The 135,025-nt window shown below is 43.5% G+C and overlaps 1 protein-coding gene and 1 long non-coding RNA gene across 5 annotated transcripts; both read right to left on the bottom strand.

Moving 5' to 3' along the window:
* Positions 1–53,982: 53,982 nt before the first annotated feature.
* On the bottom strand, positions 53,983–61,105 carry LOC119230902 (uncharacterized). The gene is made up of 3 exons (XR_005121827.2): positions 60,222–61,105; positions 58,479–58,824; positions 53,983–54,033 (listed from the first exon to the last, which is right to left on the bottom strand). It is a non-coding gene; the product is annotated as an uncharacterized LOC119230902 (long non-coding RNA).
* An 11,793-nt stretch (positions 61,106–72,898) lies between these two features.
* Positions 72,899–131,947, bottom strand: SPAG9 (sperm associated antigen 9). Of its 4 annotated transcripts, none has more exons than XM_037494633.2 (27): positions 130,993–131,291; positions 126,298–126,448; positions 111,446–111,653; positions 110,802–110,901; positions 109,532–109,653; positions 104,007–104,064; positions 102,620–102,772; positions 102,120–102,171; positions 99,433–99,563; positions 97,556–97,612; positions 96,356–96,529; positions 95,183–95,312; positions 94,177–94,266; positions 93,753–93,920; positions 93,135–93,306; positions 91,506–91,724; positions 91,056–91,251; positions 89,482–89,607; positions 88,255–88,335; positions 87,205–87,272; positions 84,874–85,022; positions 83,512–83,683; positions 81,701–81,814; positions 80,434–80,472; positions 79,373–79,549; positions 77,983–78,132; positions 72,899–76,368 (listed from the first exon to the last, which is right to left on the bottom strand). In XM_037494633.2, the coding sequence occupies exons 1-27, from the start codon at positions 131,151–131,153 to the stop codon at positions 76,256–76,258; spliced, it is 3,531 nt and encodes a 1,176-aa protein (XP_037350530.1). In that variant the 5' UTR covers positions 131,154–131,291; the 3' UTR covers positions 72,899–76,255. The 4 variants fall into 4 exon arrangements, with proteins under 4 accessions (XP_037350530.1, XP_037350534.1, XP_054545458.1 ...); XM_037494637.2 differs by lacking the exon at positions 130,993–131,291 and adding an exon at positions 131,853–131,947 and having other exon boundaries at positions 72,900–76,368; XM_054689483.1 differs by lacking the exons at positions 80,434–80,472; positions 130,993–131,291 and adding exons at positions 114,982–115,023; positions 131,853–131,943 and having other exon boundaries at positions 72,900–76,368.
* Positions 131,948–135,025: the final 3,078 nt, after the last annotated feature.

The raw sequence follows: 135,025 nt of genomic DNA, 5'->3' as shown, positions 1-135,025 counted from the left end.
GCGTCTGAGCTCCTCTCGGTTGAACTACGTGCGGGTGACTAGGGAGTGAGGAGAGGCAGGCGCTCGGGGGGAGGAGGAGCGCCCCTTCTCACAACCTGCAGCCGAGAAGTACGCGGCGCTACGTCGGGAGCGGAGCCGGCGTCCCTCCGGCTAAAAATATTACTCACAGGTAGCAACGCCGCCTGATTGGCCGCGCGGCTCCCCCCGGCCCGGCGATTGGCTGCCTGTATCCAGGAGACCGACGTCAAGCTCGCGCCGGGAGCGGGCTGCGAGATGGGGGGGGGGGCGGAGGAGGGGACGGGGGCAGGGAGGGTGCGGCGCGCGGGGCGATGAATGAAGCGCCGGCCCCTGGCCTTCGCGTCGCCCCTTTCGTCGGCGCCCCAGGGGCGCTACCCGGAAAAACACCAGTTGGGGCGCTGCTTTCCCCTCAGAAACTGAGGCGCCTGCACTCTCAACCTGCTACGAGGAAGTCCACCGCACCCAGCCGGGGAGTGGGGGGTCGGAGCCGGGAGTGGGGGGTCGGAGCCGGGAGTGGGGGAGTCGGAGCCGGCGGTGGAGACGGGTTGTGTTCCCGGGACCCAGACCCGCTTCACCCGTTAGGCCTAGAGGCGCTTGTCTTTGGAAACAAAATCTGATTGTAGCCTTGACTCTCCACCCTGACTCTGGCACCCGCCTACCTCCCCACTCCCACCCCCACTCTACCTTTTAGGGGAACCGAATTGAAAAAAGACGTTTCTAAAGTCTCCGCGTGTGAGAATGAGGGGAGATGGGTTAGTGGAAAGGACCGCGGGCAGGAGTGTTCGGGTGACCGATGTCACGTTATTGCCCAGATCTGTACCCGTGTGTTTCAAAAAACAGAAGTTTTACTAAATGAGCCTTTAAATTCCGATTTTCTAGTGTGTGCATTTTTAGTGGTAAACAAGGAAGAGTGGGACTTAATTGTGAAAAGTATGGCAAGTATTTTAAACTTAAATGTCCAGCTATTTAAAAAATATCAATTATTCTTTCAGTGTTTTCTCTCTCTCTCTTTTTTTTTTTTTGGCTCTGTATTTTTGTTTGCTGGAAAAAAACATTAATTCCATTTGTAATAAAACTGAGTTGTTTTAATTTTATAATTAATCGAATACAGATCTTGCAAGGGACTAGGTAGGATGTTTTGGGAATGCTTACGGAGAGAAGTACTTGATTTTTCATGTGTTCCAAAAGCATAATTTTTCTAACCATCAGGCAAATATTACTCTATCAAGCATCCAGAATTGCAAGACCATGTGTTGGGCCATGTGTCTTGATTTGTAATTTGGAAAATATATCACTATAATTAGGGGGGCATATTAAGGTTGGCTGAGATTAAAATGTCTAAATATAGATGAATTGTAATTTTTTTTAACTTACTATACTTCTAATAATTCTCAAAAGGAAATCCCCAATCATTAGTCCCATGTTTTAAAGTTTGAGAATAGCCATCTGATATGTACTAGTTAAATATCAACAGCAATAAATGGAATTTTAAAATCAGAAATATTGGTGTCAAAAAGATATAACTTTTTGCTTCTCCAAGAATTTGAGAGGGTTTCAAATGAGAGAGACTGGAAAAAATACAGGAGAGCAGATGTAGGAATATCTGAATTTCACCCCTCTTTCAATGAACTTTCAGTTCTCTCAATAATAAAAAGGATTGGATTAGTCCCTAACATCTTTTTCAGTCAAAACCTCCTGCATTTAAAGCTCTATACTCCTAAAGTAAATAATGTAGTACTTTTTCAAATGTAGATTGCAAATAAAGGGGACACCAGATTCATATCCTTCCAACACTGACAGTCACAACGTATAAATATTTCCTTTATCCAAATTTTGCACTTTAAAGGATCCCCCATTTGGCTTATTACTATTTTACATTTACTTTGGAATTGCACAGAGGAATAGATTGCTAAATATTTAGATTTATGGAGGGGAAAAAAGGAAGAATTTGACATTAGGCTCCAGGTGGTATCACAATCAACAGTTATTCTCTCTGGGCAAGTGATAATCATTGGAAATCACAGCCCTTGCCTTTCACTTCCTTGCATTTCACACAATTCCTAGAGGGGTGTCTGACAACAAAGGTAGTGATTGGGAATTGAGTGAGTTCCAATACCATTGCATCTTGATAGTGCGCCCAATTATTAGCTCATTCACACATCTAAATACACACATACCCCTCCTTGATTTCTGAGCTATGTCCTAAATTTTCTAATTCTCGTTCAGTTTCCTTGTAAACTAAGACAGGTTTACTGGTGAATCAGCATCATGTGACATGCATTACTAAGGCCCAGGAATCAACCTTTTACCTTTATTTGAAAATTAGGCAATATATGAATGTAATGTTGTTCTTTATTGTTATTCATTTCTTTTAGACAGTCATGCAGCACAAACATAGCATACACGTTTTAAAATGTGTTAATAAGAAACAATTATAAACTAATTGTTGAGTTATTAAACACCAAGTAAACCACTTCTTTCCTAAACATTTTTCAAAGGAGGACACACAGTTATGGCTGAGAAAATTTCAGTGTGGTTTCCTATGGCTTGTCATGTGGCTTAGGAGTGGAGGACAATACTTTCTCCAAAAGATATAGATAGGCACACAGACCTTTATAATTAAAAGATAACTAGCTAACATTAAGCAACCCATTTGTCTTTGAAATAGTCAATTCCACTCAAGTAACTTTATCTGATAAGAGATTCTCTTCTTATAACTTGCTTACTCCCTGTTACCTTCATGAACAAAAATTCAAACCAAATCTGGAAATTTCTTTCCATTAGCCGAGGATAAGGATTCTGATCTCAGCCAGAGGTGACAGCTACAGATTCTAGGCATGATACAGCATTCGCAACATTCTGAATACAAAGAACATTTATTTAAAGTTCTCTGTGAGGTAACATTATCAAAGTATTTTAAAAATATGAACTCTAGATTTCATCCATTGCACATTATGTTAATGATAATTGGAAGTACTCTGTTGTAATGGGACATACACTTAAAGCATAGGTGGGATCTTTTTGTTACTTAGCGCTGCTTACTAAAATAGAATCTTATAGCATCATTGTAGCTAGCGCACCCATTTCCCATGCCAAGTCCCCTTCCCCTTGTCTTCCTGACTAAAGAAGCTGTGAGCTAAATATGTGTTTTCCCAGGCTTCACTGCAGTCAGGGTGGCATTGTGACACTCTTCTGTCACTGAAACATAAACAGAAGTCAGCTGGGAAAGGAGCTTGTTCTAGTTACTCTTGCTGCATAACAAATTATCCAAAATTTAGTGGCACAAAGCACCCATTTTATTGTGCTTGTGGATCCCTTAGGTCGGGAATTCAGACAGGGCGCAGGGGTTGGAGGGCTCCTCTCTGCTCCACAGTGTCTGGAGCTTCAGCCGGCGAGACTCAAGAATTATCTGGATCAGATTTCTCTAATAGAACTTTCTCCAGTTATGGAAACATGCTACATCTGTACTGTCCAGTATGATAACCACTAATCACATGTGGTAATTGAGCACTTGATAGGTGGCCTGTGTGGTCGAGGACATTTTTATTTTACTTAGTTTTAATTTCTACAACCAAATGTGACCAGTGACTCCTGAAGTGAACATAGTGGATCTGAAGGCTTCTTCATTTACATGTCAAGCACCTGAGCTGGTGTGACCCTAAGGCTGGACTCGCTTGGCGCTGTTACTGTGGCCTCTGAGCTGTCCCTGTGATGTGTGCCGCTTACAGAAGCTGCTTCTGAGAGGGAAGCATCCCAAGAGGTAGTCTCTGGAGAATGGACATTCTGAGAGAGTCACATGGAAGCTGCATAGCTTTTCCTGACCCACTCTTAGATGTCACAAAATCTCACTTCCCTCAGACTCTGTGGGTCCCAGTAATCATAAGCCCGCCTAGATTCCAGGGGTGAGTACATAGACACCTCCCCCCAACACCTCTCAAAGAAGGAATGTGGAAGAATTTGGGACTATCTTTTTAAATCAACACTGCCACCTTTTCCCTGTTTAACATGGATTGATGGCAGGAGTTTCGCAGCCTTTTTATAACCATGAACATAAATGTATGATAATCACAGAGGTAAGGACTCTGACCAAAGTCAGAAACTGCCTAGGTCTAGTCCACTTTTGAAGCCACAGTAAGTGTTCCATGACTTATAGCTGAACATATTCTCAACAAAAACACCAATTTAACATCTTTTAGGGGTACCTAAAAGATTTTTTTAAATTATTTTTCTAGTCTGATATATGGGGGCTTCTTTCTCAATATAAAAGCTGGATGGAAATGCTCATTGTGGAAGATTGGAACACAGAAATAATAAAATAGCAACCATCTGTAATCGTACCATCCAGTGATAGATAACCATTGTAAGCACCCTGTTTCATTTCTTTCTGAATGAATTTCCACTGCAAACGCATTTTGTATCCTGCAGTTCACTTAACATTACATCGTTCCTTTTTCCCCCGACACTAAGCATGTGTCATAATGATGATTTTTAGATGATATTTAGAGATATTCTGTTCTCTGATTTAGAATAATTTATTTAATTATTGCCGGGCATGTAGGTTGTTGCGAATCTTTCTGTGTCAAAAAATATGTTTAACAAATACTATCTTCAACATGTTAAGGCATGTTAACATGTCTTTAACTGCATTTCTGATCATTTCTTTGGGATAGTTCTGTAAGTGAACTTACTGGGTCAAAGAGGGATTTTTTTTTTAAGGTTCTTAATACATAAAGACAATGCATTTTCCAGGAAAATTGTACTATTTTACATTCTCAGTGTATAATCATGTCTCTCACTATATCTGAGCCAGCGTTTCTCATTAAGATTTCTTCTGTTTTTTTTTTTATTCTTGGCTAACTTGATAGGTAAAATGGCATCTCTTTGTTGTTTCATCTTGATCTGTTTGGTTATATGTAGGATGAACATGTTTTCACATATTTATCAGTTCCTTGTATACCCTTTCAATGAATTTTCTAGCCACACCTTTTCATTGGGTCCATTAAAGTAGTTTTTCTCTTCAATTTGTGTGAGCATCTTGCCTATTGTGTGCTCAATATGTGGCTGAGCATGATCCTGATCTTAAATTTCATTCTCGAACTTGCCCAAGCATTTTTAAATTATTTTTTATATTTTTTACATCCTTTGTCATTTTTGTATAATATATGCTTTCTCATCTCAGTTATAGTCCTCGTGAAATTCCTACCACCTATTCACCCTGTACCATCACCCTAGTCCCTTGTGCTCTTCCCACCCCCTGTTTTGATCCTACTCCCCTCTTTCCCCCTGTAGAATGTCTCTGGTTTATAGTTGCCTGTTAATTTGGTATTTACTTTATTATAATTAATCTTTATTTATTTATTTACCTGATCCCTACATTCCTTCTAAAAGTGAGACCATCTGGTATTTTTCTTTTTCTTTCTGACTTATTTCACGGAACATGATCCCTTCCAGCGCCATCCAAGCTGCTGCGAATTTGCCCAAGCATTTTAAACAAGTGGTTTTGATGCCTAGAAGCTTGATTTACCATCTATTGTTTAACTTTTTAACATTTGGGCTGCCCTAAAGATTATCATGCTTTTCAAAAAAAAAGGCAAAACAAAAACAGTTCTAATGATTTTCACTCAGTCCTCTTTCTCTTTGATCTGCCACATTTCACACTGTTTACTGCTAGCTACTTGGAACATTTTCTTTTGCTTTTGTACTCTTGCATTGATGTGGGATGTACCCAACGTGGCTCCCACTTCTTGTCTCAGCTGCAGTTGAGAGTAGTAGAAAAAATACGAACTTGAAATGAGAGGATTTGTGTTGGAGCTCGGCTTTGCCGGATATTAGCTGATTACAGCTGCACGGAATCGCTCAGCCCTCAGGTAATAAATAGAAGCAATAACTACCCTCAGAGGGCCTCCCTGGTGGCGCAAGGGTTAAGACACAGCCTATGAAGCTGTCTGCAGCCACTGCAGCACAAGTTTGATCCCTGGCCAGGAAGATACCCACATGGTGCAGCAGACTTCTCCTGACTCACCTGCTGCTCCCCTCAGCAGTGTACTTCAGTAGATCTGCCTGTTCTGCTCCTCGCTCTCTATTTCTGATGAACCCTCTCATCCTCCCACACGTCTGGCCTGTACCCCAGCTCTTGTATGCATAAATAAATCTTTAAAAAAAAAAACTACCCTCATGAGAGTTGCATGAGAATCAAATGAGCCGATGCCAGTAAAAATGCTTTGTGAGCCATAAAACCCTACCTACGTGTTAATATTTGCCCACCTAGATGTTAATATTTTCTTCCTTTCTCCCTCTCTCCCTCCTCCTTCTCCCCTTCCCGTTCCTCACTCCTCTCCCCGGGCTCCTCCTCCTCCTTCTTTGCTTCTTATATCTGATGGAAATCTGATTCAGCTCAAGTAAGAAAATATGTAAAACTGCTTTTGAACTTTAAACAAGTATTATTAATGCTCTCTTCTTTCACATACGGTTTCCCAACTCTCTCGTTCCCAATTTCAAAATGTCTCTCAGAATCTCATGCCTTGGTGTTGTTGATTGTTATCTAACTTCCCGTGCGTTTATATCCATCTCCTGTATTGGTTTGACTCCAAGCTTTTTGGAGCAAGGAACCATGTCTGATATGGTTTTTAGTATCTTTGCACATGAGTTCTGCAGAGCTTGGAAATCCACCTTGACAGATTGATGGCTCTTCTCTGCAGTTGCCTAGTCCAATGCAAGAACACAGAATATTTGAGAAAGGGCAGGTGGCTCAGAGTGGTTGGTGTATAGGGTTCAGAAGGTGAGAATCTGGAAAAGAGTCTGCATAGATAGAAGCCAGACTGTGGAGGGTCTTGGATTAGGAAGTTGGAAGTTTTGCTTTTAATAGATGAGAAGATGTTGAATGATTTTTTTCAGTAGGGAAATGACATTATCAGAATTGTTTGGAACATATTTTATTTAGCGCTGAACCCTAGAGCCTGGTACAGTGTTTAACATGCAGGAATTGGCCTGTCAGCTTGTGTTCAAGTGCTTTGATCACTCAAAGGAGTATTTTTCAAGTGTTTGGTTATTCTGAAGATGAAATAATTTCCGTCTGTTAGGGAGGAAATAGTCCCTGGCTGTACACCAGTATTTCTACCCACCTTGGAACAAAAGAAAAGGAAACAATTCTATGGCAGTGTAGAAGCCCAAGGCTTTTGATTTCTGGAAAACCTAATTTGGAAATTTCTATGGGTCTACAGGAAGGCTGGTTACATCTACCTCTATTTTTCCTGTCTTAACTGGAAAAGTAGATTTTTTGTTAGATCTTTAGATCCTATCATTCCATTTTCTTCCAGCAACAGTTCTGCTTTTGGTTTGGGCATCCATCCCTGCCCATGTTGGCACCCTACATCCAGGTTGGAGAAACTGGAACATGGTATTCCCTTGGTCCTGGTGATGGGTTCAGGATGGCCACTGACCTAATTAGGTTAGTGAGAACCAGCAGCTCTATTTTGGGACTTCTCTTTGAGATATTGGGGGTAAGGACTCTTTGCTGTGAAATATAACCCTGGAAGCATCCATTGTTGAAGTTCCTGGAGCCATCTTAGTACCATGGGGAGAGAGTCTGGAGAATACAGCTAATCCAGGCAAAACATGGAGAAAGACAAATAGCATTTGTTTTTTTTTTTTTTTTTTTTTTTAAAGAGGCATGTATTTTTATTTATTTATTTGTTTGTTTGTTTGTACATGCACTGGGTACAGTCAGAAGCGCGGGAGGGTGAGAGAATTCACCAGAGCCAGAGCGGGGAGCAGAGCAGGCAGAAGGACCGAAGTACACTGCTGAGGGGAGCAGCGGGCGGCAGGAGAGGTCTGCGCACCATGTGGGACCCTCCTCCGGATGGCCGGGGAGCAGCCGGGGATCGAACCGGCGCCGCAGAGGCCGCGGGCAGTTTCGCAACCCAGCGCTCAACCGCTGCGCCACCGGGGAGGCCCAGCATTTGTTTTTTTTTTTTAAAGATTTATTTATTTATGCATACAAGAGCTGGGGTACAGGCCAGAGATGTGGGGTATAAGAGGATTCACCAGAGACAGAGTGGGGAACAGAACAGGCAGATTGACTGGAGTACACTGCTGAGGGGAGCAGCAGGCAAGACAGGAGAGGTCTGCCTCCCCATGTGGGTTGCTCGATCCCCGCCCGGCTGGCTGGGATCAAACTCATGCTGCAGAGGCTGTGGATTGCTTCATAGTGCAGTGCTTAACCCCTTGCGCCACCAGGGAGGCCCAAGACCAATAGCCTTTCAACCCCTGTATCATCTTTACCTGGACTCAGCTACAGAAAGCTTAAGTGTGTGTCCCCCAAAGAGCAGAGTCTGAACACAGAGTTTTGTGAGACCACTTTCCTGGGGAGTGAAATCCCCAGGAGCGTGAGTGAGGGACAAAGAGCAGAAAGCAGAGAAGGAGGGAGAACCAAGCCAAGGCTGCAAAGTTGCAAAGTACAATTGTTTGATCCCACGGGCCAGCCCTTCAAGGAACCAAATAAACTGCAGGCCAGCCAGGCCATCTTTCTGGATTCTGTAGTACTCATTGTCTGGGCCATTACTTTTGGCATGAAAGTGTGTGCTGCATCTTTTGCTACTTAACTGCATCACATAGATCTATGTCCTGTCACTACAAGAGATCTGTGTTGCCATGAGCTTGTACTGCCCTGTACCTGTGCCAGTCATAGAATGCTTAATAAATATTTGCCTGAACTGACTTAGTTTTATAAAACTCAGCATTCTGTTATTTGATCATATGTATCCCAATATGCTACTCCCAATATATGCTGGTTTGTTTTTTTTTAAAGATTTATGTATTCATGCATACAAGAACCAGGGTACAGGCCAGATGCGCGGGAGGGTAAGAAGGTTCACCAGAGACACAGCGGGGAGCAGAACAGGCAGACTGACTGAAATACACTGCTGAGGGGAGCAGCAGTTGAGACAGGAGAAGTCTGCCGTGCCATGTGGGATTCTCGCCTGCCGTCAGGGACCAAACCCAACTGCAGAGGCTGTGGACAGCTTCACAGCACAGCACTGCGCTCAACTGCCTGTGCCAGTGGGGGAGGACCTATGGTGTTTTTTTTTTAAAGATTTATTTATTTATGCGTACAAGAGCTGGGGTATAGGCCAGAGGTGCGGGGCGGGGCGGGGGGGGGAGGGTGGTGGTGCAGAGTGAGAGGATTCACCGGAGACAGAGTGGGGAACAGAACAGGCAGACTGACCGAAGTACACTGCGTGAGGGGAGAGGCCTGCTGCACCATGTGGGTTGCTCCCTGGCCAGCCGGGGATCAAACTTGTGCTGCAGTGGCTGTGGATTGCTTCATAGGTTGCATCCCAACCCTTGCGCCACCAGGGAGGCCCTATGCTGTTGTTTTAATCTATTAAATTTTGTCATTTGGGAAAGACCTTACACAATGAATTATCAGATGATTTTATAGACTCGGTGGCATTTGGATTTTAAAGTGAAATCATTTTTCTTCTATTCTCAGTATGGTTAATATGAAAAAAAAATTCAAAGATATATAGCATAGCACCAAGAGATTCAATTTTGACCAAAACAGGAATTCAAGAAGTTAAGAATAAAATGAATAACCAAAAGAAAATAATTAAATAAGATGGGGGGAAGGGGAGGGAATGACATGTTAATCAGATTAAAAGTAAAGATTTGCATAATAGACATGATATAACAGTATATATGCTCTAGTAAGACTTTCCAATGATAGACATTCTCTTCAAGAGTTCTTGGAATAGTTTTAAATTGCCTGTGTGATATATCACAAAATTTCCATAAATTCCTAAAAGTAGATGCTTTATGACTCAAACTGTCCACTACATTAACACTAGAAATTAACAACAAATAGATTTAAAAATCTATGTTTTCAGTATCAAAATCAACAAACAACTATGAACTAGAGACACTCTATGGGGGGTGGGAGCGGGGAAAGGAGAGATTGGGGTCAAAATAAGGTGGTTGTCACTATGGAGAGCTGTGTGGAGATTTCTTGACCTACTAAACATAGAGCTTCCATATGATCCAGCAATTCCACTCCTAGGTATTTACCCAAAGGACACAGAAACATCAATTCCAAAGAACACCTGCACCCCTATGTTTATAGCAGCACTGTTTACAATAGCTAAGCTTTGGAAACAGCCCAAATGCCCAAAAATAGATGACTGGATCAAGAAGATGTGGTACATGTACACCATGGAATATTACTCAGCATTCAAAAAAGATAAACACATGCAATTTGCAGCAACATGGATGGCGCTGGAAGGGATCATGCTCAGCGAAATAAGCCAGAAAGAAAAAGAAAAATACTGGATGGTCTCACTCATAGCAGGAATCTAGAAAACTTAAATAAGGGACCAGGAAAATGAATAACTATAAGAAAGTGAAAATCAAAATCAACAAAAAACTATGAACCAGAGACACTTTTTGGGGGGTGGGGGTGGGAGGGGAGGGATTGGGGTCAGAATGGGGGGGTTGCAATTGTATGGGGAATATAAAAATAAAATTTATTATAAAAAAAATAAGGTGGTTGTAATTGTATGGGGAATATAAAAATAAAATTTAAATTAAAAAAATCTATGTTTTCACATTTAAAGCATTTTTTGAAATAGCTTTACATTAAAGAGTAACTCAAATTGGAAATTTCATAAAATTTGTAGTTAATAGTAAATTGAAGCTGAAAAAAACCCATTATTTTAGAGTAATCACAATGTGTACTCTATATACCAAATTCAATGGATGCACGTATGGAGACAAATAGAGGAAATTTTATTACCTTGAGCGTATTTACTAGGAAATAATACAAACTGAAACTAAGTAATCTAAACATCCAACTCAAGATGCTAGAAAAAGAGAAGCAAAACAGACTAAAAGTATGGATTAATAAAGACAAAACAGAAAATAATGAAATAAAAAACAAACATCAGATACCTAACATTAAAAACTGAAGATTGACTAACAAAATAAACTTTTTACAAACCTGATTAAGAGAAATGATCCAAATGGACAATTTTAGAAAGAAGATAACATGATTATGGAAACCAAGGATATCAACGAGTTAAGAGAATACTGTGTAAAGCTGGATTAAATTAGGGCCTTTCTGGTGGCGCAAGGGTTAGTCTCAGCACTATCAAGCTAAGTTATCAGCAGCCATTGCTGCATGAGTTCGATCCCTGGCCAGGTAGCTAACCAACACAGCGCAACAAACCTGTCTCACCAGCTGCTCAGCATTTTATTTCAGTAGAACTGCATGTTCTGTTCCCCACTCTGTCTCTGGTAAATCCTCTCATAAACCCTCCACCTGTTGCTCCCACACCCCACACCTCTGGCCTGCACCCCAGCTCTTGTATGCATAAACAAAGAAAATAAATCTTTTAAAAAACTGAATTAAATTAAGTCTGGATTAAATGTATATTTCTTAGGAAATTAGAAATAATCTCAACTTACTTAAGAAATAACATCAAACCACCAACAATGGAAAAAATTAGTTTAAGATCTACCTACAAAGAAGAAATGAGGTCAATGTGGTTTTATGGTAAGATCTGACAAATTCATTCCATGAAGCTAGCATAATGCTGATACCAAAGTAGACAGGCATAGAACAACAACAACAAAGAAACCAAAGGATAAATTTTCTTATGAACACAAATTTTTAAAATCCTAAATAAGATATTAGCCAATTGAATTAGTGTATTAAAAAGCAATGCAAAGATGATTCGACATTAAGATATTTGTTAATGCAATTCACCACATAAATAGACCAAAGAGAGGGGAAAATCATCATTTCAGTGAAGCAAAAACGTTTGATAAAATCCCATACCTTTTCATGATTGGAAAACAACACCTTCATTTAAGAGATGTGGAGAAGGCAACATCCTTAGTTTGATAAAGAATCCATCAGAAAACTGCAACAAATGTTATACTTACTGGTGAAGTATTAAAAGCATTTTCTTTAAAGTCAAGATTGGCACACAGAGATTGATGTCGTTGCTATTACGCTATTATGAAGCCTAGAATACCTGGTTATTGTAAGGTGACAAGAAAAAGGAAATGAAGAGATTAAATGTCGTTATTTATAGATGATAAAATTATTTGTCCAGAACACCTAAGACCTGTACGTTAAAAAATGATTGTAACTGGGCCTCCCCGGTGGCGCAGCGGTTGAGCGCTGAGTTGCGAAGCTGTCCACAGCCTCTGCAGCGCCGGTTCGATCCCCGGATGCCTGGTGAGGGTCCCACATGGTGCACAGACCTCCCGCTGCTCCCCTCAGAGTGTACTTCAGTCCTTCTGCCTGTTCTGCTCCCCGCTCTGGCTCTGGTGAATTCTCTCACCCTCCTGCGCTTCTGACTGTACCCAATGCTTGTATAAATAAATAAATAAATAAATAAATAAATCTTAAAAAAAAATGATTGTGACTTATGAAAGTTTAAAAAGGTGGTGAATTAGAAAATAAAAAACATACAAATATCAATAGTTTTCTATATAAGAACAATATACATTTGGAAATATAATAAAAAGAATATATTTAATTAATAAAAACTCTAAGACACTTAGGAACAAATTATGAAAACTACACAGGACTTATTGTGGAGAAAACTGTAGTACTTAATTGAAGGATATACAGATGCTGAATATATGGAGAAATAACATATTCATGGATGAAAGAGACAGTGATAAAGATATTAACTCTTCTCTAAATTAATCCCTACTGACATTCCAACAGGATTTTTTATGGATATGCTGATTCTAGAATTCATCTGTAAGAATAGATATACAGAAATAACCAGGAGCATTTTGAATTAGAATAGTAATGAAAGGAGCACTTTCTATTATATCTCAAGACATACAACAAAGATATTATAATAAAAAATGTGGTGTTGATGTAGGAATGACAAAATGGATGAGGAAACAGAAGAGTCCTGAAGTATATTCTATTAAGTAGATACTTAGTTTGTCATAATGATGACAATTACAATTTGAGGGGGAAAATGGGCCAACCAGCTATTAATTTTAGGGAAAGAAGTTGTAATTCCAGGTGGTTTAAGATTAAAAAAAATTTAAACCTATAAATCAATAAAATATAAATATACAAACTTTTTAAAAAGCTTGAGTTGAAGTTGGTCTTTCTAAGGAAGGCTCCAGCCATAAAGACCATAAAGAAAAGATTAACAGATAGACTATAGACAGATTTATCTGTTAAGCAAATAGATAAATATTTAAATATTTGGTGTAAATAAAGAAACCATAGACAACATTAAAAGCCAAATGGCCAATGAGAGAAATTATTTGCAACTTCAGCAAAGAACAAAAGATTAATAGCCATAATATATAAAGAGCTTTTACAAATCAAGGAATGATGGTTGATTGTTAATAAAAACTATATGACACTTAGGAACAAATTAGGAAATTGACCATAAATGAAAATGGACCAGTAAAATGGAATCAATTCACTGAGGGAAAAAAGTACAAGTTATTAGTAAACATAAAATGACAAACTCTCAGCCTGACTGCCTCCATTCTGCCATCAAGGACTTGAGCCATGAGTAGTTAGTTCATCAAGCTGGCTAGTGTCACCAAGGTGCTGGGCAGGGTCTGCTTACAGGGATAGAGCTGCAGGTGCACTGCAATCTGACTAACCTAGTGACCTGGTCTGTCCACCACTACCCAGAACACAAGCCCCTCTTACCTAGACCACTGCATCACCCTCCTACTGGCTTTCCTGCCTTCACTCCATCCCCCTTTGCTAACCCATTCTCCACCCCACAACTGGGGATCTTTAGAAAATACCCTTCAGATGTTTCCCCTCCCCCCCAGTCCCACTCCCACCACTGCCTTCCACTTCTCTTAGGATGAGAACCAAACATCCGCTGTGATCTCCAAGGCCCTCAGAGGACCTGCCTGTCCGTGCAGCCACAGCCCAGAGCTTGCACAACCTCCTGCTACCGTCTCCTACTTCCTCAAATATGCCAGGTTCCCTACCACTGCAGGACCTTTGCTCTGTACTGTCCTGCCCGGGGCCTCTCACCCTAACTCCTCTCCCTTATTAATCTCTCCTGAGCTTTTAGCTGTTATTTAACTTCTTCAGGGAAAGCTATCCCAATCTCACTTTTAGAGCAAGCCCGCTGCTCTTTCTCCCTCACACCTATGTAGTTACTTACTTAAAAGCTGTCCATACATAAGCTACAAAGTTCACACAGGTAGGAAAGATGTCTATTTTGTGGTGGCCTTGGAAGCAAGCACAGAGCCTGGCTCCAGCAGTGATTCAGGAGCACCTGGATGAATGAATGAGTGAATGAGTGATTTCACTGTATCACCAGACAGGCTGTGATAAGGCAGCAGTTGCTGCTGGGCTCCCCAGGGCTGTTTGCCTGGTGGGTGGGGAAGGCATGACTGAGTAGGTGGAGGCTTTGAGGGTGGGTATCGTTTCACAGGCAGAGAAGGGAAAGGACATTCCAGACCAGAACCTGCAGAAGCCCGCTGGACTCCTGGTTGTCTGGTCCAAGTGGGGAGAGGCAGAGATAAGGCTGCAATTGTGGGTGAGCCCGGCCCAGGAGGAACTCTGCCACCAAAATGGATTTGAACTTTATTCTGTAGGTAGTGGGTGAGCTGGGAAGGTTGTCAGGTAATCTTCCTCCACTGCCTGGTTTTTTTCCATCCCTCCTTCGCTGCTTTCCTTCCTTCTGGAGGCAGGAGACAAAGCCTCCAAGTGCTAGACCATATGCTCTGGGTTAGAAAGGAAAAGACCAGGGGTGGCCTGGCCAATCCCGTGGACCCCTGCTCCTGGCCCTGGCCTCAGATGTCCAAAGTGAAGCTAAAGAAGAAACAAGAGGAGACACACATTTCCTAGGGCCACCACATTCACCCAAAAGGGGGCCTGGGAGGTGCTGAATAACCAGGACTCCCTAAAGAGAGGAGCTGAGAGGACAGCAAGGCGAATGACAAGTTGTTAGGTGTCTGACGAGTGTCTTTGGGAGGATCCCTGAGGGTGTGCCGCCATCCCATTTCTTCTGCATGGTTTGCTTTGCCTCAGCACAACTGAGGGGTTCAAAGTCACAACTCCAGGGCTTCAGCTCAGGGGCACAAACAGGTTTCAGCAAGTTCCCTGATCAAGGTTGGTGAGTAAGGCAGCTAAAGTAGGTACTGCAGTCTGAGGCCTTACAGCCTCACCTTAGTTATAAGTGTCCCAGGTGAGAGCACCAACTCCTGCCCAGGTGGGTTAGAGGAGACGAATGCCCTCGGGTCAGGCCTGCAGCTATTTCCATGGGCTCAGGCCCCTGCTCTCCTGGCTTCTCCACAGACATTTCAGCCTTTCAAAATTTGAAAACCACGGGACTTGTTGACTTTTATGGCCCCTACCCTGCCTTTGGGCTTGAATTTGTGCATCAATTCAACAGCATTCATTGAATACCTGCTCTCTGCAAAGTGAGCCAAACTTTTGTGTCTCAAAAGATAAATAATTTATGACCCTGGCTCTAAAGAGGCTTGCAATCTAAATGAGTGAAACTGATACAAATGAATTCTCAGAACAATGGAAAGACTTCAAATGAGGTCTAATTCTAGTTGAATTCACCTGACTTTTGACTATCTTTCTATAACTGCCATATATAATACATGACCTAAATGCATGACCTAACATTTTGTCATCTTTGGAATCCTTGCCTATTTTTTTTTTCCTCCAGCACTATTTTGGGGTTTGAGATTGTTTTGTTCAGCTACAAATAAGCAATGCCTCCTTAAAATTTCCTCTGTTTGTCAGAGGAACAGCTCTGAATCATATGTGACCCTTCCCCTCCTCACCTGGTGAAGGCAGGTGAACTAGAACCTGCTGAAGGAAGCAGCCAAGACATGGCTTCTGAAGAGCAGGCAGGAGCATCCCTGGCCATAAATAGGTTCTTGGTAATGGCCTGCAACCCCACTATCAGTACTTTATTCCTTATAAGGTTCATGAGCCCCTGGAAGTCCTCATCATCTCGCAACTCTAATGGTGATGTGTTTACAGCAGGGAGAGGCAGCCAGCTTTCCAGGCCCTGCCTATTCTCTAGATTTTGAGATTCTTTCCGTTAGCTATTGCCGTGTAACAAATCACAGCAATGCGTGGTGGCTTACAGCAATGGTTTGTTATTTTTCACATTGTCAAGGGTTGGCAAGGTGGGAGTTCTGCTAGTCTCACCTGTGACTGATCACTCATGCAGCTTCGGTCATCTGATGTGGCTGGAGGGTCCACCATGGCTTCATTCGCACATCTGGAAGCCGGTGCCGGCTGTCACTTCTCCAAGTAGCCTCTCATCCCTCCAGGAGATGGTCATCAAGCTTTGGTGCTCTCAGTGTTGCGAGAGGGTGATAGTAGAAGTAGGGAGATCCTTTTAGTCTAAGCTCCAGAATTTGCACAGAGTTATTTTGTCACCTTCTATTGGTCAAAAAAAGTCAAGAGGCCAGTCTAGAATCAAGAAGATGGCAAAAATAAACTTGATCTCTTGATGGGGGAGCAGCAACCTCGCATTGTAAAATGGGATTCATTCTAACACAGAGGACAGTGGGTAGAGGAGTTGCAAGTCCCCGATTCTTCGCAGCTTCTATTTCTACCACCTTGCCCAGGTTTCTGTTGTATCTTGCCAGCAGAGACAGCCTACACATCCAGTTGACAGAGCCCGTCAAACTACATTGCAATACTTGACCCTCTTGAGTTGTTAGATCTAGTTATTTCCCAGTGATATGCTGGCAACTGAATGGGGGAGGGAGGCTGCAGAGTAGCATTTGCCAGTTTCTATGGTGAAAATATTTCTGCCATAGCCAATTCATATCACTGGGTGAAGAGTTTGGATTAGATAGATACAATTGATTCTTGGCCCTGTACAAGCTAGCTACATACCTTTTCCTTATCTCTAGAAATTTCTAGGGGAAAAAATGAATACATTAAAAAAAAAAGAAAGCAAAACCTTTCTTGGTGCCAAAAGAATTGGTTAGGAAGAGAGTCTTGTGTTGGAAGACAGGGAATTCCATAGCTGTTAGGCAGGCTGTGGCAACCTTGGGAACTAGATGGGATCTAAACACACATAACTTTGTGTGGGCATAGACTTACTGGAAGGATGTTCATCTAACTATTAGTGGTTATTTCTGGAGGTGATAGTGGGTAGAGGTGAGGGATTTACCTGTCTTGATATATTTCTGTGTCATCTTCACTTTTTTTTTAATCATGAGCATGCGCTTGGTTTATAATTAATTAAAATTAAATGAACATTCATTGACTCATTGGACTTTACAGATTATCTGATTCAGGACAATATAATTCCAGATAAATTAGGGCATTTGCCCTGATCAGGGGTGCAGCCACGACTAGGACTTGGGTCTCAAGATTTGTGATGTAGACATCTTTCCTGCAACCTTCGGGCTGCCCCACCTCCATATAGCTTCAAACTGGGGAGTGATTGTTCCACACTAGAAGCTTGTGGAAGTTTGGAGAACCTTACCCTGGGATACCAGCTCACATCGCCATCCACAGGGAGTCAGGCAGGGCAGGGCCACAGCACAGAACTTTTGGCCACATACCCCAGGGCCCCCTAAAAAGTCTGCCCCACACATGGCTAGTGTCATTGAGCAGCAAAGAAAAGCAGGGAATGGAAATCCCTGATCTGCATCATCGGCCTGCAGGTCCCTCCCAGCCAACCTGTTTCAGGACTGACTTCTTGGGAAATGTCATTGCTGTATTCAATGGGTTGATTGAAAATTGTTTTTTTTTTTTCCTGGTTTAGGAGAGTTTAGTATTTCTTTGATGTGTTTCCCTCTTGTGGCCCTTTTGCTTGAACAACCTTCAGGCTTCAACAAAGTAAGTACAAGGCCAAGCAAATGCAGTACGAAAACAAGCATCAAAAAATTAATGAAAATAACATACAAAGGGCAGCCTTATCTTCAATGGGAGGAGGAGACATTTGTTTTCAAGGAAAGGTCTGGTCTTGTTTGAGATGAGTGTGGGAGAAGGGTCAGGGAGAAGGAGGACCACAGACCAAGACAAATAAGGAATTGAAAAATAACTTCTCTGATAACAAAACAGTGGCTGCAGTGCTCTCAGCTCAGAGCTGTGCTGGAGTTCCAGAGGGCAGACCTTTTCTCCAAGCTGGGTGGACCCAGGGGGGCCAAACCCACAAGCACTTGGAAATGAAACCAGTTGAATGCAGCCTGCATGCTTTTCTGGAAACATTCTCTATTTTCCACTTCATTTCTTGTTCTGTGGGTGTGTGTCCTCCCTCTTAGGCTGGAGGCTCCTTGAGGGCGGCGTCTGCGTATTGTTGGTCTCAGTATCTTACAAAGTGCCTATTGCAGTAGTTCATTCTTGGCAAGTGATGAGTAAGTGTGTGTGTCAAATAAAGGAATCAAATCCTAGGCAACAAATACACTGCAGATGAACTTACTAGCTGGCTTTTAGGGGAGAGGCAGTCATGGGGAATTGGACGTAGGTAAGAAATAAAAGATCAAATAAATGATAATCAGACAGGTCCCTGCCTCAAAGATACAGATATGGGTTAATTCTTCACGTCTCTCCTTGCCCTGAGGACTATTAATTTTTACAGATTAATAGTAATCTATTTCTCTTACTACCAGTCTTCCATTTGGAATGGGACCAAACCTAAGACTGTCTTCTGTTCCACACTCACATGCTCCTCCTTGATCCCAAATGCGGAGCAGGTGGCCGTGGGTGAAAGATGTGATGTGTCCATATTGCTGTTGCTGTGAGAGCTGATCTATCTTTCCAAGAAAGTACCCAGCAATGAGGTCAAGGGCCATGACTGAGGTCCAGGAGTTGGGGTGGGGCGGGGTGTCCACTTGAAGGTGGGCAGGAGCAGGAGGGAGCCATAGAGCAAGTTCCAGCCAAGCCCCTTAAAGAGTTCCAAAGGTTAGCCTGGAGAAAGCTGGTTCAGGTGTCAGGTGCAAAGGGTAAGGGGAAGACTAAGTGGGAGAGGATGCAGGTGGCCCTGGAATGGAGTGGGCGAGGCTGAGCCAGAAGTAAGTGGCATGAAGTCTCTGCACAGACTTCAGAAGGTGTGAATGAGTTGGGTCAGCACAAAAGCCTGGGGCTGGAAGAAGCCCTTGGTAACTGGCCACAGAGTCTTTGTCATGTTCCTCACAACCAAGCCCCACGAGGTGACCCCGTCACAGGAAGAGGACGCTGAGCATGAATGTATCCTGTGCCCATCAGCCTGCTCCATGACCAGCTGCCCTCATCAACTGCAAACTGAACATAAGTGAGCATTTTGTAAATTTTCATTTCCAATTAAATGACTCTCTATTCTGACATGATGTCTTTTATGAAATCACAGCGAAGTCAGGTGATAAGTTTTTTGGTTATTTGAATGGCATCACTTGGCTAAATTTCTTTTCTTTTTCTTTTTTGCAAGGAGAGCTGGAGTGTAGGCCAGAGGTGCAGGGGATGGGGGGTGAGAGGATTTATCAGAGACAGAGTGGGGAGCAGAACAGATGGATCTACTGAAATACACTGCTGAGGGGAGCAGCAGCGGGGGAGACAGGAGAGGTCTGCAGCGCCATATGTGGGTCAGCACCCTGGCTGGGTATCAAACTCAGGCCATAGAGGTGATAGTGCTGAGACTTAATCCCTAGGCCACCAGGGAGGCCCGCTGGCTAAATTAAAAATTTGGCCATACTGATACCCAGATTATGGAGGGAAATAAAGCATCAAACCCTGGTCTAGTTATTTCTGCTGTAAGGAACAAATTCTTGGCAAGCCTTGTCCCCGAACCCTAGATCCTGGCAGCCAAAGTAACATTATTTTACTGTCATCATTATCATCATCATATACTTATTTAGCAGACACTTTATTCCTTTTTTTTTTTAAGAGGCATGCATTATTTATTTGTTTGTTTGTTTGTTTGTTTGTTTGTTTGTTTATATACATGCACTGCGTACAGTCAGAAGCGCGGGAGGGTGAGAGAATTCACCAGAGCCAGAGCGGGAAGCAGAGCAGGCCGAAGGACCGAAGTACACTGCTGAGGGGAGCAGCGGGCGGCGGGAGAGGTCTGCGCGCCATGCGGGACCCTCCTCCGGTGGCCGGGGAGCAGCCGGGGATCGAACTGGTGCCACAGAGGCCTCGGGCAGCTTCGCAACCCAGCGCTCAACCGCTGCGCCACCCGGGAGGCCCTTATTTAGCAGACACTTTGAGCCAAGCACTGTCCTAAGCTTTTGCATATGCCAATAAACCTCCCCTCTTGTTTTCACCTCTTACCAACCTTTATCTGCCTAATTCTTGGATTTGGTATCCCTGCTCTGAACTGTCCCACTATCAACTGAACCCCAGTTCTGATGGCTCCCCTACTACAGATTCATAATCTTTTCCCTGACCATCAGTCACCTAGAAAGTAGAGTGCCTCAAAATTCCTGGCCATTCACTGTGTCTCTACGCCCCACTGCCAAATCCTCACCAGACCCTGCCTGCCAGATGACCCAGGCTGTCTGTAAAAGAAACAGGTGTCCTAGAGGGAGAACCACCTGCTGTCCAACTCTGGGCCCCCAAAGCCAACCCCCTGTCCAACTAGATCCTGTCCCTTTCCCTGTATCTGACTTTCCTGGACGCTCATCCCACTCTCCCCACACTGACATTACTGCTTGCTGCTTGCTGGAATCTTCCCCAACACCCCACCACTGTGAATCTTCTGGTTTCAGGGAATAGCCCTCGTCAAGTCTCTTCTAAGCAAAGCAAATCTTGAGTCTACTATTCTACTAGTGTCCTAAACCTGGAGTCGTTGCTGTAGCCACCATGGAGAGTGTACCAGGCGCCGCTCTCTGTGCGTCACTTGTCTGAACCCGTGTGCACCTCGCCATGACCTTGTGAAGCAGACACTGTTGTCATCTTCATTTTAGAGCAGCAAACCAGAGCCCAGAGAGGCAAAGTCACTTGCCCAAGTTTACACAGCTAGAAAGTGGCAGAAATGGACTTAGAACCCAGGTCTAGAGGCCCAGTCCTTAAAGCTCTCTACTGCAGTTTGGAATCAAATCAGTCTCTGGCTTATGAGTCTACATGGCCTTAGAAAGTCACTATTCTTCAGGTCTCCATTCTAGCATCTTCTGTGGTTTTGCAAGAATTCTATCCTGCCTTTAAACTCTAACAATCACAAATATGTCATGAGTGGGGTGTAAGGTGTTTAATTCAGCACTCTGGAAATGTCAGTCACAACTGAGAAGAATTAACCCACCTCTCTGCAAAGCGTTTCTCAGCTGATGGAGGAGGTGGCTGCGTGGTTTGAAGTGTGGACTCCAGAGCCTGGTTGCCCAGGTTTAAACCTGGACTTGCCAGTAGTGTGTGCCTTTGGGCAAGTTTCTTCACTTCCCCATGCCTTAATTATCTCACTGTTAAGGGAGCTGGTGATAAAACAATACTGACTTCATGTAGGACTGTTGCTGATTATAGTTTCTGCGCATACACGTATATTGTATGTATGTGCAAATACATGCATTCTACGTGCTAGCACAGTGCTGGGTACGCACAGTGAGCTCTTCCTAAGCACACACTGTGTTACTCGTTAGTCTCTGAGGTAAGAGAATGGGTTTGTTACCACCATCTCAAGGAAACTAAGACTCCATGGGGTTGAATATTTGCTCAATTATCAGCCAGCTTTTGGGAAGTGAACCAGAACTGAAATCCAGAGTGCCTGGTGAATAAATTGCCAGCCCCTCCACTTCTTCCATTTGTTTCTGATTTCCATTTCTGACGTGACTGCAGTTGGCTCTGATTCCCAGGCCACCGGTTTCCAACCTCATTAATCTGTTCCTGCAAAAGCCAGCCTCCTCCTAACGGGTGCCGCTGTCGTGGAGAGCAGACCTGGGCCCATTCAGCAGCTGTCCACCTACGCCTTGTCGCAAGAGCACTACAGAATCCATCAGAGGGGAGGGCCTTACCTCCATCGGGTGCCTAATTATGCAAAGCCTGAACAGGAACGTGGAGAGGAGACGATGGCCTGCCCAACAATGACTGATGGGGCCTGCTTTATCTCCCCCATTGCATGGGCTGGAAGCTTGATCGTGAGCAGCTTAGCCACGGTGTCTTAGTGCTCTGCTGCAGGCGCTGGGGCAACAAGGCTGAGCTGGGTTAATAGAACTCTCCAGTGACTCACCCCAGGAGAGGACCTGTGATGGATCATTAAGCTGTCTTGGAACTTATTTCAGGCCCACGCCCCCCCAGATGAACGCTCTCCATTTGTTTATCGGGTCTCCAACAATAGGCCACTATTCTCCTTCCCCACAACTCGGTTACACAATCTTTCCCCTCCTGTCTTTCATCCACCTACTGAAAATCTGTCTGTGCACTGAGCATGCGCTCCCCATCCTGCTACCAAATGCCTGGCTGGTCCGTCATCTCCTCTTGCCAAGCTCAACTCTGCTTACCAGAATCTCCCCCCAAATGGAGGTCCTTATTCCCCTGTCTGAGGCCTCTTGTGACCAAATTCATTCTTTTCCTACCCCAAGTCTTCACACCCTCATTGATTCTAAAATAGAACTAGACCTCCGAATGATCCCTCTCCTAGTGCCCTGGCTCTCCCAATTGATCCGAAGTTCTTAGATCGATACTCTGTTTTTCTAGCCCCTAACAAAATGTCTGGCCCATGTGTATATTAATTTCAAAAAAAAATTTTATTTACTCTAAAAAGAATGTAAGAATGAGAAACTTAGCTGTAGTTGCTCAACATTATTCTCTCTCAAGAAGTGAGCATTTTTATTAGACCCAGGTACAGCTTACATTTCAAAATGGATTCAGACACCAGGTTTGCGCATACTGATGATCACAATGCCTTTAGTTGTGTAAATCACTCCCACTTGATCTCATTTCAACCTCACAACACAGCTCCCTGAGACAGAAACTATTTCCATGGTACAGATCAGCAAGAGTCAAGGATGTATCAGCGACTCACAGTCAATCACTGGGTCTGATTTTCAACCAAGGTCAAAATAATGATCATTTTTCAAAGAAATGATTGGGATTTCAAATGTCTTTAAAGTTTTTGGTTGCAGAAATTTGTTTTCCCACCTGGCTCCTTATAATTTAGCAGGCAAACTCATCACGGGTTCACATCCTTCTCAAGGGTGGCCAGGGGAGGTGGGAGTAGACCCTGGACAGGTGGGTAACTGGCCTTGCTTTCCTGCTGACTTTCAGGACTGCTATTGTGACCAAATGGCTCAGGCCTGTCTTTTCCTGTCCTTCATCTAACAAGTACAATAAACACTCCCCACCATCTTTCCTGGACCAAAATTTTTCTGCTGAATTTAAAGAAGTGGTGAATTTTTACCCACAAATATGATACTGCCAATCAACAGGACATAGTTGGTCCCTTGGCCTGTCTTGAAGGTCTTAACAGAAGGACTCTGATACTGAGTGTTATTTATGGGTGGAAACAAGCCTTGATAAGCCCTGCATTCTCTCGTTCGCTCATTCATTCTTTCAAAAGATGTTTACAGAGGGCCTAATAACATCAGTGAATAACAGTAGCTAACATTTATTGAGAGTAAGCCCTCAATATGTGAGAGGCACTGCTCTCTCTGTGCTTTGTAAGTAATAACTCAGTTAACTCTCCATGTTGCGGATTCTCTCAGGCAGGAACTATTATTATGACAGTTGTAAATGAGCAAACCAAGAACAGAGTGGGTTAGTAACTTGCCTAAGGTCACACAGCCTATAGTGGAGTCATGAAGTGACATTTCAGCTGAGTCTTAAAGGATGGTATGTGTTCAGTATTTGGAAAGGGTGGGATTTGTGGGGGAGAGCCAGCTTTGCAGAGGGAATAGAAGATGCAAAGTGTGGAGGTTGAAGAAGAATAACTTGCTTGACAACAATGGGAAGTTCTGCGGGCTTGGCTCACCAGGGAACACGGCAAGAAGTGAGCTGGGAGAGTAGGTTGAACAATCATGGAGGTTCTTTTTTTTTTTTTTAAAGATTTGTTTATTTATTTATTCATACAAACACTGGGTATAGTCAGAAGAGCGGGAGGGTGAGAGAATTCACCAGAGCCAGAGCGGGGAGCAGAGCAGGCAGAAGGACCGAAGTACACTGCTGAGGGGAGCAGCAGGCGGCAGGAGAGGTCTGCGCGCCATGAGGGACCCTCCTCCGGTGGCCAGGGAGCAGCCCCAGATCAAACCCGCGCCGCGGAGGCTGAGGGCAGCTTCGCAACCCAGCGCTCAACCGCTACGCCACCGGGGAGGCCCCACTCATGGAGGTTCTAAAGGAATTGTACTTTGTAGGAGAAGTGGAGAATCACTGAAGGTATTAAAACAAGGGAGTGGCATATTCCTATAAGCAACACGCAAGATGGACAGGTAGGAGAGAAAGTTTAAAAGGCAGGCAAGAAATCAGTCCAGAGGCAGCTGGAATTAACTGGGCAAGAAACACACATTCCCCCAAATAAAGTATTGATTCAAGAATCAATTTTAAGGGTCTCCCCGGTGGCGCAGCGGTTGAGCGCTGGGTTGCGAAGCTGCCCGCAGCCTCTGCGACGCCGGTTCGATCCCCGGCTGCTCCCCGGCCACCAGAGGAGGGTCCCACATGGCGCGCAGACCTCTCCTGCCGCCCGCTGCTCCCCTCAGCAGTGTACTTCGGTCCTTCTGCCTGCTCTGCTCCCCGCTCTGACTCTGGGGAATTCTCTCGCCCTCCCTCCCGCGCTTCTGACTGTAAGCTTCTCACTTGGGCCTTTTGCAAAGGGGGATGTCAGCCATGGCTGGGAATAAAGGAGGACAATCTCGTTCTCCCACCTTTTTCTTTGTTTAGTAGACATTTGATCAGAGAGGGAGGACCTGGGCCAGGCAGTGGGGACCTGATGAGGCAGTGGGGACCCGATGAGGCCAGGCAATGAGGACCCAATAAACCAGACATAATAAGCCCACCCTCAAGGGGCGCGCAGTCTCATGGGTCAGGCAGACAAGAAACCAGACTGAGGACAATACAAAAAGGTGGGTGGGCCACCCACAGAGTTGGGTTTCTTGGAGAAGATGGTGGCAACTTGCTGGTAGTGCTCCCCTGGGGACCCACCCTGGAGGCTGCAGGAGCATCGTCTCCCCCTCTGCTGGTCGTTCCGCTTCCCTCTCACTTGGGCTGTCCAGCCTGGCCAAGAGGCTGGTGTGGATATTTGGAGTTAGCAGGGCAGGAAGCAGGGCACAGCTTCTACAACAGAGCAGCACCTGGGCATCCCAGTGTGTGAGCCCCATCAATGCCCATCCCGGAAATGCAGGAGCCAAATGCTAGAAGAGTGGGTACACATCCCTAGTCCAAAGGGCCAGGGCTGGGGAGCCATCACTTAGCATTTGAAGTTAGGCTGACATGAGCTGAAAACACACCAGATCATGCTGGGATGATTGCCATAAACCCTGGGGAGACTTGTTGTTTTCCTGGAAGGCCTGGTATGCAGGCAAGCATGGGTTCTGGGGGCTGGCAAAAGGGTCAGAAGTGGGACACCAACGAGTTTTTCCTACAGACCACAGAGACATGACCCAGTCCCCACACACTTCCTCCGGCAACCCACGCTGAGTTATCTAGGTGTGCTGTGGATTGCAAGGAACGAAGAGTTACTGTCTCTAATTGTTTGGGCAAGAGGCAAGTTGTAGGAGATGAGGGAGGTAGAGAGAGGAGCCCTGTGCACCAACAACAAGGCCTGTGAGGGGAAGGACTGGCCCCCACGCTCCCTCTCCGGTTTCCTCTTTGCAAAGAAAAAGGAATGAACAGGGTCAGCAAAAGTTGGAGGTTGCATTCAAGCTGCCCTTGCTGCTGAGCACAGCAGACCGTGCCTGCTGGGCCATTTGGGGACACCCACAGAATTCAGGGGCCCTCTCAGAACAATCAGGTCCTATGGACAAAGCCAGCCACAGGGTGAAGGAGGTCAGGGGAGAATATAGGAAACGAAAGACACCACGGACAGGAAAGGGACGGGCAGAGGAGATCTGAAGTCAGGGTCCTGCCTCTGGGCTCTGGTTCTTCCAGCTCTGTTTACAGCAACCTCACCCCACACCCGGGCACATGCACATGGCTGCCGCTTGGGAAAGGCAGCGGAGCAGGGAAGGAAGCTGAGTGGGGGACCCCTGGAGAACTTGTAGCCTGCGAGCCTGTGATGGGGACGACAACAGGTCGACTGAGGCTTGGGGAGAAGGCCTGGCAGAGGAGGGGCGCCATGAGGCTAGGCAGCTGGAGCCTGGGGCCAGCATTGCTTTTGGCTACATTTGCATCCATCATTCATCGCTGTCTCTTCGCTTTATTAACTTTCATTTGTAACTGGGTTGATCCACCACTGTTCTTCCTGGGGGTGTAATTAGGATTATAAATAAAGCCAAAAGAAGAGTTTGGACGACCCAGGCTGTGCGTTGGGTGCTGTAATGATCATGCCCCACCCCCACCCCAACACACACATCCCCTCCCCAGAGAATCCATTTCCAACAATAGAGGTTGGTGTCTCCACTGGCTCCCCAGGAAGGCTGTGGCCTCAGAGACTCTTCACACTTCACTGCTTGGAAGGAGTCGAGGATGGAAACTGCCATCTTCTTGAGACCAATTAGCTTGGGCCGTTACTATAGGAACCTTTTGAATTTAGAGCCCACAGCATTAAGTCAGTTCCAGTAGTCAAAGCATTTCCGCAGTCCTTCCCAGGCAGGGTAAGCGTTCCTTTCCTGTCCCCTCCAGGCTGGACCCGGAGTCCCTTCGTTCTGCCTCTTTTTCTCCACGTCACCTGTCCAAGCTTTGCTTCAGGGCAATGCCTTGTTCACCAGCTTATTTCATAGTCCTCCTCGCTGATTCCCCGTGTTGTGTTATCCATCTCCCTTTCTCTAATGTCATCTTCCTAACATTCCAGCCTCTCCATGTCTTGCCCCTGATTGCAAGCCTTCCAGGGCCCCACTTTGGAAACAGGAGAGCCCCTTCAGCACAAAGCTTCCATAACCCGGCTGTCTGAGCCCCACACTCTTGCTTCCCCCTCCAAGACAATCCCAAGGGTGACTGCCCCACCCTCCTGCAACCTTGCCTGTGTAATTTCCTTCTCTTTGAATGTCCTTTTGCCTTCTCCACAAGGAAAACGATCTGCCCTTCCAAGTCCCATCCAAATATCTCCTTCTCAAATGACTCCTACAGCCATGCCCCTTCCACTCCCACGGGACTTTATACTTGCTTCTCTCATTGCTCTCTCCCCGACATGCCCCGTGTGGCCAGGTCTAACATTTGTCCTCCACTGTCTTCAATCCTGTGTGTTGTTCTAAAATTGTAGGTGCATTTTGGGCAGGGATTATATCTCTTATTTTTCCTTTGAGGCTCATCCCAGGTAAGATCCATAGGTAGATGGTGCAGAAAATGTTCTGAGTCATAGCACTGCCTCTGGGCCCACCGCTGTGTGTCTAGGCCAGTGCTGTCCAATAGGACAACAGAACTTTCTATGATGTGGGAAATGCCCTGTGCCTGCGTTTTCCATCACGGAGCCACTGAGCCCCATGTAACTTGCATGTGACTGGTGCAATCAAGAAACTCAAATTTGATTTTATTTAACTCAATTTAAACTGAAATAGTCTTGTGTGGCTAATGGCTACCATAGTAGACAGCCCAGCTTTGGTATAAACCAATTTAAATAAAAGTTAACCTAAAGAGACAGCCTAGCTGATCAAAGACAGCACCTCGTAGCTACAGTGCAATCTTTGAAAAAAATAAATGCTAACTGTCTTGGTAATATGGGGTGAAATGTTATTTTGATAGCTCCAACTGGGTTATCAGAATATATCACAGGGTCATCCTCCCAGTCAAATTTAAGAAAGTCCAGGGCTCTGTCATCTGTGGACTCACTTAAAATATGCTGGGACTGGTAGGATCTTGCCAGTGAGAACCTTCTAAAGAGTCAGAGCATGAAAACAGCTGAGTAAGCCTCTCCTGGAATGGATAGTGGTATTTTCCCAAACAGAGGAGAGTGATTTCTTAGGTGTCCCAAGTGTAAGAGCGAGCACAGCCCAAGAGGTGTACAATGAAGATCTTAATTTACTCTGAATAATCATTCAACCCTAAAAAGCCTAGACAAGGCACAGAAACAGGCCCCACTCAGCTGACAGGCAGAGCCTGATGACCTGGCTTCCTTGACTCTTGCTCCAATAGAAGTTCCTTTCTTCTGCCCACCTCAGGACAAATAGTAAGGTGTCTGAACACAAAAAGGAAGCTTTATCTTTCCTGTCTGCTACATTCATTGGTTTAGGGGAACCCAAAGCTCTCTGGAACTGAGGACAATGTGGAATAGGGGTTAACAGGGAGGTGAGGACAGGGGTGGGTCACTGACAGCCAAAGAAAAAGAAAGAAAGAAACGAAGTTGTCAAGCTGTACCTGTTACCTATCTCCAGCAATCACCTGGACTGTTGAGAAAGGAAGGCTCGGGAACAGAAGCCCTCTGAGCCCCTGGCCTTGGGGGAAAATAGTTTTGCTGTGGTGGGTGGCAGGCAGAGGAATCAGGGAGCGGATGCTGCTGAGGTAGTAGCTCTGTTTAAAAACGCTTTCACTGTGGTAAGATCTAGCAAAAGGAAAATAATTGCAGCACTTTAGCCAACAATGCATCTGCTTAAACTCAGGTATAAATAGATCCTTAAGCCCGCCTCTTCTCATCTCGGCCACTTCAATCTCAACCATAAGCAGTCACTTTGAGGGGCAGGGGAATGTTTTCTGATGAGGCAAAGGGGCCCCCACGTCCTCCCTGCAGTGCCATATCACCTTACAAACTCTGCTTGGTTTCTGGGGAAGAGAAAAGGCCATGGTGGGACAAAGGGCTGCACCCCAAGCCCCTCCTACTCAGACATAGTAATATCGTACAACCACTTTGGGAAACAGTTTGGCAATTTCCTAAGAGTTACATGTACACTCATCATACGGCCCAGCCAGTCCACCTCTACGGATTCATACAAGAGAAATGAAAACATAAAGACTTAGGGCCTCCCTGGCGGCGCAAGGGGTTAAGACACAACCTATGACGCTCTCCGCAGCCTCTGCAGCACGAGTTTGATCCCTGGCCAGGGAGAAACCCACATGGTGCAGCAGACCTCTCCTGACTCACCTGCTGCTCCCCTGAGCAGTGTATTTCAGTCAATCTGCCTGTTCTGTTCCCTGCTCTGTCTCTCGTGAATCCTCTCACCCTCCCGTGCATCTGACCTGTGCCCCAGTTCTTGTATAAATAAATAAAATAAATCTTTAAAAAAAAAAACACACACCAAAGACTTATAGACATGTTCATAGTAGCCTCAAATCTAAATGTCCAAAAACAAGGGAATAAATAACCTATGATCTAGCCCTATAATGGAATATTACTCAGCAATGAAAAGGGAGAAACTACTGCCAGACACAATGACATGGATGAATTTTGACATTATTATGCTACATGAGAAAAGATACAAGAAAGTACAAACCGTCTGGTGATACAGATCTTCCTCCATTTACCATGGGTTATGTCCCAATAAGACCTGTCATAAGTTGAGAATATCAAAAGTCCAAAATGCATTTAGTATACCTAACTTGCTGATCATCATTCTTAGCCGAGCTGAACTTGAACATGCTCAGAACACTTCTGTTAGCCTCTAGTTGGGCCAAATCATCTCACACAAAGCCTATTCTATAATAAAGTGTTAAATATCTCATGTAACTTACTGAATACTGTACTGAAAGTGCAAAATAGAATGGTTGAATGGATTCTCGCAATTAATGTGCACAGACAGGCTTTCTACTGAAATGTGTGATGCTTTTGAGCCATTATAGAGTCAGAGAACCATAAGTGGGACTATCTGTATATATGGAACAGGCAAATCTAATCTACAGAAAGCAAATCAGTGGGTGCCTGGGGTCAGGGTAATTAAGGGAGTAACTGACTGGGAAAGGGACATAGGAACATTTAAGGGTGATGGACGTGTACTATACCTTGATCATTTTTTTAAAGATTTATTTATTTATACAAGAGCTGGGGTACAGGCCAGATGTGCGGGAGGATGAGAGGATTCACCAGAGACAGAGTGGGGAACAGAACAGGCAGACTGACTGAAATACACTGCTGAGGGGAGCAGCGGGTGAGACAGGAGAGGTCTGCTGTGCCATGTGGGTTGCTCCACGGCCAGCCAGGATCAAACCTGCACTGCAGAGGCTGCAGACAGTCTCACAGCGCTGCGCTCAACTGCCTGCGCCACCAGGGAGGCCCACCTTGATTATTGTAGAAGCACACAGCAAATACAATTATCAACTTGTTGAATGGTATCTCTAAAATGGGTACATTTTATTATGTGCAAATTAGACCTCAATGAAGTTGATTTAAAAAAATTATTACTTCCCCAGGGACTGGATGAGGGGACTAGAGCCTCTGCTTTGTCACCCATAGCCCTGCAGGCTCCTCCCTAAAGGTACAGGCAAGGGCCCTTCCCAGAAAGTTCAATGAAAAATCAGGGAAATCTCCCTTGAGGCTCGGTGATGCACCAAGCTGGGAAAATGGCTCTCTGGCAGCCTGAAAAAGGCCCCTCTCTGGCCCTTGATCCTTAAAAGGCTGGAATTTCTGGCTGAACAAGAAGGCCTGGACCTAGTCCGTCCCCCCCACCCCCACCCCGCTTCCTCCTCACCCCCCCTCCCCACAGCTTCTCCCCAGCTCTGGGCAGCACGCCCAGCCACCCCTCAAGCAGGTGCCAGCTTGCTGCCGAGGCACAGTACCGAGGGCCCCAGCAGGTCCCCACAGCCCTGCTGGGAAGAAAAGCTGCCCCCAGCCTCCTGTGCCTACAAGGCAGCCTCAAAAGGAAGGAGCAAGGCCCCAGGACCCACCCAGCTCCCACAACCGAGCCCTGGGCAGGGGAACCCAGAGGGTCACCTGAGACTTTTGCTCTGATTAGGGGTGGTTTCGCAGCCCCCAGAGACCATCGGGGAGTCGGTGACAGGACAGAGCCTGTGGACTTTGGCCTCTTAGCCCAGTGCCCTTTCCCCCACACGAGACTGGGCTCCCAGTTACTTGCTGGGGGAGGGATTTTGAACGGGTTCTGAGGAGAGTTCTGGGGCAGGGTCGGCAGAACAAAGGGACTGCTGCGCGGCCGCATGGCCCTCCGGGAGGGGCTGCCTGACCCACAGTGCACATGTCACCTTTGCCCGTGTGGGAGGCTAAAGCCAGCGGAGGCCGAGGTGCTGTCTTCAGACTCTTTACTTCTGCAGTTCAGGGCCCTTGAGGGCCCAACTAACCCTCTGTGATCACAGAGAATGGTCCTGGATCCAATTCTGCTCACCACTGAGATCTGGCCTCCTGGGCCACACAGGATTCTCGGAGGTCCCAGGAGCCCCCCTCTTTTGCTCTGTCTGGCTCCATCTCTCTCTTTGGCTCTTTATCTTTCTCTGCCTTTGTCTCCCCTCCCCCAAAACGTGTCGTCACCTGCACCTGTTGTTCCTGCCTTGCTCAATCTCACCAATCCACAGGTTGTTTATTCCCAGGGGTCCCCTTCTCTTATCTTCCAGGCAGCTGTGGGCACTGAACCCAAGGCACAGAATTAGCTAACAAAATGCTTCTCCCAAAGAACCATCAGGAGCAGAGCTAAGCCCTGGGTTCATGACGGCTCAGGAAGTCTGGGGTCCGTTCTTCCTGCAATGCCACCCCAACCTCATGAAGCAACCATGAGCTGGGCAGTTGCCCCCACTCCTGGGTTTTCTTATCTGTAAAATGAGAGCTTCTTACCTTTTTATTATCCCAGTTCTTCACCCTCCCCCAACACAGACACCTCTCTCTCTTTCTCTCTCTCTTTCTTTCTCTCTCTCCATGTTTTAAAAGTTTAGGGCTATCACATTGCATTTATTCAGTAATTATTAATTCAGCAGCCAATTTTGTAAGAAACAAAACCATCCAGAGCATCAACAGCATGCCATGCCTTTGTTTCATATAAAACAGGATCCTGAATTAGTAATTACAGAATAAATGTGCATTTATCATGTTCTCCATTATAATTCCAGCAAAGAAACTTGACATTTTAGTTAAGCCTGCATAGTCTTCACACAGATAAATGTTCTATTTCTGTTAGGTTTTCCAAAAGAGAAAAATGAGTTGCATTTTCCCCTTCCTGCTCACTCTTTTCTAGTCTGGGTGGGGCGCCAGGGAGAGATGGTCTTTAAAACCCCTCCTATGGCTGGGTTCGTGGACCTGAGCATGTCCACTGGCTCACAAGTGAGTTATGTATTTGGTGCCAGGATTGTGGGTCCCGGCATGAATGGCCTCCCATCGGATGACAAAGGAAATGGCCGGCAGGGCTAGGGCCTGGGCCCCAAGACCTGCCTCCTCTGCTCCTCACTCTCCAGCCCAGCCCACAGTATCGCCAGAATTCAGAGCTAGTGACGCGGAGGCAGGAAGGGGCCATGGTGGGGGGTACCTTAGATTTCCCAAAAGAATGAGTTCAGGTGTTTTGGCAAAGAGATGGTCACCTGGGAACAGAGGACATACTCCAGACTGTCTCATGGGGTTTAAAGCACAGTTGCAAGGAGGGCTGGTCCTCCCCTCAACACACACACACACCTCCTCTCACTGACAGCTGGGAAACCAAGGCCCAGGAGTATCACTTCCCTGCCGCTCTCGCTTATACCCTATTTCCCACCCCTCCCTGTACCCCAAGTCCTCATGGAGTAGGTCAAAGAGCTGAATGGGACAAGCTAGGGTCCTAGGCTGGCCCAGTAGTGACTTCCAGATGTTTGGTCCCTTCCCTATACTGGACACTCCACCTGGATGTCTTAGAGGTGCCTCAAATTCAAGGAATGTCAAAACAAAAAATGTCCCGGTGGTCAGAGGATTTGTCCCTCTGACCGGCTACCCAGCTTGGCACTGGGATACCAATCCCCGAGGCTTTGGGTTCCCCCACCCCAGCCTAGACCTCCAGGACCTCATTGAGGTCCTTCCGTCCTCCCACCCACCCCACACTGTGATCTAGATCTTCCGTGACTTGCCATACAAAGACAGCGCGTATGGGAGGGGGAATGGGCAGAAATGAAGGGAATGACCGAGGTTCTTGGAGGGAAAGATGAGGAACTGCCCACTGAACTCAGAGATGGGGAGTGTCCGGCTCCAGGTGATCAAGCAAGGCATAGGCAGACTGGCCTGTTCAGGGTACAGTAACTCTCCCTCACCAGGCAAGCTGACCCAGTTCCCACTGGACACAGCTCTCGCCATGCAGAGCTTCTGTGAGCCCTGAACTTGCACTCTCTTTCACACCTGTTTCCTTCCTCATTTTGTCATGCTCTTCCTCTCCTCCCCACCTCCACAATCCTAGCTCCCCAACCCCCAACTCTAATTCTGCTTCCTCCAGGAAGCCTTCCCTGAATGCCGAAGCTGGCACCCCCCCCCTCAGCATCACTCAGCGCTCTCAGATGTTGGCTAGAATTATCCCTATGTGTGCACCCTAGGAAGGGTAGGACTTATCTTACTCACTTTCATATGTCTAAGAAAGCCCTGCACAGAGCCTGGCCTGTTATTGCCCTCAACAGGTATTTCTGGAAGGAGTTGTCATTCTCATGTCTTCAAAACAGTCCAGCCATTAGCTCCATTTCACAGATGGGGAAATTGGGACTCACAGTGCCTGTCTAGCTGTTGGAAGGTACAGAGTTGGAACTCGACCCCAAGTGGAGTTGATTTTAAACCTAGACGCAGCCCTGCAACTTTTGATTTCTGGGCTCTATCTGTAGCCAAGATGGCAGTGCACCCCAGCCAGCTGAGGCACTGGGCAGGACTCCCCTAGTCCAGAGGGCCCAGCTAGTCTTGGTGACCCCTGTGGTCCAGGGCCTGAGAACAGAGGCCCCTCCAGGTGTCATCACAGTGTTGCTTGGGCCTACTGTTGAGAGGAGGCTGCCCCAGTGGTTTAGATCCTGCCCTAGTATCCCCTGCCCTGCCAGGTGACAAGAGTTCCCTGCTGGCCCCCTGCCACAGGAACACAAAGTACCTTTGCGCACAGCCTCTCTTTGTCCCCCGCTGGTGACAGCAAATATAGATCAGGCCCAGGGCAAAATGGTAAGGTGGCAGGAGTTTGTCTTGGACAGCCTTGCTGCCTCTCTGTTTTGTTCCCTTTCCACTTAGAGTTTCCTACTGGCTGGCCCCCTCCCTGAGCTGCAGGCTGGATGCTGGGGTTTAACCCTTTCATAAGCAAAAGTGGCTTACAAGAGGGAACTTCAGGCTTTGCGGGGAAATTTGGATTAAAAATTCACAATGAAACCTGGACCACTGACATCTTGTCCCTCAGACAGCCTGTGACTTTTTGGCCTCTTGGGTGTCCTCAGTCCCAAAGCTTAATGGAAACTATGATCTACTTGTTTCCTTGCCTGGATCAGACAGAGTCCCTGTGCCAAGGCTGCCAGATAAGATACAGAGGCTGAACAGCCACTTACCCCTGCCTGGAAGGGGCCTGTCCACGTCCACCCCCTCCAGGGCCTGGCCTGCACCAGGCCCTTACTGAGGTCAGCTAACTTGCTGGCCCTGAGAGCTGTGACCTCCCTGGCATTTGATGGATTTGAGGCTCTGACAAATTGGGGGATACTCAGGATCACACAGCCAGCGTGAGTTGCAGGGACTTGAACTTTGGTCGATGTAGCAGGAGCCAGCCAGGCACCAGGGCTGCCAGGCCTGTGCTGGCCAACACAGCCGTCCCACTGCCCAGATGATACATTCCTGCCCCGGTGATCCCGGGCAGCACCACCCACATGACCTCAGTTTCCTTTTGTGAACTAGGAGCTAAAAACTCTCATTTCTGGGGTATTTCTAGGATCGAAGGAGATCCTGGAGCCAAGTGCTTTGCAAAAGGGTAAGTTCAGGAGGAAACCTCATTGCCTGCCAGTCATCTGGGTGCGGGTGGGGCAGGGGCTCAGCGAGACAGTGACGAAACAACCCAGAAACCCACAGGAAACTTCATCACTGAGACTGACGACAGATGCAAGGGAAGTAACAAAACAAGAAGAAAAAACTTAAAATTTTTGGCTGAGTAAAGGCAACAGTATAATTACCATCATTTATAAAAACTGCTTCCCATTAACGCCTGATTCCCATGAAGCGCAAAGATGATTATCTCATTAACTACGTGTCAGATGAACTTTGTTGTAGGTTTTATTTGATTAAAGCAGTGAACTCTCAACACGTATGCTCATTCTTCATAGTCTATGGTTTCTGGAGCACAGTCCTCTGTTGACGACTTTTTCTAAATTAGAAGGCTCATTTCCAGGGAAGTGTGCTGTAAAAATGCAGTTATTTTGATTCCCCAAAGCCAGAGGAGGGAGAGCCTGGAGCATCCTATCAGCGCCCACCTTTGGATTCCCGAAGGTCAGGAATGAAGGGTGAACTAGGGTCACTCTCTGACAACCTGGTGGGCGGGGTTTGTATGTGAATATTTTACTCTCTGCATTTGTATTATTTTGTATTGGTGGAGGGAGCTGGAATTTTTTTTTGTTTTTGAACACCAAAGTTGCTCCATCCTAGATTCTATTTCCCCCATGGGCAGAAGAGGTTGCTATCTGTCATATGCACTTAAGCACCTGACATTTTTCTCATTTTCTGATAGGCTGTACAGCCCCTCCCCCCCACTCCTCACCCCTACCTTAACAGAGAAAAGCTGCTGGCTGACAGCTCCCAGCTGCACAGGGAGATAGCTGAGAATTTCCAAAAGGAAAGTGTCACGCTTTGCCAGCTCTAGGAAGACAGAATTGCCTGGAATCACAGACCTGGGCAATGATGCAGGAGAAGACTGGCTGCGGTGGGAGGGAGGGAGCCACAGGGGTGGGCTAGGTGTCTCCCACCATACAGACCAGAAGCACTGTGTCCAAGGCTCAGGGCCCTCTCACTCTGGGAATTCCCAGTGTAGGGAGCCCACACTGGGCCCCAAGGGCAAAGACTGTGGGGGAGGGGCAGTGTCAGAAGGAGGAAGCCAGCCCCAACACTCAGGTCCAAAGGGGTGGGGAAGATGGGGCAAGGACACCAAAGACCCAGTCAGCATTACAGAAAAGGCAGGCCAGAGAGCTTGATGCCGTGCCCGTGAGGGGCTGCAGATGGTGGATGGAAAGGTCAGGTGGAGACAGGTCACAGCCTGCTCTGGTTCAGACTTGGGTGGAAAGGACAAGCTTGGATCCTGGAGGACCAGGGTTGGAAGACCTCAAAGAGAAGACCCCTGACAGTGGGGGGGAGGGGCACTTGCTTATTCCATCCCCTCCTGATTAGAACCCAGTACCCAGATGTGCTTGTGCACAGGCCTCCAGCTCTCTGTGGTCTGGCTGCTTTGCTTTGGTTGGCCGCAGGGCACAAGGCTTAGGGTCGCGCTGTCCAACAGAAATATAATGTCAACACCTATATCATCTGAAAATATTTAGAGCCCACTTTTTAAAAGAAAAAGGTAAAATTAATTTTGGGAAATATATATTTGCTTAACCCAACATCGCCAGAATAGGATCGTTTCAACATGCAATCAATACAAAAATTAATGGGATTTTTTGTACTAAATCTCAAGGGGGAGTTTGAGCTGTAGTACCTCTCAGTTTGGACTAGCCCCATTCTCAGTGCACAGCAGCTACGCGTGGCTTGGTGGCCACCATAGTGGACAGCCCAAGACTGGGGCTTTCCTTGTGCCCTGCCACTTTGCAAAGAGGCCCCGGATCCAGACCATTTGCCTTTCCCTGACACAGGAACAAACCAGACTTTGGGTCTGGGAGCCCAACTCTCTTTCCTTTATTTAACAACGGAGAACAATGGAGAAGTTCTGCTAGCCTGCTTTGTGCCCCTGAGCAAACCACCTCCCCTTCCTGGGCCCTAGCCTCATCATCTGTCAGGTGAGGGATGTCCATTAAACCTGTGACTTCTAAACAGTGGAAGCCGTTTTGCAAAGGCAATCTCATGCAGAATCTCAATGTACAAATCAGAGAGAGTTTCTACTCTGTCTGAAGAGGGTGAAGGCCTTTGGCTCTGCCTAGCCCCACTCTGATCCCAGAGCTACTCATCTGCCAGGCCCCAGGGTGCCCAGGAAGAAAGACTTGCACCAAGCATCTACAGCTCACATTTGTATACATCACTGCATAAGCATGCAAAGCTACACTATAGGTTTCTTATTGCCGTATATATATATATATATATATATATATATATAATATATATATCCAATTTCAAGTTAGTGCCTCTGAAGAGGAAGGAGGCAGGTTGGCTTGCCAACATTTAACTTTTTGGCCAAAGGAAACTTAAAAAAATACAGAAAAATGTTAACATTTGTTCAAGCTTAGTGGTGGGTGTGTGGCTATCTGAACTATTGCTCTGTTCTCTTCTGTATGTTTGAAATATTTTATGATTTAAATTTAAAACTTTAAGAAGGTTAAAAATAGTCTGATGTCAACTTTAGGCATAGAATTTTTTTATAGAAAGTATCATGTAAGTTCCTCCCCCCCCCCCACTATAATCCCTGAAACCCCTTCTACTCTTCCTGCTCTGATAATATAAGAATCCAGGGCTGAACCCCTAGAACAAAAGTTTGGGGGCCCTGGGACCAAGGGCTGGGAATCCTAGGGAGAAGGACTAGAGTCAGTTATTCAATAAGCACTGATTTTACCTATGGGGTATCATTTATGTGGGGGTCTCTTAGGTGACCCTGGTTCAAGAGGAGCCCAAGAGGGGAAACTTCCCATGACTGACCTGGCCTCAGAGCTGACTGTGGGGGTGCAAAGGGAGGAGACTGGGATCTGCCCCAGCCTTTAGGGTGCCCTCTCCCATCCTAGCCTGCCTCTCCAGTGCACGGTGGGTTGCTCTGGACAGGTCTAGCCAAGTCCAGGGGACACTGTTCAGCTCACCCCTTTGAATGCCTGCGTGCCCTCTCCTAGGCCCTGTCTATGGCTCCTCCCAGCAGCCCCTCCCACCATGGCCACTGAGCCCTGAAACTCCAAAAGGTTAGGAGACTTGCCAAGGTCACTTTGATGGACAGGGCATGGCGGGTGGTGGAGGGGTTGTGGGAGGGCAGCCATGCACCGGGGCCAGTGGGCCTATTTCATCCCAGCAAACAGGTCCTGCTGGTTTGCCATTTGGACAGTTTGGCCCCAATTCTCATGGGCTGGTTAAATGGTAACTTGTCTTTGGTTGTTTGTGGAAAAGTGACAAGGAACAAGCCACCAGTACTGATGAGCAACAGTGGGAGACCCAGCTAGCTCTGAGCAGCGAGTAAAGCTTATTTTATTTTTCTTTCTTTTCTAGAATCTTCCCCTTTCACACATCTCCCTAGCTAATGAGTAAGAGCAAGGAGTGGTGGTGGTAATGACAGAGTTCCACAGCCACTGAGGGCCTTTCATTGGGGCATTGCTCAACTAAGAGCCGCTGTGCCCATTTTAAAGGAGGAGCAAGAGAGGTCCAGAGAGTGAGGTCACCCTGACTCACCAGCCTTCCTGGTCTAACTCGGACCCCACTCCGTGTGCCTGAGCAGGCCTGGGAGGGAGCGATGGCATCCCCTCACAATCTCTGGTTCCCACAACACAGGCAAATGCCCTCGCTGGCCTTCCACCCTCTCAAGTGAGTGGCCAGGGGTTGGGAGCCATACTTCCCTTGCTCAGCAAATGCCTGATGACAGAGCTGGGCACTGTGATCTCAACTACCCCCACAGTCCCATTGGTCAGAGGCAGGGCCACTTTTACAGATGAGGAAACAGAGAGTTGGCAAGATTAGGGCCTTGGTTCAAAGTGTCATAGCTGGTCAGCCCAGTGAGGCCTCCAGATGCTTGCCCAGGCAGGACACAGGCTTGTCTGTGCTTCTCAGGCTTGATCTGACCTGCTTTCCAGTGAAAGGACCCCAGCTCACAGTGTTGATGAGCTAAGTGTCGGGCTGCTTTAGGTCAAGGGCCTACTGGGGTTTGGCAGAGACTGAAGGTCATTTTGGGAGTGAGGCTTCAGATCAGCCCTTCATTTTTCCATCTTGGGCTGGTCTGGCCAGTCTCCGTGGGTGCTGAGGCCCTCTGCCCCTCCTGGGGTGTCACACCCCTGCTCTGCACACAGAGCAGTTAGTGTGACCATTTCTCTGGCAGGGTCTCACCTGCCACCATGTGCTCACTTGGGGTCAATACTCTAGTGAGGAGCAGGAAGGAGAGCCCCAGCCCCACCCACAGCCCCAGGTTAGCAGAGGGAGGCCCCTCCAGTCTGTGGAGACCTGGGGAGGATCCACCCCCTTCCAGATGGTCTTGTGAGCCCCCCATGAGAGATGACAGGCAACACAAGCCAGACTGGGACCATCCTGGCCCAGTGAGGTACAGCTGCAACTCTTTCCTCCTGGAAATTTCACATAACGTGTCTCACATGGGCCTGACACACAGACATCTCTGCTGAGGTTTCAGCTTCAGAGCAGGGGGCTCCCTTGTCAGGAGGTACTTCCCCTTAGCAGCTGGCTCCTGCTTTACAGGGGGCCCCTGGATACCATGCTGGGGCCCAAGGTTCTCTACTAAGGAATCTGCAGAGGTCAGCGGGAGGCGGAGCCAGGGTCAAGGGAGGGCGGGCCAAGGACAGCTGCCCACAGCAGGCAGCAGCTGGGGCTCTCCCCACACTGAAGGCTCACTTGTTTTTCTCAGTCAACCCAAGTTATGTAAATCAATGCAGGGTGAGCACACTCAAGTCAGAGAGTTCAGGATGGCACCCACAGGGTGTTTGCGGGCCTAGGCCAGTGCAGATCATTGTTTAGCCAACTCGGGGAGCCTTAGTAAGGAAGGAGAGGTACCCAAAGAGATGGGCTCTCTAGGCCTCAGACACTGATCCTGGGTCCAGAGACCCTCCCAGCAGCGGAGGAGGCCCAAGGACCCAGCCTCAGGAAGCCCATCACCTGGGGAGGGAAGAGAGATCCTCCCGCTGGGTGCTTCCAACCTTTAATCCAATTCCTCCCTCCTGGGGAGAGCTGCACTGGGCAAGGGCGTGGCTGGTATCCCAAGGGCCCAAGTTCAGCCATCGTCTCATGGAGTCAGGCAGCACCCTTCTCTGAGAGTGTGTGTCACAAGTGAGCACCAACTTCTGCTTCTGGGGAGGGGGTGTCCTTGGACCTCTGTCTCAGAAGGGGTGTTGCCTCTCCTAGCCTTCTGGATCTCTTGCTCCCCAGATGCCTGCCTCCTCCAGGGTGCCCCATGAGTGACTGCCACCCCGGGATGCTGGATGGGGGCAGTCCCTACAGAACCGGTTTGAAGCCAAACAGTGGCGTGTCACAGTCCGGCCAAACAGGAGGCAACAGTGGGCTGAGCACAAGTAAGATCAAGGCCAAGGGGGACAAAGGGTCCATGAGGACCCAGGGACAGACCGCAGCACACATGGCAGCGAGCTCCTCTCCTGCCCTCCCCTGGGCCACAGGGACATCCATGGCCTGGCAAAGTGACCCCAAGGGTCACTCTTCTTGGGGCACTGCCATGGCTGGTCCCTCCTCTCCTAAGCAGCAGGCCCAGGTTGTCATAAGGGGTGAAAAGGTGACTCCTGCCAAGAGGGGGAAACAAAATGAGGGCCACGACCTTCCTAACATGAGAGAATTTAGATCCAAATGGCTGTCTAGAACTCATGGGAGGCAGAGAGGTTGACAAGTGACCCTGGCACAGTGGGGGATGTGCCATCCCCAGAGGGAGCAGAGCTCTCTGACAGGTCCCCTGGGCCAGAAGAAGGCCAGGGCAGCCGAGGTGGAAGCTGAGCTTGGCAGGACTGGGCCGGTGGAGGAGGTGGTGTGCAGAGCACAGGCCTGTGGCTAAGCCTCTGTGGGTGGGGACAGGTCCCAGCAATTCCCTTGAGACATAGCCTGAAACCCGTCCTGAAACCTGACAGGAAGCAGACTGGCAGGAAAAAGCTCATGTTGGGGGTGAGCCGGACCAGCAGCAAGTTCTGTGAGCCAGAGACCTCTTCCTAGAATTGCCCTAAGCCTTGTGTCCTGGGCCGGGCAGGGCGGAGGGAGCAGCGCTGGGGAATAGAACAGGCCCCTGGCCAGAGCTTGGGGAAGGACATGGCTGAGAGCTCCTCTGACATTCTGTCTGGCCCCTACAAAGAGCCTTCGAGGAGAAGGCAACAGAAAGGAAGCCCAAGAGGCCTTTCTCAGTCCCCTGCTGCTGGCATATGGGGGGTGGACTCCAACCACAGCTCCACTCATCTCAGAAGGTCACACCCTCTCCAGCCTTGTGCTTCTGACTGTTGATTTCCTGCAGAGCAGCCAGAGTCACTCCCACTGAGAGAAGAACAGAGGTAGTGCCAAGCCCAGGTCCACCTGCTGGGCACAGGGGACCCTAGTTGCGAGGCCAGTTCCATGAGATCCAGGGCATAGTGGGGCCAATCTCACCTGCTTCCAGGACCACCTCTGTGAGCCAGGTATGCTCAGAATACCTGAGCCACCATTAAGACCCTGAAGTCCCCCCACCCCCTGACTTTTCTTACTAGACACTACCCCTCCCAACACCCTCTCCCGGGAAGCTGATGGATAACTGCTTCCTCTCCTGGATCCCACATCAAGGGACGCAGCTGTCACAGGGATTCCCTGGAAACGGCCTGAAGTGGCCACTCACCTCTGGAACAGGTGTTTACCACTTACCACGCACCCGTCTAGTCTCCATGATTTCATTTAACCTTCACTGCAAGCTAAATATGGTCAGCTCTATTTTATAGATCCAGAGACTAAGTCTCAGGCCCCTGGCTTGCTCAGAGTCACCTGGTAAGTCAGGGGTTTATTCCCAGATCTGCTTGGGACCCGGCCTAGGGAGGGCCCTGCTTGCATGGTGCACAGCCCCTGGGTCGACTCCTCCGCGGGGCTGCAGCAGGAACACCCAGGTGCCTCCATTTGAGCCAGATAGGCAGCCGCTGAGGCTGGTGATGTCAGCGTTGCCATGGAAACCCTTCCCCGGGCGGGTGTCGGGCAGGACCAGCCTCCTCCATGCAGTTCCCCTTTGTGTGGACTCTGCAATGCGTTGCCAAGGCAGTGGGGCCTGCTGGGCGGGTTGGCATGGGGTGGGGAAGGCAGACAAAAACCCACACTGCATCCCAGCAACCAGCAGCTCACAACATGGCCCACAGTGCCCAAGGGAGGGAGGGGATGTCAGCCAGGTTCCCTGGGCTGAAGGCCATGGAGGGTGGGAGTAGGGAGCAGACACCACGCCCTGACTCAGGACCCTCACCTGGCAATCACCTCTTAACATCTTTAGTGCTATGTTGGGGTCCTGCCACCTCAGAATCACCTGGGCCAAGGTCTCCTGAAAAAAAGACCAATCCCAGACCCACCACAGACCAGTGGGGCAGGGGCCCTGGTATAACCGAGTCCCCAGGGCCATTCGGTGTGCTGTCAATTCTGAGAACCTCTAGGGGAGAATGAGGCTTATTGAGCACCTAGCTCTATCAGGCCCTTTCACCTAATTTAACTTGCATAATCCTCTCAGTGACCCTGGGGGCAAGAATAGGGGGAGGTGAACAGAGGAAATAGGTTTTGAGGTGTTTTTAAATCCCCACTTCAAAGTAAAAACCTGTAAAACTCAAGAGGTTGAATGTCTTGCTTGCCCAGGTCATGTGCCCAGAGTCTGGCTGCAAACCCAAGGGGCTTATGTAGCCTCCTCACTGGCAGAGCAAGGGCAAGGGCACAGCCCAGCAGCCTGGCCTTAGCGGCCCCCTCCTGCTGCTGTTCCAGGAAGAGTCCTAAAGTACCTGTGAGAGTAGGCCAGCAATGTCCCAGGCCTTCAACTAGCTCCTGATCTAAGAGGGGTGTGAGCCAACAGAGAACCACAAAGCCGGGCCCCTCCTGTACCATCCCTGCCTCAGAAGTCTCAGCAAGGGCCCTGCCTCTTAAGGAAAGCACCTTCCCCCCACTTCAGCCCTCCCCCTACACCTTCCTCAGTCTGAATGTCTACCCAGGGCCTCCTGGCTCATGGGGAGGGGTCCAGACCTCCCCAGGCCTTCATCCCCCCGACCCACAGGGTAGGAGGTTGCCGACCTAGGCCACAGAGACACCCCCTTCTTAGAAGTCTCCAGGAAAAGAAACTTCACGACCTTGCTGGCGCAGAGCTCCTATGCTTCAGCTGGCATCTTGCCCGGGTCCCACCTCCGCCCTCCTGCTTTCTTTGAGGATTGGCTCCTTCAGCCTTTTCCCTCTCCTTAACCCCTCCCAAGACTCAAAGGGGAGACCCCTCACTTTGGTCCTGGATTCTATTCTTCCGGGTAACCCTGGGAGGCAGACACCATGGTTCCCTGGGTCAGGGCACCCCTCTGCCTGCTTCTCCTTGTTAAAGGAGTGATGTCGGCTGTGGGCCAAACACGCTCCAGGGATGCCTGGAATTGTTGGGTGGTGAGTGGTGATGGGACTTCTCAGCCCATACCGGGTGCGCCCCAAGCCAGTCTCCCACCCCCAACCATCACAGGGCTCTGCCTGTCATTCTTTCATTGGACAAGTATTTCCTGAAGTCTGTGCTAAGTACTAGGAAGGATTAAAGAAAAAAAATCTGCAAACAAGCCAAAAAATGATGGAGAGGGATTACCAAAAAAAAAATAAATAAACCAGACTCACCAGAAACCTGTGGCTCCAAAGCAGAATACAACCTAGCTAGAATTCACATTCAGCATCTTTTGTAGATAGAAAGGAAACACCTCCCCAAACTAACAGGGGTCCTTCCCCCACTGGTGGCGTGTATGTGTGACTTAAGTACCTGTGCCGTATTTTCCAAGCTTCCGACTCCGTGAGATGTAAGTTTTATGAACAAGGAGCCTCAGTAAACACTTTCTTGAGAGCCTCTTAAGAATCGAGCCACTTACAGTCTCTGGACCTGGAAGAGAGATCAGAGGTCACTAGGTCCGTGCCTTCTCCTGAAGATGGGGCACACCCAGACAAGACCACAAAGTTCCCCAGACCCACCCCTGCAGGTGGGTGAGGCTGCCTGGGCCCAGAGCCCAGAACAAGGGGGGCCGGGAGACTGACCATGGCTGAAGCATGCAGGAGCCCCGGGGGACCTGAGGGCCTCAGGCAGCCTTTTTGCCTCCTCCCTGGACCCATCAGCCTGGCAGAGCAGAGGGGAGGAATAGGGGCGCAGCTTCCCTGAGGGCGGTGTGACCTGGCCTCTGCCAGCTGCTCAGTCATCTGTAAATGGGGACAATAATACCTCTTGCCTGACTGTCGGAGAAATTCGATCGGTGGCCCGCGGGCCCCTGGAGCTCACCCAGCACACAATACGGAACAGGTGGAGGAATGCAGGCGCTGGCTGTTCTCCCGCTCGGCTGGAAACCCACTCCACTCCCACTGCTGAGCTGCAAAACATCCTCTCCTTTATCATCCAGCAAGAAGCCCTCTTCGCTGTAGCAAGACGCCCACAGCTAAGAGTGGTAAGGTCTGGCTCTCCAGTATTTCTCTCAGTGCCTTGGGGCCCAGGCAGCCCCTGTTGGCTACATCCGGTGCCACTACACCCCACACAGCCATCTCAGGAATGGAAAGGATTAGGACGGTTTTGTGGGAAATTCAAACCTTTAAAGAAAATGCTCTGAAGGCCCAAAGTAGTCCTGTTTGCAGCTACAATCCATGTTCTAAACCTCTTTGTTGAGCTGGCTAAAGTAACCCGTGACTTTTAACCACATCTTTCTGAGAAATGAGTCCCTCCAACCAGGGAGACATCATGGGGACCACTTCGGAGCCCCGTGACTGCCCCAGGTGAGAACAGCGTCTGTGTGTCCTGTGCGGACAACCCTCTCCCGCAGTGCATTTGCCAGCGCTGGTGGATTTGAGATTTGGTCAACGGTTGGAGGCACTGAGGCAAATTAGGCAGAAGCCCCTCTGGAAGCAGAAGCATCAGCTGGGCCGCATTTGCAGAGTATCCCTTACCAGGCTGGGGGGAGGGGTGGATTCTGGGCAGGGGTGGGGGGAGAGGGGAAGGGGGAGAGGAAGATGTCCCTGAAAACAACCCCTTCCCAAACAAAGCAGATTAGGGTCTCCCCCTGCTCTTCACTTTAACAATCGCTGCTTTTGGTTAATGGTCACGAACCAGGACAGGCAAAAATGCCCCTGATTTCCATTGCAAGTGAAGAAACTGAGGCCCAGAATGATTTACCAGAGGTTACGCAGGAGCTAAATTCAAGTCTTAGGACCATGTCGTACCAGATTTCTCAGAGCCCACGTCTTGTCATATCTCCCCCAGGAGATTCTGTGGCTATTGCTGCGACTGGGGATTCTTCCCCTTTAATAAATTTTATTTTTTTGATCATTAAACAAACCCTGTCTTAATACCTAAGAACCCCAGAAGGCCAAAGATAATCCCAAACCCACAAGCTCTCTTCCAACTACTGTTCATAGAAAAATCCTATTTCCTTGTCTCTGAGAGATGTATTTCCCACATCTCTAAACTGCAAAGACATTTTATAATTGATGTATGTACATAATGTGCCTGTATTATTTTTCCCCACAAAAAAAAGCTCTTGGTAAATTTTTTGTATCATAGAATCGAGGTGATAGCATCAGTCATTTAGCAGAGATGAAAAAAATCATCAGTGTGATCTGCCTCCCACTCGACTCATTTCCCCTTACATCCCTGGCATCGCGAAGGTTTTAAAGTGAGGACAACCAGCCCCGACTGGATGAGACCCAGCATTTCATCATGCCAGGCCAGCTGACTGCCCCCACACAGGGCACTTGGGCAATTCAACTAACTTCAACATAAATCAAAACAGTAAGATGTATGCAAACCACAGCTCTACAATCCCAGAAGAAATAAAGCTGACATCTACTGAGCACCTACTGTGCACCAGTCTTGGGGGGGGTGAATTTGCGGGGTAGGGGGGCAGTGAGAGGATTCACCAGAGACAGAGGGCGGGGGAGAACAGGCAGAACCACTGAAATACACTGCCGAGGGGAGCAGCCGGTGATATTGGAGATGTCTGCCCTGGCCAAGGATCAAACTCCAGCCCTAGTCCTCAGACTTAACCCCCAGGCCACCAGGGAGGCCTGCATTGGAGAACTTGAACCACTCTCAGAAGTCTGAAGGCTTCTAAATGAATGAGGGAGACTAGCCCAACTGGTGCTCTATCCTCTCCCCAACTCTCGGAAATTGATACACCAGAGTAAGATATTTTTTCCCAAAAGGTGTCTTTAAGTTGAATATGTCTTGAGCTGGTCATTCCCAGACTGGTGGCATCTGGCTGGCCCTGCCTGCTCTTCACACTCCCTCAGTCAGAAAAGGAAGGTGCCTCTCGGTTTATTGAGAATGGGGAGCATCTCTGTAGGACTCTGGAAGCCACAGATTGCTGGCTGGCCCAGGGAGGTGCTGATTCAATCTGTCTAGGGTGGAGTTTGAGAATTTGCATTTCTAACAAGCTACCCATGGTGCTGAGGACTAGTGCCTGAGGACTGCCCAGGAGCTTTGGAAATGCGGCCCCTCCCCCAGGATTCGGATTTATTGTTCTGGGTGTGGCCTGGGTTTGAGGATGGTCAAAGTTCCCTCAGGTGGTTCTCATGTAATGCTGGGCTGAGAAACACTGGGGTTCATGGAAAAGCCAGCAGATATGACTGAGGTTCCTGGGGCATGGAGGGTTCTGTGGATTTCACAGATGACCCCCTCAGTTTCCCCAGATGGGGACGTGCGGGAAGCTGTCCTGAGCTGGCGGCACTTCCTACCTGTATCTTTGAAACCAAATAAACTGTTAGCTAATGCTGGAAAAAATGTGTAAGCCTATTACAATGTTTAGATCAGATGTCATAAAACCAAGCCTTCTGGTTCCTCTGGATGAGCATCTGAGCACGTGACAGTGGCCAGCTGGAGCTGGACATGGCCGCCCCTTCTGATGGGCACACATGTCAGTTTGCCACCGTGCCTACCAGGCTCTGGCCTGTGAGTCCCCTTTGGCCTGAGACACTCACTGATTTTAGCTGCTTAGAGCTTTTGACACCAGCCCCTGTGAGTGGTGCTGGGGAGTGGGCGTGGACCCTGCTCTTAGCCCAGAAAGCTGGGGTGAGGGACACTAGATTTGCAGTGTGATTTTAGGCAACTAACACCCTCTCCCCATGCCTCAGTTGCCTCACCTGCAAGGTGACACAGTAAGACTTCCTCAACCCCAGGGTCCTTCCCTTCTCAGGAGCTGGGGAGCAAAAGCTCAGGACCTGCAGCCATGTGAGCTAGGAGAAGGACCCTGAGGCTAGAGAGGGGGGACAGCTGGGCCCAGGCAGGTCAAGGCTTGTACTTAATCTCACCATCGGCTTGTGCCATCCCCAATCCCCCCAAAGTTAGGCTCAGGCCCACCCTAGATGGTCCATTCCCCAAGCTTTGCCACCTCCCCAACTGTGTGGCCTGGGGCGGTATTGGCATTCTCTCCTGTAAAATGGCTAGTCATAGTTGCTTTGAGGATCAAACAGCGAAAGCCTGGGCAGGGAAGCACAGAGTCCTGTGTGAGGTAGCTTCTCCCAGTCACCTCCAGCATCACTCTAAAGAGGAGATTCTCAATTGCACACCTGCCCCTGTTTGCCCCCTGAAACCTCAGCCGCAGTCCCAGCCCCAAGACTCATCTCCTGGCGACAAGGATCCCACTCCCTGATCTTCTAAGTTCCCTGCAGTGGGGTCCTGGTTGCTCAGATTCCCTGTAGATCTAGGACCCTAGAATCAGGCCCTCTGCCTTCCGACCCCAGCCCACTGGTTCCTCTGCCTCGGTGCCCTCAGCATCCTGAACTTGGAGTCAAACAACCCACCCCTGCCTGCTCTGTGACCTTGGGCAAGTCACTCAATCTCTCCGAACTTTTGTAAAGTGGGGATAATAAACTGCAGTAGACCCTAAGCTCCAGGAGGGCAGAGGAAATATCTGTTTTATTCACCAATATATACCCAGCACCTAGTCCAGTGCCTGGCATATAATAGGTGCTCAACAAATACTTGCTGAGCACTGAATAGAGTTGGCCTAAGGATTAAATTGAATAGTCTATGTGCAACATCGTACTAGGCACATGGGAGGTACCAAATCGGTATTTTTTGCATGGAGACCTTCCTGACTCCCTGGGCATCTGTATTTTTCTCCTTGCTCTTTCTTGTGACCCACTTGTTGGGACAAATCCGAGGATCTTTGACCATGGATCACCAGGCCCTTGGGACCCACACCTGGCTTCTACTTACACCTCCCTGGCCATTTCAGCAGTAGAGCCAGCCCCCAGGAATCATCACGCATCCCCCACCACTTCATCTAACCTGATGATCTCAACAACCGCCTGGCAGGTGTTCATTCATCCCCAACATATTTTATAGAGGTCCTCCCTGCTCTTCTCTCAGTTTCAGATTGAACTTCTAATGAGCTGCCGGGCATCCCTGCACGGACCAGCCACAAAAAGGCCAAATCAGCTTCCTCTTCTCACACCCACTTGTCCTCACAGGCTCTTTAAGCTGTGATGTCACTACCTGCTGGGTCACCCAAGATAGAAACCCAGGAGCTGCCTGTGTCACGCCCAGTCGGTGACCTGGGCCTGACAATTTACTTCCCTCCAATTTACATCTCACCGCCCCCAGTTTTTTTTGCCCCATTAGCTCTCTTCCCTAGGATTTTCCTCACTGGTCTATCCACCTCCCATCTCTTCCTCTTCTCTACCCCCTGGCTGCTGCCTCTGAAGGCCCCTGCCCCGCTTCAATGCCCACCGACTGCCCAAGCTCTCAGCCTGTCCTTCAAGGCCCCCGTCATCTGGGATCCCTGCCCAGCCTCATCTCCTCCCTTTTCTCTGTCTCCTCCTTCACAAGGAGTCCCAGCTGACATCATGCTGTTTCTCACCTCCAACGTGTACTCGTGTACTCGTGCTACTCTTCTGCCCGAATGTCTAGCCCTCCTCACCTCGTCCCTTACCTGGACAACCCTTACTCACATTTCAAAGCCAGTTCAATGTCACCTCCTCCAGGAAAACTTTTCAGGCCCCACCCAGCCTAGATTACAGACTCCAGCTCTGCTCTCATATTACCCAGGCATGACTCCATCATTGCGCTTACCACATTATTTTATAATTATCTGCTTATGTGTCCAGCTTTGCCATTAAATGGTTAGTTTATTGGTGGCAGAGACCAGGCTTATTCATCCTACCCCTCTGCACAGTGCCTGGCGAAGTAACCCCCCAAACTCCCTGCTTTACAACAAATCACCCCATAATTTAGTGGCTAAAAATTGCTTTTCTATTTTGCTCATGGTTTTGTGGGTCTAGCATTTGGAAAGCGGTCTTATCAGGCAGCTATCCCTTGGGATGTGCCATGGGCTCGATGGGCAGGATGCACGAGAGGTTGCGACTGATGCCGGTAACTGGCCTGGGACTTGGCTTGTGACTAAAGTGCTGCACGTGACCCACTCTGCAGGGCCATCTCAGTGCTGTCAGGCCTCTTACTGGCTTCCCCCAGAGGGAGCCTCCCAAGAGAGTCAGAGGAAAGCTGTGTGGCCTTTTCCATCCAGCCTTGGAAGTCAGGCAGCCATCACCGCTGCCTTGCATGGGTTACAAGTGAGTCACTGAGGCCAGCCTCCAAGAGGAAGGGGCAGAGACCCCCACTTTTCAATGGGGACAGTGTTGAAGAATATGCAGGTATACTTTAAAACCCCCATAGTAACATGTTTGTTGGATAAATGGTTGCATGGATAGGTGCCAAAATGCCCCTCAGCTATTCCGCATGAGTGTTACAGGGCAAACCCCGATATAAAATGGGGTTGCCTGACTGTGGGTCTTCACCCACGTGCTTAAAGGGGACTTATTAATGCTAAACTGCAGACATATACAACAGGTTGATAAAAGATTTATTTACAAGGGAAAGGGAAAATGGGGACATGAATAACTCGGAGAAAAAGGGAGATAAGTGCGTAAATGTGTCCTACCCGTGGTCTTTCCCTCCTGCCTCCTTCTCTTGAACCACCATCAACCGGGCATATTTGGAAGGGCTGGCCATGGGAAAGCCGCAGGCTAATGCCTCCTGACTCTGTGTGTCCGCTGCCCGCTCTGAGAAGCTGGGGCCACTCCTGTCGTGGGCTTCAGTGCTCTTGTTTAGATAACAAGGTGCTGGGCCAGATATTCTCTAAGATCCTGCTTGCTCTATCTTTCAGCAGGTCCTGACCTTCCTACTTGCTTTCTGAGAAAGCAATAGGAGGCGGAGTTCAGCCTCCATCTGCAAGGCTGCTCCCCAACCTCCGAGTCTTTGGGGCTTTGTTTCCTAATGACATGGCTCACCCAGTACATTCTGAAGTGGGAAATTTATTTATTTGTTTTGTGGGGTGGGAAATATAAGTAGGACTGAAATAAACAGTGTAATGTGAACTGCCCTATGACCTTCCTTTGTGCCCTGCGTCCATGCAGAGGCCGCTGCCCGCTCCATGCACCAGTCCTTCCAAAGGCACCAGCTCTTACCTACGTTGCAGATGCAGAAAGAGGCAGCTTTGCTAGGGATATGTTGGTGGGTTGGTTTAACCTAACGAGATCATACTGTTCGTGTTGTAGGTCAGCTTGCTCTTGCACTTAATCCATGTCTCCAACAGGTCCCATGACTGAACAGAGAGGCGTCCAGTCGTCTTTCCTGCTCTGTAATATGCCATCGTGGGGATGCTCCGTCAGCCTTCCGCCTCACTGTCAAACGTCCCTGTTCCCTGTTCCTTCCCGATGTCCTACTGTGCAGTCCATCTCCTCAATGGACATGCTCAGGCTGTGTTCTGCCCTCCCCGGGCTGGCCCAGGCGCGGCATTCTGCAGCGCAACTGTCCACCCTGGGTCAAGCCCAATTCCTGAATGCAAGTGCGGAGCTGCGAGCCTGGCTTGGCTCACTTGAGCTCTCTGAGAACCCCGGCCAGAGAAGGGAGGCCTCCCAGGGCTGCAGACCAGAGGCGCCTGCAGGCTGCACCCCACCCCCCCAGCCCGCCCCCCTCGGGCTGAGACAGCTGCCTGCAGAGGCCTAAGGGCTCGATCCGGCTCGGGGCAGACGCTTCTCCAAGCCCGGCTCTGGCGCCGGTTACGTAACGGGGCCGCTAATGCTGCTTTCCTTGTCGATGGAACCCAAATTAAAAGAGGAAATTATTCTCCTGATGCTCAACTCGCCTAATCCCCATCTGTCTCTCCCTGGTCGCCCGCGCTCGCATCTAAAGGTCTTGAACGCGCTCCAGATTTCTAATTTAGTTTGCTTATGCAACCAAAAATACGATGGCCGCGTTTCCTGGGGGTGATTAAGTCTATATTCTGGGCTCCAGGCGCACTAAAAACGGCAGCACCAGGGCCCCGCGCCGCTCGCGAGCGCACCACGCGCCGGCTTTTTTTGGTTCCTCCGAGGCGCGGGCAGCTCCGCAGGCGCGGGGGCCGCGGGCGCTGGAAGACGGGCCGGCGGGACCGGCCCAGATCCGGGGCGCACCCGGACGGGCTCCGACGCCGGCCTCGGGGCCGCGAGAAAGGCTCTGGGGGAGCTCGGCGGGGGTGAGGGGCGCGCCCAGGGCGCGGCGCGGGGATGCGCCAGGAGCTCGAGCCCCCGCGCTGGTCGTCTCCTCTGCGCTTGAAGTGTGGGGCGCAGAGATCCGTCTCTCACGCTTGCGCCCCCACCCCGAGATCTGCTGAGAAGCGTGTGGCCCCGCTGTTTATTCTGGAATAGCAAATAGACATGAACGGGAGCACGTCTATCTTGGGGAGCCGTCCAACAAATGAGGGGCGCAGCAAGACCCTAGGCAGATTTGACAAATGGGGCGATCCGGCTGTACCCATGTGGAGATTCAAACTTTTAAAAAGCCGGCACAGAAAAATGCAGAGTAGAGTTGCACTAGTGGGTGTTTTGTTTTGTTTTGTTTTGTTTTTTAACCCTGAAAGGTGGAAATGGAGGAACACTCTGAAGGTTAACACGATTACTTCTGGGATGGGGGCCAGGCCTGAGGGGCAGCAGTGAGACAGTTGAGGTTCACTCTATTTCTGTACTCCTTGAGTGGTTCAATGAGGCCACATTCGGGCATTACCTGCACTGCTTTAAATATCTGCGTTCAGTGTTATGGGGGAGGGAGAGACAAGAGCAAGGGCCTCCCCACTCTGTCCTGCTCTCTGGACACAGTGAGAGCTGCTGCAGCCCCTGAGGCTCCATCTGACGCCCTGGGGTGAAGAAGGGATGGACACCCAGGCTGGTAAGGCCAATGCTGAGGGGCAGAGCCCTGGGCCAGGAGCCAGGAACTTGGTTCCACTCCTGAAGGCGGATCAGAGAGCCAAGGCCCCCTTCCACCCCCTGCCCCTGCACGCCAGCTCCCAGACTGCAGGCCAAATGCGAGCCCTCAGACGCTCTGGAAGTGTCCCCTGACTTGACACCTCTGGGCCAGCCCAGGACTTCTTGTGGCCCCAGAGGCAGAGGATTGGGGTGAGTTTCCCAAGCCTGGCACCCCAATGCAAAGACAGGCCCAGTAGGTGTCTGCACAGTGCCGGTCAGGAGGACATTTGCAGCACCCACACGGTGGTGGGAGTGGGTGGTGGGAGTAGAAGCCAGGAGGCTGCCCCGCCTGCGGGGCCTGAGGGGCCTGAGAGGCCTGAGGGGCGTCTCTACCCACCCCACAGACTTGATTGCAGCAAGGCACTCTCACTTCAAATCAGGTTCCAGGTGATTCCAGGACCCCCCGTGTGTGGCTAACTACATCCAGTTTCTTTACTTCAGACTTCTCTGGACGTTTACTCTGCTCAGGCACAGAGACCACATGAGCGAACCATGGCAGCTTTTACTGTATTTGACTCAGAATATTTGACTTAGAAGCCCTTTCCTCCCAGCGTCCCTCTCAGGAGCCCTGACAGTGGGGGTGAGGGGTGGGGAGTGGGTAGGGAGGGGCCCGTCACAGGCACAGTGGGGGGAAACAGGACCAAGATGATGGAGTACAAGGTGTGAGAGAAGCAAAGGCCACCTCCTCTATGAGAAATTTTTTACAAAGTCCTGCCAACAGGCTGGGGGAGGGGACAGGCAGGTGTGTCAGGGCAGGTGCGGTGGGGCCAGTGTTAATCTCTTGTCTCAGAACCTGGCCCCTGGGCACACGCACATACCTGCACACTTGGAGGCACACACCTGAGGACACACACCAACTCACATACAAGCAGGTGCACCACACACAAACAGTAGCACTGCCCTCTGCCCTGCTGGGCACCCGGCGAGGGGCGAGGGGCACCCCAGAGACGACACCGATGCACACACAGAAGCCACACACCCGAGCACAGCCTGCCTCACAGGCGGACACACAGGTGGACACAGCCCCGCTGCACACACACCAGCTGGCTCCCGGGTCCGTCTGCCACACACCGCAGGCCCTGAGGTCCTGACAGCCTCCCTGGCCCTGTGTGCAAGTGGGGCGGTGGAGCAGGGCAGGGAGTGGGGCTGTGGTTTAGAGGGAAGCTGAAGGACTCCTAAGCACATCTAGCAAAGCAGCTCACAGAAAGCATATGTCCTTCGAGTATTTTTATCTTTAGTGCTCATGTGTCTAGCAGAGCCTGGGTGGCTCCCTATTGCTAGCAAGGAGGACAAGTGTCTGGATTTAAAGCAGACGGCCTCTGGGTGCAGAGACAGGACACCCCTTGCTCCTTGATGCACACGCACACATACACACACACACACACACACACACACACACACACAGAGTTCCCTCTCCTAACAAACTGAGTTCCCCAGAAGCCTGGCCAGCTGCCCCTTCCCATCAGGAAAATGCCAGCAGCATAAACTCCCCAGCTCCCGCCTGCATGGACAGAGGGTCTGACAGCTTGCAGCCCCCCGCCCCCAAAGTCCATCAATCTTGGGCCTGGTCTGTGGCAGGCCTCCCCCCGCCCCCCGATCCTCCCAGTGTGTGCACTGCTGGTGTTCTCCACTGTTCCTGAGCTGGCAGAAGGTCTGTGCATGGCCCCGGGCCTCTGCCTGGTCTCAGACAAGCGGGAGGATTTGGAAAGCTATTTAATCCCCGGTGCTGACGCACTGGTTCACCACCAAGCAGGATCTAGTGCCCACGGATCTGATGTCAGAGGGCGGCCCTGGCGCGGCGCCAGCCTTCCTGCCCACGTGGCCACGTGGTGGAGCGAGGGGAGAGGGGCACCCCAAAGACTTCACCCCTGGAATCACAGCCTTTTGTTGCACTTCAGGCCTGTAAGAAATGATGTAAAAGAAAAATAAGAAGGATAAAGAGCCAAGAGCTATCAAGTGAAGATAGCAGATAAGCCAAACATAACCTTGTGTTTACGCTAAAACAATAATAAATGTATTTAGGTGTTGGGGGGGGGCGCGCTGGAAAAACTAACTGTAACTATCTTAAGAAAATTATCATTTAACAAATATTTATTGAGTGCCTTTTATTTGCCAGAGTATTCTAGGTGCTGGGGATATAACAGTGAAGGGACAAAACCTTGAAGGGTCGTATATTATAGAGTTAACAGATATTCACTTAGTACCTACGTCCCATATATGGCTAAATGTTGATAGGGAAGAGGATTTAAGGATTGGGATGGGGGCGGGGTGTAACTTTTTAATAGATTTTTTTTTAGTAGTTTTAGATTTACAGAAAAATCAAGATGATAGGGCATTCCCCTAAGCCCCTCCCCCCTGACAATTTCTTCCATTATCGACACCTGTTATAATAACCCGTTTGTTAAGATCAATGAATCAATATTGATATGTTATTATTAACTAGGGACTATATTCAGATTTCCTTCATTTCTCGAATGTCCCTTTCCCTTCCCAGGCCTCATCCAGGTCACCATATTATACTCAATTGTCTTCAGCTCTTCTTGACTGTGGCAGATTCTGGAATTGCCTGGTGTGTGGCCACCCTGGCAGTTATGAGGTGGGCTATTTGGTATTTTGTATTGGAATTTGCCTCACGAGCAGACGGGGGTTTTGAGTTTCTGGAAGCCAGATCACAGAAGGGAAGAGTGTGTCTGGTTTGTCCACTCTACAGCATCTCCCGGCCCCTTCCACGCTGTCTTCTTGGGAAGGAAGTTGCTGTGTGCAGCTCACACTTCAGGGGTGGGGGCTAAGCACCCGCATTTAAAATAAAGTGTCTATGGGGCGGGGAAAGGAGGGGTTGGGGTCAAAATAAGGGGGGTGCAATTGTATGGGGAATATAAAAATAATTTTTTTTTAAATTAAAAAAAAATAAAATAAAGTGTCTATGGCCTCTCTGATGGCGCAAGGAGTTAAGATGCAACCTATGAAGCTAACCGCAGCCACTGCAGCACGAGTTTGATCACCAGCCAGGGAGCAACCCACATGGTGCAGCAGACCTCTCCTGACTCGCCCACTGCTCCCCTCAGCAGTGTATTTCAGTCAATCTGCCTGTTCTGTTCCCCAGTCTGTCTCTGGTGAATCCCCTCACTGCCCCTTCCCCTCACCTCTGGTCAGTACCTCCGTTCTTGTATGCATAAATTAATAAATCTTTAAAATAAAATAAAATAAAGTGTCTACATAAATTATTTGGCATTTTTCTGCACTGTTAAATTAATAACAAAGTTAGAAATTTAATGCAATCCCTTACAATTGACATACAGATACTTGTTTTACATTTGATTTATAACCCAATCGTATTTTACTTTGTTCCTCCAATTATTCCAGTTTGGCTGTTGGGAGCACTTTCACTTGGCTCCGGATCCCTTTGACATGTCCCCGATCAAATTTTTTTTTTTAACACTTCCTGACTCTCTGGCACTGCAATTTGCTCTAGGCGCTTCTTGTGTATTTCCTGCCCCAGTCCTAGAATCAGCCATTTTTCCAAGAATCCCTGGTTCCTTTTATTGTCAAATGGTATTAGAACCCGAGATCTGGACATTAGGTATGTGTTGTGATTTTTAATATTGTGGTAAATGAAAGCTTTTCTGAGAAGATAATGTGTGAGTGAAGACCTAAAGAAGGTGAGGAGCACACCGTGGAGATATTAGGGTAGGGGAGAACTCCAGGAAAAGGAATGGCAAGTGCAAAGGCCCTGAGGCAGGGAAGTGTATCATGTATGCAAAGAAATAGAGGCGAATGTAGCTGGAGCCAAATGAGAGTCAGAGGGTATGTGGGAGAGGTGGGGGTACAAATGTTACAGGAACCAAGGCAGAGCTGATAGCCTTCCTGACAGACTGGATGCTGGATGAGAGCTAGGATGATGCTCAGGTTTTCACCTGATGATCTGGAAGGAGGACATTGTGATTAAAATTGGGACAAGAGTGGAGGAGAGACAGGTTTGAAGGGGTTTCAGGAGCTCACATTTGGGACATGTTGGTTTAAGATGCCATCATCCACCCACCCAGTCTGGAGCTCAGGGAGAGAGCTGGAAATGAAATGAGAATTGAGGACAGGATGGAACTGGGTCTCTGCCCTCCCAGACCAGCCATCTCCCCCAGCACAGGTGGCCCCAGGTCATGGGCACAGACCTGTGCAGTGCTGATGCACTCAGCCTGAGCAGAACCCAGGTCCAAGGATCTGGCCTGCAACCATGAGGGGACAGGGGATGAGGAAGCGTTGAGAAAGGCTGGCCTCAAATCCCAGTCAGCACTTTATTAGCTCCCTAAAAATGCTTGGCTTTGCTTTAGACCAGGATTTACCGAGAGATCACTGGGGCTCTTGGCATAGAACTGCCCCAGAGTAAGTATTGGGCTTTCCCTCCAGCAGAATGTGCCCCAGGATGGAACATGAGGGCAACATGTACTTTTTCCTCAGCTCCCAGTTTTGGGGCTCCTGACCACAGTCATATCAGGACTGCTGAATGGACGGAGGGTAACTTTTGAGGGCAGCATCTCTGGCCTGGGGAAGGTGACAGCATGAGGCCAGTGGACTCCTGGAATAGGAGGTGGGCGAGGGGAAGAAGAGAGAAAGGGGAAGGTGAGGGATTGGAGAAGGAGTGGAGGGTCCTAGATATGAGGGGAGAATGAGAGCAGAGAGGAGCTCGAGAGAGGCTGACAGGCCTGAGGCAGCCTTCACCAGGAGCCCTCCGCACCTCGTCCCCTCCTCTCACACCCCACATCTACCCATCAGCCAATGCTTCAGAGTCCAGCTTCACAAGCTATATAGTCAGACCACACCTCAGCACCCTGACTGCTTCCACCCCAGTCCAGGCCACTTTTTTTTTTTTTTAAGATTTATTTTTTTATTTATACAATAGCTGGGGTACAGGCCAGAGGTGTAGGGGGGTGAAAGGATTCACCAGGGACAGAGTGGGGAGCAGAACAGGCAGACAGACTGGGGGCGACAGGAGAAGTCTGCCGAGCCATGTGGGAATCTCCCTGGTTGGCCGGAGGCTGCAGACAGCTTTACAGCATGGTGCTCAACCCGCTGTGCCACCGGGGAGGCCCAGTCCAGGCCACTTTTAAGAGCTGTCCTCAATGCAGTGCTCCCACATGGGTCTCCAAGCTGCTCCTCTAACACTCAGCATGTGTCTGCCTTAGGGCCTTTGCACTAGCTGTACCCTCTCTCTGAATCTTTTCCCCCAAACATCTAAGTACCTTATTCCTTTACTTTCTCAGCTCAGATATCACCTCCCCAGAGAGGCCTTCTTGACTACCCTGTCTGAAATAGATTGCCCCCTACCATCATTGCCCATGACTTTCTTACCCAGCTTACTTTTTTCTTAAGATCTGTGTGTGTGTGTATCTTCCTCACTAGAATGGGGAAGGCGTGGGTCCATGAGGGCCTTGTTTTGCCCAACAATGTATCCCCCAGACAGGTTGGTGTGTCATAAACATTAGTCAATAAATGAATGACCACCATTCACTGCCTAGAGTCCCTAGAACTGACTAGATCCAACCAAATTGACTCTGAAGTTCTAGACCTGAGTGGAACCTCCTGCTAAAGATAGGAAAGAAATTCACCAACAATTCACCAAAGAGCCAATCACACCGTCCTGCAAACCGGCAATCCCATCATGTGCCCTCCCCCAGGAAGGCTGAAACCTCAGACCTCTTCCCCAACACTCCAGAGCCAGCCATGGTCCAGCTCCTTCCAGAATTCTTCTACCATGTCCTGCCTCATAGCTCAGCTCAGGGCCTCATAGCTCAGAATGGGCCTGACCTTGGAAAACCAATTTCCACAGGGATCCAGAGTTTTGGTGCTTTTGCGAAAAAGTACTTCTGGCCTGTTCCACCCCCTATTCCAACCCCATCACCTCCTCAGGACAAAGTCCAAAGTCCAGCTGTGTCTGCCTCTGGCTCTACCATCTCTCCAGCCTCCCCATGTCTCCTATCTCTATGAGCTCCTCGGGATCCAGCCCCATGCCACTGCCTTGCTGTTGTACGGGTCTGTTTGGAAGCTTTATCAGGAGCACCATGTTAAGAGAGCTGTGGCCTATGGAGACCACGCAGGGCAGGGCCCCGGCTCACAGACCCTGGGCCCTGTGGCGCTGACAGGCCCTGGACCTTACCAACAAGGAACCGGCTCTCTTGTCTGGGTTCTGAGGCAGAAGAGTCTCGTAGGGATTTTCTGTTCAGTGTTAGGCTGCACGGCCGACTCTAAATAGTAGGTCTATGTGACTCTTTTTCTTTTCTACACTTCTGTATTTTCCATTTTTTAAAAATGACGTACTTCCCTCATTTTTTAGAATGAAAAACAAAGACTTACCTTGGGACATCCTTATTAAAATGTTGATTAAAAAGGAACACTTCCTGTATCTTCCAAAGCTGAACCATCACACACCCTGGGCCCTGTAATCCCTCTTGCCCGTAGTCACAACAGGCAGGAACTAGAATGTTCAGAGAGGTACTGTTCATGACAGCCAGGACCTGGAACCCGCCCAGATGTCCATTAGCGCTGTGATGGTCACACAGTGGCACACAGCCAGCCTGAGGATGAACACCTTCCAGGGGCCATCTCGCACAGCACTGAGAAAGGAAGCAGACACCAAGGCTCACATCCTGAAGGGGTCCACTTCCGGAGGGTTCAGCAGCAGATACAGTCGCCTCCAGGGCTAGGGGGTAGGAGAGAGGTTATGGCTGGGGTCGTAAGTGAAGTCACTGGTGCCTGGGAGCTGGCAAGGTGCTCTATTCTGGGCTGCCTACAGGTTACTCAACTCCTGCATATCCGCCCCCTTCACTTTATGAGCTTTTCCATATGAACATTTAACTTCAACAAACAATTTAAGAAAAAAAAAAATGGGGGTGGGGGCAAAGAGCATGCATCTTGGAACAAATAAAGCCCACCTCCCTTTTCTGTCTGAAAGGGACAGGCACCCTGCTGTGCTGGGTTCTCTCACCAGTGCCACCAGAATCCCTCCCAGTCTCTGAAACTCTGAAGTCCCAGACTCTGGAGAATGCTGGGAGCCCTACAGTCAATCCCCAAGGTGAATCCCTCCATCACCGATCAGGCCTCAGTTTAGGCTCTAAAAGTAGTGGTCCGAGGGGTGCAGAGTGACCCTCCGGGCTGGGTTATCTGGGTCTCCCTCCCACCAGTCTGGAGCTGTGAGGGCTACTAGGGGCTCGGGGCTGGCTTGGTGTGGGGGGCCCCAGTGCAGGGGTCCCTAGGCTATGTCCCCCAGTATCTCTCCACCCTCTGGCCCCCAGGCTGGGGTGGGTGGCCAGATGGAGCTCTTCACACTCCATGCACCCCGTGACCTGCAGCAGAGGGCAGGGAGCCAAGGCACCTGCTTCTCCACTCTTGCAAGGGAAGCCCAGGGGCCTCCTCCCCTCTCCCCCTCAGAGGTCACCGCACTGGGGCTGGTGGGGCTCAGGTTGCAGAGATCCAGGAGCAGGGAGGGCACTGTCAGTCCCTGTCCCTGGACCAGGAGGGCGCCCTTCCAGGGCTGGCCTGTGCTCTGGCTGCCTGGGGTTATTTAGGTTATTTATAACTGCAGGTCGGGTCGCATTACCTCCTGACCTTCAGCCGGCCCAGCCATCCTTGCGATTAGCATCTCCTCACCGCCCACTGCGAACAAACACCCCTCTGTGCCTTCGCAGGCGCCCAGCCTCCCAGCAGCGCCTGCAGGAAGCAGGATGTTGACCCAGAGTCGTGCCCTGTGGCTCGCTAGGGCGGACACAGCCACGTGTGAGTTGGGGGAGGTGGGTGCCATTGGGGGGAAAGGCACCAGGAAGATCCAGAACTACTCTGTTCTGTGGCTTCTCGGCCTGAGAATGTTTCTCTGCTATGGGTGGCAGTTTGATTTACAACCTAAGTTCCCCTGCCAGAGTCTGGCCAAAGGATGCCCTTCTTCAAAGCCAGGGGAAGGAGGCTGCTGGGACACCAGAACTCCTGATTATCAGCTAGAGGAACCATTGTAAAGGGAGTCTGGGGTGGGGAGACTAAATCTCCCACCCACCCATCCAGCTCATTTTTGTTGAGGACCACAAGGTGCCAGACAGAAACCCTTACCTTATGGTGCCAAGAGCGCAGCATCAGTCCTTCGAGCCTGGGCCCCCTTAATGGAGCCACATTCTCGGCAGCTGCTGTGGGTCTTCGGCTGGGAGTCCTGGGGAGGGAGACTGAGGCAGGGAGCAAGAGGGCCAGGCTGAGGGACTGCATTTGCTGCAGGTGGCCAAGACCAAGTGAGCATTAGCACCCCAAGCCTGTGAAGGCCTTGTTTCAACAGTGGGTGCTGTCCCCTGCCCAGTTTCAAATGACCTTGCACCCAGGGCAGAGGATGAAAGTCTCAGTCCATGCCCAATCTTGGCAGTCATCCTGGAGGAAGGCCTAGGACTGGAACCAGCTGAGGCCTGGTTCTGCCTAACACCAGAGGAACCGAGTCAGGAGGCTGGAGGAAGGCTGTGGCCAGGAGAGCTGCGTACCTCCTTCTTTTTCTGCCATGTTCTCACATGCTTTGAAGTGTTTGGAAGAACATTGGTTGTGTGACTTGACCATTCCCTTGCCCTCTCTGGGCCACAGTTTCCATAAATGAGAACAGAGGGGTGCACTGGGGTGAGTTGTTTCAACTCTGCCTGGATTCTAGTCTGTGGACTCAGAAAACCCCCCAACCTGGCTCACCCTGTGGGTGTCACCCTTGGCCTGACAAAGCCCAAGGGCACAGGCCAGGGGCAGGGTGGGAGTGGCCATAGGCAGGCCAACAGCTCACCCCATGTGTGAGGAAGAGCTGTGTGTGTTGGGTGTGCCCTTGTGAGCATGCCGCACACCTGCTGCTGCGTGTGCAAGAGCGTGCCATGTGGGGGTGGTCATGTGCAGCAGGCAGTGCCTCCCGGTGTGAGGGACTGTCTATGTGGGGTGTACTAGTGTGTGTACTAGTGGGGGTTGCACTTGTGTCCATCCAGTATGTTTATGTGGGGGTGGGTATGTGTTGGGGCAGGGGGACTGGGTGGGCTTGAGGCAGGGGATGAAAGCCCGGAGGGGCTCCCCCTCACTCTGCAAGCCCCCCTCTGGCCAAATGGGCAGCCTGTGTCCAGTGGGCCCTGACCAGTCAATGAACCCAGGGTCTGCAAGAGTCAGCAGCTTTTCCAGCCTCTCTGACAAATGGAATGCCAGCAGGGGTGGGGGACAGCCTAGGGAAGGTGGCCATGACTGCACAACAAGCTGCTGGGCAGCTGGGGGTCGGGGTGGGGAGCAGGCCTGCCTGGGGGGTGGAAGCCTGCTCCATTGCCCCTGCTTGGGGCAGGGCCTGTGGGTCCAGTCTGGGGTGGGGGAGATTCACACTTCCTGGGGATCACTTGGCACTCCCTCTGTGGAGCTGTGGTTATGCCAGGACCTCCTGGAGATGCGGGAAGGGAACCTCTGAGCACACCTCAGGGCCTTTCACTCATGATCCCATATAAGCTCACTGTCACCCCATGGGATAAGAACTCCTGTCCATTTCATAGATAAGGAAAGGGAGGCTCAGAGAGGCAAAGGGGTGTGTCCCAAGCCCCACAGCCAGAATAAGTGGTGGCACTGGCCAGGGACCGTGGCTGGCACGTTTTCTACTCCATCCCACAGTGATAGAACCCTTGAAAACAGCTCCTTTGTGAAAGCCTCGAAATTGAGGCCTGCACCTCCTCGGAGTCCTCAGACTGATGCTTCTCATTACCTAAAAGAGCCTCCTTCATGGGGATACCCTCCCACATGTCTCTACAATTTGGGGAGCGGTGGACATCAAATAATTGTGCAGTGGAAACAGAAGCCCTACCGCTGTCAGCCTTTTCTCCAAGCCAGAGGTTGGGCCTATTCTGAGCAGAAGGTCTTGCACAGGCCTTGACTCACAGGGATCAGGCTTGTGCTGCTCCTTTGTGGGGTTGGAGAGGCCCCGAGATCACAGACCTAGGGGTGGGTGTGAGCACTGTCTTTGCACCCAGAAGCTGAGATCAGCTTTTGGGGTGCTCTTTCTTCAGCCATTTACTAGTTTCCCATAATAATAATAATAACTACCCCTGCCTCAGCTTTATAGTTCACAAAGCACTTTCACAAACGTTCTCTCATTTCATCCCCACAGTAGCTCTGTGAGGAGGAGTTAATACACCCATTTTATAGAACAAGAAACTGAAGCTCCGGGAGGGAGGTTCTGGGACAAGTCTCAGATCACAAGGCCAGGCAGTAGCGGCCTCCTGAGCCCCTGGCCCCCAGCCCCGCCCCAAGCCCTTCCTAGAGGAGGTGGCCACCTCTGGTTCTCCAGGGCAGGTATCTGCCAGCCAGCGTGGACCTGGCCAGGCAGTCTGCAATCTTCATCCTGGAGCTGTGTGAAGACCACGCCCCATCCTCCCCTCCTGCAAAAATTGAGGGGTGGGGTGAGAAGACAAAAGGCAGCAAAAGTGACTGCTGCAGGACAGCTGGAGATAAAGCGTTGGGGGGAGGTCCCCCTTTGGCTAGACGGTCCCTAGACCATGAGCCCATCAACAGGGTGCACTGTCAGCTGTCGCCATGCTCCTTTTGTTTGTGGCAAAATGAAAACCAGGACAATACAGTGAGGTTTTTGTAAAGCTAGACCTACTCAGTCTGAAGGCCTGCCCTTCACCGTAGCTCCGTACTTTCTGTTGTGTGTATGTTTAAAAGTGTGTATGTGTGTGTCATCTTTCCTGTGACATTTCCTTTTGATGTCCTCAACTCGGAAAAATAAGATACTGGTGACCACATGAGATCCTAAACTGGTTTTTGGAAATGTTAGTGACCTGAGAAACCCAAAGGCCTAGGCCTCGAGCGAGCACCTTGTTTTCAACGAGACCCGGCTTGGAAGGAGTGGTTATTAAATTGAGAATTGATATCTGAACAGCTGGAAAAAATGGGGGGCAGGGGAGAAGGGGTTAGGGTTCCTGCCCCCACACGCCCCAGAGCACAGGCACTCCCAGGACACCTGAGCAGAAGGAACATCTGAGTAACTGTACAGGGAATTCTGAGAAAGGCATCACCGCAGGCTCTCCACGCCACACCCCCTCAGCCTCCCTTCTGACCCACAGCCAGGAGGAAATGTTCCCTTAAACCTCACCCCTGTCTCCCTTGACACCCCCGCTCCCCCAGGCTGGTTCTAAAATAGCCCCGACCCTGGAGGAGACAACACGGGGCTGGTCTGGCTGGCGGGCTGCCCCTCCAAGAGGGCATGTTGGTAATGCCGAGGCCAAATATAGAAGGACACCAGACACCCGCAGGGGACCCAGGGCTTGGGGAGGCCCACAGGCTTCCCCACCCCTAACCCCTCCCATCCCTGCACCCCCTGACGCAGTTAAGTGGGAGCCCGGCCCTCCTGGGCCTGCCCAGTCCACCCCTGGACATGTCCCAACAAGCCCAGAGGGGAGCAGGTCCGCCCTGGGGGTGTGGGCCTGCTGGTGACACCCCCTCTATCTGAGGGTCTCAAAGCACTTTTATAAGCGTCACTTCCCACAGGCTGCTCGGAGACAGAGAGGAACCGGGGGGAGCCACACCTGGTTCCTCTGTTCTTCCCAGCTCCAGGAGGAGACCAAGGCCATAAACCTGGGGGTGTGGGAGGCGAGGGCGGGCGGCCAGCAGACCCAGTAAACTGCTGGTTGAATCGAACCGCAAATAATGAGTCCCGATCGCCAAGGTTGCCACCACCCTCCAGTCCCGGGAATTAAAAGTCAAAGGGCAGAGCTGCTGACGCAAATGTCAGGGGAGACACGAGGCTGGGAACAGCTGGGATCCTGCTCGGCCGCAGCGGAGGTCGCGGCCTGGCGCCTGCACGCGGCTTCCCCGGGCCGGCCGAGCCCCCCACCGCGCGCCTCACTGCAGGGGCCCGGCCCTCGCCCACCCCCCCCACCGCCAGGCCCCGCCGCGCGCCTCAGCGCAGGGACCCCAGCCCGAGCCCCCCAGCACCCCCGCCACGCGCCTCAGCGCAGGGACCCCAGCCCGAGCCCCCCAGCCCCCCGCCGCGCGCCTCAGCGCAGGGACCCCAGCCCTCGCCCCCCAGCCCCCCGCCGCGCGCCTCAGCGCAGGGACCCCAGCCCTCGCCCCCCAGCCCCCCGCCGCGCGCCTCAGCGCAGGGACCCCAGTCCGAGCCCCCCAGCCCCCCCGCCACGCGCCTCAGCGCAGGGACCCCAGCCCGAGCCCCCCAGCCCCCCCGCCACGCGCCTCAGCGCAGGGGCCCGGGCCCAAGCCTCCCCCCAGGCCCCCGCCGCGCGCCTCAGCGCAGGGGCCCCGGCCCGAGCCCCGAGCCCCCGGGCTCTCGCCCCCACCCGGGCTCGGACTTGATTCCACGTTAATCAGCGACTCCCGGGAAATGGCGCTGCCGAGGCCGGGGAGCCGCTCGGCGCGGTCCCAGTCTCCTTCCCGCTCACCTCTGAAAGGGGAGGAAGACACCGCCCCCCGCACCCCCCCCTACCCCCGGCCCGGGCCTGGCTCCCCAGCGCTCTGGGGCCCCCAGGCCCGCCGCGGCCGGCGCCCTCGGGCCGCGCTCCGCTGTAAACGCGGCGGCGGCGCCCCCCAGCGGTCAGAGCGGGGCCCGAACCCGCGCCCGGCCCGGCTGGGCAAACCCGGCGCGGGCGCCAGAGCCCCGGGGCGCGGCTGGGCAGCTGCGGGGGCGCGGCGCTTGGGCTTTGATACTGGCCAGGGGTTGCTGCCCTTTGAAGGCGTTTTGGTCGCTACGTGCTGGGTGCCGCTGAGGGAACTGTGACTGGCTCGCTGCCTCGCTGTCCACTGTTAGCAAACCAGCTTCCACGTGTCTAACATGCACTGTCATCCGGGAGCCCCAAACCTGCTCCTCTTCTGACGTTCTGTTAACAGCACCACCGCCCTCGCAGGCCCTCGGGCGCCACACCTCCCAGACGTCTTGCACGCCTCCCCTGCGGGCCTGGCTGCCTGGCCCTGACACCCTCACTCTGCAGGTCACTCTTCTGGACACTCTCGCCGCGGCCCGGGTCAGTGGTCTCTGACCAGAAGCTCCTTCACCATCGACCTCGATCTCACTAACCAAAAGTTGCCTCCTGAGATCATGGGACCCAATTGCCTGCCTTCAGGGGCAGGTATGCCCGGGGGGAATGTTGAGGTCACTCACTCACAGCGAATATCATCTGGGATGAGACAGGTACGGGCTGTGTCCAGTCGGCACTGAGTCAGGATAACCCATCTGCAGGGTGATGAGTGAGGTTGGGCACGCTGGCCTGGCACTGCGGCGCCTCGGGGCAGCCTGTGTGACCACATGCAGCTGTCCATAAGGGCCGTGCCTCCCCAGCAGCCTGCCCTCACGGCCCTCTCTGACACCCACCGCCTCCAGCCCCCAGGTGGCTTCACAAGGGCCCCAGAGGGGCTATTTCCATCAGGCCTGCTTTCCTTTAGGCACATGGGCTGATGGGCACTCCATAAATGAGCCCCTGGAGTCCTTATACCCCACGAATTTAAAGTAGAGGCCTTGTTCTGGGGAAAGATAGGGGACTGTTACCCACAAAGAGGCAGCAGCAAGAAAAGCAGATGATCCAGGTTCAGATGTGGATCTCGGCCCTGTCTGAGACAGCAATCCTCATTGGGGTGGTTTTGCTCCTGAGGGTATTTGGGGGTGTTCTTGGTGGTCAAAAGTAGGGTATGTGCACATCCCACTGTCTTAATAGAGTGAGCCCAAGGATGCCACTGAATATCCCCCAGTGCACAGCATGACCCACAACACAGAATGCCCAGTGCCTGTGGGTAGTGTCCTGGGGGAGAAGCCCTGGCTAAGAGTATGCATCTCTTGGGGACACTGCTGCCCCGCGGCTGCCTGGAGGGCAAAGGGCAGAGACGCGCATTAGCACCAGACATCACTCGCACTCCGTGTTTGCAAGGGACCTTCCTTTCCTTGGCTGGGACACCCGAGCTGGTGGTGGGAGCTGGGTGGCCACATATTATGACCATCACATGAGAATTTTCTTGGTGTTTCTGCACTACCCCGCCTGGGGCAGTTTCTGAAACAGTCCAGTGCTCACTTACCAACAAGGAAAAAGCAGGCCCTGGAAGGAGAGGCCCACCCTCTCCACATCTAACTGTGGGAAATTGGGCACTTGCCATCCGGCCTCTCTCGGGCCTTGGTCTCCACACACTTGGTCTCCTCGCGTGTAATGGGTTTACCCAGCCCTTCACATGCATTTGGGAGGAAGCAGGAGAGGATGAGAGAGGCCCCTCAAGAAGTGGGACAGAAGAGTGACCCACAGAGTGAGGGTGTCAGGGCCAGGCAAGGGCTCTCCTCAGACCCCAGGCGGGGAGGTTTTGCTCTGGAGCAGCCCTGGGTAGAGGCAGGGGGATGGCCAAGAAAACCTTTGAAAGTGGTGTGAAGTTGAGTCAAGAGCTGGCAGCCCTCCCTGCCACTCACCACAGCAGGCACCTGGTTCCCCTTCAGCCTCAGCAGCCACTGCAATGGGGCTGGTGTACCCCACTCCTGCTCCCTAGAGGTCTGCTTTGCTGGCTTGCCCAGAGCAAGTATAATAGATTATTGGATCATGGACAGAAGGGGTTGAAAGTCAGTCAAATTGACAGAGATGGTACCCCAGAACTCATCATGGCATTGCTCACTTGCAGGGTCTAGGGGACTTGGGGTGTTAAAAGCACACCCTCCCTCTCTGGGTCTCAGTTTAGGACATGTGCTTACTGGGGGTGTGGTGGGGGCGGCCACCACCTTCCAAACCTCAGGGATTGTGTCAGGCTGGCATGGGGGTAGGGCCTGTGTCTGGAAACCCAGCTGACTCCAGGACAAGCCCAGACACGCAACTGTTTCTGAAAAGGAAGCAGCAGCTGTGGGGGAAGGGCAGGGCCCTGAGTGGAGGGGAGAGAGTCCCAAGGATCAATTAAAAGGGCCTAGTGAAAGGGGCTGTAGGTAGCTCTCCAGGTGGGAGCAGCCTCCTGGGTGAGGGTAGAGGGACCTGGGGGAAGGATGGTTCTCTGGAGGAAGAATCTGGTCTTTACTAGAAATTTTCTCTTTTGTGTCACCTTTTGACACCACGCAGAGGCAGCTTAGGGCTGCTGCCAGTGGGCCACGGAAACTGTCACCTACCCTGAGTTTCCTCCCCTCCATGCTGTCCCTTCCCTGGGAAGCTCAGAGGCTGGAGGCCACCCTGCCTTCTGCCAGTCTGTCCTGGCAGGGGCTCCCGGGTGCCCGAGGCATGACCCCTTTATGAAAGTTGTGGCCCCAGGCCCAAGGAGCCTGCCTGCAGCTCATCAGAGGTTCCCAAGGACCTTCAGCACTGGCTGTTCTAATCTGCCCAGCTTCCGTGTCCCAAACTCCTGACATCCTAGCTGCTGCACAGAGCTTCTCTCCAAGACCCCCCCCCCTTCCTCAACCAGTTTTACCAGAGCACTTGCTCCCAATTGGCAGAGCTGGCCTGCAGCACAGGAGGCTGGGCAAAGATGGAAGAGCTCTGAGTGGTATGTGGGTGGTGGGAGCTGTCTCCATGACCCAGGGCGGTGAGGGAAAGCAGTTGTTGGCTGGAGTTTTGGGCACTCATAACCAATGAGCCCTGAACCTCCTGCTGCAAGATGCCCTTTTCCTCTAGGCCTGTTGGGGGGGTGGGGTGGGGGGAGGGCAGATTGGTTCCAGTCCTGGTCTACTGCCATGAGGTGGAAGGCAAAGGTCCTTTACCCTGGCTCTCCCCACCAGCACTGTCTGGCCTTATCTGCCTTCTTGGGGCCCTGCCCTGCCCCATGAATGTGGTAATGTCTCTCTCTCCTTTCCTCCACCTAGAGGATCCAACAGCTTCTTGCATCTATTGGGATAGGGGTGGGGGCCCTAATCTCCATTCTTTTGCTACTATTTGTTTTTGATCCTGACATTTAGAATCACGGGGTGGAATGGGTTCATCTGGCCCAACTTTATCATTTTAGATGAAGGCCGGAGAGAAAATAACCAGCTTAAAGCTTATGGCTATTCAGAACAGCTGGGGCCAGGGTCTGAGTGTCCTGGCAGGGGGCGACAGTGTCAGGCACGCTGTAAGGCAGCAACCCCCAAGAGTCCTGCAGTGGCACCGCGGGGAGAGGCGCCTGAGAGCGGACTTGGGGATTTATTCCAGTCACACAGATTCTCTCCCTCTAATCCTCACCTCCTCCTTTTTCCTTTTCAGCAGCAGTTATAAAATCCAGGAAATCAATGTGGATGGATGGCCTATAAAGGGCTTAGTTAGTGCTGTGACCTGCTGAGTTACGTAACCCCTATTTATTATCAGCCTTGGATAAGGTTTCTATTGAAGTCACTCAACTAAGCTGATTTTGTGACATTTCCTTCAGCCTTGTTCGGAGGTAGCAGCCGCAGAAATTCCTCTGCAACTTCAAAGACCAGAAGTTGGTAGTGTAGATGCTTTCAAAAATTCCCTCATTTAATCCCTTCAGCCAATGTTTGTATCAACCCTGCTCAGTGACAATTTCAAGCTCTGGACCACCTGCCTTCCCTTTGGGGGCCTGAGCTTTGTGGCTGCCTTGGTAGGGAAGCTGCCCCCTGTGAATGAAAGAAAGGAGTGAGGGGAACTCCAGCCTGTGAGAACCCAGCGGCAGCCTAGGAAGAGGAGCTCTGCACTGAGTCAAGACTTCTAGTCAGGTCTCTGCTGTCAGGTAACAGCCATCCCCCTCCAGGCCTCAGCTGGTCACCGAAGTGAACTAGTTTACCTTGTCGCTACACCTTGATCCCTAATAGGCACCCTCCTTCCTCTGGTTTGGCCTGCCTTACTGGGTGGACAGCCTAGTGAGGGTGAAGGGGAGGGATGAGGGGCTGGCAGTCTTGATTGCTGACAAGAGGAAGGCAAATGCCAACTTGGCGCCACCTTGTGTCCAAAAGGGAGCTGAGCCCAGTCTCTAGCAAGACAGCTTCTGAAACAAGTTCATTTCCCACTCCTCACCCCTTCTCCTTTTCAGCTCTAGGAGGGGATAGTTTTGGATGGTACGGGGAAGGCAAGGGTTCTCCCTAATTAAGCATCCCTCTCAAAGCTTCCCTTCTCCCCCAAGTGAAGACACAGGGGCCTTAGGGGGCAGCTCTCTGTAGGCTCAGCTGCCATCCTGAAGACTTTGGAGATTTCTTCCCTGGATCAGGAAGGAAAAGATGAACACCCAAAATACGAGCAGCACACAGTGACTCAGCAGTATCTTAGTTATGCACATGATGCCCCGAGGCCTCAGGGACAAGCTGGCCTTCACGAGTGTACCGCCTTCATGAATCCCATCCACAGAGGATCTGGCTGGGCATGAAGGTACGAATCCACACAACCCAAAGTGCACATGGCACAGATGACTCACCCTCAAAGAATGTCGCCCTAGAAGTGGGCTTAGAACTCAGTACAGCCAAGCCCTGCTTTTACAGGTAAGGAAAACTGATCAATAAAGTTTGGATAATCCCCAAATCGAAACCTCAGAGTGCGAGGAGATAACTTCTCATGGATGGGTGGCAAAGGGGGGCAAGAGCCTGCGCCTTAAGTTGGCTTTTGAGACACCGACTTCTGGCTCACATCGTATCACAGGAAAGGGGTTTTGGAAGAAAAGGGGTATCATGGAGGGACTCCAGAAACATGACCTTAATAGGAGGCAGTGTGTCTGATAAACCGCCAACTGGGTGACGCCCAGGCCTGGGTCTCTAACTCTGGCCAGACTCATCTAGAGGTGCCAGCCAGGTTTCTCTTCCTCTCCAGGCGGCCTCTGGGACATGACCCTCTGTCCTGACAGCGGCTCTGGTATCCCTTAAGACTCAATATTGGTGTCTTTTCTAGTGCAGAACATGTCAAATTTTTGTTCCTAGTTTCTTGTTTAGAGTCTCAGTTAAACTCAGCAAGACAGAAAAGTAAATGGCCTACAAAATAAAAGCCTTTGGGAGAAGCATTTCTGAGAAGTGCAACAGGCCAAAATGTAGCAGAAGGCAAATAGCTAAAACTCCACTCCTGGATTTGTTACTTGCCTGGGCTAGCCAAAGGAAAAGGAGGCTGGGAAAAGAAATCGAAACCTCAGTGCAGGAAGTTAGTATTTGTTAACTGTTGAGTGCTATTTATTATTTCTTTTCACCTCTCCAACAATCCTGTCAATAAAATAGCATCATTACAATACTCCTGGGGAGGAATCAAGTCTTTGAAAGACTACTCTTTTTGGGTATCTGCACCTGAGAGCTCCTGCCAAAATCTTAACATGTCTTAACATGTTACTGCTACACTTACATGCAGCAATGCCCTGCAGTGTCTGAATGTGAATGAAATTAACTCCTAGATGCAAAGGAGAATATGGCTCTCCTGTGTTTTAATTTTCATGGAACACTCCTATTCCTGAAAATTGGGGAGGGCGGGGCACCAGAGAAAGGTCTGAGGGCCTAAGATACTTGTGCTTCCCAACACTGTTAATTTCAGACACACAAGGTCTAGAACACTGACAGATCAACGAGGATGTTGCTGCATTAAATAAGTATTGAAGAGTTTTTCTCCTATTTTTATCACATCACAACACTGCCAAAATAGACACCATGCCAATATCATTTTTTCAACTACTGCTGACATACGGCCACAATACCTGACCACTCGTCATTTGTGTCTACTTCCCTCTCATCCTATTCTTCTTGAAGGTGTTACTCATCTTTATGTACCTGATACTGAGGAACCTCCAAAGTCTGCTGCTGAGTGACTAGCAGGGGCAGGTGATGTTCTGCACCATCACGTGGGTTATTACGTCACCTAGTTGTCACAAGCACCCTTGTGGGGAGGGAGTTACTGTCTTTTTATAGCAAGGAAACAGAATGTTAAGTGACTAGGGAAGGGTCACAAAATCAGCAAACAGTAGACTCAGGATTTAAACTAAGTCTTCTGACTGGAGATCTAGCTCTCTCCCCCCGCAGTCGCCCCCAGTGTGGGGTTAATCTGGCTAAACCTCTCCCCGAACAAGCCCTGAGTGAGAAACTTGCGGCTTTACATATCCCAGACGGATATGTCCACCACAGACAAGGTCCCTGCGATGGCCAGGCCTCTGGATCACCTGAGGACGGTAATACATTGCCCAAAGGGTTGCTCTGCTGATCATCTTTGAATGTATACATACTGTGAGGAAAGGATTAGAATATATGCATATGCAAGCAAGTCAGGACAACACCTAAAGGGTTCTGGGTTTTTTTGTGTGTGAAAAAAAAAGCTTACCAAGTGAATGGGAAATGAGTGTCTCCTTTAAGTTTTTAATGTAGCAATAAGTTCAAAGTACCCTAAACTTCAATTACCCATGAATCAAAGAGGAAAGAGTACTGGGTTGATCCTGGGTGAGCCTGCTGATGGGTCACCATATGCTGGTAATAATTGGCTAAGAATGAAGTTTGTGCTGCTAGAACACATGTGAATCCTCCTGGGTTGCTCTCAAGTTCCTCTTGAGCAGCTGTTCACAGTGGAAGGAGCAGAATTACCTGGGTAATTGTTTTTCCAAATGCACTGGTAGAGTCTGAAACTTCTGAGGTGAGGAAGAAGAAACCAATTTTATTCTGGAATAGCTTCCAGGGATTCTCTCCTGGCCTGGTTGAGAACTGTGGCTTTTTACAGGAAGCTGCCCCCCTTCAACCCTGCCCCCTCCCCAGCTGGGTGCCTGTTGGTCAACTTCTTTGAGTCCTCAAATCACAAACTATTTAGTCTGCAGGTGGGAGCCAATGTCCTACTTGGACATAAAAAAGCAAGGCACTAAACTATACAGCTCCTTTTGTATAGCGTTATTCTAACAAACTGGACATTCTAAGTAATCAAATCTCACCCACCAGCTATCTCTGGGTCTCATGGGAGATTGGGCAGCCCCGACCTGCAAACAGGTGTGGTTGGTATCCACTGACAACAAACTGGGGCAAATTAGTCCAGGGCCATAGAACCAGCAAAGGTTAGAGCCAGGATATTTTTGTATCACCCCGATAAATCACCCACCTTTAACACGAGAGCACCAAGGTCCAAATATATTAAAGCTGCATTTCTCTGTGAAAACGACACACCATACTCAGTTTTGACACTTTACACATTCTTGGCCCAGATCCCACAGGAGTCCAGCTCAGTAGGTCTGGAGTGGAGTTTTATAGCTTTGTGGCTGATTCTGGGGTGCTATGTTAAACTGATTTGCCTAAGGTCACTACAGGGGCAGAGTCGACAGGTCTACAGTCTTCTTTCCCATTATACTACTATGTTACAAAGGAGAACAAGCTACAAACTGTATTCATCACCTGATGTTTAAGGCATTCTGAGATGTCCCCTAACTACAAAACCTTCCTCAACAAAAAGGCTGCTGCCGAAAATTCAGTCCATGTCAGAATCCCACATTTCCTATATACAAAGCATGCCACTACAGTGAACATGGGATTCACATTGTGCTACCACATGATTAGTTTTATAATCATCCCTCCTTCCAGAGTCTCTCCCAAGCAAATGGATAACAACTGAGCATACCATGTTATTAACATCTCACTACAGCCTGCCTCTTATGACTGAGTAATTTGGCAAATGGTATGCCTTAGTATCACGTGTGGGCTGTTACTCATCACTCCCACATTTCTAGAAAGCTCTACTGTCTATTACTCATATCTTGTTTGAACACGTGAGCTAAAAAGGCACGTTCCTGAACATTCTCCACTGCTCGCCTTCAGCCAGTGAAGAGAGCAATGGTCCTCACCCTCGGAAATGAAGTTTGATTATTGGATTTTCAAATAAAAACCAATTTCAGACCTCTAGGAATGGCAAAAACAAAACACACTGAACCTCACACATGTTTCATATACATATTTATATATATATTTCATGTACAAAGTTACATTCCGAACCCCAGGGATTCCATAATAGAAATAAATACTGAAATAACTACATTGCTAAATGAGCATTTTTTGCTCTTAGAAATGAAGCCTCAGCCTCTAAGATAGCAAGTGGGACATTCTAGAACCCATTTTTCAGATTATAGAGGCAAGAAAAATTCTGGAGATAAAATGTCAGGACAAAAACAAATTTAGAACATAAAATGGTTAAAATATATTCAAATATTGAGAAATGTAAGACAAAATTAATAAAAACTTAATTTTTGAAGAGAAAGAAAAAGACAGTGTTACAAAACAGCGGAGTCCTGTTAGAAAAGCATCTGTGATTCCACATTGAATTCTCTTCTTCTCTACTCTTTCCATGTTACAAACTGGGACCAAATGAATCCCTTTCTCACCATGATCAATTCAGAAGAGCCCTATATCTAGTTGAGTCCTTTGGTAAAGATCATAATACTCACGAGGAAATAAATACTCAGTTCCACAGCATTTGCAAGACACACTTTCTTTAGGACAGTTAATATATTTGTTTTGTCTTGTTACTAAGGCAGCCTATGTTAGAGGGTCTGTTCTCAGATGTAGGAAGATCTTTATAAGAAATGAACAATACAGCAACTGAGAGAATGTATTTTACCCTTTTCCATGCAAACACAATCTGAAAAGTTATGTGCTGCATATTTTGTGCTCAAAATGTTTTACACTCTTCACAAGCTGCTGCTCATTAAGATAGTCATTCCTATTTAAAAAATTAGATCCACATGAGTAAGAGAAATACACTCTCAAAACTGAGTTCCTAGAGAATATTCTCTCTTTGCTTCACAGGGATTGTAACCTACACTTAATAGTATTGAGTTGATACTGCTGTTCTTGCAGACCAGCACTGGTTGAACATCAGCAATTTCACACGGTTCAACCTCACACATAACCCCAGAGTAACAAATGAGAAATTCTCCAGCATCCCCTAGTTCTTCCAATAGACAGTCCTCTTTTTTTTTTTTTGTTAAAACACAGAAAATCCAACCCAAGTTACTCAAGCCTCTTCTCTGTCCTTGACCTGGTAGCTACAGGCAACTATACCACTTTGCAATAGAAGAAGCTTATATTTTGACATTTTTTTCAAAGGTCACCAACTTGACCAAAGTGAATTTTACAAGAATATAAATTTATTATGGGGGAAAGAGGGAAGTAAAGCAATCTGTAGGAAATATTTAACTGAAATTACAAATAAAAGGATAAGCCCCCTAAAACAACTTATACAGGCTTTTTTTTTTTTTAATTCTCTCTATTCCCTGAAGTTAATTAGCAGGGCCATAGCCTGTTTTAGATAAAAAAACTAGACACCTATATTCCTTAAGTTAAAGCCAGTAAGTTTAAAAGAGCAATTATATCCATTGTAACAAGTTTGTATTTTTCATCTTTAATTACCGATTTCCTAAAATACATTCGGTCACACAAACCTGGCTGCTTGGGACTAAAACTCCCAAACACTTTGGTGTCTCTTTCATGTGAATTTGTATGACATTCCCAAAAATGTTTAATAATTCTTTAAAAGATATTGCCAAACGACTTCAATTTAACATAAAATCATGACTTATATAATATGGGAAAGTGGCCTGAATTTTGATGCCTGGAAGAAAAGTCACTGAAAACAAAACATTATCTTTTTAATACAACTTTTACCAAAAGATCTTTTTCTTCCAGTCATTGAAAGTAGCCACAATTTTACTGTGCTTATAGACACATGTGGCCAAAGGCCTCTCCAGCTCAGTAAATCCCATGGTTTACAATCTAGCCTAGTCATGAAAATGCTTAACAGGCAATGGTGTGCCCTTAGATATTTTTGCAGGAAGTTCAGAAAACAAATACCTGGTACTTAAGAACGATGAGATGATGTGAGACGTCTTTGCTTTCTTTTCTTTGAAGTTGTCCTTCTAATGACTGCGGGGCCTTATCTAATAGATTTATACTTTTAAAACAGCACTTAAATTTTATTTAGCTTTGCTTAAAGTAATGTGTAGGAAATGGCAAATAACACATTTTTAAAAAGTTTGGGGGGGGGCAGCTACAGTGTAATGGTTTTTAAAAACTTATTAAACAAGAAAATCAATTAAACTTAGACCCTAATCTCTTTTTTTTCCTCAAATGGGAGTACAAAGATGTAAAGTCAACTTGTACTTTTGTGGTACCTTTGGCTTTGCCTTTCCCCCTTTCAAGTTTCCTCTTTGAAGACGGCATTTTAATCTTAAAAGTGCACAAAAGCTTTAATATGTCATTTACATACAAAATATCAAGTGCTAGCTGTTCTGTAGTTTTATACAGATCAAGAGTAAATATCATTTCTTATCAAATCCCTAATTCAGGGATGGCCCCACTCCATCACCACTACAGCTTTACTCTAACAGTAAGAGCTGTCCAAGAACAGTTGGTAAACAGGTAAATTTTTTTACAGGGGAAAAAGTTGACCAACCAACGCCATCTCCTGGTACAGTAATCCAAAACACAATTTCCTGTAGAAAAAAATCCTCCCATTGCTGAGGCATATCTCCTTCATAAATAACAAATCTTTCAGACATGTCAGTGTGGAAATGAATGAGACTAGTCTTTAAAAAAAAAATCAGAATATTTAGAGAAGCAGGCCTCATAAACTTTAGAGCGAGCTCTAATAAGTCAGAAACAGGAAATTTTTATTTAAATAGTGTAGTCTTAATTTCTTTAATATAAAACCCCCCCAAATCTGAAGAAAACAAAGTTTTATATACCATATAAACAAGATTTGTCAGATTTGAAAGTGAAAGTAATTTACAGTTAGCTTTTAGCCCTGTCCGGACATTTAGCTAAATCCTGATAATCCACCTGATATTAGTTTGTGTCAATTTTATAATACATTGGGAAAACTTTACTATTGTACTTAATAGTAGTTTCATTTATCAAGTGTTTCCATTAATTCCATTATTAGTGACAGCTAAAAAGTGACCCCGTCAAACAAAGTGAGTGACATTAGTTGTGGCAGCATAAACCACATCTGGATTGCTTTCTATAATTCACCAGTTTGCAGAAAGTAAACATTCTTTGATTTGTTCATAATATACTGAAATTGCCTATAACGCTGGTGCAGTAAAACAGCTAGTTCTGTATTGTTACAGCAGGACAGATTTTGTAATATAAAGTTAACAGGAAATAAAATGCTCACACATTATCTGGTGAAACTTATTTCACAAAGAGAGCATTAAATAAATGGGAAAAGGGAAAATAAACCATGCAGAAGAGATAGCTTCTCTGTCTCTGCCTTTTTCCTATGCGCTCACTCATTGCCATACATCACTTGCCACACTATCAAGTGACTCCTTTCGGCTTTGGCGACAGAAGGTTCAAGTGGAAGATCCTCTCCAAGTTCTGATTCTCCACCTTCATCACCTAGTGAATGATAAGAAGGTGTAAGTTAGGCTGAGCATGGAATATGTAGGACGATGCACATCTGACATGCTGCTCATAGTTTACGAACAGCATGTACAGAATTTGCCTGACTGCCATTGAGCACTGCAAAAGAAACACAACGAGTGAGAATCTTCATTGCTTGACTTCTGAAAAGGCTACTTCATTTATCAGACTATGTTTATTTTTTTTTCATCGCACACTGAAATTTATTGTGAACCTTTATTTCTCTAGTGAAAGAATGTAAGTATAAATACAATAGAATCAAGAAATACCTGCTTGTACTCTGTCCTACTTAATAGATGACCTGTCTATCTGGCAAAGAAGGCAAGTTATTTTGGTGGGGACTACTTAAACAGGTTTCAGTATTTTCTATAAGACTATGTTTATAGGAGAGAGTTCATTCCACTATATTGGCGATGCATCCCAATTATGTCTACATACTGAAATTAGTAGAAATAGGAAGCTAAGAAGGCAAAACTATCCAATTCTGTCCAAAATGGACAGTCTACGTGTTTACTGCAAAAAACTAAGACTGGAAAGCACTATAAATAAGCACACAGATCACATAAGCCCAAACAACTCATACCTCTTGTCAGTGAGAGTGAAACTGTCCAACTGAAGATAGCTGATACCAGCACATGAACACTCAGATTGTCTCCCCACAGGACAATGTGATGACAGATTCATCACTTAATATATTGGTTTTTGTTGCCATGATTTTCAGGTTTAGGATGGTTTATGAATGAACCATGCATGGTGAATATGAAGAAATGAGGGTGAGGTAATAGATAGTCAAGAGGTTCTTTGGGAATAGCAGAGTCAATATGATAATGAGATGCTGATTAAAGACACTGCTATAAGGCCCACACGCTCCTCTATAAGCTTACATCAGCTGCTCTTGTTATTGAAGAGTAGAATTACTCTGGCACAACCTAGTGACAACTTGTCTAGTGGGAGGGATTCTTCAGCAGAGCCCTACAAATTTATATATCAAGGGACAAAGATATACTACTGATATAATACAAAATTCTACTCTAATTTTGTAATATATCTCACCTAAATTTCAGCTGAACAAAAGAAAACATTCATAATGTCAACTGAAAACAGTGGAAGAAGTTTTTTTTTCCATGCCTGCTTGCGTCTGTGCAAGCATCCTCTTCTTTCATTTTCCTAATAAACCTGTCCTTTCAAAATGTAAAACAAAAACAGTGGAAAAGGGAAAACCCTAAAGAGTATATTTCTCCATTTTGCAAGTGAGGAAACAGGCTGCAGGAAGTTGAACGATTTAAGGCCTTCTTACTCCGTGTCTTATGCTCTTCACCTATGTCTCAATGTATAATCAAGCCCTGCTGTCTCCTAATGCTCCTTCAAAAAAATACATTTTGGTATAAAAAAAAAAACACAAAAGAAAATAATAAATGAAAAAGAAAAATATAATAAAAAATAATAATTAAAAAAAGAAACTCCTTTCCCAAGTAAAGAATTCAAAGAGAACTTCCTAGAAATCACTTAACAGAGTAGATCCTTTTCACAGTGGAGGAAAATCTAAATCACGAAACACAGTGGAAACTGCACTCAGAGCAAATGACTTACCCATTCGGAAGTCAATGTAGCCCTCTCCTCCACTGATGACAAGCATAGACTTCAACGGTGTCTGGTTGCAAGGTTCCTGTGCAGATGGCCCGGCTTTATCACCTGTTAGATCTGTGCCACTACTGCCACTTTGTGGGCTAACAACTTGACCTATTTATATAGAAAGAGAAGTGCCTATTATTTATCACAGACTGGGGTAAGGGAGACTAATTTTCTTCTGAATATTTTCAGAAAGTTAAAAAGTATATTCTAATTTGTGATTTACTCAACTACACTATGGAAGAAATCAAGCCCTATAGCAGAATCAGTTCCAACACAGAAGCCAGGGCGAGTGGGACATAAGACCAACCTGAATGGTTTAATCCTTAGGGCCAATTGGCCTCACAAAATGTTGCCAATTCCACTCCTTGGTATATACACAACTAGAAAGTCTAGCACAAGAAGATTTGCTGCAGTATTGTTATTTAATAAGTGGGTGGTAGGGGATGGAGGGGGAGAAAAACCTTAGAGGTTCTGCCACAGAGAATGAATAAAATGTATCACATTTATTCAAACATTAGAATATCATAGTTAAATGAATAGTATTTCTTTATCCCCCTTATACACATCTTATTGGTTCTGCTTCTCTGAAGAACCTTAATCACTAAGACACTACTACGTCCAATGTCATACAGGTAGTTGGTATGACAAAGTCAGATTTGACCTTTGTCTCCTAAAATTGCCTCTCATGGGGAAAAAAAATTGAAAACATGAGTCCTGCCTAAGAGAGTCAGTAACATCATTTTAGTATTCTCAATAGACAGAACACTTTTCGCTGGACATCACCACTACTCCCTTTCATCTGGGTGGTGCTTTATAGTTCCCAAAGCACTTTCGTTAATTTTCACAACAACTGAAGTGGCAGAACACATAGTAATGACATCTACTTAGGAAATGAATCCAGAGGTTAAGCAATTTGTGAGTGATTAGGGAGAAGACTCAGACTCCTGACTCCTGCTCTACTGCTCTTTGCTGTAACACTGATAAAGGTGCCAGAGCCCATTCTCCATCTCTTTCCGCAGGCAGCTTTGATATAGCAGCTCCTTTAACAGCAATCTCCTTTATTAAACCAAGATAATTTTTGATATTCTGCTATGACAAAATAAAACCATTGCTTTTCAAAAGTAAGATCATGTTCCTTAAATAAAAATCAATAAGCTTGCTTTGGGGGATAGAGGAGAGATTTTAAAATAACTTCACGCAAGTATCCCAATAGCATTTTATTCACATCTCCATTCTGGAACTTTTCAAATATTATATTGGAATTATCTGCTATTCCAGGACTTAGGTCATGGAACCAAGGGACAAAGAGAGAATTATATGCAACTTTCAACAGAATAATCTAACTCACCTGGGACTGCCACAAAGAATTTCACAGCATCCCGGTGCCCATGGAAGCAAAGCTGTGCATGTGCCATTGAACAGTAGGGTATAAACGTCCCTGGAGTTACTTTATCACTATTTTCATCACCATACACACGGATTACACTTCCAGGACGACTTCCTTGTGCTCCTGAGGTTTTATTTGCTGCAAAAGAAAAACCAAATACCAAATATTTTCCCCTAGAAAATAGTAATGATGTAAGAGGTTACTGGTTAATCCTTATGGTATTATCTAAAAGCTACAGCCAGTTGAGATAAAACAAGGACAGCAATGCCAATTCAAGACAAAGCTGGAAAAAAAAGATATATAGCATGCCAGTTATTTTTTTAAGTACCTCAGTAAATGGAGTAGGGGATTTTGCCAGTCTAGCAATAACTTTTTAAACATATCTATTATTTTTTTAAAAATCATTTTAGTTAACAAAATAAAACAGATTTGAATCTTAAGTATGTCTGTTTTGTTTTTTAATCCTCATCTTAGAAAATTAATCATTTATTTATGTTAAAGTAAATATGTTATGCTTTTAAATAAAACTTTCATAGTTTCTCTTCTGTAAGAATATCTTTCTTGAGAAGGATATAAGCTGGGTTTAAAAGAATCCAACCACTACAATAGAGTAGCTTTTTATAACACCAGACTGATGGTTTGCTGGATTCTTTTAGAATGACCAGACTCACAAAACATCCCCATTCCATGGACCAGTAAGTGAATGAAAGAAACATGATCGGTCATAAGAGTAAACAATGTAGATTAATGAAGTTTTAAGAAATGTTCCTGTTTTTATTGGAAGGAAAACAAAGTCTGAAAGAAAGTTCAGCTGCAACAAAAGATGATAAATAGACTAAGCTGCTGAGCAGTAGTTTGGTGGCTGTGTAACAAACATAAAAAAAAAAAATACACCTGCTGCAATGCAGTGACTGCAAGTGAATGACATTTAGGAACATTCAGGAAGGTATTCTAGAGAAGTGGGAACAGCCTCACAGTGGCTATGAGAAGCCAGAAGAGTTTGGTTCAGGATCTGCACTTACCCCTCAGCCCCAGTAAACGTCCCTGGTGGAGGATTACGGCTAAAGTGAGAAAGGAGGAAAGGGGACATGGAGAGGTGCATGACAGGGAGGAGAAGAATTACTATGAGCCACCACTCTCAGCTTCTTCTATCTGGCTCCTAACTAAATTAATAAACTCCTACTCAGTATATTATCAAGTAACATATAAAATTCTTACCAAAGCCTCTACAGAATATCTCTGATCTACAAGGATAATTTGAATTAGTATGGTTTTACTTTTTTTTAATTATAAAGCAATTTCAGTGAATGAGAACTTATATGGAGCATTTTCTAAATGCTAGTATTTCTTATTTTTCTTTAAGAAATTCTGTTTTGGTAACTATGCCAAAACAGAACTCTCTTGCAAAGAACTGAAAGGAACTCTGGAGATTCTGGAATCTCTTAACATAAGAAGTGGTCCAAATATGTAGATTTATAAGTAATTGCAGAATATAAATCTGGGATCAAGAACCTGGGTACTTTAAAGACTCCAGATATGCCGGTTTCCAGTCCTCCCTTTCCTCTGAAAAAAGGTGGGGCAATTCTGAGGTGGTAATTAATTATTTTATAGATTTATGGCACTTGCTTTTAAACCATCCCTTGCCCATGAATTTTGCAACACAAAAACACTCATTTAATGAATGATCAATGTAATGGAACATAATATGGAAAATATACAATGTACATTTCATTAAAAAAATAATGGAACATAATTAAAAAAAAACATACAATGTATATTTTGTTCACATTCTTTTCAAACAGATGATTGTCTCTACATAAGGGCTTGCTGACCTTCTGAGAAACTTCCTCTACAACTTTTTCTAAACCTCATATAAGCCAAATGAAATATCCTAAACTATCTTCCAGGGAGATAAGAAAAACCAGAATGTTTCTAGTTTAATATTTCTAGATAATCATCGTAATAAAGCAGAAAGAAAAGTGGACTTAGACTTTTATTTCAAAGATGAAATAGGACTGGGATTCCTGAAATGAGAAAAAGAGCTTCCACAGTGAAAAACTTTTAATTATAAATATTAGTCCTGATACATGGTAGCTTACTCCCTAGAGTTTGTACATTTCACAGAAATAGTAAAGGAATAATAGTTAAGTTTTTGCCATCTGCCTGATACTGTGAATTACCACAAATTTGCCAATACTGAAACAATTCCTTCTTCCTAGATTCTGGGTATAACTATTCCCTGCAACTCTTCCAATCTGCACTCTGACATTTATCGAGAAATATACTTACTTTCTGTCAATGGGATGGAGATAATGACACCATTTCCTGTCCCCACCCACAAGCGATTGCAAGACACCATAAGAGCTGTGATCCTCACAAAAGAGAAGCCAAGTTTTCCAGTACCTGTACAGTGGGGGGGCGGGGGAGGAAAAAAACACTTGACTGAGAACTAGAGCAGATGCTTTAAGTTCCAAGTAGTTCATAGTAGCTGGATTAATATAAAAGAGAAGAAACGTGACCAGATCTTGTTGCATGTTTCCTAAAGGTGTACATTGAACTTTCATTTGTTTAGCCTTATCACCTATCTGACAATTCACAGTTAATGGTAAAAGAAAATTCTAAAAGTAGCTGGCGTTACATTATCATTCAAAAGATACTGCTGGTTAGGAAATACGACACAGGATTTAATTAGGGACTTGGAAAACCAAACTAAACTAAACAAAACCACAGAACAAAAACTTCAACAAAACAAGGTTTGCAAGATTGGGAAATCAAATATTTTTCCATTTTATTAGCTGAAAGAATTCTGGTTTGCCTTAATTTTCTTTGCATAGATAAAAACAACTTTGCTACAAAACCAATATTCTTCCCTTGTTTGCTTCTTTAGGTCCTAAAGTAGTTTAGAAATTTTAGGACAGCATACACACAAATTAAGGGAGATTGGATGTACTCATTATTTCAAGAGTTTTTACAACTGATCTTAGCTCCTGGGATTTGAAAGGCAAAATATTAAACAGTAACACATTTAAGACAAACATTTAGTCACTCGAAGTTTTACTTATAAATACTGAAAAATATGATCACAGAATCACAATGTTAGGAAAAATCTTAACTACTATTCAGTGTAAGCTAGAGAGATTTAAGCTAGAGAGATTTAACCTTTGGTCAAAATAAATCCCTGAAATTAGTCTGTCTCTAGTTCTAAGAGCAATGGTTCTAAAAAGGTCATAAATCACTAGTGCAGTTTAAACTAAGGTCCTCAGGGCACAAGTCTTGAGATGGTCCCTGCCCTTTATGGGCCCATGGTCCATAGGGGAAGAGACCATAAACAAGAATCTCATAATACTGGTGCAATTACAATAATGATAAGCCCATGGAAAAAAAAGTATGAGATGATTTAAGATTTAAGATCTCCCTAAATCAAAATGGGAGATCAGGAAAGGTTTTTTTCTGAATGTGACACATAAGTTATAACCTATAAACCAAGTGAAAAGGAATCAAGAAGAACTTCTTGGTCTGAGCATACAGTATATGTGAGGATCCTGAAATGGGAAGGAAGTTGTTAAATTTGGGTCAGTATGGGCAGAATAGAGTGAGCAAGGAGAGTAGTCCAGACCACCTGTGTGCTCTGGTCATGTCACAAAATATTACCTCACTTCAGAAGATTCTAAAACTGGCTGGCATTACATAAGAGCAAGTATGTCGCGGTGTAATATTTGCATGTTAGTTACTATACAGAGAACAGACTGGAGTGGAAAGACAGAGTTAGGAGGCTCATGGTTTTCCAGTCCTAAAAGATGGTGGCCAGACCTAAGGGAACAGTGATAGAGATAAAGAAATAATTGATTTAAGGTATTTTTGGAGGTAGACATGACAGTTTCTGGTGATGGGTTAGATAAAGGGAGCAAGAAAAGGAGTCAAAAATGATGCCAAGTTTCTGTCAAGAACCATAGTAGAGTAATAGGTAGAGCATCTGCCTGACTCAGTAATAAAAGCTCACTATTCCTGAGGCAACTTAATCTTTGGTTTTACCCAGCATTTGAAGCCATTTAAAAATAACTTTTCTTTGATTAACAAAGATAAAATGCATGTAAGCTTACCTAACATTTTGCTTACATAAGGCTCAATGTCCACATCCTGTAGATGTTGGTAAGTATGTGCATGATAAAGACGGAGTGTGGAATCCAAACGAATGGAGACCCACACACCATCACCCACCCATGCAAGCTGCCTCACTTGGCTCTCCTTCCTGGGGTGTGCATCAAATGATTTCTAGGAAAGATTGTTTAAACACAATGTTAATTTTATAACACAAGAGTTGGTGTTTAAAAAACCGCTAAATTGCACAACAATTTGGCAGACTGTACATTAAAAGAGGAGCCTAAATATTGTTTACTAAGCGTAATTATTTTTATACACATAATTGCTTTTATCCTAGACTGTGAAATAAAATGAAGAATATAAAACTAAAGGACAGTGAATTTCAGTGCTGTATAAGAGATCAACTTAAGGAAGCAATACTGGTACATCTATCCTCTCTAATGATCAATAAAACAACTGAATTTGGGGCCTCTCTGGCAGTGCAGGGGTTAAAGTCTCAGTGCTATCATGCTATTGCCAGCCACTGCAGCATGAGTTCTATCCCTAGTCAGGGAACTAACCCAGATGGTGTAGCAGACCTCGCCTGTCTCACCCGCTGCTCCCCTCAGCAGTATATTTCAGTAGATCTGCCTGTTCTGCTCCTCACTCCGTCTCTGGTGAATCCTCTCACTCCCCACCCCCTTACACCTCTGGCCTATACCCCAGTTCCCATATGTATAAATAAATAAAAATAAATCTTCAAAAAAACCACAAGTGAATTTGATCATAAATACCAAGTGGTTGTTAACTTTAGGGTTTCTAAGGAAGGGAGCCTTATTTAAGACAAATGAAAAGGAGGAATTCTGAGTTATTTTCCTGCTGTAAGTTTTTCTTTTTCTCAACAATTAAAATGCATTTATGTATTGAGGCAAAACTTTTTGTAAAGAAAACAATGCTAAGTGGTTTTGTTTTTACAACAAATTCCCTCTGCAATCTTATTCTCAGCCTATGAAACATATATGGATTTGGCTGGATTCACATGGGGTGGTGGAGAGTTGGGAATCCTCCTCCCACACAAACCATGATGAAGGACATATCAACATCCACATATTCAAATACATGCATGTCCCATGGATACTCAAACACATATTCAATCATCCACATGTGTCCTTTCTTAAAAACAAAAACAAAACACTTCCCACCCTCTTGCCAAAAAAGGGGAGAGAGGTGAAGTGACAAAGAAAGTGAAAATGCCATCCAACGAGTTATTCAAGTACTCTAAAAGATATAGATTTAGGAAGTGACTTCTAATGAAGCTGAAAATAGTCTTAGTCTTCAGGTAACACAAATTCATGAAGTACAGAAAACATGGATTAACTTGCCTCTATTTTCATGGCCTTTGGCTGAACCACATAGATTTTGTTCCTATAGCCACACCAGACTTTGTCATGTACCACCGTCATGCATCGGATGGAATGGTGAGGCCGTCCAAGGTCTAACAGGTGATAGTTTGACAAATCCCACTGCCCATCTTTAAGTTAAGAAATAGATTATTAGTTGATCTTACCATCTTTTATTTATAAGTAACATTCTATTTGGTTTGTATGATTAAATTTATTGACGTAAGTGCCCCCCCCACCACGTATTCAGTATATCTTTTATTTACAGAGACTGTGTTCTTTTATTCTATATATTGCAAAATTAGATGACCTGGTCCAAACTGCCACCGAGTACAAAGACCCCCATGCTCTTAACAGCAGTGCTGTGATAAATCTGTTGTAAGTTAGCTTTGTAATAATATTTTAGAGCGAGAATGGATTTAAGATTATTTGGGAGATCTTTCACTTACTTGCATTTTGATGTATTTTCTTGGTTAGAAGGGCAAGTCATTGCTAATACTTTAATTATGCATACTATCATTTTAGTGATGACAGAAATGCAAATGAGAACCAATCACAAAAGCTTTCTTTGCTTTGTAGCTTCACTTAAACAATTTCAATGGATGAAAACGTACTACCTCACAAAGTAGCTGTTCTATTTTCAGGAAGTTTTAATTGTCTGAAAACTATACCCCATATCTAGCTAAAGTCTTGGATGTAACTATAGTTTTGTCCAATGGAAATACAAGCTAAATCTAGTACTACTTCTTTGTTACTGCCCCTTGTCTTCCTTTCAAAACCAAGCATCCTTTCCATGTTTTGTACATAATAGTTTATAGACCTATCATCCTAACTCCGCTTTCTCCATGTCCACTTAATATATTGTCTGTCTACCATCGTGGAACAGAATTATCACCAGCCTTATTCTGGAAACAATTTCTGAGGTTCCAGACATTAATGAACTCTATTGAGTTTGTAGTCAACAGGTATTCTCACTCTAATGTCTTCTCCATTTTATTTTTCTGAACAAATGCAGGACTTAATATTTACCCTTATTAAATGTTTTTTGTCTGCTCTGTCAATATAATTTTAGCATCAGTTTACCAAAACATTTATTTATTCCATTAGTTTCTAGTCTCTTCTAATTTATTCAGAGTAACCATGAACAAGTGACTAAAACTTTGTGCCTCAGTTTCTTCATCTAGAAAATGACAATAAAACCTTCCTCGTAGGTTGCTGTGAAACTTACATTAAAGGGCCTGCCCATCATCACAGATGGTCACTCTTTAATGATATGGCACATTAACCAGCAATCTCTGGGAAACAATTATAAAGGCCCCTAAGTATCAGCGACCTCACATTTCTCCAAGCCTAAAAGGATACAAAGTCTTGCTAAAATCTGAATTCAGTGTATCTATGTTTTTATAGTATTCCCTTGTCCGCCAATATAGCAGGTAGGAAGTTATTTTTGGGTGATACATGTATGAGGAGTTATGAAGAGATACATGCTTAATTCTCTTAATTTAATTCACTCAAGGCAGGTCTTCTGACACTACCCCCCTCCTCCATCTTTAGATTATATAAATGCTGGTCTTAAAGGGGGAAAATATAAGTATTATGACATGAAAATGACTAAACCTCATCCAACTAAAAACTTTTAAAAAAAAAAAAGATTAGATGCAAGTTAATTTTAAAACACTGCAAAAGAAAACATATAATCTCACTAAATTTCTCTTAATAAATGAAAAACAAATACTTCATATCACATTTAAGAGTACTAAGAAATTAGTTACTTGTTTATTATGGTTAATGTTTTCACTGAGATATACTACAATGTATAGTTTATATTAATATAACAATAGTAAACACCCAAGCAGGTACTCACATATTTACTGATGTCATACATGGTTAGTAGTCAGTTTAAACCTTTATTCTTTCTCTTATTAGTATCATTTCTTTAAAGCATAAGAAGTCAGGATTCCCTGGTGGCACAAGTGGTTAAGCACCACACTATGAAGCAATCCACAGCCTCTGCAGCACAAGTTCGATCCCCAGTTGGCCAGGGAGAAACCCATATGGCGCAGCAGACCTCACCTGTCTCACCCAGTGCTCCCCTCAGCAGTGTATTTTAGTCAGTCTGCCTGTTCTGTTTCCCACTCTGTCTCTGGTGAATCCTCTCACCACCTCCCCCCCACCCCGCCCCCCACATCTCTGGCCTATGCTCCTGTCCCTGTATGCATAAATAAATAAAAAAGCATAAGAAGTCAACTTGATTAAAAATTCTTTTGCGAAGTAACAGATTAGTGCAGGTATTACATATGCATATCAACTTACCAACTCCTCTGTGAAAGATTGCAAGGGTGCCATCAGCCAAGGCCACTAACACAATTCCTTTCACATGCCTGAAAAGAGGAAAGGGGATTTCAGAACTCTCTACTAGGGAACATGGAAGGGACCATATGCTATCTCTCAGAGGGCCAATCTGTGATAAATGAGGGGTTGACACCAGAACCTAAAGGAACACACTCTTGTCTTCATTGAGAAAGGCTTGCTATGAAAATGTCAGTTGAACTAAATAAAGAGCCTCTGTGGTGGTGACTTGGCTGTTTCACTTTCTGACTCAAGATCCTCTCACTGCAGACTGTTGACAAAAGTTCCTTAGACCAGAGAGAGATAATCTTTAAAGGAACTAACATAACTTGGTTCTGTGACCTTAAGAGGAAAACTCTGATTTTTGATAGTCAGCTTATAGAAAAGGACTAGTAAATGAGTGCCCCAATCAACATATTCACAAAAGCTAAAGAATACTCTAAAACAAATATAGATTAATAGTTGTTAGTTGGTTTTCTCCCCAGAATACCAATGAACTCACAGTATTGTGAGGTGTCAACCTGGTTAAGAGAAATTTTCTCTTCTACTTAGTCTTCTATTTTACTTACTAGTTAGTTTCAACCAAATTCAACTTCGCTAATTCCACAAAAGGGTTTTAAAAAAATCAGGACACTGGGGCCTCCCTGGTGGCACAAGGGGTTAAGTCTCAGCACTATGAAGATATCTCCAGAGACTGCAGCCTAAGTTCGATCCCTGACCAGGGAGCCGGCCCACATGGTGCAGCAGACCTCTCCCGTCTTGCCCGCTGCTCCCCTCCGCAGTGTATTTCAGTAGATCTGCCTGTTCTGCTCCCCACTCTGTCTCTGGTGAATCCTCTCACCCTCCCCGCACCTCTGGCTTACCCCCCAGCTCTTGTACACATAAATAAATCTTAAAAAAAAAAACATTCTGGATATTGATTTAGTCATGACGTATAAGTGAGCTTTGTAGTCTTAAAGATCTAGTTTATACAAAAATACATGTTTTTAAAAGAATTTCTAAAATAAAACTTACACAATACTGAGAATCGAATCTTTAAGTTTAATAGAATGGAGACATTTCCTCCACTGGGCTACAGATGAATGGACATACAAACTGCAAGAACAAAAATCAAGACTGGTAAGGCATAGAGAACATTAAGTCATTAATTACATCTAATAATGACCACACAATTCCTTCAGGAGGAAATAAGAGTAACAAAAATTTTAGGGGGAAAAAGAAAAAAAAAAAAAACAAAGCAAGAGAAAGGGGAGACCTAAGGCAGAGGAACAAGTTGCTCAAGCAAACAGAAACATATGAAGAATGAAAAATTAAAACTAGAATAATGCATAGTTTCAGGACAGCCCATACTACAGAATTCTTGGCTAACATTCTTTATAAAAAATTACTTTACTTTTCTACTGTACTGCATTATAACTTTCTGAGGGCAGAGTGGTTTACATCAGAGAGCAGCAAATGTCCATAAACAAAGTTGTTTTTTTTTTTTTTATCCTTCATCTTTCTTTTATTTAATGCATAAACAAAGTTTTACTGGAATAGTCACACAACTTGGCATGTATTATCAATGTAATGGCTGCTTTTGTACTACAATAGCAGAGTAGTTGCTAGAGATCATATGTTCAAAAAGCTGACATAATTTGTATCTAACCCTTCACAGAAAAGGTCTGCCTAACTTTTCAATTTGTAGCATTAGACCCCAAATGAAAAGGTACACTACTGATGCCGCCTTACCTTTGGAAAAGCACAATCTTATAAGACTCCCCATACTAACAGAAAGTAAACAAACCATGTAATATCAGTTATAACCTTAGACTGATTTTTCCTACTAAAAAGTTGTTTGGAATTGGGCCTCCCTACATTTAAACATACTAGTTTAATTCCTGGTATTATTTCCTGAACACACTTTAGTCTACAGAAACCTTCTATGAATCAATAATTCTTTATCTATGCAATTCAGGATCTTCTATTTCTGTATCACCCAGTCTTACTTGCTTCCTCTTCCAAGAATATTATATTAAGGGAATAATCTGTGACAAAGAACCTATAGTTTATCACTCAGAACCACTGTAGATCCAGTTTATAAAGTAGTTGCAATATAATCTCAAAATATGTACGCATAAAATTCTCTGCTTTCATATATACTTTTGTTCACATTCAAATGTACATTTTACTTATCTTCTGATTTCAAAAGCAAAAGTAACAGACTAAATATATTTTAACAATAAAAGAATTAGCACCTACCAGCCATTCTGAGCTCCAAGCCACATAGTTGGTAAAAGACTACTCATTTTCTGGGCTTCTTCTCTCGCCAAGTCTTGTTCACAAGGCAATACTGATATTTGATCTTTAAACACATCTGAGTCATTACTGGGAAAGGTGGGGGGAAAGGGAAAAAGTTTGAGTGTGCTCAGCTATAGTTTTCAGGGATTGAGTATTTCTATATTTTAGCTTACAATTTTAAAAAAATCCAACAATAAAATTCCAGAAAGTCGAAGTAAAATGCTTACATTAAATATTTAGCAATTTACAGAATATTTAGCAATTAACAGAAGCAACATTAACATACTACGAGACCCAAGGCACAGACAACCGGGGCAGGGGGTGCAATGGGGGATAACACATGGCAATGAAATACAGCAGTTAGCATCCTGCATTTTTATGAGTATCTTCGAGATGGAGAGAAGAGAGAGAATGGTTTGTTTTAAAACCATCCACACAAAGGAGGGAAAAGAAAGAATTTTCTAAAATAATAAGTTGAAACATGCTTGTATCATGTACCAAACTCTTTTTTCAGTAAAGAGATAAAGAGATAACTGAGTAGTAAAGAGATAACTGAGCTATCAAATTCAAAACAGACAAATGAACATAGTAATTATAAGAACATGATTTTATTCTTAAATTAACAATTAAACATTGATTGCTCTTGACTGCTCTATATACTAGGAAGAATATTAAATTGCAAAAATGATCCAGTTTAGATAAACCCGCCCATCAGCTTTTGATAAGGCTTTAAAGATGGCAAGAAAGAAAGAATTCACTACATGGGTCCAAGATTAACCAAGCTTTTAAGAACCTAAACAAACTATTTTCTAATAAAATGTTTACCATGAAATTAAATTCAAAAAGACATTCAAGTCCACATGGGAAATTTAAACAATGGACAATGAACTAGAGTGGGAGTGAGAGTAGGGGTGGGGATTAAAATGGCAAAAGTTTGCAATATAATTGAAGACAGTGAGTACAACTAAAAAATAAAAATCAGGGCCTCCCTGGTGGTGCAAGGGGTCAAGCATCAAGCACTGCACTATGAGGCAATCTGCGGCCTCTGCAGCACAAGTTCCACCCCTGGCTGGCCAGGAAGCAACCCACATGGCGAGGCAGACCTCTCCTGTCTCGCCCGCTACTCCCCTCAGCAGTGTACTTCGGTCAGTCTGCCTGTTCTGTTCCCCACTCTGTCTCTGGTGAATCCTCTCACCCCCCGCATCTCTGCCCTGTGCTCCAGCTCTTGTATGCATAAATAAATCTTTAAAAAATAAATAAATAAAAATCAGAGGAGAAAAAGACCAGAAAGAGTCTGACTAATATGCTTTATAGATAAGAGTTTTTTAAAGTTGCAAATAGAGAACAAATGGAAAAATATATATCCAGAGAGCACGCAGTGGAATGAACAGATGAAGAGAACACAATGGGAATAATAACATTTAAGTCTGCCCACAACAATGCCAATTATGGGATTTATTTTTCCTGCTTCAGATTATCTTGTTCCTTTTCTGTTGCACTTATCTGGCTTCCTAATTGTGAACCCACTTGTATACCTTGACTGATACACTGGTAAGAGGTCTTCCGGGATTTGAACTCCCAAAGGATCCGTAAAGACATGTTCTGTGTACACGCCAGTCTGAGAGATGTCCACGGTGTCTTCAGCAGACCCTGCATTACCTTCTGTGGCTTCAGTGGCTTCTTCTGCTGTTGGAACATTTTCATCAACCTCACTATTTTCTGTTTCCTTTTCTACAAAATAAATAAAACATGCTAACTATCTAGAGTTTGGGCTTTTCTCTTTTAATAATGTCCTGACACAAACTCTGCTACAGAATTCCACCTTAATGATCCCCTCTTCTACCACACTACACTGTGAAATTGAGAGTTCTTTATTTCATTTAATAGTCAATACTTCTTTCAAGCTCTTTCATCCTTATAACTTTAAGATCTAGATCAAGTACATAATACATATATAGATAGCTTGTAAGGAAAAACAGGCATACCTGGTGGTTTCTCCATCACTGGAGAAGCACCATTGGTACTAGGGGAGGTGGCAGCTGTCGTCACACCTTCTGCAGAACAACCCACCACCGTGATACCGCCCAGCAGACTGTCTGTCTCTGCTGAACTATTGCTTGTCACACTTCCACATAAAGACGATTTGTCAACCTGTCCAGATTCTGAAAGTTCTTCTCCTGCAGGGTAGTCTGTTTCTCGTGCTCCTTAAAAAAAAATAAGTCAATAAACCTTTATTAATTTTTTTCTCCAAAAAAAAAAAAAAAAACCAACTAGGTTTGAAATTAGAATGTGAAGATGAACGTTATTTGAATACATTAAGATAGTAATTTAAATTTTATTTAAAGTAACCTTCACAAATTGAGAAAACAGCTAAAAAATTTAAGATGTTCCTTCCATTACTACAAGCACAAGTGAACTTGAAAATGTCAAAATGACACTTCTGCTTTTAATATAAGCTCCTCAACAATCACCTAATGAAGTTAAAAAACAAAGAAATCTAGTAATTTATGACAAGTCAGCAAATCAACTAGTTATCAAGCTTACTATTTGAATCTGGACTTCCACTCATCACTATTAAAAATTAATTACCCTAAGAATACATACAGTGCCTCAAGATTAGGAAGATAGGGACTCCCTGGTGGTGCAAGGGCTGAAGCACAGCACTGTGAAGCTATCCACAGCCAGCCAGGGATAATATGGCGCAGCAGACCTCTCCTGTCTTGCCCGCTGCTCCCCTAAGCAGTGTATTTCTGTCCATCTGCCTGTTCTGCTCCCCACTCTGTCTCCGGTGAATCTTCTCACCCCCCACACCTCTGGCCTGTACCTCAGTTCTTGTATGCTTAAATAAATAAATCTTTTTTAAAAACACTAAAAAAAAAATCTATTTCTATGATTTTGCCTAAATTGGATAGTTCATACAATAGGAATCATACAATTAGAATCATACAGTATTTGTACTTTTGTGTCTGGTTTATTTTAGTAAACATCCATATTGTAGCATGTGTATCGGAATTTCACCCTTTTTTTAATAGTATCCCATTGTATGGATATATCACAAGTCACTTTAATTTTTTAATGTTTTAACATCACTAATGTTTAATCTAGAACTTTGGAAGACTTTCCCTTTCTAGTCAATCTTTTTTTAAAAAAAAGATTTATTTTTATTTTCACCAGAGACAGAGTGGGGAGCAGAACAGGAAGATCTACTGAAATATACTGTTGAGGGGAGCAGCAGGCGAGACAGGAGAGGTCTGCTGAGCCATTGGTTAGCTCCCTGGCCAGGGACTGAACTCATGCCGCAGGGGCTGGTGTTAGCTTGATGGCGCTGAGACTTAACCCCAATAGGGAGGCCCTGTAATCACTCTCAATATAAATAGTCCCTTGCGCTCTGCCTTCCAGTCATCTTTTCATATTACCCTTGTCTTATTTTCTTTATATTATCTGAAACTATCTTGTTTAATCATTTCTTTCCAATTTATTTTTGGTCTCTCCCAACTAGAATACAAACTCAAACAAGAAAGAACAAATTCCATGAGGGCAGTGCATCTCCAGTAACCAAATCAGGTCCTGCAAGGAGGCATGCAGACAGTGTGAGGGACATGGTGCCCTCTTACCTGGCACACTTGCTATACACAGAACATGAGAGTTGCAAACAGTGAAACTGTCTAGAATATTGCCTGGTTGAATAGCATCAATAATGATGACTTTTGTAGCTGAATTTGTGCTGGTACATATCCAAACTAGACTGGATAATTCTTCTTGATTTTTTAGCTCCTTCTGCTGCTCCTACACAGGCAAAGTAAGGAAAATTATGTTTAAAATGATATGTATATAATGTCTTTTCATAAAACTGTGTTATTATAGTAAATGACAAACTATTTCAAACATATTTTCAAATTATGTGAAAGGCTAAAAATACAACTCTTCAATATTAGTAGACTAAAAACTAGTAGTGAAAGTAGATCAGTGATAAAAATGTTCGATAGTTTGATTGTGATGGTTGTTACATTAAGTGCATACTATTTGTCAAAACTCCTTGAACTGTACTTATTTCAAGCATACACTTTGTTGTATGTCAAATATAGCTCAATAAAACTGATTTAAAAAGAGAATGTTAAGAGTAAACAAGTACTCCTAATTAGAAACTGAACAAAGAATAAAATTTTGACTAACAAGCTAATAAACTAATAACTTCAAAGACCAGGAAATCAAATGTTAGTGCAGGCACTTACCTTAAGTTCCTGATCTAACTTATCTAAACTACTCTGAGATGCACTCCGCTGTTTACTGCCTTCTGTATCCAAACCAGAAATGTCCTTGTAAAATACACTTGCTCCAACAACAGAACCACCATCTCTGGTCTTTCCACCTGATAAATTGACTCCAACAGCACACCATAGCTTTTGGGGTTAAAAAAAAAAGGGGGGGGGCATTAAGTTACTTTCTGAAACTGTTTAGTAGAATGTGTCACATTTTCTTTAAAAATGTAATGATTACAAATATAGGTCTTTATTATTCAAAGTATCCCAGTCTAAAACTATTAGAAAGAAATGAACAATAATCTCACCTACAGAAATAGAACTTTTTGCTTTTAGAAAAAAGCTCACCCACTCAGAGTTTAGTAAATGACTTCCTTTAACTTCAAAATTAATTTACCTTCATTGATGTATCTTTTTCATCCAGAGGTCTGAGATAGACAGGAACAGGTAAATTTTTCATCTTATTTTCCCCTTGACCATTGGTTACCTAATAATTGGGGAGAGGAGAGAAAAACATACATTGGACAGTATTATCAAAAGTTAACTACAATTCAGCTATTATATACTTAATTCTTGAAATAAAATTCAAGTAAATTTTGTCATTCTTATTTGAAAAATAAACAGAAAATCAAGTAACAGAGAAAATAAAAGATAGATGAATTCAGTCATGTTTTTATATGTGGGTATACACATATGGGTGTGAAGATGTGTATATAAATGCATAAACTGAGTCTTTGGGGTAGGGAATATGGAATAGACAAGAAAAATGATTCCTGAAGACCTGAATTGAATTTTTAGTCAATGGTTTGAAAAGCTCCTGGTGAAAGCCTTCTTAAAACTTTTAAATAGAGCCTCCCTGGTGGCAGAGGGGTTAAGTCTCACTGCTATCAAGCTATCGCCAACCACTGAAGCATGAGTTCAATCCCCAGCCAGGGAGCTAACCCACATGGCACAGCAGACCTCTCCTGTCTCACCTGCTGGTCCCCTCAGCAATGTAACTCAGTAGATCCACCTGTTCTGCACCCCACTCTGTCTCTGGTGAATCTTCTCAGCCCCCTGACACCTTTGGCATATACCACAGTTCTTGTATGCATAAATAAAAAATAAAGCTTTAAAAAAAACTTTTAAATAACAGATACTGCCTCTTAAAAAATTAAAATATTAAATATTAAAACAGAGTAGAACACCTCAAGTTGCATATACTTGGACATCTCCTGTTGAGCCCTCTTTTCTCCTCAAAGACTAGAGGCATTTCTAGAAAACAAGCTGAAAATCACTATTCTCAACACTTCTCTGTATATGTGCCAAGTCCATAAAGCTTAAAATGAACAGGCTTAGGGTGTGTATTTTCTTTCATGTCCAGGCATTTTCCACTAAATGCTCTCACCATGTTTATACTTTACCTGTTTGTACTTCTGAGGCAAACTCCAGCCAAAGGCCTGCACTCTGCCGTCTTCCTTCTGAACATGTGCCTTCACCTGACGATACTGTTCTCTCTTTTGTTCTCTGCGTGAGGCTAAACTAGCTTCAGTTCTAAAAGGAAAAGAAATTTCCCTTCTAATTAAATGTATAGAGCAACTTACACATTCCCCTACTGCTAAGATAGCAAAAATAACAACAAACACATGATTTCAGATTAATTTATTTTAGGCTACAACTCCTCCTTATGAAGTATTATGCTAAAGCTGTCCAGTGAATACACGACCCATGTTTTAAATTAGCAAACAGCCTGTTACAGTATTCTGAATCATCAGCCATCAAATTTCTCGTGTTTGCAATTTAAGCCATATATAAAGGAAAAATACTCATATACTTTTGGCTCCTCCTTTTTTTTCCCCCACCCAACAAATACTTAACCAATAATTTTCTAATGCCAGGGAATGTAAATAAAAATGAGTGAGATCAATAAATCAATTCTCTCCTTAGGAAATAATACAGGCTAACTTTTGGACCTCATTAACTTGTTTCAAAAGACAAAAATGCAAAATGACTTGGTGAGCTTTAGAGTTACAGAGCAAAATGCTGATTTTGAAAAATGGTTTGTCTTTCTTTGGGTCAATTTTGTGAAGTAAATTGCTAAGTATATCATAGTTAAAGAAATCTACCAGCATGTCAGACTTTTTACAGACACTTTATAATTCAATCCTAATACCTCTGAAGTAGGTTATCATACTCATAGGCAAAGAAAGAAGGGCTCTGAGATGCTAACTTGCTCAAGTTCATGTACCTAAAGAATAGCAGTCAGGATGGAAAACCAAGTCCTCTGACACCAAAGAAAATAATCAAACATTTTGGAGAAAGGCTTATTTAGGTCTTTAATACTTCCATTAATATTTATCAATATTGCCATATCAATAAAAGTGAGACTTCAAAAAAATTCCTTCTCTATGAAAAGTGTGAAATTCAATATTATTAAAAGGTACTGACCATAAATAATTTACTTAAAGGTAGTCAAGTTACAAAAATAGTTTCTCTACAGATTTGCCTGAAACCTTACTGCTGATTTAATAAAGAACAAGAATATTCTGAACTGTTAACTTATGTAGGGCAAAACCACTCATTTGGAAAATACTTACTCTTCGCTAAGGAAATCAAAGGCTTTCGACTTATCTCCAGGTAGCTGAGCTAAGGTGCTGCTTCTTTTCTTGACAGAAGGAGTAACATGAGAGGTCGGTGCATTGTACTTCAGATTAACAGGTGGTTCAGGTTTCTTAGTAGTATTACTTGAGGAGCTGAAAAGTCGGCTGAAACTAAAGAGCAAAACAGTGTGTTTGTATATGAAGAATGTGTGTTTTTGTTTGTGTGTATCACATGCACTGTGAAGAACAATCCATAACTTTCCACACAAACTCCAAATGGCTTTCACAAGGCAATCAATGAGTAATTAATCGGCAAAAAAATATTTTGTGAGTCACACACACAGCCAAACTCAGACATTCAGGAAAGAGAAACTATGGCTTAGAATGGCAGATCCAGGCCATTCTAAAGAATATTCTTTTATTAACAATTCCCATAATGAAAGCAAAAAGTTCTTAAGTACAGGGAAGTCCCATAATGAAGAAATAAAATAAGATGGTTCCTTTAGCTAGTACATACTTGATGCTAGCCAGAGTGGTTGTTAAACAACAAGATTGTGGCTACATGGCTTGAACAACGATTGGTATACCAGTTGTAAATGTAGTCATAATAAAGTACTAAAACACTTACTACTATTTTAACACACATCTTACATATTTTCTTTTTAAATTCAATTTAAGTAACTTTTTAGATCTACTTCAAAAAAAAAAAATCAACACATCTACAAAAGAGCAGGTTTACAAAAATGTGGTTAAGTTTTAAGCACAGTAAGTAGTAACAGTACTTCTGGCATGAAGGTAATTCAATTCCAAAACACACATATACACACTACTCAAACTCCATAAACACTAATTTCTAATCATTACTTCATAATGTCCCTTATCAAACAACCAGTAAATAAATAACTTTTGGGAATCCAGATAATTAATTAACTCTAAATAATTCCCCATTATTTAACTTTGCAGAGGATTTCAACAAATGCATAGCCAACATGATGCAGCTTACAACAGCATCATTTTTGTCTTCAAGAGCAGCCTTACCGAGCTGGCACACTACATATCAAAAAGAAAATATTCAGTTTAGCCATATTTCACAAATTTTAAAAAGATTATACAAAATCACTCTTGAAAATAAATTTTGACCTAATCTTCTTGTCTCAAAGTGCCATCTAATGTCTCTGTATGCTTTTAGATACTCACAACTGCCAGATGCTTGATCTTTTTTTTTCCTGCATGGCTGGATTTTCTCTTGATGCACTGCATTTAAAAAAGAAAAAAGAAGGAAATGTGTTATTAGTGAGGTGTGCTAGTTTCCTAGCTAAAGAACAAGAAGTTCATGGAATACACAAAGGAGAATCAACAATTAAATTCAGCAAATAGTTACTGTGACCCGTCATATCTACTAAGACTAGCACAATTCAGATAAATAAAATGCTATTCCTCCCACAAGGAGCTCAATCTATTGAGAGAGACAATACTGTCACTTATACTGGACAGTCAATATACCTGAATGTCAGCATCTAAAATTTTTTTTACTGAAGACAGCCTCCAAGTCTCCCTTTTTTCAAAATATTTCCTGTGTAACCCTGTCTTTAAAGGTCTCTATTGTCTTATATGCCCAGTTATCAAAAAATAGCTTGCAACTTTACTGTTCCGTCTGGTCTTTCACAGGACTAAAACTTTCCCATCACCAAAAATGAAGGTGGGCAAACTGGATTGATAGGCACTTCAAAAAAATTTCAGGAGAATATGGGCCTCCCTGGTGGCACAGAGGTTAAAGTCTCAGCACTATCAAGCTATCACCAGCCACTGCAGCATGAATTCAATCCTCAGCTAGGGAGCTAACCCACATGGTGGAGTAGACTTCTCCTGTCTCACCAACTGCTCCTGTCAGCACTGTATTTCAGCAGATCTGCCTGTTCTACTCCCCACTCTGTCTCTGGTGAATCCTCTCATCTCCTGCACCTCTGACCTACATCCCAGTTCTTGTATGCATAAATAAAAACAAATATTTAAAAAATAAAGTGCAATTGGAAAGAAAATTTTTTTTCAGGAGAATAAAGCATTTCAAACTAATTAGTAAAGAGTTAAAGATTCTGCTATCACTATCAGAGCCCCTTTTTTTTTTCAAGGACTGAATTAAAATCTTTGAAATCAATGTAAAAGTAAGTTACCATTTCTCTATACTTACAGACTACCAATGAAAAGTGGAGTCTGCCTATATACCTCAGTTTTTAAAATGCTTCTTCATTGTTTAAGAATATACTTTCTAGTCCATTAGTTTCTTTGTTCAATAAAAAGATTAAAATACTCATCTCCTTACTTCTTATCAGGTATAAACGATTACAATTTTAGCAAGATGCAATTATGCTACAGAAAATATTTTCTTCTAGTATGACATTGAAAGGATATATATAGACTGCTATATAAATGATATAATCATAATGAAGTAAAAGTTGGCAGTCAGGAAAATATGTTCACACACCTTAAAATGTGTCAGTATGTATTATTAGTGGTAAATTTGATGTTACAACACAAACTCTAAAATATGAGCAAAATAGGGGACAACTAATTAAAAAGTTTTCATGGGTTCTCTCTAAAGTAAGGACTGTTGCTGAGAATATGACCATTAGATGGCAGCATTAGGTGAGATTTAAGATCCAACTGACAAAGATGTCCATGTAAGCTGCATTTTGCATGTTTAGTCAGATAGGGGTGGGGCAATGCAAGAATATGTTACAAAGAGTCACCAAATAAAATGATTTAATTTCCTATGTGGTAGATGGCTTTTCATCATTTCCTGGCATTATTGCAAAGGACTGTCAATGTCTATATTCTTTTGAAAAATAAGCATCATTCCTAAGTAATAACAACTCATTTTAGAGGCGGTGGGGCCATTCTCCAAGAGCAGCTACTGGCCTTGATCACACTCCTACTAATTCTGAGTGTTTCTTTAAAAAGTCTTTCTTAGTAAACAGAACTAAGGTCTTGGATCCCTAAAGTAGGATGATTTTAGTTTTGAATCAAGGAATTATAGGAAACAATAGAAAAACACCAGAGGTACTTCTCATACTAACCGAATCATCTCTGTCCATCGAACAGCTTCCTGAAGCTCCATCAATCTCTCTTTATATTGGTTTCTCTCCATTAGAACTCGGGCCATTTCTACTCTAGTAAACCGCTTCCTCTGGGCTGTAGGAATATCACTCTATAATGAAATAAATACTAAATAGATCATTCTGAGAGCCTATTATCTCAGACGTAAGCAAAATCTTTAAACTTTTAGACAATTCCTTAATTTCTAATGTAATCGATCACTGAAAGAAAAATGGCTGTTTAAAATAAATCAATGAGGGCCTCCCCGGTGACGCAGCGGTTGAGCGCTGGGTTGCGAAGCTGCCCGCAGCCTCTGTGGCGCCGGTTCAATCCCCGGCTGCTCCCCAGCCACCAGAGGAGGGTCCCACATGGCACGCAGACCTCTCCTGCCGCCCGCTGCTCCCCTCAGCAGTGTACTTCGGTCCTTCTGCCTGCTCTGCTCCCCGCTCTGGCTCTGGTGAATTCTCTCACCCTCCCGCACTTCTGACTCTACCCAGTGCATGTATAAACAAGCGAACAAACAAACAAACAAATAAATAAAACATGCCTCTATTTAAAAAAAAAATAAAATAAAATAAAATAAATCAATGAGGTTTAAATAATTATGACTAAAAAAGCAGACAACTTAATTTTTTAATATAAATACAGGTATTTGAGGAAATACAGGTAGAGATTGCAAACTAAAAAAAGTTAACTTATCTAAATTGATTTAATATGTTCAACTGAAAATATTGCTCTGACGATTTAAATTCATATTTTATAACAAATGCTAGTCATTAGGGCCTCTCTGGTGGTGCAGGGGTTAAAGACACACCACTAGGGAGCTGACCCACAGGGCACAGTAGACCTCTCCTGTTGCCTACTACTCTCCTCAGCAGTGTATTTCAGGAGATCTGCCTGTTCTGTTTCCCATTATGTCTGGTGAATCCTCTCACACCCCGCACCTGTGGCTTACTTCCCAGTTCTTGTACATATAAATACATAAATCTTTTTTTAAAAATTAAAAAAAAAATGTTATTCATTCAGAAATTAGTTACAAGTTGGTTCCAAAAGAGGTTCCTTTATCTCAAACTACCAATTCATATGTATACCAAGCATAAATTTACTGACTAGTCACCAAGGTACCCAACTCTAAGAGTCAGTAAAACAAACAGAAATACAAGATGGGGACAACTGTATTAACCATAATTCTTCTTGGAAAAAATAAGGGATGTGAGTATGCTAAGACTCCAATGGGGCATGCTTAAGTCAACTTCCTTCTATTGCTGATTTCTAAGTGCTCTTTTGGGGAGGGAAGTTGGTTTAACTACAGGGTTTTTGTTTGGTTGAGTGGAATATACATGTTTTGGATCAAAGCTGTAAGAAAGGTTTGGACAGTAAGAAAGTTTGAGACCTCCTTCAATCTCCTTCTGTCACAGAAATTGGTCTCTCCTTTAAACACAAGTCAAACAGGTCCTCCCCAGTGGCATAGTGGTTGAGCGCTGGGATGCAAAGCTGCCCACAGCATCTGCAGCGCCGGTTCGATCCCCGGCTGCTCCCCAGCCACCAGAGGAGGGTCCCACATGGCGCGCAGACCTCTCCTGCCTCCTGCTGCTCCCCTCAGCAGTGTACTTCAGTCCTTCTGCCTGCTCTGCTCTCCACTCTGGCTCTGGTGAATTCTCTCACCCTCCCGTGCTTCTGATTGTACACAGTGCTTATATAAATAAATAAATAAATAAAATAAATGAACAAACAAATAAATAAATAAATACAAGTCAAACAAATGATTAAAGGACTCTGAGTTTGAAACACAACAATTGTGCTACTAGGCATACACCCTGGAAAAAAAATACAGCACACTTGTACTATAACATTCATAACAACAGCATGTTTTTTGTGATAATAAAAAGCTGAAAATAACTTAGATATTCATTAACAGGAAAACAGATACATAAATTCCAGTATATGCACGTAATAGGATATTATAAAGCAATGAACATGAGTGAACTATAGCACTAAATTACGACACAGATGAATCTTAAAAACATAACACAGAGTATAAGAAGCAAATCTCCAAGACTAAATAGAAAATAAATATAAAAATAACAAAAATTAAATCATTTTTTAGTATGATTTACATGTGTAGTGTGAAAATAATATTTTGTTAAAGGTAAGACAATGATAAATACAGAACAGTAGTAGTTTCCTCCAGAAAGGAGGCGCACAGGCAGCTTCAATGTTTGATAATGTCTAGATCTTAGGTTAAGCGGTAGTTTCACAATGCTAATTTATTATACTTTATAACTTATATGTCACATATATTTTTGGGCCTATCTAGACTTCATCTTTTTATGTTTGAGACTACTAAACAACTTTTACTATAAAGCTTTCATATTTCTAAGTCAAAATTTGAAACAAAACAAACAACAAAAAATCCACAATGTCCCACTTGGTCTTTGAGATCAAACATGCAAACACAGTGGGAGCAGAGCCATATGTAGCTAGAAAGCTTAGTGTGTGGAGGCCATGTGGGAGGTGGTAACTCTATCCTATTCATGACTGTAAATTAGCCTTCTGACTCAAAAAAAATTTTATAATGCTATATCCAAAGTTTAATTAACAAGATTTTCTCAAATTTTATGTTTACAAAGACATGGTAAGGAAAAAAAGTTCAAAACTGCAAACTTACATCATCATCATCTTTTGCTTTTTGCCGTGCATCTTCAGCTTCCGCACGAGCTCTAGTGGGGAGAAAAGCAAAACATGTTATTGAAGTGAGTTTTCTTTTCCAAGAGTGACAAAGTATGCCCACAATTTTATCACCCTAAGTGACTATTTTTTTACTTTCAAATAGAGTATCTGCCTTCATCTAGGGGAAATGTTATAACAGTGTTCTAAGAATTTTTAAAAAAAGGTGTTAAAGAAAATTGGGTGAAGAAAAATGTTTCTAATTTTCTTTTTAGCAAGATTTGAACAGTTCTAACAGTTTTCACATTATGACATCAAAAACTGATAATGCAGTAGATGCAGGGGCCTGCTCAGAGCACAATCAAAAGGGCCCCTCCCCAACTCAGGCAGGTTATGGCCCTTCCAGGCTCGAGGGTTGAAGGCCCTCTGAGTTACACTTGCTACTCTCTGTGACACACCAGCAAAGATAGTTTGACTTAGAACAACATAATGAAAACTTACTTCCTCAGCTCTTCCTCCAATTCCTTGTTCTTTTCCTCAAGCTTTAGTTTGGCTTGTTTAACAGCCTCCAATTCCCCTTGTAGCACGTCTTTCTCACAGGTGAGCTCATCCACTTTCGCTATCAAATCATTCTTCACTACATTCAAAGCATTTCTAAAAAAAAAACACATTTCAAGTGCATCTTTACAAAAAATATTCTTTCCATCTTTCAGCATATTTATTCACTTATATACTAAAGTGACTACATAATCATAAAGTTGCCGTAATTGAGGCATAAGTGAATGCCTCAAAGATGTCCCCAAAGATAAAAAGGGGGAAAAACTCTTCACACTATGAAGAATAAACAGATAAAGCAAGACAGACCACCACAAATAAATAGTCAGAATTAAGATTATACCTTTTAAAAACAGCACCCATAAAGGTATTATTGTTAAAAAGTTCTGAAAAGATATTATCTAATCATAAAACAGAATTATTCCTTAAAATTATCTTTTTTTTTTAAAGACTTATTTATGCATACAAGAACTGGGGCACAGGCCAGAGACTCACCAGAGCCAGAGTGGGGAACAGAATAGGCAGATTGACTGAAATACACTGCTGAGGGGAGCAGCAGGTGAGTCAGGAGCGGTCTGCTGCTCCCCGGCTGGGGATTGAACTCGTGCTGCAGTGGTTGTGGATAGCTTCATAGGCTGCGTCTTAACCCATTGCACCACCAGGGAGGCCTGACTTTTAGTAATTGAGAAATAACTCCAAACTAGAAAGAAACTGAAATAAAAATCTACCAGCTAGCTCCTTTTGGGTATAGTGGGTACAGGACCTCGCTACAGCTGCATTCTATTTTGTGTATATACAGATGCTCCAAAGGTGCTGTGACACAGCAAATTGACAAAGGAATCCAATCTGCTTATTTACATAACCCAGGGCCTGTCTCACTGAACAAGATTCCAATGTTCATAAGGGCTTAAGATCCTACAAATTGCACCAGAGAACCTGCAATTAGTAGGAAACCTCTGAAGAGGAAAGCTGGGATTAGATCAAAATACTTAGCAGAAATAAAAATCCTAGGAAAAGAAATAATAAATTCCAGGGGAGGGAGCAAAAAAGGCAAAGAACACAAAGAGAAGATTAAAGAGAAAGCATGGATATTACAGTGCAAAGGAGATGAAAATCTGTTTCTGGGGAAAAAACAATAAACATGTTCATCAGTGAAATTAGGTCCCATTACCTGTCTGTGTATGTGTTCACACACACCAACATGCAGAGAAGGGAAATGAAATGGGATAGCAAGATTGCATTAATGCTGTGTTATGATGAAGAAGTGTAGCTGAAGTAAAGAGAAGAAAATACAGCATCTTTTGCTCTCTGTTAACATCTTGTATATACTTACTTGGTTTCCAACAGTTGTGTATTTTCTAATATAAGATTTTCAACTTCACGACCCATTCCTATCAAAAGAAAAAGGATAAAAACTTTGAAAATAATCAAATTATGTAAACTTATAAGCTATAGTCATAAATTTTATTTTATAAATTTTATCCTCCTTTAGCAATCTTATTTTGTCTATAATTTCATTTGATCTATTAAATTATATAGATTATAAAATTATAATTATCCATCACAAAACAGAACAAAATATTTTTGTCAGGCAACCCTTTATAATCTAGAATTTCTCATAGATAACATTTCAAAAGGACCAAGACTTTACTGTTAAATATTCTAAAATGTAGTATTAAAGGGGAAAAAGGAAAGCATTAATATGGGCCAGAAATTGTTTCCAAACCACAGCTGGTAGTATAGTCTTTTGCCTAAAAATTAGGTCTTACTAACAGAGAACAGCAGAAACAAGGCCTAAAAAAGAAATAACCCCAGTGCAGATGAAACCTTACCAAAGAAATTATGGTCTTAAAGCCCATGCATTCCATGTAAAGCAAAAACAAAGAACAAGAAATGTTTATGTAAGAAACAGCATGAAAATAGATTATTAATCTATAAAGTTTTATGCATGATATGAAAAACATCTGAAATCACAATGTCATGGTTTAATGCATAATGATGTACAAAAGACAGAAATTAAAACGAGTTCCATCATTCACAAGGATGTTCTCTGATATGTTATACCTAAATGTTTTATCAATTTTTTTCTTAACAATAAAACTGAATATAATTATAGATTGAAAACCCAAAATCTATAATATAAAGTTTCCTTCAAAGTGCCACCTTTGGAATGATAATGTTCAGTGGTCACTATACAGCTCACATTTAATTTAATGAGTACTGTCAGGTAGACAGAGCTAATGTAAGAGCCAATGTTGTGATCTTTAGGAAGAAGAAAGATATTTAATTTTCTACTCATAAGAAAGTGAAAAAAGTGAACCACTATACTAGAGGATATATCTCAAGAAATTAAAAAAACTAAAAAGGCAAAACAAACAAAACCCCACTGCTTACTCATCCCAAGAAATGATCTAGTGTTGGAAAAATCACACATAATGGAAGAAGTAACTCATCGCTACGCTACAGAAGGAACTATTTCTAAGGAAAATTACACATGACAAAGGAGTTAGCATGTTCCTTTTTAAAAAAAAAAATACTATTTTAAAATTACTTAAAAAACCAACCTATGAATGCTAAAAACTCAATCCTCACATCTTTCATACTTTATTCATATAATAATTATATCAAATATTCTCAAAGATCAGGGTACTTATACCTTTCAGAAACACTAGCTTATTTAATTATCTATCTATATAGTCTCTAAAACCTGAGAATAAAGAATTTTTTAAAGAAAATTTAAAATTTCCAAATTCTACTTCCAAAATGAATTTTGGCAAGACATGTGCCAATATTTGCTTTAAACACTAATGTTGACTTTTCAATAAAGCTATAGAATCAAAAGAAATAGGATTTAGACTGGTTGAAAAAAGTTAAGGTAAACTTTATGTTTGCCATAAACTCTCAAGCATATAGGGAAAGTATAAAAGCAGAAAGTATACGCAGGGCAAAAAAAAAAATAGTTGAGCAGGAAAAAAATGAGAAAGCATTAAATGAAAATAGCAGCCAAGAACACCTAGCTCAAAAAGCAGCAATATTAAAGTATTTAAAAGCATACACACCAGAATATTCCCCTGGGTAAGCAGCCCAAGAGAAAAATGAATGAGAATCTCAATTACATTGATTTTCAGAAAGTGAGATCTACACTCATTTACTTCAAAATGAGAGGAAACAAAATGTCAAAAAGATGTAGAGAAACCATTAACTATGCATAAAGTGTAAACATTATAATAAGAAAATACTTGGAAATATGTAGTTTTTAAAGTTTACATATTTTCAAAGAGTTCTCTTAAAATCTAATATAAAGTAATACATGAGCAATAGAATTACCTAAAATTTTCACTATGAAATATATCAATAAAAATAACTCATCGCTATAAGAAAAATATAACATGAAATGCTCCCATTTTTTTCAAGACTGAATATAAATTTAGATCTAACTTACTTGGAATTTTACCTATTAAAACAACAACAAAAAAGGCTTGGTTATTTTTAATATTATAGATGTTTCATTTGGATTTTACCATCAATTTTCAAGCTTGGTCCATAGATGGGCTTCCAAACGATGTGTCAATTCCTTAAGTGTCAATCACTTAAGAAAGTATGCACAATTTTAGCTAGTTCAGTATGTGCATTTCTCCAATAGTATACTGCTTTCTTACAAAATCTCCTGTAAAGGAGTTTTAACTCCAAAAGGTAAAGAATATAGATGCAGAGGTGAAATGAAATTGTTAGAAGTATTTAGCAATTCATTCATTTAGTTGCTGAGCTATATGCTAAAGATACAATAATGAGCCAAAAACATAGTTGTCTTGGGCGTATTGAGTTTATAGTCTATCCAGGAAGATAGGTACATTAAAAAAGTAAAGGAAGAAGAGTGGCATAACAAATAAAATGCAATGCCACGGGAATGCATTTCAGGGACAACTAAGCTTTAATTAGGGGATCAAGGCAGAGTTCCCAGAGGATATGTTGCCTCTATTAAACAAAGGCAAGAAGAATTATATTGCTGTTTGTTTTTTGTTTTTTTTTAAGGAGAGCAAAAAGCCTTGGTGATTGGTTATAAGAGAAGTGGTGGAGATCTAGGATGGAGAATTGAGGTGACGGTGAAGTAATTCTTTCATTGAGATGGTAAGTGTTGGTGTAAGAACAGCCTAAATGGGACAGAACAATAAAGATGGTGAGCTAAGCTTTAGGTAAATCAAATGTAAAGCCATACAAAACATCTTAGAGGTTTCTAATGGGCTGTCTGAAATAGTCTGGAACTAAAGAAAAAGATCTTGGGTGGAGATAAAAAAGGAAAAACTTTGGAGCAATGAAAGTTTTTAGCCATGAAAACCCAGAAAAAAACAACAGCAATAAGATTTCCCAAACAAAGAAGCAGAGCTGGAACAGGATCACTGATATCTGAAAGATGGGCAGAAGAGGATTCTGCAAAGACTAAAAAGGAATAGCCAGAGGCAGAAAACGATGCAGGAAAAGTCTGTTATCACAGAAACCTAGGGAATAGTTTTAAAGATAAACACTATCTGAGAAGACATATAAAATAACTAAGAATAGACAGCTGAAAACAGAAAACAAGAAGGTTGTTTCGGGTCAGGAGAGTATGAGGGAGAATGTGACACTACAATGGGATGAGGTGCAAATGAAACTGGAGAAATGCTGCCCACACCTTCAAGAAGTCTGTTTGATCACTGATGTATCTAGGATAGTGCCAGGCACATAACAAATACCGCATTGATAAATACTGATACATAACAGTTTATTAGCTGGACAAGGGGTGATAGGGTAACACGGCACTAAAGATATAGAGCCAGAGGAGGACAGTATTTTTACGTTTTTTAAATAAATTATTTTATTTTATATAATTCTTACATCATTTTTCATTTTTGCATAATGTATGCAATTTCATTTTGGTTATATTCCCCCATACAATCCCCACCTCCTTTTTCTGACCCTAATCCCTCTTCTCCTCTCCCTGCCCCCCTACTGTAGTGTGTCTCTGGTCTATAGTTGCTTGTTGAGTATTTTTACTTTTAAATGGAAAAGACCTGAACGTGTTTAAATAATAATCAGAAGCAGCAAGGATAGTGATATTTAAAATATCTAAGATAATCAAAAGAAAATCCCAAAGTATGATTTCCAATTTCTATAATATGACCATGGGGATAAGTGACTAAAGTGAAGGGAGAAAAGAATCAATGAAAATAGTAAAAGTCAAGGGATGAGACACCAATCATGATAAAATCAGAAGTACTGAGTACATGCATAATGACTGCAAAAATGTATATCCTCAAAGAGGAGAGTTTTGTAATTGTAATTAGAAAAATGAATGAGTTACAGAAATGGACTATGTACTATTTATCAATCCAAGGTCAATTAAAGAACTTGGGGAACTAATTTTTTGAGCTTAACAATATTGCATTTAGTGAATGTCAGTTGCCACACTGAATTGTATGGAAGAGAAGCTGAGGAGCAAATATTTGCTATGTAAATCACATTTATTATTTTCACCAAAAAGTATTCATATAGGCATAAGTCATGATGCAAAGGGTAATATATCTTCTAATTTGGAACATTCTAGAGATAAATATACTGAAAAATTGCAAAGGGAAAGACAGTAGTTTAAAGTCCGTTTTTTATTTTCAACATGGAATGGAAACCAGAATATTTTCATTTTGTTTTTAATCTATTTGTTATGCTTAATTTTGTCTTAGAGAATGGAAGCTTTTGGAAAATAATGATTTAAGATACCATAGTTATTTCTAAGTATTACATACCTTCTAAACTCTTTACAAACTTCTAAACTCTTTGCAAACTCTTAACTCTACTGCTATGGTGCAAAATCACGGGCAATAAGTAAAAAAACAGTGGGTGTGGCTTTGTTCCACACATACTTTATTTACATACACTGGAAGTGAGCTGAATTTGGCCTATGGCAGTTAGCCTGGACTGAAGTCCAGTTCCTTCATTTTATACACAAAGAAATAGGGCCCAGGAAAGTTAAGCTATTTGGCAAAAGTCCCCAGAGCCAAGTGTAGTATTCTTTTCAAACCAGGTATTCCTCCACAATTGAAACTTTTTTTTTCCAAATTCTTTTCTTTCTTTCGTTCTTTATTTTTTTATACAAGCACTGGGTACAGTCAGAAGCACGGGAAGTGAGAGAATTCACCAGAGTCAGAGCGGAGAGGAGAGCAGGCAGACTGACGAAATACACTGCTGAGGGGAGCAGTGGGTGGCAGGAGAGGTCTGAGCACCATGTGGGACCCTCACCTGGTGGCTGGGGATGGAACCGGCACTGCAGAGGCTGCAGGCAACTTTGCAACCCAGCGCTCAACTGCTGCGCCACCGCGGAGGCCCCACAATTGAAACTTTTAAGTGATCACATTCCCAATAAAGATAAAACAGAATACTCTGTGAAATCCCAGAAAAGTCAATACTTCCTTACTTAAGGTCAACAGAATTTAGAGAAATGCATTTAAGCCATGAACTAACTATTCATCATTCTGTGTGTACACATACACCCCCCCCATATATATCACACTGTTCCTTATATGCCACACTATTCTTGCAATATAGCAGGGGTAATAAATTGTGTTATATGAATTTAAAATACAAATTTAAATGCAATTCACTTTAGGTCTATACATATGCAAATATATCTTCATTTAAATTTTTCATGATCTCAAGAATAAGTTCCTATTAATTACCTAGAAGTACAATAACTTTGTACCACTAGGCAGTCAGAGACATTTTAAAGAACTGTTCAGTTAAATCATGCTTTATAATCTACCTATTTTTAGAAGGCATAATCTACCTATTTTTAAGATGGTATGACACTTCTCAGGTAAGCTAGCATACCTAGTAAATCTGCTCCTTCATCCACATCTCCAATTAGGCCTGAGCCAGCTGAAGACAGTTCCTCAAAAAGAGATTCTGTGTTACGATCAAAAGCTTTGTTCTCTATGCCTTTGGTGGGGGTGCTATGCAACAAAAACAATAAAATCAAATCAGCGGATATCACAAAGATTTTTTTGACAATGTAAAATGAATACAAGAGACTATTAAGTATATTTTTTAACCTGAAATTTACACTTAATATAAAATTTAATTTTTTGAAAATATTTCTAGTTTTCCTAAGAAATTGTCAATAAACTTCACAAAAATAACGAATGAAGAAAATGTAGAATGTCTTTGCAGTAGATTCCAGCAAACAAACAATAAATGGCAGTTAACATAGGCCACTATGCTGCTTCCTATCAGCCACTAGTCTAAATGCTTTATATAGATTACTGTATTCAATCTTCACAAAGATTCAATACAAAGAAGGGGCTGCTATTACCCCAATTTTACAGATAAGGAAACTAAAGAGGTTAAGAAGTTTGCCTGGATCATCCACAAACAAGTAAAAGAGGCCGGATTCAAATGTAGCCATCAGCATCAGAGTCCATGATCTTAACTACAATGTTTTATATAGATATTTTATTTTTCTCAAGCACAGGTTGACAGTATGTAATAATATTCAAAATTAAAATGCCATTGGCCCAATGATTCAGTGTCCAAAAAATGTCCTACAAAAACACCGTCACAAGCATTTTTATAGTGGCAAAACTTGAATTAAAGACAGTAGCTCCTGTCTGACATACTTGAGCACCAATACATTTCAGATGACCTTGACTAAGATGACACAAAACTGTTTTCTTTCACCCCTAAACTTCCTTTCCTTGTAAAATGAGACTAATTTCTTCCAATGAGATCATTACAGCTCTGAGGGAGTACATTCTCTTCTTCCTGATCTAGGAAAAGAATAAAGTTTATTCCAATTGTTACTTCCCCAACTCCCTCTATGCTTCTTCAGGTTCTAGAAAGGATGGAATACCCCGTTAGCTGTCTTCTTCCCCCCCATCCTTTTATATGCTCCTAATCCCTAATGTTGCAAAGCTATTATTTCACAGAATGCTTAAACCATGTACAATGTTCAGTTTCAAAAACAGAAATTGGAATATAACACCAACATTTTTTCTGCAAAATATTGAATGCATGTGTCTGATAAAAGACGTGAGAACAACAGTATGATTCTGGGAGAGAGGAAAAGGAAGGACAAGATATCTTAGTTTGTCACTTACAGTACCTTGAGCCTTTATATCCACTGAGATCTTTGTCCATATCCAACTCAGGAGTGGATTCAATGATTGCTTGAACTTCTGACTTCTCTTCATTTTCAGCAGAGCCTTAGAAAAGGACAAGATGACATCAATAATGCATGTATCACACACTGCTCTTAACATGCAAGTCTGCTGCTACTATGATTATATATCATTTGATAATAAAAACTTTTTAAAAGCAGATTCTAGGAAACAGGGTCAGACAATATATCATAATTACAATTAACAGTCAATATCAGAAACTAATAAACAACCAAAGAGAGTTTTTGTTTGTGATTCTTGGGACACAGGCAAGTATATCCCAGGCCATTACTCCCTGTTTTCATTCCTACCTAAAGTGTAGAATATAGACACTAAAGACAAAGGCTAATGAGCTAAGGCAGAGACAGACTGTTCTTCCACCTTTCAAATTCTCCAACTCTGCAGACCACAATATTCTTCTCTCCAAAACCTGAATCACCTCTTTTAAGTTTTTTACAATTGAGTATAAAGAATATTTACCTATCTTATCACTTTAGAGCAGCAACATCCTAAGGCCTATTTTCTCATTTTCACATCATCTGAATTTACTGAATATCTTGCCAGTGAGTAAAGAACAAAGGTCACTCACCTGTTGACACATTTCTAGTTTCTTGGGCTACCTGTACTTCAATATGCTTGCTTATCTCTGACTTATTTGGTGTATCTGCAACCTTCACAAATCCTTCATTATCTTCCTTTAAGGGAGTATCAGCAGAAATTGCTGCCACATCCGAAGTAGCTAATGATGCTGGAGTGGTAGCTTTTGATCCTCCTTGGCTAACATCAGAAAGCTCATCCTGCAAATAAAAATTAGAGAAATTTTTAAATGAGTATTTTATTTTAAGCCATAAAAATGGTTTAAGAAACAAACTTTCCAAGAGAAAATTCTGTTAAACAGTAATAGTCACTGTTTACCAAATAAAAGCAATAAATCATCTCTGCAGACTATTTTCAAACAATTAGGACATATTTAAATAAAACACATGATCCAGACATCCAGGAGAGTATTCTAAACAAAAAATTTTGGAAACACAGTAGACTGGAGTATTAGCAATAAAATTATACATAGCATCAATATCAAAGTTTTAACAACAGTTGTAATATTGTACAATCATTTGATAATATCTATTTCAAAAACTTAGCACTTGTATTGTTATTCTGAAATATAACACAATACAGTGGAGTAACAAGATTTTTAACCTCAGGACAGTTTTGCAAAGTATTCTTAAAACATCCTATATCAAGATCATCTGAGGCACCTGGTAAGAAACCAGATTCTAAACCCATCTGTTCCCCTCAGCAGTATATATCAGCAGATCCGCCTGTTCTGTACCCCACTCGGTCTCTGGTGAATCCTCTCACCTCCCGCCCCACACCCAGCTCTTGTATGCATATGCAAATCTTTAAAAAATAATAATAATAAAATTATTTTAAAAATCAATATAAAGTAAACAGTCCAGGTTCCTAATGAAAAGAGTTGATGAACAGCACTTAAACCCATTGTGGGGGCCTCCCTGGTGGTGCAAGGGGTTAAGACACAACCTATGAAGCAAACCGCAGCCTCTGCGGCACGAGTTCGATCCCCGGCTGGCCAGGGAGCAACCCACATGGCGCAGCAGACCTCTCCTGCCTCGCCCGCTGCTCCCCTCAGCAGTGTATTTCAGTCAATCTGCCTGTTCTGCTCCCCGCTTTGTCTCTGGTGAATCCTCTCACCATCCACACCTCTGGCCTGTGCCCCTGTTCTTGTATGCATAAATAAATAAATCTTAAAAAAAAAAAGAAAACCCTTAATTAAAAATAAATAAATAAATAAATAAACCCATTGTGACTGTGGATTCAGAAAGTCCTAGGTTCATCTACACTGAGAAAATGATATGCCTTTGTAGCTATTTGAGAAATAAATAATTTGAGGTCAACATTATACTTATTATTTACTGCTTAAATAAAAGTAAAGAAATTACTTCCTCTTTTACCTTATCACCCCACCCCACTCCAAAGTTTGGTTATTTTTACCTTAAAAAAAATTACTTGATAATAGAGTACACAGTGTAAACAATCTGGCAAAGCCAGCCTTTCCAAATTCATTTGTGGATCTGGAAACCCACATGGCGCAGCAGATGTCTCCTGCCTCGCCTGCTGCTCCTCTCAGCAGAGTATTTCAGTAGATCTGCCTGTTCTGCTCCCCACTCTGTCTCTGGTGAATTCTCTTACCCTCCCACGCCTCTGACCTGTACCCCAGTTCTTGTATAAATAAATAAATCTTTAAAAAAAGGCAAAAAAAAAAAAAAAGCAGGGACTGATTTGGAATTCCAGTACTTTAGCTATAAAAGAAGGGCACTACTGTGCATGCTTATTTATTTATTTTTTTAAATTTATTTATTTATTCATACAAGCACTGGGTACAGTCAGAAGCGCGGGAGGGTGAGAGAATTCACCAGAGCCAGAGCAGGGAGCAGAGCAGGCAGAAGGACCGAAGCACACTGCTGAGGGGAGCAGCAGGAGGCAGGAGAGGTCTGCGCGCCATGTGGGACCCTCCTCTGGTGGCCTGGGAGCAGCCGGGGAGCAGCCGGGGAGCAGCCCGGGAGTGAACCGGCGCTAAAGAGGCTGCGGGCAGCTTCGCAACCCAGTGCTCAACCGCTGTGCCACCAAGGAGGCCCACTACTGTGCATGTTTAAATTGTGCTAAGTTGGGGCCAAAATAAGGGGGGTGCAATTGTATGGGGAATATAAAAATAAAAAAAAGTTGTGCTAAGTGGGCAACAATTATGAAAAGATGTTCAGCATCACCAATTATCAAAGAAATGACAATGAGCTATCACCTCACACCCATTAGAATGGCTACTAAATAAAAAGAAAACAAGTGTTAATGAGAATGTTGAATTGGAATTGTTGTACAATGCTGATAGGACTGTAATTGGAAACTGCTATGGAAAACAGTAAGGAGTTCCCTCATAACATTAAAAATAAAACTGCCATAGGATCAGCAATCCAAAAACACATACCCACATCCATAGCAGCACCATTCCCAATGGCCAAAATATGTAAACAACCCATACTAGCCTCATGAATCCCCCATTATAACACTCATTGCTTCACACTTTTATTTGCGTGTTTACATTTCTTTCTCCCTAAGTAAAAGTTGAAAATCTAAAGCAGTGTTTTTTTTGGTTTTGTTTATTGAGGTAACATTGGTTTTCAACATTGTATATTCAACATGCTTCATTTATGTTTTACCACACCACACTCACTAGCAAGGTAATGAAAAGTCTTTTAATTTACAACTCTATGGCATAACAGAATCACAAAGTTCTTTATTTAGTGCATGTATTTTTCTAAAGGGAGCATTTCATAACTTTATTTGATTCTTAGAGTCGTCAATGACCCAAAGACACAGTGAGAAACAAAACTGTACCAACAGTCAGATGAAATAAACCTAGATGTAGAATGTACTGTAGCTTCAAGAAAATTCATATTATCAAAGGGAAGGAATAAATGTCCTTAACTCTAAGGATAGTTCTGAAAGAAGAGGATACTGTTTCACTGTCAAAGACCTGCAGAGGGGCATCCATGGACTTGACTTAACCCTGACCTACCGGGCAGGAGAAAGTTTTGTCTTTATAATACGAAGTGCCCACATATTAAGCCTACATGAAGCAGGCTCTTAATAGATGTTTGCTGAATGAAGCTGAATGGTATCTTGACTGGGTCTGAAGAAATCTAAATCTGTTCAACTAGAGAGGTAGCCCACAGTAAAATGACACACGAGGCTGTCTCTAGGATATATCAAGTTATGATAATTCTTCCCTGAGGAAGGTATTTGTACATAATATACTAATTTTCTTATCCAGAGCTAGAGAAATGAAAATTGGCTGGATTCCTATGGGCTTTACCTATATTTTTTTCTCCTTTATTTCAAAATGCTGACTTTAGGATAAGAATAAATCATAGGTTACAGTAAAGTCCTTACAACTATTATAGGAAAAATCATTTTCTTTTGAATGTCAGTGAATAAATCAAGACTTCCAAGCTGAGCACTTGGTATCTTGAGAATAGGAGTTGAAGAAGTAACCAAAAATTAATCACTTTTGTTTATTCTTTTCAAAATGCTTTCAAACACCATTCTCACCTCCTGTTCTATAGCTTTCAGAAGTTCAGGACTACCGCTGACCTGGAAAGAGAGAAAGATCATAGAAGAAAAACACATCATGTATTTACTAGGTGTTAGCATATTTGTACGTATCTTTGGCTCATACAACCTCTCAGGTTCTCAAGATCCCTCTCTGTATTATCTACTAAATTAAAATGAGAATTTGAGGGGTCGGTTTTGTCTTGTTTTGAGTTAAAAATCATTTCTTTTAAGTCTCTTGTTTAAGAGGTACTATGGTTTTGAAGTTACCACTTGAATCATGTCCTTAAACTTATCAATAAGTAGCTTATCTCTTAAACTATTTTTCTATTTACACAACTCTATGAAATTTTCCTGAAATCCATTCTAATCATCTCAAATATTTAATATACCAAATATTCCAGACATGCATAGTGGGAAATGTTTAACACACCCTTCTTTCTCCATCTTCCATTTCTGAAACTCTTAGGTAACACTAATAACTGAAGGGTGACCAAGATTCAAATGCTTTTTCACAAAAACATCTATTTATTAATATTGTTTATTTATAACTATACATTTTCCCTATGTGAGGCAAATATTTTTCTCTTAAAAACAAAGCAAGTTGAAGGTTTAAATATTCTTGGTCTGGAAATTCATTGTCTTTTTGAAAACCTAAACTACATCTGCCAAAAGTCTCTAATAATTCCTTCAAAACACCATAGATTGGGCCTCCCTGGTGGCGCAAGGGGTTAAACACTGCACCTGGAAGCAATCTGCAGCCTCTGCAGCATGAGTTCAATCCCCGGCTGGCCAGGGAGAAATTCACATGGCGAGGCAGACCTCTCCTGCTTTGCCCGCTGCTTCCCTCAGCAGTGTATTTCAGCCAAACTACCTGTTCTGTTCCCCACTCTGTCTCTGGTGAATCCTCTCACCACCACCCCCCACCTCTGGCTTGTACCCCATAAATAAATAAATCTTTAAAAAAAAAAACCACCATAGATTAACACAATATGATACAGTTTCTAGAAATCAAATTGTTCTCCCTTAAAGTTTGTTTATATGATCTTGGACTCTGGATTCTCACCATCTTTAACATTCTAATTACTCATTTCATCAAAAACTAGGTAAAAAGTATGGTGGATCTCTGTAAAAGTGGAAAGATTGTAAATATTTATTTTTTATATTAAAAAAATGGTGCTACAGAAAAATACTTAAAGCATAAATCCATTTATCTTACAAAGACAGTGAGTGCGCTATTATCTGTGTGCATATGCAAAGGAAAAGGTTTGGAGGATATATCAACTATTCATAATGACTAGAGAGGAGTAGAAACAGGGTTGGAGAAAATTTATATTTTTATTCTAGATTCAATTATCAATTAAAATTGTGAATCTACATTAATATAACAATGTTTTTAAAAAATATTAAGCCTGTTTTATAAACTATTTGGAATCTGAGCAAGCACCTTAGTAACATTTCTAGCATCTGGTTTGTAAATGGCGCAATGGGCATTGCTAAGTATTTTCTAATGCAAAAGGTTAGGTAATTTTTCTTCAACAAGAAATAGTCAAGGGGGCCTCCCTGGTGGTGTAAGGGGTTAAGATGTAGCACTATGACGCTATCTGCAGCCACTGCAGCACAAGTTCAATCTCCAGCCAGGGAGCTAACCCACATGGAGTAGTAGACCGCTCCTGTCTAGCCTGCTGCTCCCCAATCTGCCTGTTCTGCTCCCCACTCTGTCTCTGGTGAATCCTCTCACCCCCGCATCTCTGGCCTGCACCCCAGCTCTCGTATGCCTAAATAAATAAATCTTTAAAAATAAAAAAGAAATCGCTAAGACTATTTTTCCTAGGCTAAAAACCTTGTTTAAATATCAATGAGTATGTAATAAATACTTACGTGCCAACTGCTTCAAAATATAAGCTTTATTTTGAAGCAAATATAAGCTTTATCTTATAAAATAATCATTATTTTCAAATTGCTGTTTATTTAGATATTTACCAATTTTCATCCTTAGTATACATTAGCATCCTGATCAACAAATAACCAAATAAATGTGCCAAAAGAACAAAAAAAAATCACATCCACTTAGAAGGAGCTAATTTCATTCTCCCTTCTCTAAACAAGAGCTTAGAGGGGGAAAAAGTATGTATCTTACAATTTTGTCAGTTAATGAATAGGGAGAAAGTACAAAAGATTAAAAAGAGTGAATATTTACACCTTTTCCCTTCAAACCCCAACAGTCAGCAATGGATAACTCTAAAAGCTATCAAAAGATGATATATGTGAGGAAAATGTTTATAAATAGAAGTGAGACTTCAGAAGAAAGTCTCCTATGTTACAAAACACAAAATGTTACAACACATAATACATTTTTCTTAAAATTCTATTTTTATTTTAGCCTCTTATAAGCACTAACAGAAAACCCCACAGGTGGTACTATATGCGTTAATGGAAAAACACACGTAAGAGTCAAAGAAAGGAAGGGCTTTAAAGTAATCACATCCCAAGAAATAAGCACATTTAGTGCCTAGATCTTGGCTCCTAAATATCATTCTCCAAAAAATCAACCAGGGCCTTTTGAGGCCTGGACCACTTTATGGTGGCAGTAATGAAAGAGTAAGTACTCAAAAAAAGCATAGGAGAGACATCCCTGGTGGCACAAGGGGTTAAGCCTCAGCACTAAGAAGCTATCAGCAGCCACTGCAGCATGTATTCAATTCCTGGTCAGGGAGCAACCCACATGGCGCAGCAGACCTCTCGTGTCTCACCCATTGCTCCCCTCAGCAGTGTATTTCAGTAGATCTGCCTGTTCTGCTCCCTACTCTGTCTCCAGTGAATCCTCTTACCCCCTGCACCTCTGGCCTACATTCCTGGTCTTGTATGTATAAATAAAATAAAATAAAAAGAATAAAACAAATATCCATGCATTTAAACAAGCAGAGGAAGATGGAGGGAGAAAGCCCCCAGAAAAAAATACAGTCCTCCTTTATAGTTTTTCCACAGCAACTTGACTAATTGTTGTAGGCAAGATCTACTGTTTGATGCTAAAATCAATGGATAAAAGTCTGAGGAGAAACAGATATTTGCACAGTCTCAAAATATACCACCAAGATATTAATTATAAAGGGAAAAAGCCAACACACACCAGTTGAGCCAAGTGATTGATCAAGGTTAACATCACCACGTTACTTCAATATTCTTGCCAAAAATATAATAAAGGAGAATCATCAAAGAAGCCCAAACTGACATTCTACAAAATAATTAACCAGTATTCTTCAAATCTAAAGGTCATAAAAGACAAGGAAGACTAAGGAACTGTCATAGATTCTAAGAGACCAGGGAAATATAACTCAATACAATGTAGAATCCTGGATTGGATCCTGGAAAAGAAAAAGGAGAGCAGTGGAAAAAAATGGCAAAATCCAAACACAAGTCTGTAATTTAGTTAACAGTATTGTACCAATGTTAATTTCTAGTTTTGATAATTGCACTACATTTAGTTAACATTGGTGAAGCTGGGTGGGTAATGGGTATAAGGGAAACTAAGCACTATTTCTGCAACTTCTCTTTAAGTCTAAAATACTGCAAAATAAAAAGTGAAAAAATGGGAGTTTTAAAATTTTAAAATTACACGGGCATTTTATAATACGAATCTTTAATCACAAAAGATACAGGAAAAGGTTCAAGTGCTATAGAGATACAAGTTTAGGAAAACTAAAGAAATAGGAACAATTTAAGAACTTAACCACAGATGGAGGAGGATGGAAAATTCTTTAGTACAAGAATGCTGGCTCTGTTTAGACATCTCCTGATCTGTATGCTAAACACATCTCCTGAAGAATGCAGCACACATTGACCACTGGCTTTACATACCAAACTCGGCTAACAAGAGTTTCTCACAGCAGTTGTACTAAAATATTTCAAGGCTTATTGTTTAAAAGAACTCTAACATTTGTCCAAGTAGGTACCAATCCAATTGCTTTTTAGTTAAAATAGTTTTTTTCTCAGTTCTAAAAGGCACGCTCTACTAACACTCAACAACCCAGAATATCTGCAGAGGAAAAAAGAATACTCTCATGGAGTTATACACAGGTATTTATAGGAGTTTATACATACATACTGCGATGCACATAATTGGATGCAATCAGTGAAACTATTGCCAAGTTGGTACCAATCAAGGTCTAGAAAACAACATGAAAATTTCGCTTTTTTTTTTTTTTTAAAGATTTTTATTGATTGATACATACAAGCACTGGGTATAGTCAGAAGCGCAGGAGGGTGAGAGAATTCACCAGAGCCAGAGCGGGGAGCAGAGCAGGCAGAAGGACCTAGGTACACTGCTGAGGGGAGCAGTGGGCGGCAGGAGAGGTCTGCGCACCATGTGGGACCCTCCTCTGGTGGCCGGGGAGCAGCCGGGGATTGAACCGGTGCTGCAGAGGCTGCGGGCAGCTTTGCAACCCAGCGCTCAACCACTGCGCCACCAGGGAGGCCCGAAAACTTCGCTTTAAATGATACTTAAAGAGTTCATTCTCTTTCCATGGATAGGCATAACAGAGTGATATCTGAACTCTAAACATGTATAACAATAGGAAACATCTATGACATTGCTAAGGAGAGTTCAAATAGCTTTGGCAGGCATTTTGGCAATGTCTGCCAAAATCTTAAACACATGCTTTGACCCAGCAATCCTACATCTGTGAATCATGAATACAAATGCAAAATTATGTAAGGCATTGTGTGTAATGAACTAGGAAAAACTAAGGTGTCTCATCAACAAAGATTTTAATTGCAATTAGTAAGTGATCCCTTTCCACCTGCCCATCTTCCATGATTCTGATATACCAATTATCTCTCATTATTCCTCCTGCTTCTAGTTTCTCATTCTATTGCATTCTTTCATACCTGAAAACAACCCAGTCTCTCCCATTCTTTAAATACTTTTCCCTCTACCCTGCTAACTCAAGTTATCCTATTTCTCTCCTCCCACTACAACCACCTTTTTCTGAGTAATCTACACTTTCTATTTCCTCCTTTCATGATTCACATTCATTCCAATTAATGACCTGGCAACTCAAACTCCCCAAACCTACAGCTACAAATTTATAAATTCAGTGCTCATTCTACTAGACCTCTCTATAGCAGCTCACTCTGTGAGCAACTCTTTCCATTCTGAGCTGTATTGTCCCTTGATTTCTAGGGCATAGTCTCTCATGTCTTCTCCTCTCCGGCATTACAAACCCCCCCCCCAAACCCCCACTCCAAGGCCCTTATCTGTGTATACATCTTCTGCCCGCCACATAATTAAGGGGAATCATCACAGAAGCCCAAACTGCTGACTTTCTACAGAATAATTAACCAGTACTCTTCAAATCTCAAGGGCATAAAAGACAAGGAAGACTGAGGAATTATCATAGGTTATAAGAGACCAGGGAAATACAACTTAATGTAGAATCCTGGATTGGATTATGGAACAAAAAAAAGACTGTTCCCCTACCCCAAGCGGATACTGCCTGCTTCACCTACTCAGGTTCTGACACCCTATGCCTAGCACCTTTCCTTAGAGATGTCCTTATCATTCTGTTGAGGATCTGACACACCCCAAGTCAGGCTGCATCTCTGCAGGAAATGCTCTTTACCTTGTTGGTCTCCTGACTCTATAACCCCCACATGGACACAGTCCTTGTTTGGGTTGTGACACCTACCACCTCAGTCCCATCCCACCCACCCTCTGTATGCTTGCCTTAGTCTGTCCTAAGTAATCACTTCAGGACTGAAGTGTATGAAAGCAAAGAGGAAAGGCAATAATGCAATAATTATAGCTTTATTGTAAGTCTTGATATCTAATAGGGCAAGTTCTTATTCTTTTTTTTTTAAAGATTTATTTATTTATTTATACAAGTACTGGGTACAGTCAGAAGTGCAGGAGGGTGAGAGAATTCACCAGAGCCAGAGCGGGGAACAGAAACTGGCAGACTGACGAAATACACTGCTGAGGGGAGCAGTGGGCGGCAGGAGAGGTCTGCGCGCCATGTGGGACCCTCGCCAGGTGGCTGGGGATCGAACCGGTGCTGCAGAGGCTGTGGGCAGCTTCGCAGCCCAGTGCTCAACCGCTGCACCACCAGGGAAGGCCCCAAGTCCTTATTCTTACTGTTCTTCAGGACTGTTGGGTCTTGGCCTTTTTTTCTCAAATTTCTTCTTTATTTGTAGCTTGTTCATAAATAGAATTCAGTTGGATAAACAATCTTAACATTTTTGTTCATTTCCAGCCTTAGCATTTTTATAATACATTTTGAACAAAACAACTTGATCATTTAACTACAGAAGTTGCTTTTTACCAATTTCACTAGAAGATCCCTAACAATCTCTGCTAATGATACAATAAAAAGACCTCTTCTGCTTTTGGCCTTGAACAGATCCCTAAACTTGAAGAACATCAATGGCTGAGACTTCTTGTAAACTCTGGCATTTAGAGATTGGCCCTGAAAGATGGTTTTTCAGGATACAAATATATTTGTGGGAAAATTATAAAGAAAAGCAATTGAATGCAGAGGTCTAGAGTTCAAGGAAGGGGTCACGGTTGGATATTCAAATTTGTGAATATGGGACCTCTCTGGTGGCGCAGCGGTTGAGCGCTGGGTTGCGAAGCTGCCTGCAGCCTCTGCAGCGCCGGTTCAATCCCCGGTTGCTCCCCGGCCACTGGAGGAGGGTCCCACATGGCGCGCAGACCTCTCCTGCCGCCCGCTGCTCCCCTCAGCAGGGTACCTCGGTCCTTCTGCCTGCTCTGCTCCCTGCTCTGGCTCTGGTGAATTCTCTCACCCTCCCGCGCTTGACTGTACCCAGTGCTTGTATAAATAAATAAATCTTTAAAAAAAAAATAATAAAAAAAAAATTTGTGAATATTGCTGTGTGGATGGCATTTGCAGACATGGAACTTGAGCTTCTCAGATTAAGTAGAGGTGGGCTGTATGCAAATCGCTGGGGAACTCCAACATTTAAAGGTTCAGGACCAGCAAAGGAAAGGAGCAGTGAAGAAAATTAGTGATGTGGAGAGGGAAAGGGATGGGCCCCATAGGGGAAGCAGTAGAGGGAGAAGAGGTGACCTGGGAACAAAGTGAAGTATTTCAAGTAGTAGAAAGGACTCCAATGTGTCAAATGCTGCTACAAGATAGGGTAAAGACTGAGAATTAAGCAATAGATTTAGAAAGATGGATGTTTTTGGTGACCCAGAGAAAAAGACACGTCAGTGCAGCAGGTAGAACTGAAAGCCTCAGAGCAGTGGGAGGAACAGAAAACAACTACTTCTCAAACATGCCAAAGTTTGTTCCCATTCAGGGCCTTTACAGATGCTACTTGATTATCCTGAAACACTCAATCCTCCAAACGTTCTCATGCACCTGCACATCCCTTGTGTCAGGGTACAAGTCGTCTCCTCTATGAGGACTTCCTTTACCATCATAAAATAAGCTCTTCTTCCTACTGAATATGCCCTAATCCCTTACCTTGTTTTCTTTTAATAGTATATAACAATATTTGCAATTCTATTATTTCAATTGTTTACTTGTCTATTGATATTCCCCACAAGAATATGAAAAGGGAATAATATGTACAAAGACTTCTTTTTAAGGACAACTTGCACATTTTTCTAGGTGTACCATTCCTGGAAGATTTTTCCAATACCTGAAGATATAATCTTATTGATTGTAACTCTCTCACAGTGAGAAGTGTGCAACATAGCAACAAAGAAGGTCCATAACTATAACCACTAGCAAATCTCCTGTGCTGTCACTCTTCTGCCAGTTTTTTTTACCATTCTGCTTGCTTGGTTATAAGCCTACATGTGGTTTTCTCACAAAAAAGTTGTGCTACATTAAAAAAACTAGCAACAACAAATGTTGGCGAGGATGTAGAGAAAAAGGAACTCTCCTGCACTGTTGGTGGGAGTGCAAACTGGTCCAACCACTATGGAGAGCTGTGTGGAGATTTCTGGACCTACTAAACATAGAGCTTCCATATGATCCAGCAATTCCACTCTTAGGTATTTACCCAAAGGATACAGAAACATCAATTCCAAAGAACACCTGCACCCCTATGTTTATAGCAGCACTGTTTACAATAGCTAAGTTTTGGAAACAGCCCAAATGCCCAAAAACAGATGACTGGATCAAGAAGATGTGGTACATATACACCATGGAATATTACTCAGCATTCAAAAAACACATGCAATTTGCAGCAACATGGATGGAGCTGGAAGGGATCATGCTCAGCGAAATAAGCCAGAAAGAAAAAGAAAAATACCGGATGGTCTCACTCATAGCAGGAATCTAGAAAACTTAAATAAGGTACCAGGAATATGAATAACTATAAGAAAGTGAAAATCAAAATCAACAAAAAACTATGAACCAGAGACACTCTATGGGGGGTGAGGAGAGGGACTGGGGTCAAAATAAGGGGGTTGCAATTGTATGGGGAATATAAAAATAAAATTTATTTTAAAAAATACAATTAAAAATATTTACAAACATAAAAAAAAAAAAAAGTTATTCTTTTGGGCCTCCCTGGTGGCGCAGGCAGTTGAGCGCCGCTCTATGAAGCACTGTGAAGCTGTCCGCAGCCTCTGCAGGGCAGGGTTCAATCCCAGCCCGCCAGGAAGAAACCCACATGCCGTGGCAGACCTCTCCTGTCATGTCTGCTGCTCCCCTCAGCAGTGTATTTTGTCAGTCTGCCTGTTCTGTTCCCTGCTCTGTCTCTGGTGAATCCTTTCACCCTCCCACACATCTGGCCTGTACCCGGTTCTTGCATAAATAAATAAATCTTAAAAAAAAAAAAAGTTGTGCTAGTAAAATTAATATTGATTATAATTCTCACCTTCAACTGTTTCATAATGAAGACAAACCTCTAAGTATAGCTAGGTCATCCCCAATTCTCAGAGAAATGAAACTTGTAGACTAGACATTGTCTAGTTCAGTTTCTGTCACACATGGATACCAAGACTTGCACAATACAGTCCACAAGAAAACCTGAGACCCTCAACAACAACCAGTCTCTTATAAGTTAGAGAAAGACAGGGGGCAGGGAGGGGCAGGGAGAGGAAGGACTAGGTCAAAATAAGAGGGGAGTGCAATTGTATGGGGAATATAACCAAAATGAAAATGCATACATTGTGCAAAAATGAAAAATGATGTAAGAATTATATAAAATAAAATGTTATAAAAGAAAAGTTAGAGAAAGACATCTCCAGTTAATAATAAGGGCTCACTTAGGTCAATAATAAAACATGCCCTAATTATTAGATATACTTTATAAACTGGACTTTTCCCATTTTGAAATATACCACTCCATTCTTGGAATTCCTTTATTGTTGAATCTTAATCTCATTTAGTAACCCCATGTCCAGAGAAAAGACAGGATTTTATTTTAGAAACCCTCTGTGGTATTGTATCTCTAGAGGACATTAAAAACTCCTAGATGAAACGCCATATAAATAATCTGTTAATCAGTTAATAACTTGTCAGTAAAGTTCTGTCACAGCATGTCACTGGGTTAAATAACTAGAGAATTATAATAATCTTCCCTTAAGGTGCCTTTTTGGGACAGCAGCTAAAATATATTTACCATATGGCATACATTTCTGATGTACTAAAAATATCCCTCCTACTTAATTTTGTTTGGGAAAAGGAACATAGCATGTAGGCGACTGAGGGACGGGTGTTTCTGAAGATATATTAATCCTACAGGAATGTTTTCAAAAGCCAGAGTAGCTGTAGGAGTAAAGAATGAGAGTGTTTCCTGGTAGCATCGCAGTGGACTAATACCAGATACATGTGCATGATTCGCTTATATCAAATTGAGCAACAAGAGAAAGATAAGGGGAAAGGTAAGGTCGGCCTTACACTGTTAAAATACTTAGCAATGGGAGAAAAGTTTGATTGTTTTATTAAAAGTTTTATTGATTGCTTGCTGTTTTTAGCACATTTCAAAGACCAATGGAAAGAGTCTAAATGCCTCTACCTTCTAGAACTGAGAAACAGACCATTTTTATTATCTCCAGAGTCTTTCTAACATGTAAAACAAGTAATTCATTCAACAAGCATGTTCTGAGAGGCCACTACATACTCCGGACTTTTTTTACTTTTTTTTTTTTTTTTTTAAAGATTTATTTATTTATTTATACAAGCACTGGGTATAGTCAGAAGTGCGGGAGGGTGAGAGAATTCACCAGAGCCAGAGCAGGGAGCAGAGCAGGCAGAAGGACCGAAGTACACTGCTGAGGGGAGCAGCGGGAGGCAGGAGAGGTCTGCGTGCCATGTGGGACCCTCCTCCAGTGGCCGGGGAGCAGCCGGGGATCGAACCGGCGTTGCAGAGGCTGCGGGCAGCTTCGCAACCCAGCGCTCAACCGCTGCGCCACCGGGGAGGCCCGTACTCCGGACTTTTCTAAGTGGTGGGGATCTAGCAGTAAGCACATGGATTTTATGTTCTTAATGGAAAGAAACAGGCAATGTAAGTAAATAAATGACTTAGAATTTTAGGTGTATCACACAAACTATCTTATGTACTTAAAACATAAATATTTGGAGAAAAAGAGAGGAAGAAAAAGGAGAAAAGATGTAAGTCACTGTATTCATTTTAGGTGGCTTATTTGTTTTATGATAGACTAGATTTTGTTATGTAACAAAGTTCCATTATAAATATTCCAGTTTGAGATATAACTTTAAATATTTTTAAAAAGTTATTAGTATATTTTTCCACTCAAGAGTATATTGTTTACATATTGTATTTATGTATTATTTATAACTTATTTGATGACAAATTATTGGTCAAGAATATCGCCTGTGAAGAATTAACACCATGACTTTTTAGTTAATCACAATGCACTTTGGGATACTGCCTTATGAAATGTTTTGAAAAATGAACCGGTTTTTTTTTGGGTTTTTTTGTTTCTTTTTTTTTTTAAGTGAAACCCTAGTAGTTGTGAAGTTTCCAGCAGTATGAACCAAGGAGAATTTCAGGTGGCAGTGATTTTTCAGTCTGTAAGAATAAATTCACTAGTTGTCCTACCATAAATTTATATAATGTAGTCTGTCAAATAGAAATTTTAAATATTACTATTATTGGTATGCTAATCAAGATGTGATGATGCTTGACAAGTTTTCCTAACTTGAAAAACAATAGCCAAAAACTAAAACTCTTTGGGAAGAGATAGTTCATTTCCAATTAAAAAGAAGTTTTACAAAGCACAATGTATGCAAACTAGTTCATTTTGGTTGTTACTTCAATTTGGATAAGAAAGTTTATAAAATGTAAATTGAAGATTTTTGGCAGAATAAAGCTTACCTTCAGGCTGGTATGAGAACGTGGTTGACTTAATTCCTGAAACTTCCATTGCTCTGATCCAGGGGTCTCTCCACCTTTCTGAGTGTCAGGTGTAAGCAATCCATCTCCACCAGGTAATGGAAAAATCCCTAATGAAATAGGGCGTTCTTTTCTATTTGGAAAGGAAAGGGAAAAAGTAAAAATTCATTCATTTTTAATTTTTCATGACCATAAACAATAAACCTAAACTGTCACTGCTTTACAGTCATCGATCAGATATCTGAACAAGTGGACTTCTCAAAGAGAAAATAGTCTCTGAAGTTTAAATTAGCTCTAAGAAAAGTAGTCAAGAGTCAATTTAGGATAGCTCACAAGTTACTGAGGAGTTCCTAGCCCAGGAAGCAGTATGTGATCTGATTACATAGTAAGAAGAGCAGCTAAATTTTAACTCATGTTCAGTTAGCTATGAGGGAAAAACAATTTTGAAAGCTCTATTTCCTATAGAATCAATAATAAGCTCCTTCAAACAGTACACAGGAGAAAACTATTGTCAATTTTTTCAAACGAGGCCAAAAAATTCTTTAAAAGACTATAGAATTCCCAGTGCTTTATGGGAAATTTTAATGAATAAGAGTTAGTAATCTTAATGAAAATAGAATTTCAACAAAAACACATCCTTTATTGATGCACACAAGATCCCAAGTCAAAGAAAGGGCTTTTAGAGGATGGAAACAAGCCTACTAACAGGTCATCCTGGGTCATTAATTCAAAAGAATGGAAAGTGACAAAGAGAGACAGAAGGTTTGGGGTGCCCTGGAACTTATCCTTCCACTAATAGAATGTAATAAAAACATGAAGGTTATAAATGTGGGAAAGTATTCAGTTTAGCCAAATAAATTTTGTTCTACAAGTTCATTTTTATACAAGAAACTTAACCTATTTTTGAAACATGCCCTCCACACAAAGGGTGTTCTGCTTTTCCTTTCCAAATCATCTGAAAAGATGAGTAAAACCGTCAGAAGACGCACTTAATGGAAACAATGGGACTTTTATCAGTTAGAATTAATTATTTGTCACTTCTTCACACTTAGAGTACCTTTTCTACTTAATTGGGAGGAAAATTCAAATGCAAGCAGGCAGCACCATAAAAGGCTAAATTTTAACACTAAAGCTAAGCTTTTAACTACAAACTGCCAAACCACCAAATAACAAAAATTGAACTAGTCAACTATTCTGTTAATACCAGTTATTCCCAACTACAACCAGGTTTTCATAAGTATATGGCAAAAAAAGGCATCATTTATTACATATCCTTATTGAATAATATAACACGTTATGCGCGTGCACACACACACACACACACACACAGACTTCCACATAACATATAAGCATCTTTTCCTGAGAATGACAAATCTTTTTCTCCATCTTTCCCACTTCTTTAATTTGAAAAATGCCTTTTCTTGCATCAAATAATGGTGACAATGATTGGAGTATGGATTTTGTTTTAATGTCCTAGTCTATAAAATACAATCTTGTTAATCCTCCAACTTGGTGGGAATATATTTTGGGGAACTGAAAACTGAAGGTCAAAGAGCTACTTGATGACTTAAAAAAAAAAAAATTTAACGACAAGCAAAGAAGTGACAAAAAAATCTAATCAGAGTTTCTCTAACTCAAAATACAGAAACAGCAGTAAGATAACACCGACTTCTTGCAAATCCATCACACTGCTAACAGAAATCGAAATATAGACCAGTCATTAGAATCACTGTAATACAGGGGCCTCCTTGGTGGCACAAGAGGTTAAGATGCAACCTATGAAGCTCACCCACAGGCCAGCCAGGGAGCAACCAACAGCAGCAGACCTCTCCTGACTCCTCAGCAGTGTATTTTAGTCAATTTGCCTGATCTGATCCCTACTCTGTTCTCTAGTGAATCCTCTCACCCCCCACAACTCTGGCCTGTACCCCAGTTCTTGTATGTATAAATAAACAAATCTTTAAAAAAAAAAAAGCATTGTAACACAACAACGCACTCATTTTCACACAAAGCAAATACTGAAAAAGTACAAAACTACGGAGGGGAAGAGTGAAGTAGATCCAACTTTTACATTCCTATTCCTGTTAATTAAATCTACAATCCAAAAACACAAGTAGAAGTCACATCTCCTTATACTGTTTTTTATTTGAATTAACCTGCATTTAATGGGATAAATAATAAATGTAACATACTGTTTTTATTAACCATTCAGAAACTCTTCTACAGGGAGGGAATTCTTTTTGAGAGACTGATTAGTATCTGCATTAGGGTCAATGATGGGCTACATCGTTCCAACTCTGAAAAAATATTATCAGATACATCTCTCCACATTATATTGATAAATTACTGATTTTATTGATAAGAGTTAGGGAGACAGAGGTCATGTAATTATGCAAGACAACCAGAATTCTAATTTCAAAAAGAAATCTTGACAGTGATCATTAGTCCTGTACTACATCTGTGTGCATGTTGGGTACTCTGTATTAAGTGGTTCAGTAAAACTCCCAGGCAGAAGAAACCAAGAAATGGACTACATGTGGAAAAATATCAAGAGGCAGATATATATTCCAAATGTTTCAATATGCTCTTACTGTCTAGAAACAAAACTACCATAAATTATCGGAATTTTGTTACATTCTCTTTTAAATTACCTTAGTTCCATATATTCATTTTTATTTATTTAAATGTTACACCTTAACAAGAAGGAATTTGACAAATACTTCTGAAACATTTTTGCTAGCCTCACATCTAAAACAATCACTCATTAACAAAATCTACTGTACTTACACACACACACACACACACACACACACACTCACACACACACAGTCGTAAGACAGAGTACATTTGTTCAACATCCACCGTGTGGCAGCACAATGAGATGGATGATTTATTTACATTATTTCTTTCAATTCTTGTAAGGAAGTGGGTATTATTTTCCCAGTGTACGGATTTGGAAAACTGATGCCCAAAGTGATTCAAAGTTGGACCTGATGAACTCCAAGGTCTTTGGAACTATTTAGTTGATAATTTAATCTTAATATTGAAAACTTCATATTCAGACATATCAATAGCAAACTTTGTGTCAAGGAACTTTTTGAACTTAATCATAAATTATTAGTAAAATAGCTGGAGCTAAAATAGTTCTGCTAAAAATGAGATATATAGAAGTGAATATAAAAACTTCATGTTTGAATTACTATATATCTTTCAACAGATTAAATACAAAATAATAATCTAATTTTACTTTTAAAACCACCCAATGTAGTAATAAGAGCCTCAGAAGAGGAAACTCAGACAGAGATTATACAAATTGCCGAAGGTTCTCCAGCTCACGTGGCAGAGCATTTGTACCCAGGCAGTTCAGCTCCAAGGCCTCTGAGCCTCTACACAGTGCTGCATGGCACTGCACAGTACTGCCTCCTTGACACCTAAGGTAGCTCTTTAAAATTAGTCTTATTTTAATGTTATAGGTATTCTTGAATTAATGTGCTTTTCTTTTTCTAAATGCCTATATGTACATATATACATACACAAATCTTTTATGTACTAAAATATACACATGTAATATGGTTGCTCCCCCAATTTTTACAAAATCAGGTAGCAAAATAAGTACTCAGTATCTAGTTTTAGCCCATAGATGAAATTTAATTTCTGGAGCTTACATGAATGTTTGATGTAAAATGAGTCATGGTTAATAAAAAAAGAACACTTTGAGGGAATTTACTACTTTAACTCATCTTAATTCATCCAAATCCACAATTAGGATTTGAGTATTTTCAGTAAACATTTAAATAATATAAGCTATTCACCATGAATCTCATTTAAAGCCATTCACAAAGCAGAATGTGAATCAAATCAGATAGTTTTTAGTTTAACGAGTTAGAAAACAAAAGAAACCAAAATGGTAAACCTCTAAAATGTAGAAGATAGTTCTTACAGGGTGCAAATAGAATGAACAGAAGAAAAGCTAGAAATTAATTACTACCTCCATAGCAGGCATGAAGGTTTGTCACCCAAGTCTACAAAGAAAGGACAACATCTGACAATACAATGGTGAATAGGCTTTGTAAAGCTTTCACAACTTTGATGTATAAATAATGGGGGGGGGGAAGGGCTTAAATTCTTTAAAAGGCTTAAATTCTTTCATTTTAATATACATGTTGTTTTAGAAGGAAAATATTTAAATTGTAAATTCCCACGAGCTACTAACAAAAATTGCAAATATGATGGCTCCATCAATCAAAAGATAACTGGAACAACAACAACAAAAAATCTATGGCCTATATCTATTTACAGCAAGTCCCAGCATATAAGATATTTGCCATGAAATGCTCAAATGCTAAACGCTAAGGTTGTATCAACTTGGATCCATGCTAGCTCTTGCTCTCCCCTTTACTATTTGAACATACTGTTTAAAAAAGACCACACTGACCTTGTACTTGTGTATAAGTACAATATGAAAATCCTTTTTCTTAGGTCAGTGCTTTCCAAACAGAAAACCATATTCCTAAGTGACAGCCTATAAATTACTACAAATGAGAACAGAGAATCCTAGCTTCAGGCCATTTTCTATTGTTTCAATCTGCAACAGAAATGGTTACAAAGCAGATCCATGAAGCTAAAAATTTTGAGAAAAAAAAACTAAACAGGGGCTTCTAAGAGAGACTAGAGTACCTGAGTATCCTTGGTAGGTTCTGCGTCAGAGCTGGCACACCGGTAGAAATAGAAAAGTGCACAAGCAGCAAAACAGAGAGAGACACTAAGATAGCAGAATTAATGACCACCGCCCCGCCAACAAAGCCAAACACAAACAGCAGCATGCATCCAGGACTCATGGCGCTGTGCTGGCATGGTGAAACACCCGAACCAGGAGGCCTACACGGGGGCCAAAGGGATATCTTTGTAGTGAGGATCTGTCATTCAGCTGCTGCCACAAAAACAATGCCATCAGCAGCAGCTTTCCACTCCATCCTGCAGCAGCTCCGAATCGATGACATCATCCCACTCTCCCCACCTCCTAACCATAGAGCTGCTGCTCCTAGCATTTATGCAGCAATCCAGAGCCACTGCCAGCCTATTAACTATTTTCCTCTCTTCTAAGAGTCCAGGCTTAGCTGATTGGCTACCATGCTTGGAGATCTACATAATTTATTCGCACTCCTACATCAAACAGATGTCTAGCTAACCCTTTCAAACATGTCTCTCTGTAACAAGAAGGACTTTAAACCAATTATACAAGAGAATTAAAAAATTTTCAGCATTCCAGAAATCAGAAAAATGTAATGTAATCACCAATAAGTATTAGAAGACAATCAAAACACCTCAATGCTGCTTGATCGGCCCAGCTCACAATTCACCTTTAATAGTGAAGGCTGTTTCTATTTTTCCATACTATTCTCTCCTATTGTATTCCAACCACAGTAGACAGCTTTTTGAATCTGCATGACTATTCTTCAGGATTAGAGAACAGAGAAAAACAGAAACATTATTTATTTCAATTTTCCTCAAGGCAAAAAATGTATAACAAAGCTTACCTAATTCTACTATGAGCTGTGGACTCAAGTTGATCACTCCCTGAGAGCTGATGAAGTTTTGTTCTTTCTAAGTGTTCCATATAATTATGAATCATCTATTTTGAAGAAAGAAAAAAAATACACATTTTAAGACTAATACCTAGAATAAAAACAATGTTTTTAACAAGGGAAACATTTTGGTGAAACGTCCGTATTTATCAGACTACTCGTACATAGTTCCATAAAAAAATTTAATGGCAAAGGAATATGCAAATGCTCACATTTAAGGTTTCTGTTTCCATAAAAGTAGTCAACATCTTGCTTAGCATTAGCAAAAAAATTTTTACATCTTATTACATAATTTTATCACTAATAATACAAATTAGAATGTAGACATTGGGGAGGAGATTAAGAAAACCACTGGTCAAATATAATTGGCATTTGGAAATGCATTCATTAAATGGAAATCAACAAGGGAAATTACAAAACACTTTTGAAGAAACCACACTCTTATAGTCTTTTTTTACTTTACAAAGGATTTAGCATAGCTTCCGATTTAATTAAATAATTTAATACAAAGATGTTTATTTCTTGTGTCTGTAGATTTATTGAAAAGAAGGTTAAAATATTTTGCTTGCTAATTTAATGGTATCATTGCTTAATGTAATCATCTACAATAATTTAAAGCAAATGAAAAATCAAATTTAAAGCAAATGAAAAATCAAAACCCTTTGATTCAGATAAGAAAACCTATGATAGTTCAACGTGGAAGTGAGAACTTCAAGAATATCATTTATACAAATTATCAAAAAATTCTAAAGTACTATTTGAATCTTGATAATCTACAGTTCACTTTTTTAAAAAAAAAGATTTATTAAGCATATAAGAACTGGGGCACAGGCCAGAGGTATGGAGGGTGAGAGGTTCACCAGAGACAGAGCGGGGAGCAGAATAGACAGATTGACTGAAATACACTGCTGAGGGGAGCAGCAGGAGAGATTCTGCTGCGCCATGTGGGTTGCTCCCTGGTTGGGGATTGAACTCCTGCTGCAGTGGCTGCTGATAGCTTCATAGGTTGGGTTTTTAATCCCTTGCGCCCTATAGTTCACTTTCAAGAAAGCTAAATCTGGTATTTAGCATATAAAATACAACAATTTAATCAGAAAACTGAAAAGCCTTTGCTAGATAGTAGCATGATATGAAGGAAAAAATGAAGTCTAAAAAACAGAGTGGATATATTAACAACTTAAAGGAATATAAATATTAACAGTAGACAAGAAAATGTTGATTCTTCCTTGGGAATATTCTTTGAATTTTTAAAATTGCAGCATAAAATGGCTTTGGAAGTTTCTAAACTTTAAATAACATGTGCATGTGGCATATTAAAAGGACAGGCACTAAAAATATTTAAACAACTTTGAATATTTATTTTTAAAAAGCATGCTTTTGTTGTGAAATTTTATTTGGCATGCATGTACAAAAATTAAGAAATATGTTAAGTCATGAAACAGTTATTTCAAATAAACAAAAAGCTGAACTCTAGTTGCATGAATGAAGACAATTCTATCAAATAAACACTATAAAAGATAATTATAAATAAGAAGATGCAATCAGCTCTACCTCCCCAACCAGTACATTCTATAAATTAATTCTTATCTTAAATAATTAATTTTTCAAATTTTAATTTAGAATGATCCTCAATTAAGAATATTCTAAACAACGAATGTATCAGGCAAAGAAAAATGAACACAGAATAACATGGAAAAAGTATGTGAAAGTACATCCAAAACTTTGAGATTTACATACTTTTTAATTTAAAATTTACCAACATTTAAAGAACAGTCTTGCAGAAATACAGTTTGGTCTTTATGTAAGCAAACCAAAATAATGCACTGCTTTCTTTTACCAGAAGGAAAAAAATTAAAATGAGATTACTATAAAAAATGATGGTATGGGTTAATAAACCTAAACTGAATTCCTATATTCTGGGTAGTAATATGAAATTGATTGGTTAGTTCAAATAGAAGAATCTAAGTTTCATTATTCAGATAAAGAAAGCAGGAATCTTCCCTACATTACTTTATACTAATCCATTTATTCAATATTTTAAAATAAAGATTACTATAAATACAAAGATACAATCAGTTCTACCCCCAAAAGTCCATTCTATAAATTCTTATCTTAAATAATTAATTTTTAAAATTTTAATTTAGAAAACGTTGAATTCTAAACCTTCTTCAAATGACTTATCCCAAGTAACTACAGCTATAGTATTCTGATTCTCAAAAATGGTTTTTTTTTTTTTTTTAAAGATTTATTTTTATTTATTTATTTATACAAGCACTGGGTACAGTCAGAAGTGCGGGAGGGTAGAGATTCACCAGAGCCAGAGCGGGGAGCAGAGCAGGCAGAAGGACCGAAGTACACTGCTGAGGGGAGCAGCGGGCAGCAGGAGAGGTCTGCGCGCCATGTGGGACCCTCCTCCGGTGGCCGGGGAGCAGCCGGGGATCGAACTGGCGCTGCAGAGGCTGTGGGCAGCTTCGCAACCCGGCGCTCAACCGCTGCGCCACCGGGGAGGCCCTCAAAAATGGTTTTTATCATGCAATTGGTTCCAGCCCAATTAAACCAATACTAATAGGAAAGTGTAATAAAACAACAATTCCAGCTGACATTGTTGAACATAAACTACAAGTCACCAGTGCATTTACACCCTTTGTTTCATTTAATCTTCACAATATTAACTTTTATAAACTCCAAATGAAGGAGATTAAATGACCTGCTCAACCAGCAACTCATTAATGATTAACTGTGTTCTAACTGCCAATAGCTAGCTGGCTTTTGGGCCAGAACTCAGGTCCCTCTAACTCGGTCCTCTGAGCAGTTAAGTACCACAGGACTCATGTTGTATCTGGTCTTTTTAGTCACTCCTCTAGGCAGGCAATAATAGCTCATTGTCCTTTCTTCCTCACACCCACAGAAAACCCACACTCTAAAGCATTTCTTGACATCTGTAGTAAATATGCACCATATTTCACAAATGCACAAAAAAAGTAGAAAAAATAAATGTACATAAAAATTTAAATTTTAATGACAGATCTTATAGTGTAGCCCTAGCTTAAAAAAAAAAAAAATTCATGGGCAGCAGGATCAGTGCTGCTAGAGAGAAAAGAAAGGTAGGATATGCTGTAGATATT

Source organism: Talpa occidentalis, unplaced genomic scaffold (assembly GCF_014898055.3).
Source record: "Talpa occidentalis isolate TD23 unplaced genomic scaffold, MPIMG_talOcc4v2.1 talOcc4.7, whole genome shotgun sequence".
In the NCBI taxonomy this organism is placed as follows: Eukaryota; Metazoa; Chordata; class Mammalia; order Eulipotyphla; family Talpidae; genus Talpa; species Talpa occidentalis.
The sequence above is the reverse complement of the archived record's forward strand: the minus strand, read 5'-3'. Positions and strand labels throughout refer to the sequence as shown.

Bases quoted from the DNA above. Each gene is read 5' to 3' on its own strand.
- SPAG9 (XM_037494633.2), bottom strand. From the start codon at position 131,153: ATGAGTCCTGGATGCATGCTGCTGTTTGTGTTTGGCTTTGTTGGCGGG. The intron at 102,172-102,619 runs GTAAGTTTTCAT...TCTCCCCACTAG, and splicing joins TTGGAGGAAGAGCTGAGGAA to AGCTCGTGCGGAAGCTGAAG. The intron at 83,684-84,873 runs GCAAGTTAATCC...AATCTTTCCTAG, and splicing joins CAAAGGCCATGAAAATAGAG to AAATCATTTGATGCACACCC.